This window comes from Phasianus colchicus, chromosome 8, assembly GCF_987193195.1.
Source record: "Phasianus colchicus chromosome 8, bPhaCol1.hap1.1, whole genome shotgun sequence".
Lineage (NCBI taxonomy): Eukaryota > Metazoa > Chordata > Aves > Galliformes > Phasianidae > Phasianus > Phasianus colchicus.
Genome location: NC_143443.1, coordinates 32,231,664 through 32,375,842, shown reverse-complemented (window position 1 = coordinate 32,375,842; position 144,179 = coordinate 32,231,664). Strand labels below are relative to the sequence as shown.

The 144,179-nt window shown below is 40.9% G+C and overlaps 2 protein-coding genes and 1 non-coding gene across 3 annotated transcripts; 1 reads left to right on the top strand and 2 right to left on the bottom strand.

Annotated features, from left to right (window-relative positions):
- The first annotated feature begins 28,210 nt into the window (after positions 1-28,210).
- On the top strand, positions 28,211-94,374 carry CPXM2 (carboxypeptidase X, M14 family member 2). Its single transcript, XM_031597347.2, has 13 exons — positions 28,211-28,837; positions 51,579-51,688; positions 55,827-55,966; positions 66,397-66,481; positions 66,939-67,089; positions 73,735-73,823; positions 78,770-78,893; positions 79,997-80,193; positions 81,072-81,251; positions 82,154-82,451; positions 85,673-85,812; positions 86,067-86,166; positions 91,371-94,374. Exons 1-13 carry the CDS (start codon positions 28,510-28,512, stop codon positions 91,622-91,624), a joined length of 2,196 nt encoding a protein of 731 aa, XP_031453207.1. The 5' UTR covers positions 28,211-28,509; the 3' UTR covers positions 91,625-94,374.
- On the bottom strand, positions 79,724-79,795 carry TRNAH-GUG (transfer RNA histidin (anticodon GUG)). Its single transcript has one exon. It is a non-coding gene; the product is annotated as a tRNA-His (tRNA).
- A 19,649-nt stretch (positions 94,375-114,023) lies between the features above and the next one.
- GPR26 (G protein-coupled receptor 26) lies at positions 114,024-127,523 on the bottom strand. Its single transcript, XM_031597258.2, has 3 exons — positions 126,435-127,523; positions 121,253-121,366; positions 114,024-114,255 (listed from the first exon to the last, which is right to left on the bottom strand). Exons 1-3 carry the CDS (start codon positions 127,100-127,102, stop codon positions 114,024-114,026), a joined length of 1,014 nt encoding a protein of 337 aa, XP_031453118.1. The 5' UTR covers positions 127,103-127,523.
- Positions 127,524-144,179: the final 16,656 nt, after the last annotated feature.

Here is a 144,179-nt window from a genome sequence, read left to right as displayed (position 1 = left end):
AATAGCAGAAAATAGCAGAAATTGCTCATCAAGGGAAAAACATAAGGGACAAAAGAAAAGCGCAGGAACTTACCTAAAATAAATGGAAATTTATATTTACATTTGGGAGTTCTATGTAACAGCAATACTTGCTCTTGCAGGGACCTATGGCACCAGGACTGTACTGCATCTTTCCTTCTCTTTTTCCAGGGAGACTTTATAACACAACCTTTGAGTTGGGATCCTGAATGCGTTGCTGGGATAGGCTTTAAAATCAGCTTGGATAGGGTTTTAGAGATCCTTCTGAACTAAGCTTCCATTTTAATGGCTTTTTTACATTACTTAGAATTAGACTTGGTGCCCCAGTTGTTCCTTCCATCTCTGTGTGAAAGAAAACCAGTGGAAGGAAAGTTTTTTTTTTCTTTGAGGGCACTTTTAATTGCTGTGAAGAAATTCTCAAAGTTTCTCAAAGAAACAATTATTGTCAGTCATAATGCTGTAATGTTAAAATAAGGTTTGATCTCTTTGTATATATCATCTGCCTCCCTGATGAAAATAACATGCCTTCCCTTCATATGAAAAATGAAGCAAAGCAAAAATTGCTATTTGTGATGTTTTTTCCCCAGTCTGTCTATGCAAAAAATAAAAAATAAAAAACTACAAAACGTATTTCAAGCCAATAAGGAAAGAATATGAGATTTTTGGTCTGGTATTACAAGGTCTTTAAAATTCTACATTCATTCCTATTAATTCTATCCTTCTTGGATAGGATTCATAGCTCTGTAATAATTCAGATTCCTTTCTCTGTTGTTAATTTTGCCTGCATTTGCAGCTAGGCATGTTAGCAAAGGAGCAAGGCCCTGCAGTTGTTCTGCTAACATGGGGCTGCAGAGACAGCTCTGCTTGGGGTCTTATTCTGAGTGCTCTTTCAGTATGGGTTTGGATTCTCATATAGCCATATTATCCTTGGCAGTGATATACAGATTCTGATCAAAAGATCATTGCAAATTCTAGAAGAAAAATGGTTAAAATGTTGTTTTAAAAGAACAAGATTCTTGACTTCTTGGGGTAACCACTTCTACCACCTATTGGAGAGAGGCTGCTCCTCTCTTTGGCTTAGCTCTCCTAGTATTTAACAGGCACAGCTGCTCTTCTTGCAGCAATACTGCAGTTCCTGTCAGTTTTCAGAGCCCCTGATATTCTGTTACCCACTCAGCTACTTGGTGAACCTGGAAGTTACAAAGTGCTGGAAACTGGGACAACGCTTGGAAGTGCGCTTGCTTGAAAGGCTCTGTGAGATTTCTGTAGCCTGCTGCCTCCAAATCCCAATTGCTATTCAAACTAATTTTGATGAGGATGTGAAGTTGCATTGATACTAATGTCATCCAGGTGGTCCTGTGCTGCTGGGAGCTGACATGTGTTTCATCATAGAGAGACACTGAAGTAAGTACTTCCGAAATGAAGCCAGTTGTCATTTGTTCAACACGCAAAACGGTCAGCACTGATTACAGTGCACCATCACGTCTCTGGTGCAATCCTTGAGCCACAAGTGGAGCCTCTGCAATAAATAGAAATAAAGCTGAGCAAGGGCTTCTGAGACATAGATAAAACCACCTGCTAAAAATCCACCTCACTTCCCTTGCTAGAGTGCTGCCTAAAACCGAGGGTGGCTGCCAAATGCATGCTCACTACTTTCTCTTATGCTAAGAGGTCAAAAACAAGCATTTCCAAACTGGGAGTAGATCCTTCTTGCTTAAAGGCTGAGGAATCAGTTATACCACACTTCTGGATCACCTCCAGCAGAAGTCTGGCTGCTAAAAAAAGGGCTGTGGGATCCACAGGCTGTATGCAGTATCCATTGCAATAGAAATCCTGATGTGTTAACTTTTCCCTCAAGATGCCTGGTGGCCAGTCTCTGGTCTTTTAACAGGAAGCTGTTTTGTAGCAGCTCTATTGCATGAAGTACAACTTATACCTATGTACCTTGTCAGGAGTTAAATCAGTCATTGCAATTAATAGGAATATAATGTTTTTATGAGAATGATCATTGTGTGCCTTGGATACCCATCATTTGGATGTAGGTTGGGATTGTTCAGTGCCAGCAATGGGTTTTCTCCTTTTGCAGTATATGCCCTTTACATTTTTAAGGATGTCATATGGAGTGAGAAGAGAGAAGGAAACCCTTGGCCCAGGCCTACTTATCACAGAATCACAGAATTGCCAGGGTTGGAAGGAATCTCAAGGATCATGAATCTCCAACCCCCCTGCCACCCCTTATCTGGAGGAATTCCCAGATTTTTGTGATTGAGAAGCCCAAAGCACATCGTTAAAAAAATACTATTTTTTTATTAAGCTGAGTTATTTATTAAGACTCTCAAAGACATTTATATATTGAAGAAGACTTCCAAGATGTTCCAGGAAAGATAAAGAAATCCTGTGTGTGGAGTAGACCTAAGCAACAACCCCTCCCTTTCTCAAAGTAGTAAAATCAGCTGAGAGGATGAGTGTCCAACTGTTTTCGAACTGTTCTGCTAAATTTGTCAGCTCAAAGGTAATATTTGCAGGAGTCAGTGGTGGAAGTTCATTTGCCATCAGCTCCTCTATGCTTACTTCTGAGGTTTTGTCTACAAGATTTAAGCTACATTACTGTGTCTGTTTGTAAGATGTTCTCTTAACATTACAGACAAGCTTTAGTTTTCCTTTTATAACAAAGCACCTTTTTTCAGGTTAATTCTACTCCATTTGGATTTGGACTTGTTTATGTTCAATGTTAAATTCACACGTTTCAAAGCCCACCAAGATTTTGTTTTAATTGTGATAGAGTACCATTCAGTATGATTTCCAAATATTGTTTTTTCATCATTTTAATTATGCCTGTCATCCTCAGTGGAGGAGGAGGAGCTGCACATAATTACTACACCAAACAAAAGTTTTCCAGATGTTGAACCACAGTAGCAATAGGTTTGCATGTCAGTTCTGTGCATGGCCAAGCTGAAAGCACCATGCCAGCTTCTAGATCTTCTAAGAGGGGAAAAAAAGAGGGCACTTCCTGATCAATTCTGGGTTTATCCAGAAAGATATTTTAACTCATACAAAATAGATATTTCACCCAGACTGTCAGAACATGTCCTTCTGCAAAGGTGCTCCTTCAGACCTCTGATAGATGTCAGTTTTATTGAGCACTCCAGAGATCTGTGCTCTTGGATCGTGGTGTATATCACACTCACTCAAGAAAAAAGATCATCTCTAAAAACATTCAACCACACAAGAAATCCTAGAATAATTCAGGTTTAATTAAAATAAGAAAAATATTACGTATTACATGTGCATTGCTGCTAATCTTGTATATTAAAAAATGTGACTCCAATGCCATGAAATTTGAGAGAAATTAAAATAAAACATTTGGGGCTCTTTCTGAAGATTGCATTTTGATCCATAGGTTTCTTATTTCATTTTCATGTTTGCCCTCCCAACCGTGTGGGCTAGAAACAGCTTTTTTTAAAGGAAAGTTGAGATTCTTGCACACTAAATTACTTAAGCTGGTGAGCCTCTAAAGAAAATATTCATTACCAGGCAACTTGTAATAACACCTTTTGGTGGCCGCATGGTGTTGTTCTTGGGCTGGCTCAGGTGTTTGGCCCACATTGCTCCCAGGTGACTGGCTGATCTCAGCCCTCAGCCAGGGTCAAGGCAAATGCTGAAAGCTGGTGTGATCTCAAGGCAGTGGGTTGGCCCCATAATGCTGCAAGTGTGTTGGTTGCTCTATGGGTGGTGCTCCCACAGCAGTGGGAATTTGTGTCAAGTATGTGCATCATCTGTTGGGATAAGAGATTCTGTTTGTGTTTTTGGCCTTAAGATGATGCTTTTCTATGCTTTTACCATGACAAATGCTATATAAATAAAAATGCATTTTTTTTTCCTAATGCTTGAGGCTGTTAGGAAATACCACATCAATGCTGAGTTAAAAAAGGAGGAACTGCCTACCTAAGAAAATAAAGCAGACCTCGAACCAATTAGCACCACATGATTCCAGTCAACAAATTTATCATGGTTTCTAATAAAAAAGCCACAACTTGCTTAGTTAAATAATGCTATCATTTTGTAGACAACAGAACTGTAACTGTTTTATAAAACATATTATTTTGGCTCGTGATTCCATGAACAGCTTTCTCACTTTGCTTCTCTTTTTATGGAAGCAGGACGAATCTGGTACTGACAGCCTAGAAAGAAGCAGGAACTCATTTTGTGTAACTGTTTGTGTAGTACCCATTTAAATGAAGTGAGGAACACATGGGCACATTTGCAGTTGCCATCACATTGTGTTGGGTACCACGGATGGAGGAAATCAGTGCTTTGTTCCACGCAGTGTTTTGTTCCACCTCTCCATCCTTGTGACAATTTTTTTTCTGTATTGAATTATCCATTTATTGTTAGTTTTGTATTGCTGCTTACAAGCTTTCCATTTTCGTATGTGTTTCCAGATAATGTACCATTAAAAGACTTTTAGTGTCTCATATCATTCTTCTTGATGCCTGACAATTTTATATCATCCTAATTCATGAGAAACAATTCACCTCAGTTCAGGACAAGGACTATACCTACAATACCCTGAGTGTTGAATACACAAGTTTTTGCCTGTCTCAATCTAAACTAGTTAAAAGGGACTGGGGAGTTTTCAGGTTATTGCCTCTGTGAATTCCTGCAGTAGTTTCTGCACATTAGCACATAAGATAATCATAGTCTTGCAAATGCTAATTGTTTTTAAAAGTTAGATAAAGATTATATTCCTGACATGCAGAGACCTAGAAAATTACCCCTTTGTTAGTACTCTAACCTGAGGAGAAAAAACTTTGACTCAGAACTCAGAACATTAAGAAATATAATAGGATCTTTCCTTCTTTTTTAATTTTCTCTCTTTCCTTCAGTAATAATAGCAGTAGCAATAATAATAATAACAGAGCCAGCCATTTATAAACCTGAATATATTGCCTTGATTGTAATGCAATGAGATTCACTTAGATTGCCTGGAGTCAACGTGGCATTTATTTCTTGAAATTTTTAGTAGCAAAGGGTTGGGTTTCTGTTTTTTTTTGTTAATCAGAAAAAAAAAAAAGAAAAGAAAAGAAAAAAGATGCATTTTACTTCTTTTCAAATGAAAATAAGACATGCAGCACCAGCACCACCACCACATTCATTATGCTTGATGTGCACTGTGTGCTACCCAGCAGTTCTGGCACGAAGAGCTGGTAATGAAGATGTCAGACATCAAACTGTCACAGGTCCCACATCTTTGGTGACACATGCCTCTGTCTGTAGCACAAGGAGAGACTCTCTTCAGCAGACAGCTTCTCCTCCCAGGGACCATGGATGGATCCTGGCTTTGGTCAGAGGAAGGCTTTGGGATGGCTCATCACCTCTGTTACACAAAACTTGGGTTCTGTTGGCACCATCATGCCCTACTCCCAAGAAAGAGGCCATGCATGCTTTTCCTCAGCTTGAAGGTGAGTCAGTGCCACTGAAATCTTACTGGTGGGCTGCTCTTGCTTGTTTTTCTTCACTTAAAACACATATTTGGACGTGCTGTTGTTACTGGAACAAACTCTGGAAAGCATATGATGACTGCAAGCAATAAAACGTATTTTATTAATATCCTATGGGTGATTATCAAGAGACAGTTGGAAATTTGGAAAAATCTGTTTTTATTTAAATATAATAAACGAAACAGGCTTGAGATTTGCAAAGATTGTTTAATAATATTTCTCTTCATAAGCATGCATTTGTTCATGATAGATACAAAGCACAACTTCATGCAAGTTGTAATGGAGAAAAATGAGCGTAGGAGGGAAATTAAGGAAAGGAATCTGAAGCATTAACCACAGCCTCATGGTATGGGAAAAAGGGAAGTATTGTTGCAACTTTTCAGAGAAATGTATTCATCACACTGACATTTTGAGGCTGTAGTTGGGGGTGCTTTGAGAATAAATATTATTATACAAGGAAAAAGAGTTTGTAGGGTCCTGACAAAAGTAGATGCCAAAGACTTGATTCATTGCCTCAAGTAATTCTTGTATGTAAACAGAAGCTCCCAAACCCACTCCTACAGACTACTGAATACGTTCACTGTTTTGTTTAGTCAGCTGTTGAAAGTCATATCACAGTTTGTATAAAGAAAAAGCCTTTTGTTTCAGAAAACATATTCTCCAGGAAATCACAAGAGACCGGTCTGTATAGTATAACATGCAACAACCTGAGATCCACGGGAACCCTTTCCCTGGGTAAACAAAATACATTTCCAACCTAAAATATCTCTAGCTTCCTTGAACATATTGTGTGATGAACCCACCATGTATGTAGCTTATAAAATATGAGCAGAGATCTTAAAGGAAAGAAACATATTCCATTAATTTTGGTCCTTTGAGGTCTCTCCTGGGGTGTTATTTATTATTTCTGTCGCTAGATCCACATCAACACTGTTTGAATTCACTGATACTTGCATACAAAATGTTTCTACCATTTCTGAGAAATCTAAATACATCACAAATGTTCTGGTAACTTTTTGGGGGGGGGGAGACTTGACTTATTTTTCCTCACTACACTGAATATTTGAATTTACCTGCACTTTGGGATCTGCCATATACATTTCAGACCCATCGTTTACCACTTAACAGTGATGATAAAGAGGACTAATGGGCCAGAAAAGTCCTCACCATAAATAGGACAACCCAGCTGCAATTACCCTGTTGTATCTTGGCAATCATTTGAATACTTCTGGTTTGGTAATTTCCCAAAAAGTCAAAACTGTCCAGACACAGTAATAAAAAATAGAGAACAATGTATTTTATTTCTATCTAGAGCAGATCAGAAAACATTCTTGTATTTATTTTCCTTGTCTAAGTCTCAAACAATGTCCCTTAACTGTTTTGTTTGCATAAGACTAAGTCAGGCAAAGAATGAAAAGCAGAGAAATATTGAATAAATATTTATCAGGGAAGGTGACTGTGATAGTCCATCCATGAGAACACCCGGTCCTACAGTCTTTTTACACTAAGGGAGAAAAAATTGTTCCACAATTGTTTTCTAAAGAAAGATTTATAAAATAATTTTAAAAAACCCATCTAACCCTATATTAAAATCCTGTAATTGTTAAAGAAGTCCTAGGTACTCTCTGATTAGCTGAAAATAGAGCTATTTTCATAATCTTTAATTTTTTTTTCCAGTTAATACGTAATTTTTGCTAATGAATGGATGCGTCCATCAAAATGTTTCAGCTTTCTGTCTTCTTTTAAGACTGACTCAATATCCATAAAGACAGCAATATGTCATCGGCTGCATCCTCTATGGCCTGGGACAGATTTCTGCCAGTTTGCCATCCCAGTGAAGTGCTTTTGTTAGAGTATAAGGTACAGGAAGAACTTGTTTCAAAAAAAAGAACCCATAATTGAGACAGGTCACCCAGGGTAGGAGACGATGACCTAACTGAAGACACTCAAGCTAGACATGGTTTCTCATCCATGCAGCAAAAAGTCTAAGTTAGCCAGGTTTTGCTTTCATCAGTTTGCATTCAAAGCACACTCATTACTTTTTTTTTGCAAAAAGACTGAATGCTTTGCAGATAGCAGACTGAAGTCTGTCTCGCTAAGCCTTTTTCAATAACAGTTTTCACGACTATGAACTAAGATTATTTTCATTTCCAGAGACAGCAGGAGATTGTTGTTCAGATACAGTGGTCTGAAAAGGCAGCTGGAACGTCCTCACTCAGTCATTAATTCCTTTGTGCCTGAACCTCAGATTTACCCATTATCCCCTTAATTTACCCATTGGAAAAATCTACTGAATTTCATAGTTAAAGCATTTTAACAGGAAGATGAGAGAGAGAAGACAATGGAACCAAAGGGGCGAAAATCCTTCATCTAATCCTTATTCACCAGCTGAGATGCTTATCGCCTCACATGCTTATATCCTCACAAGTCTGAGAACTGCTCAGGTCTCAGCTCAGCTCCAGTCCTCCAGGTTAAGAGAGGTGAGGCATGGCATGGCGTGGGTTGCTGCTCCAGAGCCAAACCTCCCACAACTGCAGTTAGAAACAGCCTTGAGGTTGCTCCCTTTGCGCATTGGAAGAGTATGAGCAGGAATGAAAACTGCATCTTGGAAATGTGGAGTTTTCACAAATCACCGAGGAGGAAGAGAGAGTGGTCAAAAAATAGCTGGTTGATGATGACAACCACAGTGGCACAAGGCTGGCGATGGAGATAAAGAAAGGTTTCCTGCAGACTGCAAAACCTATGTCACTTTGACAGAAGATGTTATTTTCTTTCACACTGCCTGATGCCAGAGGCTCCCTGGGGCCCATGAGGTCTCTGCGCTGGTGAGCTCATGATGCTTATACTTTCAATAATCAGAAAGTATTCCTGAGCATCTGCACTGATTGACAGACTGACAGGATCTACCTGCAGGGTAGGAATAGCTCTGAAACCGTATCAGCAGCCCTGAGGGATTGATGTGGTGAGGTGCTGGGTGTTCACAGCTCTTCTGTGGGTAGGTTTGCTCTGTGCTGGTGTGAGAAGAGCAGTGGGCAGAGAAGAAACAAGCCTGTTTTTTCTATTTTTTTTATTCTTATATTTTCCTGGAAGCCCTTTTAGATGAGGGCTTTGGTTGTAAAGAGTTCAAAGTAATAAGATTATTTGCTTCTTTTCTTTCTATTAGTCCATGCCTTTCAAGTGGTTTAAGTCTCACAATGGATTTCTATCTGTTTCAGTCATGGCGGTGCCACCATCAGGGGGTGGCTCGGTGGTGGCACCAGGAGCAGTGTCCTTTGGGGGTTTTCAAACCTCCACAGGCTTCTTCTAGGGCAGCAGGACAGCCCAAACTACCAATTGGGAACCATTTCAGACACCACAAGAAGGTGGAACCTGTGCACCGCAGCCAGGCAGCTTGTGGACACAGATTGCAAGTGGGGACATTGCTCTCTTCCCCATCACCTCTGCCTTTGTGCCCAGCCCTGGTTGTTGGAAGCAGGAGCTTTCCTTCCTCCTATGTATTCCTTCTAACTTCTGCCATATTCAGTATGTGGATATTATTGTTCCTCTTGTTGCTTCTTCAGTAGTGCTGTGTTCTTCTTATCCTTTGAATTCCCTGGGCTTTGCATCCTAGAGGAGTGGTCGTACACTCTGTGCTTGTAAACCTAAATTACATCTCTAACCCCATTTGTATGGAAGATTAGTAGCAAAGCAAGCTGTACAGAGGCGGTAAGTCAATCAATGAATTAACCTCCTGGTTAAATGCCATAGTATGTGACAGCACAAATGCATCATGGTCCCTCTTTGTTTTAGAAATGCAAATCTCAACAAGGGAGATTAGTGCAGTTTATAATGACCTAACATGTTTGCCTTAAAAAATGATATCCCAGATGCTGGCTGGCAGACAAGGATTCGGCTTCTAGAGTCTCAGCAATATGCTTGCAACATGAAAAATGTGCTCTTATCAAGGAGCGAAGACTCCAGGCACAGTATTGATTTAAATTTATGAGTATATTTCAACAGCAGCAACGGGCTTATTTAGTGTAGATGACTGGCTGAGAACAATGTTTACCTTGCTTCCCAGGGCCAGCAGAGGTAAGACTGCATGTGCCAGGATTCCACCTGGAGCAAAACTGCACATGTCCCCATAATGTAGAAGGAGGAAATACAAATCCATCCAGTCAAGTGACAGAGCAGAAAGACCACCCCACAGCCTTGAAGGATCAGCTCTGGAAAAGAATTTTCATTCAGAGATCTCATGTGTTGCTGGGGAATCAAGAGTGGTGGCAGCTGGTGTGTGGACAACTTATTTTTGTGTCTGGAAGGGGAGAAGACAGCTGATCCCTGGAGACACCTAGATGAGCTTCTTTGCTCATTAGTGAGTGCTGAGGAGGATCCCATCCCTTTCCTTGCACTTGCAGAAGGGATGATTTATGACAATGGCTGTTCAGTATTGGAAATTTACTGCAAGTGTCCTAGATTAGCTGTGGGTTGGCCAGCTGTGGCACGGATCTCTTTCTGAAGGCTTTTTCTTTAAGTGTCCATCATGGATTGTTTTATGTCATTCTTTTCAGCAGGCCACACTGTTTACTTTAGCTGCACTTGAACTCACTGGTTAGCAGGAAATTAGGCTATTCAGTTTGTATAAATATCCCTTATGTCTTACTATGTATTGGCTGATGCAGAAATCTTTTTGCTTTAGGACAAATGTATTTTTTAGGAAGGATTCCCAACTGATTGAAGCTTGTACATACTTATATATTTTTTTTTAAGATTAAAAGAGGAATTTTGGATTTTATTTGATAGTTAGAACCTTTCTGTTTACTTTTCAAGATCTCAACTATTGCTTTTCCCAAACTCTTCAACTTTCTATATGTGCAATCTCCATTAGATGGCACGTGTTTATCTGTGATAAAATACTGCAGTTGAGTTCTTAATAATTTATTTCACCAATTTTCTTATTTGATTTGCATTTTAAACAGTTACATATAGCCTTAAGAGAGTTTTTAAGCATCAGAAGAAAATAAGAGCATTTTCAGTACAAGGGTTCTTGACTTTTCCAGGCTGTTCTAGGTTGATCTAAAATTTTTAGAAGTATTTATTTCCATGACCAACACATTTTTTTTTCCACAACTGGCACCTTTTTAACAAAGAATTTGTTTTATACAAAACAAAAGTTTATCTGTAACCAATACACCGCCATACAATAAAAAAAAAACAACAAAAAACAGATACATCCTTAATGGCAGTCTAGGGGAGACTTAGAGGAAAGGAAAAAAATGAGATTGAAAATCTGTCACAAAACATTAAGCTTCTTACTTAACACCTTTATAATAAGAGTCTTTGCTGCTTGCATGGCATTCACAAATATGACAGGGAAATACAACAGCTCTGTGCATTAGTGAGTGTGAAGTGTCTGTCTTTTAAGCTGGGACCATTCTCTGAAGCTAAGAAGTGTTATGACACAGGGATGTGCCAAGCTGACCGACACATAGATGTGTGTATTACATTCTACACTATATTTTGCAAATGGACCCCGAAGAAAGAATTTCGCACTTAAAGGGAGACTAATTATATGACCTTTGTATTTTGAGGATCCATCTGGAGAATTTTAATCACTCAGACAGCATGAACGATTCAAGTCAGCTCTACTTACAATCAATTCCACGTAAGCAGCTTTATTTGTACCATAACAAGCTAGCAAGAAAGATACCTTGATAGAAATTGCACTGTTTGCACTGCATGCTAGAATACACATCATGATTTCTTAATTTCCTGATAGTAATCAGGAAGCCAGGACACCAGTCCTGCTGAATGTACAGCAGCAAGGACAATGCTGGGGCAGGATGGCACCGAGAAGCAACGCAATACATTTTCCAGTTTAAGAACATTGACTTCTTTTGTTCCTTTTTTTTTCTCTTTTTAACATTTTGTGGGGCAAGCTGTACTCTTTTGTGCTGCACTTCAGTGTCATAAACAACTTCAGCATCTTTAGTACAATCATCCTGCTACTCGAGCCACAGAAGCCAAAAATGCCCAAAGGACTGGCATACCGTGCAAGTGAGGCAAATGCACTCCTAGAGATTGTTCTTAAGGAGCTACAGTGGGGGTTCCAGTGTCACATGTCAGCTACAAAAGCCCGAGGCATTTTATAGGCTCTGTGTTACACAAAAGCTTTGCTCATAGTCCCTTTTGAACAGAGAAATACAGTGAGTTGGGACAGATAAAGAAGGAGATGAGATGTGTAGAAGAGAAAGACTGGATGGATAAACTGAAGGAACAACAAGAAAACATTTTGGAGCTGCTATAATCATTACTTCAAAACTAAATTTTGATCTTAATATCTAGGACTGAGCAGAAACATTTCTCTTAATTTGAAGTCCACTTGAAGATATTTTTTCATCCTATGGGTAAAGCAAACTGACAAGAGCCAACCAGCCTCTATGTCTGCACATCTCTCCTATTTTCTGCTTTTATGATGAGCTGTTGAGGCAGTTCATTAAGAGGTACTGAAAATTTGTGTGAACTTGATTTAAAAAGTGATTTCTATATCCATGTGCCAAATGACCCATTTGCTGTAAGAACTTTCTGTAGTGCATTACAAGGCTTTGGCCAGCACTACTACGACGATGGTGATCTGTAGTGGCTGTAAAGCCAGCACATACATGATCCCAGCAGAGTGCGTAGGTTGGAAGTTGCTTGGAATCTACTGTTTCCAATTATCTGCATAACTGTAGGGACACCACCAGCAAAAAGTGACTTTGAACATTTCACTGCTATAGAGCATCAAAACTGAAAAAGTTGAGAACTACCTGTTACTGCACCAGCAGCCATAATCTGATGGTTTGATTTGCTTCTACATCCAGATCTAAGGCCAGAAATTCTTGTCTTCGTGATATTGATAGTAGTAATAAAAATAGTAGCACATCACTAATATGAAATACATTTTGATTTCCTTTCTGAACACAGGCCCTGCTGTCTGTTGGCAATGGAGGTGAATGGAGCTCATGAGGGACTGAAAACAGCACTTATAGGATTAGCATTACAGGCCTCATGCCCCTATTGCTGATCATGTTGAAAAACATGCTGGTATAGCTGGAAGCCATATAGAGATTTCAGACCTAGATTCCTATAGGGAAATTAAATAAATAATTTTCTGTTTCAACAGCTGTAGGAAATGCTTAAATGTGCCCTTTAATTTCTCCCATCAATCAGTTAAGATTGTTTTTAAATGGGGATCTTAGGGGAGCCATATGCTCAGAGATACTCCTAACATTGTTCAGCCCAACAGAACTGAGCTTGCTCCTTAGGAGGCTAATTTTTCACCATAATGTTGTATTCTGATTGAATTTCCTAGCAGTGGGTGGTCGGTTACGCTGTACATCAAGGGTCATTTCAATGAACTCCAAAGGAACGTGGCAGAACAGCTCTCATCTCACTTTCTCCTAATTGCTTAAACCATCTCCATATGTGAATGGTAGCAGAGACGTTTTGCAGAGAGCAGCAATCAAGGTCGGATCAAAGCAGGAAATTGTTGTGAGATACTGTGTTCATTATAGGAAGGAAATCTTTCCTTTGTCACACAGACTCAGAAGAGAAACTTACGTACAAGCTCTGAAAAAAATTAAAGATTAGAAGGTGATTGTATGTGGAGGTCCTGTCTCAGATCCCTTTCTGTGTGAAAAACTCCTTCCAAAAGGAGCAGTTAACTCTGAAAAGCTGCTGGCACTGGAATGGCAGGGATATCCACAAACATCCATATTTTATTTTCCCAGCTTTCTGTTGTTTATGAAGGAGGCCCTTGGAAACAGAATGGGAGGAATCACCTTTCAAGTCAACTGTAAACTCTCCAGCTCTGTTCCCAAAAGTTGCCTCTCGTTACGGGAAGGCTGAAGGCTGGGGCTGACCTCCAGCCTCTGCAGCTGAGCATGTGGACGTGGCACACAGCTCTGCAGTACATCGGAAAGATGCAATTTGTGGTGTCAGGTCACCTACAGTGAAATGCTCCAAAATAGGAGAATTTCAGTTTTCCTGATGTTATATCTTTCTGTGAAAGGAGAAACACTGAGCTCAAAAGCATATATCTAATGGATCAGCAGCAAAGGGAAAGTCTGTGTCCCGACTTAAGGCCAATAACTTGTTCATCTTTTGGAGGTATGCATTCACAGCTTATTGTGTGGGAAGGGAGGGTGTTTGGGGAGTGAGGGTTGACTTGCTCTTGCTCTTGAAAGGGAAGAAGCTTCTGCATGGGCCTCAGACCAGTGGCCAAGAGCTAACAGATTACCTCTCAGGAAGAGGTGGATGAGCACTCTTCAAGGCTAATGGAAATGCTGGCACAGGGCATTGCACGAATATCACTTGGTTCTTCTTTCAGGAGCATGTAAATCGAGACCAAATCCATTCTGAGCAAGAGATAATACATTTAAACTTCTGTTCATAGGAAGAAAAATACCAAGAACGCTGCTTCTTTTGCTAATGGCTCTTTGCAGCCTTTGGCAAGAGCTGAGCTTGGAAAATATATAGCAACATCTGGTTACACAGTGCAAATTAAACAACAATTTACACAAGGGCACGTGAGAAGATTTGACATAAGGTATTTATTTTTTGTTTCAAAGAATTGCCTGTATTTAGTTTCCATTCAGATATTCCATATATCCCATGAACAGACAAGCTGTACAGAAGACCAGACCATTTTGGTGTATTTAGGCATTAAAATAACTGCCAGTTGGCAGACTCAGGTTAAGCAGAGACTCATTACAATTTTCACGTAGTACAGAGAAATATGGCAATTTTCTACAAGAAATATTAGCAATAAATTCAGAACTAGGAAAAAAAATCATCACAATTTATAGTAAAGGGTTCAGCACCAAATATAGGCCATCTAATTTATGGTAAGACATCTCCTATAGTGGCATTAAGCACCAGCCATTAATAGCAAGCTTTGATCTAGAAGTGATGTGGAGTCTTCCATTAAGTAGAAGCACCTTTTATTGTTTAGATGGAAGATACAACACGGCATTTTGCTAATGCTTTTCCTCCCGAGAGAATAAAAAGTGTACCTAATAAGATAAAAGTCATAGCTGTGCACATCATTTAGTTCAGCTCGTGGTGATCGACTCAGCCATGACAAGCGTGTAAACTCTCCACATCTACATGCACATCTGCTCATTTCCGCTCTTATCTTCCAGGATCCTGAATATACAAAGTGGCCTCAGGAGTAAAAGATGCATGACTTGATTACTAAATTACAGATCTATAAGGTCAACTTCATGTCCCTGTGGGGAAAAAAAAAAAAAAAGTATCATTTTACAGTGATCAAGAACAGTAAGTTAGCTAATTTCAACTACTTTACTCTGATCTCTTTCCAAATATTAAATCCAAGCCTCAGATGGGATTTCCAAATACTTTGTAAACATACCGAGCTGGTGAACTTGCATAGCTGAAACTCAATGAAATGTGAAAAATCCGTGGACAACATTTCCATCAAAACAAATTTCTAGAGCAGCAACATATGAAGCCTAAAAATGAGAATCATATTAACCCCAGATCCTCATGTCATGACATTGCCCATAGAAGAATGAGAAGCTGTGAATTCGGGAGTGATTTTTATGGTTATCCAATCTGACATACTTCACAGCAGAGACTAGAAAGAAAGATTGTTTAGATTATTTCTACATCAAAATTCATAATTTTAAAGACATTCTCACTTCTCTACTACATCTGTTACCATTTAAGTTTTTTTCCAGTAAAGTGAGCCTTGCCATTAAAAACTTGCAGCTCATTCCTATTATGCTTTTTATTTATCAGTTGTTTTCAGCTACTAGAGCTGATAATTCTGGCCGTTGCTGAGCCAAAAGAGCCCTCTGCTGTTGGAAACCTACTTCCACTCAGGGGACTTCCAGCCCACAGTCGAGTGTTCTGTTGCACAGTGTAGACAAACCGAGTTTTCAGTTTTTGGAAGGCAGTATTTCTTATTCTGGTATTCTTCTTGTGTCTCTGTTCTGAAATGCTTCTAAAATTGCCAACAGTTGCGTGGGTTGGCATTGCAAATATTGGCATTTCGGTGAAATGCTTTCAACCCTCTCTCCTATTCTCAAGTTTTTAATGCTCAGATTTCACCTTCAAATAGGTATTCATTAGATATTGTCTTTGGTGTGAGCTCAGCCAGCACAGAAATAGAGAGACGTGTCACTGGTCATCCTTATAGAGAAGGCAAATATTGTTTGGACTGTGTCTCACAGCACAACCACTTCAACCAGAGTAGAAGACAGAAGGATTTTAAAAGGCAAGATGATAGTGCTTGCAAACAGTCAAGTCTAGCAACACTCCAATGACTGAAGCCTTTTATAAATGTAATTTATTTCCATGGCTCTCATAAAAAATGTGGCTCTCATTAGAAGTACAAACTTTTAACACAAGCTCTGCTTTTGCTGAGTGAAAGCATTTGGCTTATGTGTCGTGGTGCATTATGTCCCTGTGCCCACCATAAGCACTAAGGGGACATCAAGGAAGAAAAAGGAGGAGAGCACAGTGCATGTTGGCTGGCAGCATGGTGGCTGCAGTATGACAGTTTTGACAGTACAGAGTAAATTCACTCAATGGAAACCAGGGCTGGGTAGTCCATTCCAGCCAGTGTAGACAACCAGGATGAAATACTAGTTTTCTCCATAGCAGATTTTTCAGCAGTTTAAATGTGTGCTACAGCCTTCTATGGGCAGTTTGAAGCAGCATGCCTGGTGAATGGAGCTGATGGGACCCATGAACATGGACAGTTCTTACAGCTGCCTTCTTTGTTAATTGTAACGAGCATTTTGTACAATGTCATTTAAATGAATCCATCACATCTGAGAGAATTTCAAGGAAATGTTCAAGAAGCTAAAAAGAAATTAGGTCCTTCAAGCTGTATAGGCTGCCCCTGGCTCTGTTACTGGCACAGCAGATATCTCCGTGGATCTTATTGCATAGTACCTCCTGCATTAATCCATGCCTGAGAGCTGATCTCTTCAATAGTCTACTCACAGGACCTTCCTCACCTTTGCCTGACAGTCAAGGGAGACCTGAAAATTACAGATTATTGCCCCAAAACCTCACAGCATGTTAACTGTACACATGCGATCAGTTTTATTAGTGCTCTGGATATTGTCATCAAATCCCAGATTGATTCTCTAATTAGCCTGTTTTCTCAATTAATTAGGCTTTTACATCCATACTGCCAGAACGTTTCCTCTAATAAATTTTCTTCCCATTGGCCAGACTCCTTGTGTTGCAGCAGAGAACACAGAGCATGCAGAGATTTAAAGTCACATCTGACTTCCTTTCCCACATGTTTTTTTTGGTATGAAATACAGATTACCCATGCTCTGGGTGAGGAACAGGCCATAGCTTGAGCTGGCTTCTTCACAAATAGCACAGAATTTATGTGGGGAGGCACATCACGAGTAGCTCTGTCACAGTAAAACATCGTTTATCGTCATTTTTACTGCAGTGGCTGATAACGTAGTATAAATGTCCTTAGCTTCTGTTCTGGTTTCGAGGCAGATTTTTTGCCTGATTTTGCACTGCAGCTACTTCCCAGCCTTTGCAGCTCTGTTCAGTCTGGCCAATGGAGCTCAGGGAAAAATCAGCAAGGGAATGAATGCAGCTGGGGAGCTCCACACCACTGACGGCCATATGGTGAAACCCCAGAGGTGTTATGCAATAACATACCGACACAAGAGGGGGGAAAAACTGAAAATTCAAAATAAGGAAAAATAATTATCACAACTGAACACTACAGCAACACGAAGGAAATGATGGAAACTCATTGTTTACTAACGCAGACTTTGAGCTGCCACATTAACTGCTTTGGAAATAGTCAGGGGTAGTGACGTGGTCTGAAATGACTGGCAGTGAGTCTCCATCACACGGTCTGTTCCCAGATTTCCATTTACGGTTTAACTTAACGTGTTGTCTTGGATGTGTCACAGCACTCAGGCTGGGGGCACTCAGCAGGCTTGGGCAGGAGGGGCTGTGATCAGAATAAGAATCAAGCCAGAAGCAAGAACCCTCCTGAAACAGCATCTGCCTACACAGGGATGGGGATGCTGACACTCTCCCTCTAATAACTCATGGTCATTTCTGTGTTATACTTAAAGGCTGGCTTGGCTGTTGCTGCTATTTATTTGGTATTATGATCTGCGTTTATTTTGGGCTGTAACAGTAGCAATTCAAACTAACCCATTCTGACAACTATGGTGTGACAGAAGCGTTAATCTTCAACTCTCCAGAGAGACTCAGACAGAAGAGTTAATTAATAACGTTGACACCCACACACGTTGAAGGAAAGCTGCATGGTGTCACCAACCATCCAGAATGTCAACAGGCATTTCTAAGAGTTTTTATGCAGCTGTTACCCAAGACCACTCAGCTCCTCTGAACACCTGTGAAAGGAGTTAAAAATCCAATTATAACAATTTTTGCCATCCAGCTCAGGAGCTCATTCCTCAGAATTAGCCTGAACTCACGATAAGCCTGGAAGAAGTTGCACATCATTATCAACTTCATGTTTTTCTGGACAAAATCCCAAATCCCTGACCTCATTTTGAAACTCTCATTAGCAGCACCTGTAAAGGAGATCAGCCTGCCCCATCCACAGAATTGGCTGAGCACACTGGGGCTATATGGCCAGGGGCACAGTGTGCTGTCCATCAGGCTCCCAGAGCAGCATCACCTCTTCCTAATGCTGGCAGAGAATCAGATACCAATCTGAAGTCTGAAATGACAGTGATTCAGAGCAGGTGCATTCAGGAAATCAACACTGATAGAGCCAACTGCTTATGAGGAGTGCGCTTTATACAAACATGATCCTATTCTGATTTTAACCCTAAATTCAGAAACAATGAAGATTTCTGAAAACTTGAAGTTTTCCTTTTCAATTCCTTTCTCCTTCACATCCCTGCATTGAGAGCAAACAGCAGCAGCCTCTTTAAAGCAATATGCTAGCAAATACAGTCCACCTGTGCACTCCCAGCTTCTCCCATAGCAGTTAGCACAGATGAGCTTCCTAATACCAATGTTATTAAGTAACTGTATACAGCTACATACAATTTGCATTACAATTATAAATTTACACACACATGACACACATGTTCCATTTGGGTGTGATGGTCTTTAAAGCCCCTTCCAACCTAAACAATTTAAGATGAAATCATAGAACTGCTTTAAGTTGGAAGGAGCCTTAAAGATCATCCTGCTTCAACCTCCCTGCTGTGGGCTGGGTGCTCCTCACCAGCTCAGGTTGCCCAGGGCACCCTTCAACCAGGCCTTGGGCACCTCAGATGAGAGCAGGTGAAGAAAGTGAGTGATGGGAGCTGCAGCTTTGTGGTCATGGTCACAGAGCACTGAGGAGCTAAAGGTAGGTCTTGGCTTTAAGTATGAACTCCTGATTCCCTGAGATAATTGCTTTTGGTATTTGATTTACAGAAGTGTAACTACAGGATGTTATTTGCAATCCAGAATTACAACTATCCTATTGTGATGCTTGTTTATAGTAGAGTTTTAGAGAAAGGCAGTTGTTGTGAATTGGAGCTGGGAGTTGCTTGCATGAGGCCATTCACATTGGGATGCTGCTGCAGGTGGCACCTGAGCCTGTCTATGCTTTTTCTTTCTGAGTGGCTGCAGTAGATGAGTGAGAGAGATGCTATTTATACAAAGTACTTAACTAGTAGGAAGTTTAAACCAAAAGCCACCACCACCATGCTTTCAGCAATCTCAGAAATTGAAAAGGGTTATTTTTTTTCAGATCAGTAATCATTTGTAGCATTGGGCTCTCTATCTGGAATGTGTGTCTTTGCTTTCTTCTGCCCTACTCTTTTGTTTTAAGCTTTTGGTGTTTTCCAGAGCATTTTCAACGTTGCCTTTTAAGTATTTTTTTCTTTCATGCCAAGTAGGCAGGAGGAATTTACAAATGATTGGGTGAAATAACATAAATATTTTCCATTGCAATTACAAGACTGGCCTCCCCATACAAATTATTTATGGAAAAAAATGCTCTTAATGCTGTTACCCACATTTTCCAAGATAAAAGAGGATGAAACTGAGGTTGCTGCACTGCAATCCATTAGCCTGGTATGTATGATGGATCACAGCTAGATGCAAACCACGTACCAAGGAGCTCTAAGTGATCCTCCAGCTGACCCTGACTTTTGAAGCTGATTTTCCACTACCCAGGTGCTACTGCCCAACAGAACTTTCTAGGCACGTGACATCCATCCTTCCTGCTGTGCTGGCCCTCAGCTAGCTCAGAGGCACTTTGCTGTGCAGCTCTGGATGCTGCAGGTGATGTGCATATGGGAAATCTCATGATGTGAAACACTCCACACTGGAAAATGTAATGTTGGGAAACACTTAGTTTGTCTGAGTGGATTCCTGAGTGAATTTCAGTTAATGTTGCCCTGCAGAACATTGCTGGATGTGTGTAGGGGCACGTAGGGGAGGTGACTATTGCTGAGCCAGCCAGTATCTTCCAGGGCCCTCTGCTTCTTGTCATCATAAAAATTCAGGAAAGATACCAAAGACTGCATTCGTATTACTTTATGAAAGAAACTAATCATGGTGCATGCTCACAGCTGTTAAAAAGCCCAGAAATTCTTAGTTGTGACCCAAGTTCCACAGAGGGCAACTTTACTGTAAATTAGGACAAACATTGCAAATGCAGTTTCTTTCCTTCTTTTCACATAAGATGGAATCTATGTGATTTATATCAAATGTGCCTTGGAAGCTCCCTGCCATTTGGTGATGTGCTGCGTATGTGCCTGGAGCCTCATTAAAGAAGAGCTTTGGGCAGTCTGCCCTCCTCCCTGCTTGCTGATGTCAGCATTATGTTATTGGGAATGTCAACGTGCCAGAAATGGTGGTGCAGAAATGATGCTGAACCACTGCTGACTTTTGCACAAAAACTTCAGTGATACCTGCCCTCTGTGGATGGTGGGTTTTCCCTCAGAAGAGACCCAAAACATGGGTCAGTCCGTGGGCAGTGGGACAATATGATGATAGTAGTCTTTGGAACAAGGCTGGTTTAGAAGAAGAGAAAGTGAGCTGGCACTGTGAGCGTGTAGAGAGGACACTGAATATGATTCCTATGATTCCTTCCCACTGTCCATCCTGTGACCCTCTGAAATGACTTGATGCTTCTGATTGCCCATCACAGCCAGTCTGGTTTCCCTTCATGTCTCCTGCTCCTCCATCCGGAGCGAGTACTCTTGGCTCTTTTCCACACTCTGTAATTGCCATCTTGGCAACAGGATTTGCGTGCTTGGGTTGTTCTGAAGCTGTCTGTATGTTGGTAAATCAGTTCGCTAAACATAACAGAAAATGATTAAATTCACAGTGCAGTTTTCTTCTCGAGTTCCTAGCTTGGCTGTTTGCACACCATTCACCCAGTTTTCATGCTATGTGAAGTGAATTTGGCTTCTATGTTCAGTTGGAATGAAATCCACCAGGGATTTGAGCACTGTTAGGAGTGAGGCACTGCAAACAGATGTAGTCTGGGAGGACCAAAAGACAGACAGTGCAGTGCAATGGGACAAGTGTTTCCAAATGCTCTACCACAAAAATCACCTTCCATGGGCCTTGAGGGAGAAAAGAAGGGCAAATGGTGCTTCTGTAACAATCTAGATTTGTCAGAGGTAATCCAGATGTATAGGAAGGTGTAACATTGTAGGTATAATCACAGATTTCAGATGAGTGTACAAGTGACTTGTACATCATGACCTCATAGGATTGTAATCTCAGTTAAAATACAAAGTACCCTTGAATCCTAAAGCTGTCACTCAGTATTAAATAATCAAAATATCTGAGTGCATGACAGCATTCTCCAGAGAGAGAGAGAGAGGAGAGACAGCTTTTCATTTTTCCTCATTTGCTGGCAAAGAAGCTTTGGTAATGTTCCCTGTAAGTAATCTGGAGTTGAAGTGAATGAAACCTGGATGATGAATGTGTTTGAAAATGCTTGTTTATATTCAAAAAAAAAAAACAAACAAAAAAAAAAACACAAAAAAAAACCAAAGCATTTAATATCGCTTCAAACCACCTGTGAAGCTAACCAAGGAAGATAATGGCAATGAGGTGTTAGACCTCCATAAATCAAAAGCCAGCCCTGAAGCTCAAGAAGTGCCCAGTCTCTGGATCTCCCATTCCCAGCCTTGCTGTCAGTTCAGACAGGAGCTCCAATATCTCATTTCAAAACTGCTGCAAATTCTCTGCGTTTTTCATAGAAACTGAGCCTTGAGCAACAGATAGGAATAATGAAGCAGAACAGAACACCAGGTGTGAATGGAGGTCTTGGTAGCAAAGTTTGTATTCAAATCTTGGTGCAACGCTGAAGTTTAGGGGAGCTTGCTTGAGTAGGTGATGTCTCAGCATCTGGAGGAGCACTGTGGTACATCTCTGCTGCTCTCAGGGCTAAGCCAAGCCACGTCAAGGCCAAACCAAAGGTGGCTAATCCCAAATCAGATGTGCAGGGAATGTGGATGGGAGAGGATGAGAAGTTCTTAGCAATAACAGCTTCTGTATGGATGCCAGGAGAATATAGAGATTGCTTTGTACCACTTCTGGTAATCAATCCAGATTGAGCAAGAAATAAGAAACACATTTGTCTGGATAACATTCCAAAGGAGGGAGCTGTTCTCACTATTAGTCACCAGTGATCTGCATTAAAAATAATAATTGTTGTTATTGTCATTTTTTTGATCACCTAAACTGTTAAGTTCGGATGGATGCTTCTGGAAATAACTATTCAGCTGATAAGCTTACCTGACCCCAAGTGAAGCTGAGATATTTCACTTGCACTGTGTTTGCCATACCCAACGTGGAACAAGCAAAACTAGCCTGTATTTTGGGCTGGATTTGACCGTAGTTCAGTATTTCTAAAGCTCAAATTCAGTAATTGAAATGTTAATGATGTTCTTAATGATTTAACTCTAGTGAAGTCAAGAATATCCTGAACAGTGCTGTTCCCATTAATAAGGGACTGTACAAGCACATAGTGAGAAATAAAGCCTTCCTTGGAGATCTTGTAGTCTACATGTTCAGAGAGAGGAAAAAGGAGAGGCTGATCTCCTGGTGTTCCCTTCCAATCCAAGCTGCTCTGTGATTTTAGGAACTGAAATACTCAAGATGGATTAAAAAATTTCAAGAATTAGATTTAAAAAAATGAAATGATTACTATAGCAGAGCCCAGTCCTTCTTCCCATCCTGTGTCCTTGGCAGTGCCCAGGGATCACCGTGAAAAAATACGTTAATGCATTTCTCAAAGTGGTGCATTTAAGATAATTTGTTATGCTGCATAATAGTAAACATCTGCATTGCCTTAAAGCTTCACTGCATCTTCAGAGCTGATCACTTCACCTTCTGAACAGCTTTATCAAGCATGCTGGCACAAGTCCTTTTTTAACAGCTATAAGTCAGGTTCCGACAAGTTTATTACACAGCTGTGAAATTATATTGTCATATCCAGTAATGTAAGTCTGACATGAATCTTTGATGCCTACTGTATGACAAGTGAAGACTCATTTCAGAGACTGTCTTTCACATAAATTCTTGTATTTTCACTGTTTTAATAAGTGAATCCATTATGGAAAGTACTTACAGCGTATTGTCAAAAGCACAAGATTATGAAGATTAACAAAATCAGCTCTTGTCACCTTCAAACAAATAAATCAGCTATAAATACCAAAATGTCACCAAATCCAGACTTGGATAGAAGCTCTGTGGGGACAGGGTTATTGTGGAAGTATCACATTATGCATTTATTAGACCAAATGGATCACAGCCATGAATACCACTCATATCTGAAAGGAATCATTCCTTGCTACTGTCTTTAAAAAGCAATCCTTAAATACAGAAACTTTAAGGACTGCTCTCATGATGTCACCATTTATTTAGCATGACAAAGACTGTTATATTTATCTGTTGCCTTCAGTCCCACTGGATTTTTGCTCATGACTTCTAGGGCTGCAGATATGGACAAAATCCCAGGGAAAAATGGCTCTTGAGTTGCTTTCAGACAACACATTGCATCTCGCTGCTGCTGCCTGGGATGTGTTAAACATACTGCTCACACTCTGCATGGCACACGTACAGCAGTTTTGGTCCAGGAAATACCAGACAGAAATGTGAGAGTCATTACTTCTTGAGATTCAAATGTTGGCAGGTAGGTCCATGGGAATTTGCTGGAAGTGGCTGTTTTTGTATAAGTAAAACAAAAACGCCGTTCCTGCTGCACATCACCCACAACCAGGGTATTTCTTCTCATTCTCTCCTGCTATTCCATAAAATTGCTGTCATCCAGACATCTCTGTGGCACTAATGCTAACTCAATCTTACAGTTAATGTGAAAGACATGTAAAACTCGCTCTAGCTTGATCGATAAAAACAACTCGAGTTGAAACTGTTGACTAATGCAGACCTACAGACTTCCAAATAGAGAGAAATCAGCCAAAAAAAATAATAGTAGAAAAAAAAGTATTGACTATCTATTCTGTACTGCTAATATCTCAGACTTCTGAATGTGGCACCTTCTTCAGTTCCCTTTCCGGTGATAATCCTGCTGGCACAGACCCAGCAGTGGCTGCCAAATCCCAGGGCAATGTGTTGTCAACATTAAATGTACAGCCCTTCTGGGCCATCAAGAAATGCAATTCCCACCAAAAAAAAAAAAAAAAAAAAAAAAGAAAAGAAAAAATAGAACGACTGCATTCTTTGCAAAAATACCAGAAATTATTTTTGGCTTTGTTTATGGGTTAATATTGTCTTTCTCAAAATGCTGTTTCTCAACCATTCAGTGTGGAAGAGAAAGGAAAACTCTGGAAAAAGTATGCAGAGACTTTTCACTTCTCCAGTGCAAATGGACTGATGCAAATGTGTCTGATCTGAATAACCCTGAATAATAAGGATGATGCATGCAATCTCTGAGCCATGTTCAAAGCTGTACATTTCTGCAGTGAACTGAGCTGTTACCTAAGATGACTTTGGGATGCTCAAAATGTGAAAATCCCACATTTCCCTTTCTCGCTAAGAAAAGGGTTCATATAGCAATAATGATATCATAGCAGAAGGAAGTAGAAAAGAACAAGGAACTTTTGTTTCCATGGCAATGTGAGCTCCTTCAGACAGGAGCACAAAGGAAATATGCTGAATGATTATCCGAAGGTCATGTTGTTCTTACCAGAAAAGTTAAAGAGAGTACACTGGGCTGATTTCCCTAGGCAGGATGCAGGCTGCATTGCTAACCATTCAAATAAGCAATTTCTGAAAGAAATAATTGCCTTCATTAATGCCATGTGTTTATTTTAAAGTCTATTTTCATAAAGAAAACAGCAGCCTGCTCAAGAGAGAGGGGGGCATAAGGGACTGCTTTTCACTCATATTTTGTGCCATTGTTTGATGCTCTCAGAAGACAGAAGTTCAGTTCCTGCACGTTTCTGATAGCCACCACCCAGTAAAACAATGATATTCTGCTTCACATCAGACGCCTCTTGACAATGAAACAATGTCTCCATATAAGAACTGGTTTATGTATCCAGCCAGCTCTGCTGCTACTGCCTGAATGCTGCAGGATGCATGCAGCCCAGATGGGTATAATGGATAACTTGTTATCCCTCTTTGTAACCTACACAAGGAACGGGCACTCAAGAAACGTATAAACATTAAATGCAGTTTACTTCATTCTTCCCAATGTCAGCTTTCTGTTTCCTCTGAGATGCTTTGACCTTGTTGACAACAGGAGTAAATACTTTATGTGGAAAAAGAACCACCAGGCTGCTTAAAAACTAATTCTATTCTCTTCCTCTGCTCTGTTCTCCATGATTTACTACAGACCTGAGAAGGACAGAAACTTTCTGGTGTTCGGAGGAAAAGTTATTTTTAGTCTTGTTTTGTTGCCAAGGTGTATAGAAACCTTATGTGCTACCTCAGGAAGTTACTGGGGAATGGGAATGGAAGGGAGATGCTTGGTTCTTCATCTTTGTTTCCGACCACAAAGCTTTTCTTCAATTAGAAAAAATGATGTGTGTGTTCAATGAGAGGTTGCAGGAGTCACTGTCCAGTTTGAAGAATTAATGAAGGAATGTATGAACACATATTATGTGGCATAAATATAGAGACCTTGGACCAGGACAGCACTTAGGCACACAACCCTGCCTGTCTTTCAGCAAAAATGCATTCAGAGCTCCTTGAAAATGTAGTTGTTGAAGCCAGGCAGGGGGAAGCAAGGCTGAAGCCCACTTCTCCCAGGTCCATTATTAAAGCCATATAATTTCAAACTGGTATAAATGAAACAGAAGTTGGGAAAAAACATCTCAAGGGATAGGAAATGTGAAAAAGTGCAGTCTGTTGTGGCAGGAGAAGCTGGGAAGGTTCCTTTCCCAGCAATGTTGGTGGAGCTGGCTCACAGTACATAGCTTGGAGGAGAAGCCATAATGTTGTAAATAAATACTTTTTGGGAACAGAGGGGGAAACCCCTGCTTGTTTGCTGATAACAGCATGTTTTGTTTCACTTCAGAAGAACAAAGATTTAAAGTAAACTGTAGAATAACTTAAACACTGTCATGGCGTTGTTCCAGGAGGGAGGATGTGGCCAGCTGCAGTCATTCTGCAAACATATTAGCTTGCTTTATCTCCTTCCATATCAACTCAAGTTTTTAAAAGCTATTGTGATTATTCACAGGCAAAAATAGGGAGCAGCCCTTCTTAGGCTGGAAATATTTCTCAGTTCAACTAATGAGACTTCAGTGAACTTAATACTCCCATGCTGCTCTAAGAAGAAAAAATATCTCTCTTCTTTTGAGTTGTGTATTGCAAGGATGTTGACTGATGTTTAAAAAAAAAAAAAAAAAAAAAAAGAAAAAAAAGAAAAAAGGGTGAAAACTATTTTTTCCTTCTGAATACCTAAATTCTGCCCAGAGACAGTCTTTGCCATAGTTGCAGCATGGGTGCCCTAAAAGCAGAGGCAGACCCACAGGTACCCATAGCAGCAACGACCATTTCTTGGTTCTGTTTTATGTATACTGACCAAGTCATAGGAAATACAAATTAGCAGGAAGGACTGAAGTTTGAGAAAAAGGAATGTAGGCAAGATAGGTACAGACACGAGTAGACACATCAGACAACATCAGCACACAGAAATCAGTTACTGGGTACATGGATAGTGAGGTATAGTGATGGGGAACATTTGAGTGGAAATTTGTGTCACTCCAATGTCAGTTTTTACATGTATCAAACAAGTGAAGTCCTGATATTGACTGGAGAAGATTTTGCTGTACTATAATTAGCTATAGTGATGCATCTATGTATATACAGGTATTATACACACCCATTAAAGAGGTCCAAATCAGATGTGAAATATTGCTATAATATAACACAGAGGTAAGAAATAACATATTATGTAATATTATATAATAGAAATAGATAAAATGCCTAAAATGAAAAGTTGGCTCTATATAAAAGGTATCATATCATAGAACAATGGATATGCATGAAATAGATGATCTTTGCACACATACATTATTGACATGTACACGTGTAAAGCTGCCAAAAGCAAATAATTTAAAGTTGTTCCAAATTATATTCCTCAATCTTTAATTAATATAAGCATGACTCTATCCTACATGAAAATACTTATGTTGTGCATGGAAATATAAATATTCTTCAGTTTCTATGGAACATTTTTGACTACTGCAATGAGTTAAATAATACTTTGCAGCCAAAGCTCCTTTAGTTACCAAAAAAGTAGGTCATTAATGATGACATGGAAAAGCCAAGTTTTCTGCAGCTTCTGTAGAGATGTGGAAATCCATACTATTCACTGAAGTTTGGCTGTGCTACAAACAGTAGCAAAACTGTGCAAATTTTCTGCAGCCCATGCTCTGTCCTCAGAAATTGGGACCAAGGGCTGCATACACAAACTGTGATTGAAAAGGCAGAACAGAGAGTGGAGTAACAGATGTAATGCTTTCTCCTGCATGACTGGGCAGCGGGAAGAAATACAATACACATGATGAAAATATAAGCTGGTATTTTCAACACAGGAGAGAGGATTCATATTCCACGTGAGCCAACTGCTGCACATTTCCTTCAGCACTGATTGGTATTTTGGAGGTATGAAGAAGATGAAAGATAAGATTTGATTCCCAGACAAATTGATTCCATTAACAACACTGGGTTGCATGTGTGCAGCTGCCAGCACAGTGCATCCTAATCTGCTTGGAAGATGTTTCAGGGAGAACAAAAGTTGAGATCTTGCCAAGAAGAGTGAGGAAAAGGGCTACTGATGAAACATGTCCTTCCTGGCATGTCTCCCCTTACTCCAGGAGATGCCCATAAGTGGGCACATGCTATGTGTGTAGTTATATTGTTTGGGGCGACCAGGGAAGCTCAGATCTGTTCTGGAGAGGGATGCTAAAGGAAAATATATTGCAAAAAGGTATATAATCCATCACACGTGGGATGAGGGTGACGGGACGCAGTTCCATTATGTGTCAGCATTTGCCCAGGGCTCAGAGTGCCCACCCCATCCTGCATAGCATCTCCGAGGGATGGAAAAACTCTTTTACTGGGAGGTGAAGGCTTGCTGCCAACTTCACTTTTCTTTGAATAAATGCTCCCTGGGATCAGCTGCATGCGGGACGGACTAAAGGAACTGCAAGGGGATTTCTCAGGAGCTGTGATCTGGGAAGAAAACAACAACAGCAAAGGGAAGCAGCGAGTGTGCTGTGCTGGAGGTCACACCTGCCAAGACAGCATCCTGTCCTGCCTTCTCCAGCGTGTCCATCCATCCGTCTGTCTGGCTGCCGAGCGCGGTGATCACATGCATCCCGCCTGCCCCCTCCCTCCCTCCCAGCCCTGTCCCGCTGCGCTGCACAGCTCCTGCAAACTCGCCCCAAGCAGAGGAACTTTCTGCAGACGGGCTTCTTCATCCCCCTCTGCTTCCCCTCCTGCCAAATAAAGTCTGGGGGCTTTGCTTTAACACTAAAAACTGATGATTGCCCTTAGGAAGAGAAGCTCATGCTCCTCTCAGCTGTTCCCCGCTCTCTGTGCCCTCGGGCTGGCTGTGCTGGGGGGTCTGTCCTGGGCTGTACCCATGGACGAACAGGATTATTATCTGCAAGAGATTAGCAACAGGGATCACTATTACTCCTTTCCATATCCCGGTGAAGAGTATTTTTCTTTCACGGAGCAACCTGGAGAGGAAGGAACTATCCGTGCTTCAGAGCCAGAGGAACACCCAGGGTTCAAACCGAGCAGGAAAGAGTTAAAACCGAAGAAAAGCAGCAAAAAAGGAAAAGCCATTCTTGAACCTCCACCAGGTAACTTTCCACCTCCTCCTCCAGAGCTCGGAGGCTCTGAATCTCACGCTGACTGTGACTTTTAACATTAATGAATATCCCGCTAATGGCAGTCTTGGTACTAATAACAATAATATGCTTGTGGTGGGGATGCTGGCAATGCACTATGTTTAATATCCTGCTGAACAGCTCTTAAGAACTTTTACAGGCTTTTTAACCCCTTCCTTATCAAGGGAAGACTTTTTGGATTGCTAACATTAATTATTTTGCACTCTAATACGATGGTTTTCCTTCTTAATTGCACTTGACAGCTGGATTGTTGTGAGAGCTGCAGTTCTATGAGCAAATGAGGGACAGATTCTGCAGCGTGGGCAGTCAGTGAACACTGACACCTCACTCTGTCCCCAGTTTCTTGAATGTAAGAGAAGTTCCTGAGCTGATTTTGTTTACAGTTGTGACTTTCTTTGAGCTTTTGCTTTAAAGCCCTCCAGAGGAAGATATGTAGAGAGATTTTCTCTGAAATAAACCGAGTCACGGCAAGCTCAGTGTTGTTATCAGCCTGTAAAGCAGAGAAATTAAGTGACAACTAAAATTCCTTATTAAAAGAAGACCACCTGCAATTTCCTTTGCGTTCCTTTGCATGTGATTGGCTGAAAATATGCAAACATTATTAAAATGTGTAGGAGCTGGGTCAGCTGTTACCAGCCAGTCATTCCCATTAACAGCTAGCTGCACCACCAAATCCCACTCGCTTAGAACTGAGCTCCTCTTTACTTCAGGAAGAAATTTTTCATGGCAGCAGCCAGAGCACGGGGCATAAAGCTGGTAGTTCAGAGACACTGCTGCATGCAGAGCAGCAAAACAGAGAGACAAGAATTGTATAGGCACGTTAGTTTTTCCTTGTTGTATCTAACCAATAGAATATACAGAATTTTCAATTGAAGGTTAACGCGGATAGAAATCAATTAGTTTTTGATTCACAGAGATTTTACAATAACAAATAGTGATAAGGAAATATTATTTGTGAAATCTTGAAGCTCTTTGTGGGGCAGCCAGAGATCACAGATGAGAGCAGGACAAGTGCCTTTATGGGGGAGCGGAGACATGAGACATCTATGCCCTTGGCTCCATTATAGCCCAGCTGCTTTTTGGTCTCAAATGCTGCTTATTTTCTATCTAATCGTGGGCACAGTGGATTTTTAAGATACTATCTTAGGTATCAGGATTGCTCTTCTTCAGAAGAGTAGAGACAGTACCAGTTTCCCACCTGTAGAGGAGTATTCTGCAGTTTAGCTCTGCTTTTGCTTTTCCTGTTGGCTTTTCCCCAATTTCCCTGGCATCTTATCTACCACAGAAAATGCAGTGGCAGCAATGAGGATGCCTGGTAATCTGTGAGGGCAATTTTCACTCATTGGCACAAACAGATGCCCACCTTGCTGAGCACCTTGCAGGTGCAGAGAAACAGCAGCTGTACCAACATCACCCTCCTTCATTGTTCATCACTCATCCTTTCCCAACCTGATTTGTTTAATGCACTGTTGATAAAGCAGCACAAAATTCCAAGTCTATCCACTGGGAGAGCAAACTGAGGTATTACAGGCGTTCTGAATATGGTCACTTCCTAATAAGGTGGAATCACATTCCTTTTATACATGGGAAATGATGGAATAAGAAAATGTAAGCAAACCTTCCATAAACCCTCACAGAATGCACTCTGTTGTCCACTGACCAATGGACTCATGCTGGATTAATCTCTTATTATCTGCTTTTTGCTTTCCACCCGACCCGACTCTGAGTTCAGGGAGATTTTATTTCTGTGTTCAGCCCAATGTGCTGAACTCAGCCTCCTCCTCTATCTCAGCATAGGCGGGCACAAGGCCAAGTATGGGAGAAACTCATGATGTGCCACCAAATTGCTGGGATCAGCTCAGTTACTGCTGCTGCCACAGCAGCCGTGTACTCTTTTTGACACAGCTCCCAGCTACAGCAAGATGTTTTAGAAACTGAGAGCTTTTGCATAGGTACCACACACAACAGATCCCCTCCACCAAACTTTTGCTCCAGCACATGGAGCCTTGACACCAACTCAACGAGTTGGTTGTTAGACCTGCTACAATATGGTGAAATGCAATGCATTTCCTCAAGAACAGCTGAGCTATTTTAACTGAAATAGCCCTAATAAAACCTATTCAGACACTCAGCAAAGAGAACTGTTTGTTGAAGAAGCAAGTAACTGAAGACAGGAGTCATATTCAAAAGGAAGTTTCAGGCAACTTTATCTGAGGAGAGTAATAAAAATTCTGGCTGTACATCAGAATTCTTTCCTTTTCCCTCTCCCAAAGACAAGCAAGGATACCACACAGCAGTCTGGCAAAGGCAAAGAGTAAATGTACAGGTCCAGGCAGTGCAGGGACACCAAAGCCCCATGCCATATCATTGGGTATCAGTTGGAAGTGAATACGTGTACATCTGGAACCATGCAGAAGGGACTAAATAAGAAAACATGCCCATAATTTCTCACATTTGGCCTTTCAGAAGGACAAATAGAAATATTTATGGTGATAACCAAACAGCCATGAACAGCAGCTACAAATCTGGCTGTATAAATATGTGTACATGTTGTATATATATGCGTATACATCCATATGTTTATACGTGTATCCAGAACTGGAATTAATTTACTGGACATGCAATAAACACAAAAATCTGCTTTTTGTGAGGCTCACTGGGAGCCGGGGCATGTGGAATTAATTATTTGTAACAAACAATAGGCTGGCTTGGAGCTGGGATGAAGGAGGCGGAGGGCTGGGGACGTGTGATCTGCCCTTTGGCTGAGCAGCTGGTACTGATCAGCCCAGGCTTGGAATCAAAGCTGAAATCAAACATAGCAGGCTGAAGGATGCAGCTCATAGCAGATAACACAGGCTCAGCTTGTTTAAGCTAATTATTATGAGTGTGAGAATACAAACATTTCAATCTGTGAAACGTTATGGTGGGAAAAATTCTATGGATGTCAGTGGGGTTGCAATGTCTGTGTTTTGTTTTTGTTTTTAAAATAAAGTATAGTTAAGAACCAGTATTTGCAAAATACACGATTCAGATAACAGTAACATCAGCCTGCCTTCTTGCCCTATAGATGACTCGTAAATGAAATGGTACTAGGTCATCCCTGGAAGGTAAACAGTCGGATTGACAGGTTTCTGTATATATATATTTCAGTTTTCTAATTCCACCTTTGCTTTTTTAGGCCTTGATCCAAAGCCCATTCAAATCAGTGGAAAGAGTCTCATTAACATCAATGTTTTTCTTTTATGAGTTTTTCAATAGAATTTAATAAATACCATCTCAGCCACCACCTGGGTGGTAAATCCCCACCAGCTCTGTCTGCCCACGGGCCAAAATTTAACCTGAGAGGTTTATGGGGCTGAGGTGCCCATGAACACGGCTTATAAATGCTTAAATGCTGCATATTGCTCTCAATCAGTTCCCACTCTCACTCCTATTGTGCCTGAATTTGCCACAGTTATCTCTGTAATTATATATTCCTTTATACTTTTGTTGCTTTTCAGCATAGCAATGAAATGATTTTAGAAAGACAATGCTAAAGACATTCTATTCCATGTATCTGTTCAAGTCTAAGATTATACCATGCTTTCCAAAATACCATCTACGGAGTTTTCTTTGAGACCATCTATCACACTTACAGGGAGTGGAGAACATGGGAATGTACCAAAGGTTGGCAAAAATTCTTCCTAGGAAGCAAATTTGACTTAGACAATTATACTCGTGCTGGTGATTCGTCTTCAGTCTATACCACAATTCTGATTGCTACTGGAAAATAAAGGAGCAGTGTTCATTTGTATGGCAGAGCTCAGAATGGTTTTTAATGAATTTTTCACATTCTACAGATCTTCCATTGCCTGATTTCTGGGCAATCCAAAATATGTCATGATTTCCTTTCTTGTCTGTTTCTTCCCCAAGTTTGTTGAAACTCTTCAGATGCGTCACCGTTCACTTGCCTCATATTTGTTGATTTTTGTGTAACACTGGCACACGCTCAACAACATCTATTTTTTGGTTGTTAGATTTGTTTCTGTATATCTTGCATGGGTCAAGATGTAGTGGAACCACATATCAATTTTCAGCATCTAAGATAAGACAGGCCATGATCCCAGCAGACGGAGCTGGGAATAAAAAGGTCTCTTTCATCATCATGAAAAGCAGGAGGATGAGCTTGTGGAACTCTGCTTTCTGTCAGGCTTTATGAGGCACATGGACAAAAGGAAGTTTTAATCCAGTCTGAAAGGAGGTCAAGGAGAGGTGCTTCCTCCCAAGCAAAAAGCTGCACAAAGGCAGGTTTTGACCAGATAGGTGCTGAAAGCTGCCTTCATTGGCATGTGCTATCAGAGGCAGTAAGTTAAGAATGCTGGGGGGAAATTGCTGCTCAGCTGGTGTCTGTGGAGGCATTAGTGAGGAAACGCAAAGAGAGGATAACATGGCCAATGTCATGAGATATTGTAGTGGAAAAGCTAAGTCACAGCTTGAAGCAGTGATTGAGCACCTGGTGGAAGGCAGGGCCAACCCAAGGCAGCTCAGGTGCATGCAATGCAGCTGAGTGACCAGAGGGTTAAAGGCTGGATGCATCCCTTCCCAGACCTCATTCAAGGGTTGGCAGTGGAGGCAGAGGATCTTGCTGGAACTCCCTGCATACCTGAGGCCTTTTGAAGGTAGGCAACTTTTTTCCTTTATTTTTGTGTCTATAGCTTTTGTATTTGAGCAAATTCTTGCTTGCTATAGGTTGGGACCTTGCTGCCCTGCTGTCATTGCTGAGTTTTCCACTGTGTTACCAGTATGAGGTGACAAAGGCTTAAGGAGAGTTCAGTGGGTGAATGAAAAGCTGAAATAAATAAAGATGCTAACTGTGGACAACTGGAAAGGTACTAAAATAACAGAATAATTAAGGTTGGAGAAGACCTCTAGGATCACCAAGTCCACCCCTACCACGCTTAGAGACTGGTTCCTTCAGTGCTATAACTTTATGGTTCTTAAACATCTCCAGGAACAATGACTTCATCACTTCCCTGGGCAGCCTGCTGATTGATACAGAATGGGGATGGATATCTGAGGAGGGTGTGAAGTTAAGTACTTGACTAGATTGTGGTCTTGTAGATAGTTAAAAGGTGAACTTCTCCACTTTGGAGAAGAGATGAGAGTGGAAGATGTTGAATGGATAACTGAAAGTACATAAGCAAAGGTTTCCACTAGAATAGAAGGAAATATAGAAAAAAGAGGTGCTTGTGCTTGCCAAAATTTTGGGGTGGGATTTGCTAGAGATGAGGCTGAATGGGAAAAGGGGAGATTTAAAATGGCTAGGCACACTGAGCATATACTTCCAGGCTTACAGGAAATCTAGGAGCAAAGAGAGCCATTAAAGTCAGTTTTCTGAAGGCGCTTGTTGAACTTTGCTGGCAAGCTGAAGATGGAGTAATATCTCAGAGATCCAGCGAGTCATTAGAAATGTTGGCAAGATGCATTTTAGTGGAATGCCAGATCTGAAAGCTAGGCAGGGCAGGAGGCTGGTGGGGGTCTGGGAGAGAGCAGTGCCAGCAGCAGCTTTAGGCAATGTGTTAGGGAGCTTGGAGTGGATGGAGAGGAGAGAGATGAGGCAGCAGCCAGAATACAGCAGGGATTGGGGGGGACAGGGTAGAGGCTTTGGGGTTAGGGAACAGAAAGAGATGGTAAGAGTAGTCAGAGGTCATGACTGCGTCCAGGGGCTGATATGTGAGTGAAGGCTATTCTGTGGTAGGTGACTTACAGAGAAACCAGGAATGCTATCAGTGTTGCTGTTATCTTATCTTATCTGTCTTATCACTGGTATCTTTTGTCTTCAGCTCATAGCTAGTTCCCATTCCCGAGTAGTCCAGACAAAGTAAAGCACTCCTGTGACTTTAAAACTTCTGTAATGTAACTTTAAAGCTTCTACTTAAAATTCTTTGACTACCAAGCTCTAAGAATGAATTTATAGGGCCTAGATTCTCTTTGGAATATTTCCCATAGATTTTAATATAACGTGTGTTATATCCTAATTGCCAGATGTGACAAGCAAAGCTGAAAACATCTGGCTTTTAATGAGTTTTTTCATCTATCAACTTCTATTTTCTCTTCCAGAAATACATAGAAAACATAACAGAACCATTCTGTTTAAGAGCCCATCCTTTAAAGAATGTTACAACAAAAGAGGGCAAGATGACTAAGAATGAATAATGAGCGGGGCCTTCAAAATTGGCCAAAACTTTTTGATTAACCATGGCTCCAATGAATAACATAACATGAGAAAAAATGTAGAATAAATACATTTGATTATGCTAGAGAAAACCATTTTCTATGATAATTCTCCCAGTAAGCTTCTCTGAATTCAAGCTAATTTTTAAGGTGAAAAAATAGCTCTTTAGAAAAAGGATGATTTCACTGAATAGATTTTAATAATATGAACCTGAGCCTAGACCTGTTCCTGAAATGCCAATGTTTTATGAGTTGCTTGTTATTTGAGCTCATTCTTGTTGTTTTTGATGTTATTCTCTGCTCGTCGAGTTGGTTAGAGGGGTCACTCTAAAGGTTCACAATCGAATCTCAATTATATACTTCTGTCAGCTAGGTGGACTTAGAAACTATCAAAAAGATGAAGTAATGGAATTTGAAGGTATGGTGCAGAAGTAATTTCTTGAATTTTTATAATCAGAGCCTTTTCTTCCTGGAATTTTTGAGCCTTGCCCAATTCCTTGTCTACCCAAGAAACGGACTCCTGGAAATGGAGTCCTGGACTCACTGTCTAGGAACAGAGTTGAAATGGGAGTGACGTATTCACACAGAATAGCTGCTTGTGATTACATTAATATGATAATGCAAAATAGGCAATGGATCTGCATCTTCGTGAGGTTGTCTTTCGGTATTTCTTGTTTTATAGCGTGCAGCTTTTTGAAATAAATGTACAAATACATGCCCTTATCACTCATTTTTGCTTATTCATGGGGAAAAAAAAAAAGAACAACAAAAAAAACCCCAAAGCTCTAATGCAGCTGAAATTTAAAATCAAATGACTACCCATGCAAAACACTCCTGTAGCCTTTACTCAGCTCAAGAGAAAACAGAGGGATAGTAATAATCAGTCATGTTAGGTGCAGTCACCTTTAATTTTTCTGCCCCTGGGAGATGTTTTAGTTGGATGGTTTGGTCCTTCTTAATTCAATAAGCCATGAGTTGAAGGAAGTCTGTCTGGATTTCACTCAAGGCTGGTCATAATCATCGTATCTGTGCAGTTAGGTTTCTAAAGCAGAAGTTAATTCTCTAAAACTTGCCTGAACGCACTATCCATGCCATGACAAGAAGAAAGGAAATGGGATAAGGGAAATAACAGGACGCTCTGGGTGGTTGCTGTGTGTTGGAAGAGCTGGAGCACAATCAGAGAGGAGCAAGGCATCTTATTCTCCGTGCAGTCAACAGGCAGTGCTAAATCAATTTGACAGGTGTAAAAGGAGAAGCGTTTCTCTTTTTACCCATAGCTAAAGATGGCAACAATAAAAAAAGGTGAGAAAAATAAGGGGAATAGAAAAGATGCCAGATGGTGACTTGGAGAGTCAGTGTGCCTATGAAGACATCAGAGAAAGTGTGTGAGGATCATTTAAAGCATCTTTACAATACTTGGTATAGCTAATAATCTCTCTGTCTCTGTTTGAATTAAATTATAAAGCATGTTCTGGAGACTGAGATATCTAACTCTTCTTTTAGATATACAATAATTCCTTTCTATGGGATAACACTGATACTGGGAAGTAAGGATTTGTATGTGTTGTTATAGCAGAAATGGAGACAAGATAAGGTTTTTATTCTTTATTTCCACCATGAAATACATCATTTTTCTTAAATAAAAGGCTTTAGTGTGGCTTTCTGTTTCTGGAGTGGTGTTTAAAGGAGCTCTCTTATAAATGGGAATCTGGCTCAGTATACTGTAAAATATATCTTACAATAATGTCTTCTAAAAAATCATACAAAATACTGATATTTCTGAGTTGGAGGAGCATGTTTTACATTGGGAAGAGCGAATGACTTCATATTCTGACACACAAGTGAACTGTAAACCCTCACTGCATTGTCTGTGTGAGGCTGAGCCCCACTGCACTTGCTGGGATTTGGTATTGCAGAAGGTCACATAAAGCTGGCATGCTAGACCATAGTGACCTCCAGTAACTATTAATCACAGCTGAAATGGAATATCTGATTATCTCATCCATTATTAGTGAGTACAGATACCAAAATAATTATCAGGGCAGGATTTCTCACCCTTCATCCCTTAGGCTGGAGAATCATCCCCATATTCCCCATCCCTCATTTGGTTTCTTCTGAACTTTATGAAAAATGCTACAGAATGGGAGCAGCGGTGTCTTAGCAGCTTGATGTGAATTCAGCAACCTTACCTACAAGATATGTATTCACATCAGTAGTGAGAACACTTTAGCCATGTGGGCAATCACTTGAAAGATGATAATGATCCTCTTCCATTATCTTGTCTGATGGCCATGCTTCAAGCCTCGTATGTTGGATGTATATACAATACAGTGATATCTTCAGGAGATGTAAAAAGACTAATGCTCAATTTTGAGTCCTAGTACATAGATGATTTTTTTTCTTCACTTTTCCAAATGTCATTCCAAATGTAGTACCTTTCTTGACTTTTCTTCTTGTTGGCTCTGCAAGATTGATTCTTCTGTCTGGAATCTAAAAGGGAACCTGTTGGGGAACCCCAAAAACCCAACTGACTTCCAGATTTTTCTTTCCCTATGAAGAGGCCCAGTAGTTCTGTGGTCTTTGCTGTCATCACGTTTGCCTTTTCCCCATTTCCTCATATGAACTCTGGAGACCGAACATTCTCCTTCTAGGCCTCATTTCAATGGAAGTTCTGTTGACAAGAGAGTAGAGAGCGAGGCCAAGTAGCTCCTGATTCCAACGCATCTGAGATTTCCTGTAAGCTGCCTGATTGCACTAATCATTGTGGTGTGCTGGGAGACGTGGAGTTTGAAATGAGAGCGACTGAAAACCATCTCTTCCAACCTTTCCCAGAAATGAGAGTATTCTTACGTTTTCTTCTGAGAGACTGCATTTTATGGTGATAGGTTTATGGCTCTGCTTTACTGTCAGGATGCTCCTAAAACGTCTGTCATATGAAGGGATAAGTTCAAATTTTCCTTAAAAAGTTATTTCAGATCTGGATGTGAATACTCCGTTACTTATGCCCTCTTTGGCTTTCACATAAACTCCTTTTTCCCCAAGATAATTTTCAATAGTGCCATGAGTTTGTCCAATGCACAGAACAGAGGACTTCTGGACACTGGAGGAGTTCACCCCTTCTAAAGATTTTCATGGGCCTCAAGCAGAAATTTCAGTTTCAGCCAAAAGCTTTTAGATGTGTTTGTCTAAAGTAGAACTTAAAGCCCTCAATAATATGAATTTTCTGATTTTTTTTTTTCTATTTGTTTCTTACATACCGAGAAGTTACAAAACACACTTTAGAAACAGAATGAAATTTGCCATCGCACTCTGGATGGCAAGTACTCTACTCCCAAAGATATACTCAGTCTTATCCCACCAAGTGCTTAATCCACACTCTTTACGTGCTTCAAATTTCAAGCTAAAATTCCACTGGAAACTCCGCCAAAAGTACATCTGGGTCGCGAATGGCCTGCAGATATGGAACTTCCCAGAATGAGCCTGGACTCTGCTGTGGTCCTGGGTGCACGTGGCCTAACAGCATGGCGCATGCCCTGGTCCTCAGTGTGCTTTGCTCAGCCCAGATTAGGAGGCTTCTCTTAAGGTGGATTGAGAGTGATGTTAGTAAATACAGGGCTGATGAGAGGGAAGGATGAATAGCCAGAGGCAGTCATAGCCAGGGCCCTGGACATGTTGCAAGATGAAGAATGCCCTACAGGTATTCAGTCAGATGCATTACCCTTAGGCTCCTCTGCATACTTCTGGATCCCATTGGAGGACTGCAGTCCAGATGTCTTCCAGACTCCCCACAGAAGCATCTCACATCTGGCCCAGTTCCTCCACATCAGGTATTCCATCCAAGTGTAATTGACAAAAAGAGGCTCCCAAAATCTTATTTCCATCTTGTAGAGGAATAGATGATCAAGAAATCTCATAGAAATGCAGAGAGCTTTGAGTCGTCTTCTAAAGACCTTTGCTTGTGCTGCCATAGTGAGGTACTACGGAGACCCAGAGATGAGTGGGATGCACACAGCTCAGGGGAGAAAATGGGACTGAGATAATTCCTTCTGAAATCACAAGGAATAGCGTTTGTTCTCTGAGTGATCAAATTCTTCATTTATTAAAAAAAAAAAAAGTAAATATGAGGGTTAATATACTCTAATTTTTTTTTCTTCCCTGCAAAGTTCTTGCTTGGTACTTAGGATCTGGAAACTCTATAAAGAAAAAAGGATGATGTCTGCTTGCAAGCAATAGTTCAAGTGCACAATGAACAAAGAACAAGACTCTCATCCAGCAAATGAAGGCATTCAGTGTTATTTTAAGCTATTAAATGAAAAGGAGGGAAAAATTCTTGTGGATCTACTTTCTAAATAGTCCAAATCGTGACAAAGGCTAGTAATATGTGGAATGTGAACTGCTGCAGACACATCTGAATTGTTTGACATTGCTAATAATATGCAGAGAGCAAATATATACTTTGTGTTTTTTAATGCTTGGATGCCAGTCAAATGGCAATGACTGAGAGAGTCCATACACTCTTCTGAGAAGACCAGAATGGGAAACCTTTCAAAATGTAATTAAAATGCTAGGATGAGAGTTATGCAGCTAAAATGCCACTGAGATCTTTGAAAGCATGGAGAGAAAATAGCATACAACTATTTTTCTGCAAAACTTCCTTATTTCTATTCATTAATTCTGAACTAGTTTTTTTTCCTCCCAATTAACGAGTTGAAAACAATTTGTTATGCTCATGGAAGCTTGCCTTGAAACTTTTTCTATTCCACTGCTTTCCAACTGCAGAATTCCCATGCCCACTGAATGCTTCCAGCTCCTGTGGGTCGTTAGGAGGGTGGGCACTTTATGGCAGTGACTGATTTACTGATAAATCCCAGATCATGGCCTGAACATTTCACATCAGCACATTCAGTCTTTGCGTTTGCAAAGAGTCTGTTGGAATCGCTGTGGACTACTGCTACTATAAGACTTGTGCAAGTAGTACCTATTAGGGATAAGCAGTATATACTGGGGTTTGTTTGAATGCATTCCAAGGATCCAAAGGATAGTAAGGGCAGGTCTTTTGGTGTGAGCCTTAAAGAAGAATATATGCATGCATGCATACAATTTTAAACTCGTGAAAACTCGTATTTGATGTCCTTTGAAGACGCACTCAGCTTTGCATCATGGAGACTTCCTATGTGCCAAAGATTTGGCCTGTGATTAAAGTGTCTTTTCTGGACCAGGGCTGTGTTTTTAAACAAAGCAGAGAAGATGTTTAGACAGAATGAATTTTGGGAAGCTTTCTGTGGGCTGCACAAAGCTGCAAGTTCATAGGAAGCTGGAATAAGGTGGAAGGACCTCTGGACACTCAGACATTTGGATTGGAGACATGCCCACTGTTTGAGATGTTTGTCTGAACCTTGCTTGAACTATTTCATCTCCTTTACTTTCTAGAATGGATCTGGAGCTTTGTAAGAGCCTCCCTGCAAAACCTCCCTTTAATCCGTTCAGAAATACGGAGTGCCATGCCTTTCAGCATTTCTGCAGGCAGGAAGCCTAGAGGTTTGTAAAAATGTTGAGCCCTCAACATTTAAAAGATATCAACAGAGCTCTTAAGACCACAGAATCCTGGTACTTGGTCTTCAGGCATTTTTTTTCCTTTTTTTCCTTTAAGTTCACTATGTTGTCCGTTTCATGGCTAGCTTAAGGGCAGATAGAGATGGGGAGATACAATGGATGGCCCATGGTATGTTTGAACTCTGCTTTCAGAGTTCCAGCTGAAGATAGGGTGCCCTAAAGGAAGGGAGAAATCTTTGTTACATGTGTTCCTAAATGTTTTCAGGATTTCGGGTGCAGCCAAAAGGCCTCCATTATTCTGTGTGTGCTCTTGGCAAACTTCTCATCCCATCACTGAAAGTGTTTCCATGTTCAGGACTGCAGTTGTATGAACTATTTCTGATGTTCTAGTATGGTAGTAGAGCTAAGCTTGGAAAAAAAAAAAAAAGAAAAAGAAAAAAAAAAGAAGGAAAAAATCCACCAGAAAGAATAATTAAGTGAGGAGCAAACAAGTCAACCAAATTTATTTTTTTCTTCTACCGTGCTCAGGAAAACACAAACATTCCTTTTTAAGGGCTGGGAGGGAGCATGTGGTTTGAAATCAGGTTAATTGTAAGCACATAACTTTCTTTCTAAACTCATTATCTGAGTAACAGCTCCAGGCGCTACGGTGACTGCTATGCTTTTTGAGGAGAGTTTGCTCTTATTAATTCTTCATATTATTTCATAAATAACAGTAACAACAGATGTGATTTTGGAAAAAATATGTAAATGTCTAAGCTCCCTGCTAGAGCAGACACACCGTGTCTCTGTAACACCGAGCCTTATTCTGTAGAAAAGGTTTTAAAACCAAGTTGGATGGATTTTAGGTATTTCCTGTCACAGGCTCTCTATATAGGTCAAGTATTCAGCCCAGATGTGCAACCTGGAGGAGGGCTGGGCTGCAGCTGAGAGCAGCCTGTATGGGGTGATGACTCACAAACAAACCAATGAGCATTCCCATCACTCCATGATGGTTCCTCGTGGTGGGCAGCCCCACTGCTGCTGATGTAGGAAGAGGGACAGCTCAGTGCAGGGAGCTGCTGCATGCACAGTTAGGTGCTGGGGTGGTGATGGTTGGCTCTGCTCAGGTGCCCAGCCCATCTTTAGGGATCTTTTTGCTTTGGAGGTGTGTTTGCAGCTGGGTGTTTGACAACATAGAGGAGAAGGGGATTTTAATGCCACTTATTGGCCACACATCCTTTGGAAATACTTAAAACTGGCAAGGATTTGTTCTTCGTAAATCAGCAGAGGAAGAATGACTCTTAAGAAAGGCGGTCACAGGTTTCAGATACAGAATACTTCTACGTTCTGTTGGTAAATGTGTATTTTTAGTTTTAATCATGAAAAAAATGAAAGCTGACATTTCAACTCACAGCTAAGATGACTAATGACTGTCTGCTGCCTAGAGGCACTGCTCCTACTGCTCCATGGTGCTGGCACTGAAGCTTGCTGGCTCCCACCAAGAGCTAAGTCAGAGAGCTAAACTGGTAGAAAACAGCCTTCTCTGGAACCCAAAAGTGAATAGCACAGTGATTCTATCTTCATCACTCATTCACTTGGCTTAGGTCTTGGACTGCTTCATCAAAGGAAGCTAATGCATCTGTTTTGATATCATATTCAGCACATTTTCCATCTTTTTGGAATGTCAAAGAAATACAGTTTGGTCTATTCTAGAGCTTAGACTTGATTAGAAGTTGAATTGCATTAAGTGGAGATGGAGCAGATGACATTTAAGGAGATTCCTTCCAACTCAAATAATTCTGTGATTCCTTGAAGTACTGCTTAGTGGAAGGTGGCACATTTCAGTTTTTCTCAAATGTAAATTGAGTACTTAAGAATGGAGGCAACAGTAACTGTGGCAATAAGACATAATGGTTCGTTACAACTATAAAGAACTCTTTTATAATCTTTCAGTTTTTTTCTGCTTGATGTCTCTGGGCTTCCTGTGCTAGGAAGAAAGAGAAGGTGGTGGACTAGATGACCTTAATGGTCTTTTCCAATCTTCATGTGTCTATTGCATCTTATCTATCAGTGATAAGATAACATTCATTTCAGTGAAGTTACTTGTTTGTAGAGAGTGGAGTTGTTGGTATGAATTTCACTACCAGGTCTGGTATGGCTCCAGGTTTGCCTCAGATTAAAGCTTGTAGAACACTTTGTAGATGCACATTTCCAGGAGCCAAAGTTTAGGCGATTTTTTGTCTTATGCATGTTTGAAGAATTTCATGCTTATGCTGTCCTCTGTACAACTGCACAGTGAGTGTGCTATATCTAGTTATGACTGGATATAGTTACTGCCTTGACTTTCATAGGAGCAGGGAAGAAATTGATTGTATCATAAGACACTCTTATAGAACTGTTTTATGCAATTGTGTAGTTTTTGGTAAAATAAACTCAAAGGAGTGTTGTTAAATCTGTTAAACTTTTGCACTTCAAAGGTGTCTTGTTTATTGGGCCACAGAAATATCTGATGATAGCAAATATTTTGTCTTGCTTTTTTTACTTGTTAACGGTATTCCAAGTCTCAATGTTTATTTTTAATAGCTACAATTATGTTCTTATAGTAGAATCTTTGGTCCTGCAGTATACTTCAGTGATTTGATATTTTAAGCTATTTTTGGCTTGAGCACATTGGATAGATACGCATTTTAATGGTACTTTTAGTCCTATATCCAGCCAGTCTGCAAGCAGTCTGACTGCTTTTCCTCCATTGTTTGTCTAAGTCTGTTTGTTTAGATCTGGGAAGAAAAGAGTGGTTCTCATTTTGACGGCTGTATTCAGTTTTGTGGCTTTAGTTGGAATTACAGAAAGTCTTCATCCTGTGTTTCAGAAAAACAGAGGAGACATTTTAAATGAATAACACACAAGTCAATGTTACTCAGTGCTTATTATAAAAAGAACTGATAGAACACTTTTTGGTTCTTCAAGGGGATGTTTCTTTCCCAAAGCAACTAAATGCACATATTCCTTTGTACAGAAAGTGGAGGTCACAGGTACCAACGAGGGCGTACCATGTATTACAAGGATCTGGAAGCTTTCCTCAGGCTATGCCCATGGTGATGCTTAACAGCTCAATACAGTAATAGCACTGAACACCGCTTGTTATCACATCAATTCTTTTGTCAGGGCTTTGTAGCTATGCCCGTGTTGGGAACACGCAGCTGTGTGACTGCCACTCTCCTCCTTCCCCATGTCAGCTCAGTGTAGCTGGTGTTCCCATGGACAAGAAGAGTGGGAATTTCTGGTGCCTGCCTGCAGGCCTTCTTTTTCTCCACCTTTTTCTTCTCTTATGGATGTATGGGCTTGGCTGCTGCTTCTTAAGTTCTTTACTATGAGTGTGGTGAGGTGCTGGAACAGCTGCCCAGAAAGGCTGTGGATGCCCCATCCATCCCTGGAGGTGTTCAGGGCCAGGTTGGATGGGGCCCTGGGCAGCCTGGCCTAGTATTAGATATGGAGGTTGGTGGCTCTGCACGTGACAAGGGATTGGAGCTTGATGATCCTTGAGGTCCCTTCCAACCCTGGCCATTCTATGATTCCCACCTCCCAGAAGGACCACGGGCAGAAAAATCCAGTTGCAGGAGAAAAACTAGGAAATGTTTTTCTTGTATTCAGACACAAGGACACCATACATGGAGGGCAGGGATCCTGTAATGCCCACATCACAAATCATGCCATCTCTTAGGTAGAATGTATGACAGTAGCAGCAGGCAGCTCTGGGAAGGCTACATGGCGTCTGGAGTGTAGCTGAGCCTTCATGAGTCTGAAGTCTAAGCCAGAAAACTCCTAGAGAACAGGCTTTCTGGAAATTCCTGCCTCCAGCTGTGCCAGGAATAACAGATACTCTTCCTGTTAATTGTGCTGTTTTGTCACAATGAGAACAATCTGGATGTGTGAGGGAAGAAAACTGTATGAAGTAATAATAAGAAAAAAAAGTGTACTTTCCAAATTCCGAAAAAGTTTGATTTCATGGCAGATACGACCTAAAGGATAAAAATAGTCCTTAAATTATTCTTTAATTGTCTTGAATTGCTGAATTTTCCCCAAACTTCAAAGGCAGGAGAGGAAACTCTTCTACTCTTGCATAGTCTGCAGCCTCTTGGCAGATGACTGATTCCTGCATCAGTCAGCATTTAGGTGGCACAGAAAAGTTTTCCTTTTCTGTGAGTCACAAAAGGGCTGTGAGGCTGAGGACATAACTTTGGTGGCCTTGGAGACTCGGAAGAAGGGTTGCAATGAAGAGAAGTATCTAATCATCCAAAGCAGCTGAAAGGTATCAGGTGTCATTTGTAGAACCCTCACTGAGGCTCTGCCTTGACCTGGAGCCTGTGATAATGTTCCTCTTGAGCTAAGGAGGCTTTGGTTCAGACCTCATATCAAAGCAGGCTTTTGTGGTTTCCAACTTAAGGTGTTCATTGTTTGTTTTAAATATTCAACAGGAACCATTCAAAGTGCAAGCTGCAGCACTGTAATAAATGTAGCCCTCTCTTCTCATACAACCTCTGACATTTTAAACTCCTGTGCAGTGTGTTCTGCTTGTACTAGAAACATACACAGTTTTGAGGCAGCATTAGAGCGCAATTAATGGTGTCTCTGGATAGGAAAATATGGCATCGACTCAATCCTTTGATTAATCTTTGGTATGGGACTATAATTCAGCTTATTTAACTTCTGCCTAGGAGATTTGATGTGTTTGCTTTGTTCTTTTGGTGCTCAAGAAACGGGTTTATAACAAAAAGCAAATAAAAGCAGTGTGTTTGACTGAAGAATCTGGTGGACTGAACTCAGGCCAGAAAACAAACTAGCATGCATTAATATCAATACTTTGTGAACATAGTCAGAAACTGCTCAGACTGAAACCTATGGAGCTGTTTCCAGGGAAAAGCTGGGCCTTACCAAGTATAGAGTATGACTCATGAACATCTGTGAGATTTCACACTTCCACGATCACATCTTCAAAACAGCAAAATTTAGCCACCCCATGTTCCCCTACAAACAGCTTAAGACTGTAAACATAATGACTTTTTTTTAACACGGAAAACCTTTTCCTGTTTAAGTCAGCCCCCATAAAGACCGTCTGTGACAGCCAAACAATCAAAATACATTGTTGGCAGGCAGCAGCTCAGCAGAAATGTTCTCTTACTTGTATTTCACCTTTCAGGTGCATCGCAGTTTTAAAATACTTAGCATAACTGGGAGCTAAGTCTTATTAGAGACATGGGAACTAGATTGCCAGTTTCCTTTAAAGGTTTCCACTACTGGGAGATGAATCATAAACCACACATTCCATAGGAAAAGCTCTACAGAAGGCTAATAGGGCTAGACTTATTTAATAAGCTTCATTAAGAATTTTTGTTAAAAACTAGAAGGGTCTGAAATTGGAAAGACCAAAACTGGATCAAAATAGTAAGAATAATATAAGTGTTAAGTCTTCATCCCCCAAAATATGTGTTTGTGGGCTTAACTAACCTATTGTAGTAGCTTCATACATTTGCAGCTTCTTCTCTACGTGTGTTTAAGCGTTTTATGTAAATGGAACCCAAGTTCTGCTTCTACTTTGGGGTGACCCAGAAAAAGAAACAGGGAATTGGAAGCTGAAATGACAGCTGCCTTATGACGCGATTTCGCCATGGGTGCCTGAGCAAACCGTGTCAGAAGGATGAATTTTTAGTCCCCAAAGAATGAGGTCTCTGGAGAAGGGATGTGACGGTAGTGAAGACAGATAGGCAAAAGTGTGTGCAGAAACTCACAAATTTGGGTTTTGTTTCAGGTTGGATGTTAGGAGACATTTATTCTCAGAGTGCTGATGCAGTGGCACAACTGCCCAAGGAATGGTGGGATCATCATTCCTGGATTTGGGAGCCGTGGGGATGTGGCACTGAGGGATGTGGGCAGTGGGCATGGTGGGGAAGGCTGGAATTGGGCTTGGGGATCTGAGAGGTCTTTTCCAGCCTTAAAGATGCTGTGGTTCTATGACTCTATGATAAAAGCAGTAGATTGCTATAGGAAATGGCACCACACTGCTTCCCTCTCAGGCAGTGACAGACCATCTGTTACTGAAGGTGCTTGCTGCTCGCTGTCATGCCACTGCATGGCGAACTCTGGTCATGTGAAGGCTGAGATGTGCAATATGGGCTTTTGATTCGTCATTGTTTCTAGAGATACTTAACTATCCATTGAAAGAACTTGGGCTGTGCTGTGTTACTGGAAATTGTTCTGGCAGGGTGTGTTTGGATGGAAAATGCACAACCTGAAGAAATCGGTTATGCTGCAAAGGTCATGAGGTCGTTTTCATAGTAAAAACCTGATCCTACTTCTATGAGAACAATGGGGTTCTTCCATTGACTCTGGTGGTGCTGGCTCAAACCCTTAGTGCAAAGCCATAGATGTCAGCAGCAACAAGAAACTATCCTGGCTCTAAAGACATTCTTTGCATAGAGAAAACTGTGTCAACTTATCATCAGTGCTGCCTTGTCCTCTGCCTGCCTGTCTCTACAGTGTAACTTCCTTTCTCCCCAAACAAACATTTCAAAGTACAAGAGAGTTCTTACGTATTTTAAAACAAGAAATCTCCTGGAGTTAAAACACATTGGAATCATAAGGAATAACCAGAATAGCCAGAGCACATCCTGCCTCCAAACATCAGGGAGCCAGTCAGACAGCACAGGGCTGATTTCTCCATTTCTAGAGCTGAGAGTGAGGAGTTGAGACAAGCCCAGACTGGTGTGGATTGAAAAGGATTAGTGATATGGCTCCTAAAACTGCAAGTGAAAAAGGAAACATGCTCCTTCTTTTTTTCATTCCATTTGAAAAAATGAACAGGTTCTTAAATTGATAGGAAACATTCTTTAAATACAACAATCATTTGTCTGCGGTGCCTTTTAAAAGATAATAAAGAATAATTTCCTAAATGTGTTCCCATTAGATACCAGAGTTGTAGAGACAATCTGTGCTCACCCAGACATCTTTATTTGGACCAGAAGAAAATAAAACAAATGAGTGATTTAGGAAATAAAGATGAACAAAAGTATTCTTCTTGCCCTGTTGATAGATGCATCTTCTATTTACAACATTAATCTTCATTTCCAAGGATGTCTGCTGATAATTTTATCAGAAAGAATAGTTAATGGTGCAGGAGATTAACTATAACTATACTGCAGGTGTAAGGATGGTTCTGTAGAGGGTGGTGTTTTTCTTTTTGAGCTGAGTTTCAGTGGAAGGTGCTGCATCGTTAGGGCTATCCTGAGGCTGAAACTGCTTTCAGACCTGGTTTAATATCTCTGTACAGAGCCAAGCTGAGATTACAGCTTGAGGTGGTGCTGGCTGTACCTTCAGCTAGTCCTCCTGGTACAGGCAAGCCCCAAGTCAAAATGGGTCCATTCAGATTGTCAGAAATGAGCTTTGGATTGAAGGTCATTCCTGCGTGCTTCAAGGAAGAGGTGATGGCTCACAATGCCACACTTTGGAAAACAATCATCTTCCATCTAGCTAGCAGAAGCAAAACTGAAAATCATGAGCATGGAGATACAGTTAGCAAATCTATTTTGAATTGGAACCCCCACTAGATCACCATTCAAGAGGCAAATATTACATCTGAATCCGTCCCCTGCCTCTTTTTAGGCCTTGGAATTAATTAATTTGATCCAGACACCTTGTCAGTGTGTTGTTTTTAAAGTGAATACCCACTCATGGTTAAAAATTGCACGTGAAATCATGATTGGATACAGCCCAGAAAGAGAGAAATGCCCACACCTCAGCCTCTTCCCCAAACCTGTGGGGTGAATACTTGCTTTTCTGCCAGCGAGAAACATAAATATGTTGTTGGATTTTGTTACCACATTTTTATGTACACAGCATTTGGATTAAAATGTCTTCTAAAACCACAGCTGAATTGCCCGTATTTTTAAATTTCTTTTTCAACTAGTTAAAGAAATGACAAAATAATTGGGTTGTTGCTTGTTGAATCTATCACATAAAGCTGTTCTGGTTGCTGTGCTTCCCCATTTCTAAAGCTTCTGCGTGTGTTTTCCAAACAAGCATTTAGACAGTCTGCATGGCAGTTTTCACTGTTATATAGACGGCTTCTTTAAATTACTTAGAATATACAAATTAATACTTTCAGAACTGAGGCTTAGCTATAAAGCACTTTATTTTCCTGTATATTTCCTAAAAATAATTAGATTGTCCAAGTTACCTCTGGAGGAGTTAAGAAAGCTTGTGAGGGAGGAGAAACCAACACAATAGTGTAGATAAACTGAAATTCACAGTATGACTCTTATTTTTTTTTTTTTTTCTGTAGTGAAATGGCAACTTCAGGTTGATTGTATGACACTGTAGGGATTAACTTGGACTTAATCTGATGAGCTCATACTTTGCAGTCACCGTCTCTGTACATTATAGGTCAATGATTTGCTTCAAGATGCTTCTCAGTGTATCTCTTTATTGATGATGGAATTTGTATGTCTGTGAAAAGCATGAATATTTCTGTATTTCTAGTATTTCTACAATATTAACAATCAAATGTTGTCATTACCTCCCCTTCCCCAGACCAAACAGTCCTAGCCTTAAAGCCTAGTTCACTTTCAGAGAAGCAAATTAGGTGTTCTCCTATAAATTTTTATGAATAATAGTAAAAAAAAAAAAAAATTACTGGGTATTATTGAACACCTGTTAAAGATCCTAATCATTTCACTTGATACATTCTAAGGCTTAACAACATGAAGAAAGGATGCTGCATTGCTAATAATATATTTACATCAAAGTAAGTGTCTATATTTTGTGTCACCTGCTCTTAGAGCCTACTCTGTCATCATTGACAACTCCCACAAACTGAGCATTTCATAATATTGGCCTGTTGATCTGATGCCTTTACAGGCAGCACAAATAACTGATGCTGATAAAAATAAAGAGCATATGAACAATGAGATAATACACACAAATACATGCAGGCTTTTTTTTTTTTCCCAACATCCTGCAGTTTAAGAAACCCTGCCTGCAATCCACAAGAAATCCCAGAATATGGCAGCTTTACAATGTTAAGAGTATTTCAGTCTGAATAAAACCTAACCCAGTTCTTTATACGTACACTGGCACTGCATGTCACATCTGGGAAGGTTGAGGAGCCTCAGCCAGTATGTTGCTGGTGGAGATGGTTGTTTGTACATGGGAAATATTCTGCTTTTTCATTAATTCCCTTCAGAATCTGCACATTGCCCCCCCCAGCCTGTATTAGGCATGGTATAAGCATGGAGCAAGTGATGTGTAAGTGGGAAGGCAGCTTGCTCTGGCTACTCCTGGGTAGTGCTTTAGCATTGTGAGGGTGTTCGCAGACTCAAATATACTGCAGTGCAAAAAGGTTTGCAGGATTACCTGTGAGATTCATTTCCCAACCTGTCTGCAGGACTGAACTTGCTAAAGGAAGGCAGGCAGTCCCCAGCTTTGTAATTTACTCCCAGTAAAGATCTGTCAGAGCCTGAGACTTCTTCCAGTCTCAGTGCAATGAAAGATGGAGCAGTCTGGAAGGAAATGCAATTAAACCAATCTGCCAGTGAAACCCGAATCCTCCGAGCTGCTCCGTCCTCTGATTCTCCTTATCCATCCTGTCTCTTCTCTGCTTGGGGTAATTAGATTGAAAGCTCTTCAGAATGAGAAACTGTCTGCTGCCTGTCTCTTGCGTACCACTACGATTGCATAAGAAAATACATTTGTAATTAACGTTTGTCTTTACCGCCTCTGATGAAGACATAGAACTTTGGCCACTGATTTCTGTGAGAACTTTCCTAAGGATGAGCATACAAATGCTAGCACAAATAGCATGCAATAGTTTTCCCGAGGGATTTTGGGTGGTTGTGAGCTGAGCAGGAGCGTGGCAAATCTTGTATACGTTTTGACAGTTTGTGCACAGTAATACAAAACCAGTGTGAGAGTCAGACCCGGCTAAATAAGCACCAAGGCACTGCTTCCCACCTCTGCCATGTGCAGGCTTTCCAATCCTCGTCAGTGCTGAATGCAGGGTCTCTGAATCGTGCCCTGTTGTACCATTCAGATGCTGCCAGAATGCCTCTGTGCTTTTGTCCACCTTCTGCAGAGCACAGAGTGCACCTCCCAGCCCAACTATAGTGTTTCCAGGACAAATATGCTGAGGACTGTGAGAGACACAAACACCGGGGTCATCTCAGACCACAATGTTTTCTCTGAAAATAATGAAGTAGACTCTTTCCAACACCTTATCTTCCAAAGCCAGAGCTCTGGGCTCTAGCTTGCTGCATTCCCGGCTCACTGTTCGGGCAATGGCATCTGCTTTTCTTTCTTTTTGCAATTTGGAGCCCGGAGAGATGGCCCCTTGTTGCAGAATTGCCCTCTTTGTGCTCAGTCATTACCTCTGTAGCTCAGCAGTCGGCCTCCCGGACCTCTGTAACAGATGCTATTGTGCAATGTGAACGACTGTGATTGAACTTTCCAGAATGGATTTTAATTAGAACCATAACTTCATACAGTAGCTTGGAATGAATACAGGGGAAAAATCAAAACGAGATGAAAAAGAAAAATGCCAAAAGACAGGAAAATAAAAGGCCATTCTCTTGGCGTCTTGTACTGAAACACACTGGACAAAAAATATTCTGCATATCTGTGAAAGACAAAAGCATAGAGCAAGCAATATTAATTTTACGCGAGTGACAAAAAGCCAGATCCTCACTGGTGTAAATCAGCATTGCTTCATTGGTTTCATGAGAACTGCCATTTCTCATCGACTTCACTGGTGCTGTGCTCGTTACACCAGCTGAGAGCCCAGGCCAGCTTGGCACAAGTGAAACCTAAACACTTGGAATGCCTGTTTACAGTTTGCTTTTTAAAAATAAATCAATACATGTGATATATATTAAGTTTTAATAAATCTTTTGTTTTGTAGATTGTCCTCCACTTGGTCTAGAGACACTAAAAATTACTGACTTCCAGCTCCATGCCTCTACAGCAAAGCGATACGGCCTCGGGGCCCACAGAGGAAGGCTTAATATTCAGGTAACATCCATTTTGCTGCTAAGTGGGAGAATGGCTTCAGGTTGTAAGGCTACATAAAGGGAGCCAGTGGATGGTTATTGGTTCTGACTGCCTTGACAGCTCATGTAATTCAAGTGAAGGGGAAACGCTGGAATTAGAGCAGTGAATAGGGTTGATGGATCACCCTTAAAGTTGTGGGGCTTATTTCCCAGGTTATACAAGTCACGTGCTGAGGGTGCAAACCCCAGCAGAGCTCTGTGGGTGAGCAGAAGTGGGTGCTCCCTGCGTGGCTGCAGGAGCATCTACAAGGAGCATCTGTGTCTACAAGGAGGCTCCCACTACCAATGACTTTTGTCCATTTGCCTGCAGTTAATGACAGCAGTTAATTGGAAGTACTGACTCTAAGTGAAGCTCTTGCCCTGAGGCTGCTTTGCAAAGGCAACGAATATGCTACAAAAGATTCTGCAATTCATAAGCCACAGGCAAACAGTCTGCTTTCTCTGCTTTTATTTAACGTTAACACGGGACAAAAACTCTATTTCTCTATTTCTTGTGTTTCTCTTTTTTAACTTCAGTAGCTATAATGGGTTGGTTTTTATCAGGAGGCCCAGTAAATCAATCTGCAGTCACTCCAGCAGTAGAGCCAGCTTGAGTGGAAGGGGCCCAGGTGCAGCAGTTGGGTGCATGTGAGGTCCCACCTGTGGGCTCTGCAATATAGTTCTGCTGAAGGCTGAGCAGTTTTCTGCTTCTCAGAAAGGGTGGTAATGCTGCAACGTGCTGCTCTGTTCAAGGAGCGTTCAAGAACTGTGGAGATGTGGCTCTGAGGGATGTGGTTAGTGGGCATGGTGGGGATGGGTTGGGGTTGGATTGAGGATCTTAGTGGTCTTTTCCAACCGTAATGATTCTATAAAACTATATATATCAAGAACTGTGATGCAAATCTCTGAGCTCTGTGTTGGCTTTTTCATGATCTCTAGAGGTCCCTTCCAATCCCTACGATTCTGTGATTCCGTTAAAGTCCATTTTATTTACAAACATAAGAATAACATATGGGTTCAGACCGGGAACCCATCTAGCTCAGTATCCCATTACCACCAGTAAACCACCTTGAAGTAAATAGAGGAGAGTCTTTGATATGAATGATGGTTCTCCAAATGGTCCGGAGCCTCCAATGGAAGCTGAGGGAGCAGTCTTCTGCTGGGAAATGAACAGCAGGCAGCTCTTCCTTCCCAAAGGTATGTGAGGCTTAGGGCAGGCTGGCTTGGTTTCTTTTGGTGTCCTGTCTCCCAGGTTCCTGTGGCTGCACTGATCTTCCCCTATGTTTGCCTGCTGGTTATAATAATAATGCTTCTGCCAGGTCTGTGATGACAGATTCTGCTCATTTATTATACAAAAAAAGTTTTCCCTTCCTCAAGGCTACAACTCTGTGCCCTCCATGCAGTGCTGTGGGGTCTTGGCTGGAAGCACCTTTGCTCCAGTGCCAGCTTAAATGGGAGATTTTCTCTCTTTGGTCTAAGATCTTTGTGTAGAAAGATTGTGCATTTTACTTGGTTGGCTGGTTTGTTTGTTTGTGGATTCTTTTTCCCTGTGAGCACAAACTTCATAATGTCACACTGCTGCTTGATACAGATTTTCACACTGTCATTTCCTTCAGCTGCAAGTTCTACGTGGACTGATTCTCTTAATATGCAACAGCTATTTTTGCAGTTCTCTGGTACATGAAGTAATCTAATCCTAGGGCTCTAGAAGGCCTGTATACAAATAATGCAACAGCACCCAGCTCACGGTGAACTTCGACTTCAGTGACTGCTCTGCTGTATTTTCTTGTTGAGATGTTGCCTTTTTCTCTGCTACAACCTTAGCTCTAAATGGAGATTTCTAATAATCCTCCAGTCCACAATTTTCTCCACTACTGAAAGCTTATCTGTATGCTATAGACACAGCAATTCCCCAATCCCCTTGACCATTAGGAGTTACCACAGTGTCTGGCACTTATTTCCCTTTAGATACTGCTCTCTTTGCAATCAGCTAAAAATTAGCAGCGCTTACATTTTGCAGCTCTCTTCGTGTACCTTGCTTTTCAGCATTAAGTTTTAAGACTTGTGAATTTCAGTCACGCTGCTGTGGTGTGTATGCTTCTCACCTGCCAGGCTTAGCAGGGCTGTGTAATGCCCTCTAGGATCTGCTTCTGCAGAACCCTGTGTTAGGGAGCACCTGATGTTGGATGCTGGAATTCCAACTTCTCTGTCTTCCTTGAGGAGTATTTGATTATAACTGTTATCATCTTTCAGGAATGAAAGTTTTCCAAATGAATGTGATATTAATTTAAACTACTGAATAATAATTCTCCTCTTTCTGTCTTCTCTTTCTAATGTAGAGGAAAGGTTCACAACCCAACGAGCATCATGCTAATGGGCAGCATTCTTAGTCTGATTGAGGACTGAGGGTCTCAGCCACAGCAAAGGGAGACATGGGCAGAACTGGTGGAATTTCATCAGTGAGCAGGGGATTAGCATGATGTTGGTTCAAGGTGCTCTGCAGATTGTAATGCTTCCTGGCAAGCGTTACACTGGTTTTCAACCCTAAGGCTCCATCAAATTCCATCTTATTTTAAAATGCTCTGAAACTTTTGCTTGAAAAAGGTTCTTACTAAGGCAGTGATCATGTCTGTGTTGTGTTTCCCACTGTTCAGGCCTCCTTGAAGAATTTCTCTTTTGCTAATGGAGTTCCTCTCCACGAAATGTGCTTTCCCTTGTATATGAGCTTTGCTTTTTAAGATACTGGAGTGAGGACAAAAAAGTAGGTGGCTTCATATAAATTTGGCCAATGCAGGAAAATTAATAATACTTAAGCTTCCCTGATCTTAGATTTGAATGCTGTAGAAAATGAGAAGCCTCAGCAGTTGAATCTGTGTCTGCTTTGCAGTGCTCTCTTCAGATGTTATCAGACTTAGGCTGGAGAAATAGGATTGACAGCTGTCTTTTTGTGGATTAGACCAATCCACCACCTGTTTTGGTAGAAATTGTGTGTAAAAATGGAGACAGACAGACACATCAGTCTTTGATATCATTACCCAGCTATAGCTGTAATCTCAACCCAACTATGGCTGTAATCTCAATCCAACGATGGTTATAATTTCAATCACAATATAGAATAGCTGTATGTCAGAGCTTAAAGGAGTCTCTAATACACATTTTCAAAGTTTTCCATACTCTTCCTTTCTATTTGGGAAATATTTAAAAATATCTTTCCTTGGAGTTGCATGGATGGCAATGATAAACCCACATTAAACACAGATGATATAACATAAAAATAAATGTAGCCTCTGAGAACCATATGGAGAAGCTTCTGTGCTTTCTATGACAGTAGCCAGCTTGATGCAGAACATTTCCTCAGTTTCAGTAACAAGATAAATATCTGAAGACCTTGCATGACATGTTTCTCTGACTGTTATTTCTTGTGTGCTTAGATTGTGCAAAATAAAAATATCTTGTGGCTATCTCTCCTTTGAAAATGTGTAGAAGACTGCTTGTGGGGTTTAATGTTGATATAGTTCAGAGTATAGATTGGTAAGCAAGCTGGAGTCCAGCAGGGAGCTGGCAATCCTGAATCCTTAAACTTAATTTTCTGTAAGGCTTGAAAACCCCTGATGTTGAAAATTTAGTGGAATGAGAACTGGTGGAAGACGGCATTGCTGTTTCCATATGCTTTACGGTCTCTTTTGCTGATTCTGGAGGAGGAAGAGTTAATTCCACCACAGGCTATTACTGAAATGGAGCAGAGATCACTTTTTAGGACTTCCATCACTCTGAAGACCATGTGGATGATTTGTTTTTGGTGAAGGCTCTGTCAGGCCGCAGGCACAGACAGGTGGACTGGACTAGACTGAAGTTCTGTTTGTGCTCTCTGAGCTATATTTGTAAGTAATGGCTCTCAGGTTTTGAAGGGGTTTTGCAGAGTTCTTTCTCCCACACACTTTGAGCAAGAAAACATTTTGGCCATTCCATATAACTGTGGAGAATGACAGTCTCAGGGTGCTTAAAATTGAGCCAAAGGAGAAAATGAAATGAATGATGACTTCATGTTTTCTTTTCTTTTTCCCAAGAAAGACCTTTGGTTTCCTGGTTCTGATTTATGAAGAGTTCTGCTTTCTTTTCAGGCAGGTGTTAACGAAAATGATTTTTATGATGGTGCTTGGTGTGCAGGAAGAAATGATCCATTTCAGTGGATTGAAGTAGATGCTCGAAGGCTAACAAAATTCACTGGAGTCATCACACAAGGAAGAAATTCTCTCTGGTCGTAAGTACATGCTTGATTTTTTTTTTTTTTTTTTTTTCCTTGAGATTCTGAGCTTTCAAGCCAAAGGATTCATGCTGCAGTGTGCTTCTGTTTTTCAAGAAAAAGAAAGAATGGAAATGATGCATGAAGTTGAGTATTGAATGGAGGAACACTGAAAGGCAAAGTGCTTGTGTTTAGCATAAAATGCAACTTTAAAGATAGCAAACTTTTATAGTCATTATTTTCATCTGTTAAAGGAGGCAACGGGTTATATGCCTTTATACGTATTTAGCCAAATTTCATTGTGTTAAGCTTTCTAATTCTTTTCCAGAATTAACTTGATTAGCTTATCATATGAAAGAGTAAATGGTAAAACTCCGAGACGGTTCTTAAATTAAAACAATTTTTTATATCCTTACTTTTTGTTCTAAATTTATAACAACCCAAACCCATGCAGAAGGTTTTGACCACGAGTGAGCTGATTGGTAGCAGGCATGCAGTTTGGGCTTTATGGATGGGAGGAAGACTGTGCATTTAGAGTCTACTTGTGATGAAGATTTTAAGGAGAGCTTGCAACAAGTCAGGCAGCAGCCTAATTCTGTTGTTGCAAAGAGGCAATCCAGCCATGTATAGCCCAGGTCTACCACATTTGGTTCCCCAGTTGCAAAGAGTTGTATGCATTTGTGTGCACTTACTCATCTGTGGCCTGCTTCTGAGTGTAGCAACCCAGATTGCTACGATACAATTGGAATAAGATGTTAATTGTATACCAGGAGCAGAGCAATCAGCTGGCGTGAACAGGAACTGGAGGTGAAGGTTTATCTTCTTCCTGATCTTTGTACAATGTTCACTCAGTCTTGCTTAACTTCTGGTTGGGTCTCACTGTATTATGTGAGCAAATTCCCTGCTTGTGGAGAGAGGCCTTTTCCAGCAAGTGCACAGGAGACGATTGGTTTCTGGTCAGATCCCTCATTAACAAGACCTGTGTGATGCACAATAAAAGGGAAACATGAAAAACATCATAGCTAGGAAAAACATGAAAAAGATATAATTTTCCTTCTAGTGTTTAATTTTCTGATATTTCGTTTCTTGCAACAACAGAGTGGAAGCAGGAGCCTTTTTGGCAATAGGATTTCTATATTTATTCCACACTGTTCTGCATTGGATAATTACAGTAGCAAAGGCTTATTCTTTCACGTATTCATACTCTTGACGTTGCTATTCTCATCAACACCAGCACTGCACTGCTTTATCTTGTCACACTGCTATTTTTAGTTTGGCTGTATTGTGAGTTTGCAGACTCGATGTTCTATTTGTAGCTGGTACTGTCTGGGTTTTTGGAGAGGCTTTTTTTTTTTTTTTTTGGTTTTGTTCTTAACACGCCCCATGAAAAGTTGGTGGGCAGAATGGTGATGGCCTTCAGGAGGATTGGGGCTGATGCTGGGAGAGCTGATCCAGGCTCTTCCTGAGTTGTTGCTCAGCTTGCAATGAAATTGGCACATTTCTGCCTCGTGGAGCAGTGATGCAGTGGGAGGCAGGTCAATATCTCCTGGAAAGTGTGGCTTCTCTTGTCAGTGTCTGGTGCAGTAGGCATGGTAGCATGGGTTGATGATTGGACTAAATGATCTAAGCAGTCTTTTCCAATCTTAATGATTCCATGTTTCTAATTTAGTTTGTGGAAGTGGTCTCCCTCAAGTTCACCTCATTTCCTCGGCCCCCATCATCAGATAGAAGAGATGAAATCTCTTTAGTTGATGTTTGGCTCATCTTTTATACGTGTCAGTCCCTAGATTTTAAAATTAACTTGATACTGATAGAGGTACCAAAATAAGATTTTCAATACGCAGCCTTCATCTGGACCAGGACGGATATTCTATGATTTCCAGCATCACAGCACTTGGTGACAATGTGTCCAGAGCAATGTCGGGTCCTACTTTCCAAATTAGCTGTAGTGGAGCATCCCTCCAGCAGCCAAGGTAGTGAGAGGAAATTAAAAACATGAAACCCTGGGGTGGACAGGAGCTGCATGAAGAGAAATGGAATCTGGAGAACAGTAGAGACTGAGCGTGAAGCAAAGCATGCCTTGGGTTGGAGTTGAGGAGCACTGGTGGGTACATTGGTACTCGTGATGGTATCAGGACTGCATCAGACAACATCCTGGTGGGACTTGTGCTCCTGTGGGCAGGTGCTTTGGTGAGTGTTCTATTACAGTGGGCACGAGAGACAAAGGAGAGACACATTATCTTCCTCTTATGCTTTGCTGCCAGTAACAAAAAGCACTACTGATGAAATGAGTTTGTAGAAAAAGATGTCGTTATGCTACCTGAGGCATCTTCCCAACTTTATGAAGTTATGTGACAGGAAAAGTGCATTCATAGATAATAGAAACATGGGTATATTGGAAAATAAGCTTATTTTGGGTAGGAGAGACAGAAAACAGCCTTCTCTTCTGTGTTGTATTAGAAGCAAAAGCCTGCCAAGCCTGAGAGCCAAGGTAGGATTTTATTTAAGCCTTGGAGATTTTCCCAGCATTATATAAGAAAGTCAAGACACCAGGATATGTGTGTGCTAGGTTCACCAATGCTATTATGTGATACAGATTAAGAATCAGAAAAAGCAATTTTTCTGTCTTCATATTGAACAAGAAACTTGAACAAAGCGGAAAAAAAAATTACTTAAATGAAAGTCACCTGTGAACTACTGCCCAGATCAGATTCATACCTGTCCCTTTAACTTCCTGCAGCTGACTTAATGGGGACATGTAATGACAAGGAAAGGCAGGCAAGGACACTGCACTGAGTGCTGCAGGAAATCACTCTACTCCGCGTTGTGAGGCTGCAATACTGGAGCCACTGGGAATCTGGCCTTTGATTCTGCAGCTACTTCTGATGCTGTAGCCAAAGCTAGCTTGCTGGTGCAGGAAGCAACCCTTTACTCCTTTATAACAGCTCTGGCGGCTGTCATCTGGCTTTGCTGATGCCTGCTCCACCCAAGCAGAGATGGTCTCTTCACCTCAGCCTTGTTTAGCAGTTTTAGGGACTTCACAGGAAATGGATTCTGTCAGGTCACGCCTGACATAATGCAAAGAGCACAAAAATGCATGAAGCTGTCACCCTTCGTACTCTGATAGGAACTGCTTCACCTTAGTTTGTCCTCTCTTAGTTTCACTTCCAAAGTTGCCTTTTTTTGTCTGCCTTCCCAGGGCATTTGTGCCCGAGCTTGAGACATGAGAGCATTAAGGAGGACGAGGCCAATGTGCTGAAACAGCTCTTGAAAGCACACGTGACCTGACTAGAGAAAGAAGCCATGCTTGGTTAGTAATGAATACTTGAATTGTTTAATCATTTCCTTTATAGAGAAAAACACTTCTCAAAGTCAAATTCTGTACTTGAGCTGTGTGGCTGCAAATTCCATGACAGCTACTTGGAAATGAATTGTTCTGCTTTTCTCTCCCTCTCCTGTCACAGGCAGAAACAGGCCTTGCATGAAACCTTTGAACAGGGAGGGTCTTTACCAGTCAAAGCAAATATGTGCACTTGGTGGGTGTTGCAGTTTGAGCACCGCAGGCACTCCTGAGAAACCCAAAACCGTGGTAAAAGCACTCTGTTTACCATCATCAATACCAGCTGTGGGTTGGGCTCTCCAGAAGATCTGCAGATGTTGAGTTTCTGAGGCAGTGGGGAACAATTTGGAGAAGCAGGGCTCCTTTCTGGCTTCCATTCTGATGAGATGTGGAACTCAGGTGTGCTGCTCGTGTGGGCTGGCGTAAATAAGATCTAACACCTTGCAAGAGTGTGGGACACCCACTTCTTCCTATGAACTGAGCACGTTTGGGGATTAGCATCTCATGGCCCTTACCACACTGCTTCGCTGTGAATATCATTGTTAACAGAAGGATGTTACTGAACTCTGTTTGCAGAGCTGTTTTGTTTGCCTTTCAAGAAGGTCGTGTGAGTGATGTAACCTTTTAGAGATGCACGTGACATCCTCTTCTTAGAGACTGAGGATGCCAACAGATCCAATCTAGCTGAGCTACCGGAAGGTTTATGGCTGAGTATTTGGGGGAAAAATATAGTGTGTAATTCTCTTTAATTCTGCCAAAATTCTTTGAGTTTTATGAATTATGTATCTTTAAACAACTGTTCCAGGCTGAGAGGGACACTGGAAGCATCACAGTGGAATTGGGCCGTGTTTAAAGCAATGATGTGATAGTTTAAAATATGCACTCTTTTGAGAGAGGGGAAGAAAATATTAATCACTCTTAGCAGTTTGACAACATGTTTCCCACAACCCAAATAATCTTGATAGCTCAGTGCCATCTTTCGTGTTGAGAAAAAACCCATATGTTTAAAGAGACTTGGTGTGTTAATACAAAGCTTCAACAACTTCGAGGTAGAGGATGTTTTGATTTTTAGAGTAGTGGATGAGATGTTTCAGCAAGTTATATTTGTGATGATACATTCTTTTTAAGTTAATATTTCAAACATGCTAAATGATGCACTAATATTACTTGTCAGAAAATAAAGGGACAATGTAAAAAAGCATGGCTGCAACAAGCTGTGCAGAATGCTCATTCTGGAGTAAATTTCGACAATTTAGCAGGAGAAAGTCAAAATACTTGTAAAAAAAGAAAAAAAAATATATATATATATATATATATATAAACTCACATGCAAAACATTTAATTTAAGAAAACAAGTGAGGAAATGGCAGTTCTCAATGCCCAGTGTGGGTAGAGGTCAGTCTGTATGCCTTCTTGTGAGACTGGGGTTATTCCCACCTGTCTGTTACTCTTGTGGCACACTTCATAGGGATATCAAATATCCAGCAAACTTGATTTTGTATCTGATAACCTGTGTTAAAAACAGAACGCTTGCAGTTTGCTAGGGGAATAAATTTGCAGTATTTTATAGCCCCTTCTCAGGCTTTTCTGTATGCGATGCAACCCATCGTGACCCCCAGCATCTCTCTTTATAAACCATTAGTAGGGAACAGCAGGTCTGCAGCAAGGTTTCTAGAGATGCAGCTGAGGTTAAACTCAAGTCAGTGCTGTTTATTTGCTGCTGATTTGGGTGGTGCAGAATGCTGCTTTTTCTTGACTCCTGAGCTAAATGTGTTTCCCCACTTTCTTGTTACTGCAATGTTCACCTCCATTTCCTGAGGAGCCAAGACTCATTTCTATGGGAAAATTCTTAAGTGAGGATTCCAAGATGGTAAAATCTGATGCTTGCAAGAGGGTGAAATTTTCTTCCTTCCTCCCCTCTTTAGCCACTTGTTATGTCTTAGTAATACTAAGATTGTCTTTTTGATGAGAGAGTCTCATCAGCATCTTTGGTATTCCAATAATCAGGAATTTATCAGCGATAGCCCAGTGTTGCACCATTAGCCTTTGGGACAGCAGAGTGGTTATTTATTGGTATTTGAGTTGTTGCTACAGATACCCAAGAAAACAATTTGCACAGTACGTGAGAAGAAGGGGTAAAATACAGAGATAAAACAAACCAAACACAACACTGCTTTGGAAGCACAGTGGAATAAATTGTAAACATGGTCCAGCTCACGAGAACAACAGACATGTTTGGCATTGACTTCCAAAGCAATGCCCTTTTTCCCCATGTTGAGGATTTGAAAACAGACCCTGAATAACAACTTCAGCAAATTCAATGAAAATGTCTCAGTGTTTTATCCACATCCTGTAATAAAATAGGCAGCTGCTATGTACGGACACAAACTGTTAAGGCACATTAAATCAGCGTGAGCTGATATTGGCCCTGACTGGGTGACAGGACTGCAGAGATTCTTACAGCCTCCCTGAAGTCAGGTTTCACTGAGTGAGTTCCCAGTCTGCTGACATCATATCAAATACACCATGCAAGTTATTCAACAATCTGATTTCAGTGTCACTAGTTATCATCACAGAATAGCTTGGGTTGGAAGGGACCTTAAAGATCAGCTAGTTCCAACCCCTGCCCCGGGCTCATTTCTTAACTCTGGCATGGTGGAGATGCCTTGTGGGGGGAGAGCCTGCCCTGCTCCTGGGGGTGTTCAGAAGGGGAAGGGTACTACAATAGGAAGCTTTAAACCAAATGAGCTGAAGCTTTTAGGAAAAGGATATACCAGATAAATACAGGAAACAGATTAGTCACATGTATTACCCACAGCATTGATTTGTATATTTTTAGTGTGAATTATGCCTCTTTGCAATGAGAGTGGCTAAGTGTGGGGTTACTAAAAGGCTATTGTGCAGCTGCTCCTTTTCCCCTTCCCAAGCCAGCATCCCTCCTGCACACAGCAAGAGCTTGGCCATGTCTTTGTGCACACTCAGTAGGCAGGAGCCCTTCCAGCATTGCTGTAAGTGTGCTCAGAGCTGTGCACACAAGTGGCAGTCTCTGCTGGTTACCGTCAGAGCAATCAGAGGCTGATTGTATTTAGTAGATATAAAAGATGGGAAAAGGTGTGGTGGAGGAAGAATTTCAAGCACGTGCAGATCCCTTTGCAAGGAGTGGCCTGTGAATAAAAAGTGTTAAAATTGTAAAACCTTTGAGGCCAAGGATATCTTTGAGGCCATACAATGTTTTTAAAGTGTGAAAGCATAGTAGTGATGGGAAACAACTACAGCTGGATTTCCACTGGCACTGCTGCCCAGAATTATGTGTTTCCCATCCCTGAAGGTGCCCACATCTATGGATGGGCCCTGGGCAGCCTGAGCTGGTGGGGGCAGGCAGCCCATAGCAGGGGTTGGAGCTGGATGAGTTTTAAGGTCCTTCCAACCCAACCATTCCATGGATTTTTCAAGGAAGGCCAGAGACTAAAATCTTATAAAAACCCACTGTAAGATGCTGCTATTGGATGGGAAATACATTTACAAACTCACTGAGAAGAGACTTTGGGAAAAAAAAAAATAATAAAATCCATGTTTAATTCATTCAGAGAAAGAGAATTTCTTGCCTTGAGCTTTTCTTCACAGGGCTTCCAAAGAGCCAGATCTCACAGCAGTGTATTCATTTAAGTCAGCTAGAAGCAATTTTAAAAATTAAATATTCAAAGATTTCAATTATTAAAAAAAAAAAAAAAAGCCCACCCTTGCTTGCTGTTCAAACTCCATCTCTTAAATCATGTTCATTTTAATTAGTTTGCAGAACTTGCTGGGCTACCTGTGGTTAGCCAGAGCATTTTTTAACTTGGCTTATTTTTGAAACTGTTGGGCAGTTGGTGCTTTAAAATGTTAACCATGGAAATATTCTTAGGCTATATTAATGGTTTTATATTTATTTGCGTGAGATTACAGATTGCTTTTTCAATCAGAAAATCATTAACTGCCAGCAGGCTGATTGTATTGCATCATTAGAGATTAATCTAATGTTTGCCTAGCATTTTTTTTTTTTTTTTTTGTATAAATTCCTCTATTTCAAGCACTTGGACTTGTTGATTTATGTATTGTTGAAGGATACAAATCTGTTTGCCTATAGTTTTTATTTTCTACTTTTGAATTTTGCAATGGAGACAGATTAGATTGCCCTGACAGCAAATGAATGACACAGTCAGCTCAGAGTCTGTAGGTGATCCTCATCTGAACTCTGCCAATGCTTTTCGGTCTCCTCTGCAGCATCTCAGTGGCTGTGGGGTTGAATCTTTGCCCATTTGCCTTAAATCCAGTGAGACTGGGTGGTGTGGATGAGCATCCTGTGGGATAACTCACCTGTTGCTCACACAGCTGTCCATAATTGAGAAGCTTGGCTCTAAATAGTCCACACTGCACAAACTAAAACCATATCCAGACAGTCAGAGGTTGATGTGCTCACCTGATGGATGTCAGGCAGCCAAACCTCCTGGTACCTCTCCACTGTTGTTCCTGGAGGAAATCTGCTCTCTGCTTTGATAAAGTTTCCCCCCTGTCCATGAGTGAGTTGCTTAGGCTTGCCCCCAACTTGTTTTTTTGGATGGAAATGGATAAGCTGAACATTTTTCATTCATCACAGGAAACTGAACTTAAAATTAAAGATGTCCAGATAAGCATAATCTGTAGACAATACATCAAGGATGAAAATTAGCTAATTATAAAAAATGCTTTTTTTTGAAATCCACTACAGTGAGTAAATTTGGATTGTGTTTTGATATTTGCATTTAATTGCTGGTTAACTCGTTGATCAGTCTTAGCAAAACACACTGAGATTTCTCAGATGATTTTTTCTTGGAAAGTTAAAGCTGGCATAAATCTCACAAGGAATCATTAATGGGAAACACCTGAATCCAAATAATTCTGTCACATCTGTATCTCATGGCCCTTTTGTAGCACAGATGAAATGGGGTCAGGCATGGAGATGGTACCTGAGCTCATATTTGTGCTGGTGCATGAGGAGCTAGAGGTAACTTTTAATACTTCAGCTGGTCTGTGATGAGTTTCCCTGAACACTTCACATTTCCGCGTATACCCCAATAAAACAGGCACTCTGCATGTGTCAAACTCTTCAATTCCAGGAAGTGCTGTGCTTGCCATGCTCAGACTGGCTGTTGGTTGTAGCATGTGCACCGTATCCATTTGCTTCCTGGAAGTATCAGACCTTCTGTGCTGCATGTGTGTGAAATAACTGCAGCTTTCAAGCAGATCGATCATGTGAATGCTGATCTGGTTCCATAGAAGTACCCTGAATTTAAAGACATTCAGTTAGAAATGTGACTTCAAGGCAGAAGATGCCCTTTTTGGAGAGGAAACTGAATTTACTTCAACCTCCTTAGTAGTGGCAGACGCTTATTGCTTGGTTAATGGCTTTGTTTCTTTGTTTTTCGTGTGTTGTTTTTCGTTTTCCTTAAGTTATGTTGAGGGGAAAAAGAGGAAGAACTTACACCCATAGATGCAGTTTTAGTATTTATTGCTAGTGGGATGGAGAAGGTCATCTGTGCTGTGTTTATTCTGCACCTCACAAATGCAAAGAGGATGTTTATTCCTTACAGGCAAGCCAGTTAGCAGCATGTGACCTAATGCATCATGCTGACTTATGTATTCCCACAATCCCCTGAAATCCTCCTATTCTGCAACTGTACAAGTCTGGATGTGGTCCCATTTGTATTTTAATTGGCAAACTGCCTCTGAGAAGCATTTCACTTGTTATTGCTCAGGATGGATTATGTGTACAAAGATTAGTATATATTTTCCTCCAGGAAAAGTTTGAGCTTCTATTGAGTGTATGGAGTGAGAAAATTAAAATATGGTAAATAAGTCCTAGTTGGGAGTGCTTCAGAAGCAATGATGTCTTCTGGTTTGTAACACTGCCTCTTTTGGTTGTTTATCCTCACTCTGAAAACCGCCCTAATTCAGTTATGCGCATTGAATACATGCGTCCCCCATTCAAACCTGGGATTATTTCTCTCAGACTTGCTTCCTTTTTCAATCAGAAAAGTTATTTTTCCTCTTCTTGGGGTTTTGGTGTTCACCATTTCTGAAATTCTTCCTTTCTGTCTTTGCTGGGTGGAATTGTAGAATCAGAATGGTTTGGGTTGGAAGCGACATTTAAGATCACCTGGTTCCAACCCCCTGCTACTTTTTCAGATCAGAAAGCATGATGAGATATTTGGGGCATTACCTTCTCTGTAGCTGTACACGTTACCATGGGAAATGCTTAAAGAACCACATCAGTTTTACTCCACTCAGGTTATGGGAAGCAATAACCTATTTCACCTCTTTGGTTGAACAAGGTGCTGTCTTAACATGAATGAAGATTTTGTTTTTGTTGTATTAGGGTATTTTCCTGTAAATTAGGAAACTGGTATCTAGGGTATCTTACCCTATCGAAGTCTGATCTTGGTGTGTAGCAGTGTGCTAGTGCTGTGATCAATTGCACTCTGCTGTACAGGGGGAGAATTATGTGCGTCTTCCTCTCTACTGCTAATAAAACCAGGAATTATTGCAGGCTGTGGTTCACAAGCCATAGGCTTCTCAAGATCCGTGCCAGGTGGAGGCTTAATGCTCATAGCAAGGAGTGGAACCAGCCTGCAAACGGAAGGAAAATCTGAACCAGGGAATGAAGACGTTCCTGCTTAAAACTGGCAGACTTTGTAGAGGTTTTTATTTATTTTTTCCTAAGCTCTCTGATGACAGCAGCAGAAATAATAAATGTTGTGTAGCTGTAAAGGTAAGACTTCTGAACGTTGAAGTGAATGTACATGATGTTTTTCTTTCAGGATAAGTGGCCCCTCCAGAAAAGCAGTGTTCTCTCACGTCCCGGAATTCCAGAATACTGACTTGGGCTTTTCTCTGCTTCTTTTCACTAGGATTTTTTGATCATCTGCTAAATCTAGATTCACATGTCACTATTTTCATCTAAGTGTTGATATGGCTGTGCCAAGTGGGATTTGCATTGCTAGCAACCTTACGTGCTTTATAAAATGAGACAAAATTTGCAGTCAGTTTTAGCTGTGGAAAAATAACTTCAGCCCTCTTTGTCTTTTTCCAGGAGTAACTGGGTGACCTCCTTCAGAGTGTTGGTGAGCAATGACAGCCATGCATGGACTGCTGTCAGAAATGAATCTGGAGATGTGGTGAGTACCAAGATGCAGATATTTTTCTTTGTGAGGTGAAGCAAACAGGGTAGAAAGGGGGACTGTCTGTATGGAACTTTACTTTGTAACATCAGTCAGCATAAAAGGAACATCTCTCAGTGGTCCCATCAGCCTGAAGTAAATTTAAGAGCACCATCGTATGATACAAGGAGGGGCTTGAGCTATCCTTTAAGGGAAATCACCATGTCTCTGACCAGGAAAGTGAATGCTGCCCTGACACTACCTGAGATGAGATATGAACATGGGTTGGCATCAGGCCACTGTTCCATGGGGTCAAAATGCCCATTACAGAGGGAGGGTGTGGGCTCCTGCTCCTCTGCCCCTCTCAGGAGAACTCTCAGTCTGGGGCTGGTGACATTACCTGACCCTGTCACTGTTCCAAAAGTCTTTTTGAATAACTGATCTTAGCATTTTCACGTGTTTGCTGCCTGCACAGATCTTTGAAGGAAACAGTGAGAAGGAGATCCCTGTTCTCAATATGCTGCCTGTGCCACTGGTTGCACGCTACATCCGCATAAACCCTCGGTCCTGGTATGAAGAAGGCAGCATCTGTATGAGGCTGGAAATCTTAGGGTGTCCTTTGCCAGGTAAGTCTTGCTCAGTTGGCATTGCCATCAATGCCTGTGCCAAGACACAGCAATTTTAAGTCCTTTGAATAATTTTTGCTCTTGACACAATACCTCTCTTTAATGGAGAGGGCTGTGCAAAAAGAATTGGAAAAGTATCTGTCCAGAGATATGGGCAATATCAGGGTAACTCATTTCAAACACAACTCTGTAGTATATATAATTGGCTGTATTAATAAAACAAGATTCCATGGAAGATCTAACAAGATTGTCTCTGTTGTTTGGGTTGAAGTGCAATGCAATTAATCTTACTGAGTGCACACGTAGTAGGGAGGCAATAGAATTATATATCAAGACAATCTTTAGCTTTAGAGGCAAGAAAGAGCCATTGTAATAATGCAGTCTGATTTTTTATTCTTCTTTTTTTAACTTTATTGCACAGGCTATAGGACTCCTTTGAATTAATTTGAAGGCAAATGCTCTGACTGATGGTAAATGGTCTTAATCCTTGGTTGAGACTAGAAACTGGGTGCTAAGCAGAAATGTTGAGCATTTGATGTTTCTTTTATAATACAAGTGTAGAGTATAATTAGAGTTTGTTACTGAATACAAAGTGAAACCTTAGAAAAGGGGCCTTCTTTGTGACAGACCCATATTTCTGATAACCATGTCATGAATAGTCTCACGATGGATTAACTTCTGCATGTCTGAAGAACTCTATGTCCAAACCTTCTCTAAGTTGTCATTCTGCTCACTCCAGATCTTTCGTCTGCTATTTTTTTTTTCTTTGCTCTTAAATCCTGGCACCCTGGGGAATCGATCTCTCTTTTTTTTTGCAGGGGGGTATGAATAGCATTTTCAGAAATACTAGAACCACAAAGAGAACTGCCTTTCCAGAGCCTATCATTACTGCTTTAACTGTGCCTGCTGCTGTTCAGAGACTTGCTGCCTCCCGTTCCACTGTTGATGTAGGGTCTTCAAATGCCAAGCAGAGGTAGCCTGATTTTTTTTGTCCTTCAGGTGTTTCAATACTATTTTAGAGAGCAACTTAAAGAGTAATTCTCTCTAAGGACAGAGGAAGGAGCAAAAATGCAGATATTTTGAAAGATGTGTTTTTGTGAGGTTGGTTTGTTTTAAATTGCAGCAGTTTTACACTTTTATATTCTTATTGGTTATACACCCATATAGGGCCAAATTCTGCTTTGAAGTGTTAACGTTTGTCACAGCTTCGCAGCACCATGCTGGTGGTGAAAGTGTTACTGAGATCAGAATCTATCTGCACTTTGTCTGCTGTTGAAATGAGTACTGTTACAGCTTGCTGAAGAGCTTGGATTAGCACAGAAACAGCACTGGGGCTTCCTCCTGACAGTCCTTTATTGAGTTAATTGTCTGCAGAGGCTAGTTCTGTTTATTCTTGAAAGAAAATGCTATATGCATTCATTGGGAAACAATTGAATGGGGTGGGTTTATTCAAAATGTAATTGGACTGCAGGAACTAATGGGTTTTGGTAAGCTGCTGGCCCATCTTTTTAGCTCAGAGAGGACTGACATCTCTTTCTTCTAGCTCACTTTATTCATTGCAAGCAAAACACTCAAAAGAAAATATTTCCCAGGTTGCAGAGGCCTTTCCACACATGTTGTTGACCAGCAGGATATGGTTTATTTTTTGTAGATCCCTGTAAGTGAATGTCCTCACCCTTTATAGACTTCACTTGATTTGGTTCCAGTTAAATAGCCAGCTGGTTTGGTGTTGGGTCCAGCCTCGCTGATCATGCTGCTCTGCTACACTGCATTGACTGTGCAACTAGAAATCAAGCTTCCTTTTCTGAAAGAGGGTTCCCATGTAAAACTGGGAAAAAACAAATTCATAAAAAACAGTGAGTAGGACTCTGTTGGTTCACCCAACCTTATCCTTTCAGAAGCCAATGATCCTTAGAAGTAGTTTTGCCATACTCGGTTTCCTTGAGTAAATGGTACACTCGTCATTTGCACCCTGCAGGTAGATGTACAAGATATCAAACTGTCAAGAGGAACAGCTTGGACAGATTTCAGAGCTCCCATGCACTGTGTCCTCCTGAGCCAATGTCAGTGCAGGTGACGTAGGGTGTAGGGAAGCACCCCAAGATAAAAAGGTGGTTTATAAGGAAGGAAGATGGTTCTGGAGGTTTTTCATAACAGTGCCTCATTTCATGTCATTTTAACTTGTAATGGTAGGTTTTTATGTCTTTATTAATCCCTGAATACATTAAGTGGTTGGCACTGAGCTGGTGCTATGTATCAGCTTTCCATCATGTAGGCTTAAAGGGGAAGGAATACCAGATGAAAAAAGAAACCTGTATAAGATATTAATATTCTAGCACAGCTTGTTAGCGCTGGCAGGAGGCCATAAAACAGCTAGAGCCAGTGAGGTCCTGTAGTAGGACCTGCTAATTAAATCTGTAGTGTATACTACATGACCCAAACATGGACAAAAAGTGAGAACCACTGCTTGTGGTTACAAGAAGACTTGTACAGAGATATTACCGATTAGATCAATAGTGTTACTAAGATACTTGTCACTTTTGTCAGCAGAATGCTTATATATTATTCATAATGCATTTTTGCTGTACTGCAGGCTAGTTTCGACAAACAACCTTTTCTAGATTATGACTGTAGCTCTACAGAAACAGCTGTGCTATCCAACTATGTCAGTACTGCCTTTCAACCAACAGAGGACATTTACTGTTTCACCAATGGAAAAACACTTGGGGATAGGTGCCATCAAATTCTACCTGTGCCAGGGTATCAGAGCTGCCATTACTTGCTGGTGAAAATAGAGGACAGGTGCCCATAATTCTCTCCTCGATCTCCAAAATGTCAGTATTTACACAGATGTAGACTGACACGCACAATCTTTTGTAATTGCCTCAGAGGGATGGATGTACTTTTCTTGCCTGTTCTTTTTCAAACTTAAAAAAAAAAAATCAAAAAGAAAATGTGTATGATCAAAAGTAGCCAGAGAGGAGAGAGAAAATTAGCCTAGCTCTTCATGCATTTATTTATACTGTCGAGTATTCAAGGCAATAGGCAATCTTTTAAATTGAATAAATTTGTGATAAAATTTAATTTTTAATAATTCTTATATAGAAGACTATCATTGATATCATGATTATGCCACCGCTTTCAACTCGAGATAAAAGATGAACTTTAACTCCCCTGTAATGGAGTACTGCGTCCTGCAGTAGATGCATCATTCGGTCCTATTTTCACTGCTTGCCTCTTTTTGTCAAGCTACCTGGTTTAAGTCTGGGCATGTGCTCACTTTGAATGAATCTCCACAGTTAGCTCTGATTATTGGTGATTGTGCATGCAGCGGCGCTGAATTCAGCACATTACTTTTGAGAGTAAATTTTTGCTTAAAGTGACAACCTGTCCCAGGGTTCTGTTTTTATCGTAACAAAGCTAAAACTTAATCTTCTACGATTTAAAACTTTTTTTGGAAGTTCTCTTGAGCAAATACTGAATAAAAATGAGACCAATTTCAATACTGCTCCTGGGAAAGGCCAATGCATTATTTATCTCTATACTCCTCACAACAGATGTGATGTCTTCCAAGAATGCAGTGGCCATCTTTAAAAGGCTTTTGTTCATATTTTATCTGCAGAATGTTACCATTCTAGAGAAGTATTGCCAGTGCTCATTGTTATTATGATTTCCATTAGAGTTCTCCATTTATTATTAGAATAGAATTGTAGGAACTCATTAGGAAGATCAAATGATGCTAGAAAACTTTTAAGAAGAAACTACCAGAGGTCGAGAGTTTTTCTCTTGCATATCTCATTCAGTCTTTTGAATTGGAATTAGTTGTGAGGTATTTGACTATATCTCAACATATGTAGAAAATAATCCACGTATAGTAGAAGAGTACAACAGAAAATCCAACCTACATGTCAAACTACTCAGCAAAGGGTCTTCTCTGGTGCTAGGTTTAATTTATGGGCAACCCCCAGAACTGTCATGGAGGACTGGTGGGCTATTTTCAAGCTGATCTCCTTTCATAGAAATGGGGATAGAAAAGACTTCCTAGCCATTTGCCTATCTTTTTGGAGAAATACAGTGTGAAGGAAACAAGCTATCTTTACCTGAAATCTTATTTAACTCTCATGGTAAAGTAAAGATAGATTAGTGGAAGAAAATGCTAATATATTCCTCAGTTTAAATGGAAGTGCCACACATTTGCAGTGTTTTTCCCCCTTGGAAGAAAGAGAGGCTGTCTGAGATGGCGTTGTGAATAAATGAGCGCATTTCAATTCAAATTATTCTCTGGCTTGAATATCTTTCACTCCGTTTCATGAAAGAAAATAATTTTGCCAAGGTGGTCCTAGACAACTGTGCAGGATATTTTATGCATATCTACATTTTAGTCCTTAAGTTTCTGATCTGTATTCCTGCTGCAGCAGAAATCCAATGATCCCAGCCGACTTGGAGTAGAACCTGGCAAAATATGTGTTAACTCTCTGGGGAGCTGTCAAATAGTGCAAGTTTTCTGAGGAAGGTCTAGAGATGCCATCGTTCTCACTGTATGTGTTTTTCAGTTTGACTTTCCACCAGCTCTGCAGTATTCACAGTCATTCCCATGACATTAATGTTTGATGTATGGAAAAAGTGCCAGACTTTGAAAGGAATGGGATTAAAGTATCAGGAAAAAATCAGCTGCTGTATATTTTGGCTTGTGGTGATAGAGAATGCCTTCAACATTCTGGCTGTTTTTTTTTAATGCTGATTTTTATATTAATTTTTACAACGTAGATATTTTTATGATGTTAAAGATATTCCTTGAGGCATTAAGCACATTGCATCTTGCTACAAGAAGTCCTTTTGCAATTTCTATTTCTTTGCCATCGATACATTGACAAGTAACCTCTGTAAATTAGCATGGGCTGACCTTGAATAGTTTGGCATCCCTGAGTTGTCTGCAGGGTTTCTGCAGCACTGCTGCTGTGGCTGGACCTGGATGACCTGCAGTTGGTTGGAAAAAAAAAAACCTGAAAATGCAGGTGTGCTGTCTGAAATGTCACCCTCTTGACTCCTCAGAACTTTTTATAGGCAAAGCAATCTTGTTTCCTCAACTGGTTAGGCTCCAAATGAAATAATTTTCCAGTTGGGCTTGCTATACACAGGTCCATGTGTATTGAACAACCAAATTTGGGTGGGGCAAGACATTTTTTGCTTTTTTACATCCCATTCAATAGGCCATACAGAAGTATTTGTGAAAGTGAATGAAAGGGGAAGAAAATCACTTAAATGAAAATTAAATACGTGGTAGAATACGAGTGATTTTACAGTAAAACCTAATAAACCTTGCATGTTTCATTTCATAAATAACTTAAATGGTCAAAAAAAAAACAACAACAACAAAAAAAACAGAACCAAAATATAAATACATTAAGAATTTTATGGGCGGAGGAAATATTAGAATTTAGATATATTAATATCAGAAATGTGAAGTTTAAATATATTAAGCTGTAAGGTATTCCTAGGTAGTTGTCCATAATATCAAAAAGCATTAGTTCTTGCAAGAAATTGCGACAAATATTTCTCCTACCAATAGTTATCTTTTTCCCTTTCAAAAAATCATTGCTGCTTAGTGATACTGGTTGGTTTTTGTTTTTTTTCCTATAGAGAGGTGTCTTTTCACTGTGCAGCAAGAATGATATTTAGATTTTAATGTTTGGTTCTTCCCCTAAAAATTTTAAACCAATTCAGGATGGTTTTGTGGGAAGAGAAATTATTTCTCACTTTGACAGCTTCACGAAGTATAAGATGTTCTAGAGAGAGCACACTAAGGAATGTCTCTGTTATCTAAAAAGCTTTGTTTATTCCTAAAATAAATCATGATAGATTAGAGTAGGAGTTTGTGTATCACAGAATCTAAAGCTAAGCTGGTCTTGGCTGGTTGTTTGTTGTTTTGGTTTGGTTTTTAGCGGGTGAATGGCCAGAACACTCACCTGGAAAGTCAAGGAGGAGAAAGGTTTTTTTATTCAAACCACATATCCACCTTGGATAATATGAAACGCATGAATTGCAAATTATATCCATATAGAAAAAAGTGTGATTATTTGAAAGTTGCTTTTTTAAAAAAGACCTTAGACTACCATAACAAATGATGAGGGAAACAATTAGAAACGTTTGGTATGTTCAGTGGTTCCTTTCTGTAGGCAGCGCAAATACTCTGAAAATACCACACAAAGTAGAAAACAACTCGCCGTTCCTTACGAGAGCAAATTAATTAAGTAGACATAAAACATTTACTGGGGCTTTTTCCTCTGATGTGATAAATTCTTTTCCGCTCTTTTATCTCGCATCTGACTCATCGTCTGCCCGTGTCCTTTGCACTCCTCTGTGGCCTGAGGATGCCCTTTTGCATTTCTGTTGGAGTTCAGCAGTGTAGCTGCAGAGTGAGCAGATGCCTGCTGCCTCCTTGCTTTTGTTCAAATCAATACCCGTTGATTTCTGCTGTAATGAGGAATGTTTCAAACTCGTCGTTCCTTTTCAGTTTTGTTTTTGAAAAACCTGCGTAGGAGCGTAGAAGTCAGGTTTCCACATTCCATGCCTACGTTACAATTAAGAATCTTTCTGTTTCTAAATGGCTAATAAATATATGAAAATTGTCGTTTCTTTTCTCAGACCCAAATAATTATTACCACAGAAGAAACGAGATGACAACTACCGATAATCTCGACTTTAAGCATCATAACTACAAAGAGATGAGGCAGGTAAGCAGGGTCTGGTGTGTAACCATCTGGAAGGGGAGGTGGATGGGTGCAGTTCATCCAGAGCTCATACAGAATAGGATTTCTTCCTATTGAAATGTTATTAAATGTGCCTGCAGTCTATTCAATTTTTATCTCTTTTATTCTATTATTAAAAGTTGCAATCCATTAAAACCTCAGTATCTAAATTTGTACGTCATCTTAAGCAAGTGTCACTGCACAACAGGGGAATATTTACACCTAACATGCTATCATTTTGCTTCCATGTGTATTTAACTGGTGAACATTACAGAAGTTTCTCCTTACAAATTTGACCCTGATTTGTCCATTAGAATTCTTCTATCTTTCATGTTGTTTGGCATAGCTACAATGAACTATAGAGCATCAGACTCCATAGAGTAGTGAAAATCTCACCAGAAACTTTTGAAATTGTTTTGTTGTCTTACCAAGGAAAAAAAAATCCAGTTAGTATAGTTCTAAAACTCCTAGCCTTGTTAATCTTGTTCCTATTTCTTCAAATAGCCAATCTTTGTTTTGTTTTTGTCGTTTTTTAATCTTGTTTCGTATCAGCACAGACATAGGTGTGGATTGCACCAAGGAAATGTTTCTGCCTCCTTTCTTCTAGGATATAGAGATAATATGTTTGGACTTGAAGTGTGTGAATCATTTGCTGAATTTTCAGTATATTTGTACTGCATGAATCACTGTTCATTTTTATTGAGCAATTGTGTACTGAGTCACAGGCTTATTTCAGCAGAGATTTCATGGCCTATATCTCTTAGCACAAAGATTAGACAAGTAGAAACTCAATTGGCATTATTACTGCCAAGATCAATGAAGTAAAGGTACTTTAGATTCCGATTGCAGAAAGACAGGTTGGTCAGTTTAGAAAGGTCTTTGGTAAAAAATAAAATAAAATAAAATAAAATTCAGTTTTAAAATTGGATGCTTTTCCAGTTTTAATACAAGCAGAAAATTTGCAGCTGTGGTTGAGACTGCTCAGTTGTGACCTGTCTCTGTGTTCTCCCACGATTTGTGTTCCTGCGTGTCAAAACAGTTTGTGTGTTCAGAACTGACTGCATTCTAATTGGGTTCTGCTGCTGGTAGGCAGAAGATTGCGAGCTGGGATGTGTTAAGTTTTATATCCCCCAAAATTGCTCTTTGGTGACAGCCACAGAACTTAATGTTTCCTTTCCTGAGTATAAAATAGAACAATAACTGTCAATTTCTACAGTTAACATCTTTTTTTTTTTTTTTTTTTGTAATGCAGAGTGTTGTTATCAGTTTTGTTAGCGCTGCCAATCATCTCATAAAAGCACTGATCTTTGGAGTTATTTATCATAAACACTGAAGGAGGAGGAGGAAGGTGTTCCCTGGGCCATGTTTTGGAAGCATTACATTACATTGCAATATGTCAAGCATTTGTAGGAGGGAGGGATTTTTCAGTCTCTGATTATTTTAATAAAACTCTCTATTTAGGAAGTTGACATTTATAGTATGAAACGTTTATTTGGGAAGAGTGCTTGAGTCTTCCTTCAGTCAATAGGGACACTCACTGTAACTCATACTCAGAAGCAGGGATCATCTTATAGCCCATAAGGTATTTATATAGTCCAGAAAGTACAGACATGATGCATTTATACTCTAAAGCAAGCTTTGAAAATGGCTGATGGATATTTCTGGAAATAATTTGAGATGGACACTGAAGTACACGTGTTGCTTGTGTAACCTAGGTGAATCATACAAAAGAATGGAAAACCATCCCTTCTCATAAAATGAAACATCTGATTAAATAGAATGCAGGAGAAAATCCTGCCAAAATATCTGACATTTCTTTCCATGTTAGAGCTAGCTATTTTAAAATAGTCACCTTCAAGCCTAAGAAGGAGGTGAATCTGAATACGGCCCAAAACTTCAACCTTGTCTTTGTTACAAACTGAAATGTCTAACCAGAATCATACTTTGCTTAGAAAATAGGTGTATTAATTTTTAAGTCTGTTTAACTGTGCATAACTCTTTCCTCTGGGACAAGTCAGATTGCAGTCATCCTTCAGGTCTTGTGTTGGTCCTCACAGCCAGCTTTGTTCATGGAAGTGGTGGAATGGTAGTGCAGAACGTTCTGAATTTGGGCTGTATGCGTTACCTTTTTATCTGAGGGTGAGTCAATGAAATCTAGAAAACTAGAGTAATGCCCAGCCAACATCCTGTGCTGCATACAAGGCCAGATTAACGGTCTCCATCTCTCCACTCAAGAAGGAGGCAAGTTCTGTTTTGACATGGAACAGAACAGAGAACACAGAGATAGCCATGCCTGGTCTGTTGTAGGACTCAGATACCCAAATGATTGTCAGAAAGGATAACGGATAGCCCTAACCTGAATGGCATTAAGGGGAGAGCCTTTTTGCCTCCTCCAGGTTTAGGCAGCACTCAGACCCACATTTAACACACCTTTTCTGCCAAACTGAAGAATTGGACCTTCAGACACCAGTTCTGAAGGGCTTCTTCAAAGACTGCGTGCAGTTTTTCCAAGGCGCTAACAAGATAAATAATTGGTACTGACAAACAAACAGGAACTGTCAAATAAGAACTGCTGGTGAGCACAACTCTGGAAATGTTTTACAGCCCTGCTGGTAGTTAATAAAGCCCTGACGGACTATTATCATCAATTGTCTCTGACAGTTTGTACAGGCGCAAAGAAAACACTGTGACATTCCAGGTGACCTATTGTGCCGTTTGGAGGAAATGGGCATGAGAAAAGCAAATATGAAATATGTTCGTTTCCAGCATTGTATTTATATATAAACACTTAGCCACGTACTATACCCACACTGCCATCAGAGGGACCACAGAACACAGGGAGAGTGTTGCACAGGACCTGATTCAGGAAAGGTTCTTCGTTTAACTTGGAAATAGTCACAGGCCTGAAATAAAACAGATGGTTGGGAGTTTGCTGAGGCCAATACAAATATTTCCATTGTTTGCAAAATGCTTTGAAATTCGTTCTAGGTATTTTTCTCACCAGGAATGAACTTTAACATGCTTTTCTAAATTGATGCTCTGGGTATCTGGTGCCAGGTACATCGGGAAAGCTTCTGCACTGCAGAAGGATTTCATGAACAACTCTGCAAGGACAGGTTCATCTCTCTATTTCAGAGCTGAGTAGCTGCTCTAGTAAGAAAGATTTCCGTAGCTCACTTTCCATTGGTATTTTTGGTTCACTGTGAGCAATTTCAGACACAGTGGCTCTTGACCGTGGAGATTTAAAGCATTCTGTCTTAAAAACTTGGCAGTGAGTTGTTAAATCTTGTGTAGAAAACGTAAAACAGTGCCTCCTGCATCTTATATATGCTTCTACTGGAAAAACAAATCATGGCATACCCTTACGTACCAGAAGATTGAAAAAATTCCATGGGAACATTTGGGTGCTCATAATACCAGCACATGGATGATGATGGCAGTGGTGGAAAAAAGTACATACAAAACCTGGTAACACACTGATGAAGCATATGTGAACGCGTTTTTAGAGAAGCGTTGAGTTGACATTTGCAAAAGAAATTGTTTCTCATATGTGTAAAGCCAATGTATGAAATGGAAAAGCCTTTAGGAAAAAAAAAAAACCAACACAAAACATCTTTTCTGTCTTTTAGTGTGAGTATAAATAGAAGTCTTTTATGAGAGGAATTTTAATGATGTTCTTCTCAATGTGAATTGTTTCCACTTTGATTTACTAAACGGTGACATGGGAATTGGACACATCTAATTAATGTTTTTTTAAAAATCATCAGCTTTGTTATCATGCAGTATTGTCTCTATATTAATACTGTGTGAGCAAAGAGGTTTTGTTATGCTGCAGTACTTCTTCAATAATGTATGCACCCTTGTTTATGGAAAGATTGTCTAATTAATAAACCCTAGGGCTCCAATTTACAGTAAAGTCATTATTTATTTCTTTAATCCCTTCCACTGAAAAAAAAGATCAAGACAGATAAATTTTGTCATTTAAAGCTATTTACAAGAATTTGTTAGTAAGAACACATGTTTTTAGTCTTGTTTGTGAATCTTAATGTTCACCTGAAATGTTGCAATGAAAATAGGTTTTGTTTGTTTCTTTGAGGTATGATTTAGACTGCAGATTCCTTATCTGGATGACATCTGCAAAGCACCATTGATACAAACAGAACTACAGCCCATACCATGACCTTCCTTATGCACTTTATTAAGCAGTAAGGCTAATTGATTACATTTAGATGTCACGCAGTATCTGGAGGAATGATTAACTGAGTAGATTTTGACAGTGGATGCTTTCAGATTGGATGTTGCCTTTATTTTATTTTATTTTATTTTATTTTTGCTGAAGGCTGGTAAAGCAATTCACAGGAATTTGTTATACCATTTATTTGCTGAAAGAGTATATCTCGTTATGTTTATGGGAGTAATTCAGATAACACCTGTCTTGCTATTTTGGCCACATCAATACTGCCTAAAACAATGATTTTACTCGTATGAGATTTTATATTGCAATGCAGAGCGTGTAGGAAGAGGTGTTGAGAAGCCTAATTACCCTCCATCCGTCGTGTAATGTTTTGAGAACATATGCTCTATTATCTCCTGATAGTGTAGGACTTATGTAGGGGATTGTTTGTTTGTTTGTTCTTTATTATTCCTTTTGAACCTACCCATCATGTAGTTAAGTCTGTGATAATACTACAAATACAGCTCATGTAAGCGAGATCTAGAACTTCACCCACACTGTGCTGTTTCAGCTTGTTCCAGCTGAACAAAGTCGATGTTGTGTGATAGTAGAGCTCTGGTTCATAAGTTAAGCATAAAGCATTTACAACTAAGAAATAAGATAGAAAATGAAGAGCGTCTGAAACAACCAATCTGGAATAAAATTATAATACTGTTGATGCTGTTAGTCTAACTCTATGTCATTTTTTCTTTGGCAGTTGATGAAAACTGTGAATAAAATGTGCCCAAACATCACAAGAATTTACAATATTGGAAAAAGCCACCAAGGACTAAAACTGTACGCTGTTGAGATTTCTGACAACCCAGGAGAGCATGAAGTTGGTTAGGATTTAATTTAACTAATTCTGTTGAAGGGTGTTGGGCTTTGGTTTTTTGCTTTGGTTTTTGTTTTTTTTTTTTCCTCCTCATTCTATCTGCAGTAATTATCCCTGATGGAATTATATTCATGGCTGCAATGATTTCGAATGTATGTGGGAGGAACTTCAATGCTGAGTTTCTAAAATGAGAAGAGTAGGATGAGCACAAACAGAAGGCATTTTGAATATAGGATCAAATTCTTCAATGATAATGAGTTTTATTCTTTGCAGTAATAAAGTAGAAGTGAATCTTAGCGCTGGGGAATGGATTTCAGTGCTGAAATTTATGTAGCTTTGGACAAAAATTTGCTTTTTTATATGGGAGTGTATGCATTGCAAGCAAAGACAGGTCAGATCTCCCAGTATTCTTTCAGTGGTGAGTGTTGGGGGTTCAATTTCCTACGGTAATATAATCCCACAGAACAGATAATCATTCAGGCTGTGATCCCTCTGTGGATATGAATAAAAATCTCACCGTGTTGCTGTTGTTGTCAGGCATTGGTGTAAACGTGCTCTGCCATACCTGTAAATACCCTGCTAAGTGCTCACCCCATGCAAGGGAGGTGTTACCCAGGTGTTAACACCAGAATAATTTGTCTTGTGTCCTTGCCCACCCATCAGTGCCTGAGACTGTGTGTCATGGGCCCATCTGCAAGCCAGAGGTTGTCCCTTTTGGATCTGTTCTACTTGGGGTTTGCAAGCCTTATTCCTTCAATGGACTTGGCCGTGTTGAACTTGATTGGGTTGACGTGGGCTGACTAAAAAGGCAGAGCCTTGTGTGTACCACCAAGGTGATGCCGTGACTCGGATTTGAACCGAGGTTGCTGCGGCCACAACGCAGAGTACTAACCACTATACGATCACGGCGTGCTACCGGGGCTCTGATGCATAAGCCTGTTATTTTAGAGTAGCTACAGAAAGTAATTATTTGTTTCTTATATGCTTTCATTAATTATTTTTTCAGTTAAGGCATTTCTCCAACCCGCACTAAGTGAAAAGCTGCTGCTTGACATCTGCAGACCCTTCACTTGCTGCTCTGACTGCATTTCTGTCCTGTGTGATTGCCAGGTGAACCGGAATTTCGGTACATTGCAGGAGCTCATGGGAATGAAGTGCTTGGACGTGAGCTGATCCTTTTGTTAATGCAGTTCATGTGTCAGGAATACCTCGCTGGGAACCCACGCATTGTGCATCTCATCGAGGATACCAGAATCCACCTTCTTCCCTCAGTCAACCCAGATGGATACGACAAGGCATACAAGGCGGTAATGTTGAGGAATTATTTAGACCTGTCAGATTAATGAAGCAAGCTACTGTTGTCTTCTTCTTTTTTTTTAATATATATGATATTTTGCGAGCAACTAAAAGAATAAAAATAAAAAATAAAAACAGAAGCATCAAAGCAAACATAAGCCATGGAAGCATCTTACCTGGGGAAAAATTTGTATCGGTCTTTATGTGATATTGGCTAATATGAGGATGCATGTGGAAAGGAGGGGCCCTAAGACTTCCACAACAAACAGTACTGAGGAGTAAATCAGTGAGAGTACCATCATGGAAAGTGGAGAATTTGCGCAGCCTGTTTTGCCATGAGAAACCAAACTTAAGCACATGAAAATCTGTGTTCTCTCGTAGCTGAAATTTAATATAGCAACTAGCACCTTTAAAGAGCACACAGTGTGTCGGGCATCATGATATTTCAGTCTGGAAAAAGACAGACAACGGGAAGGGAAAATTCATGGACTCTGTTCAGGTGCACTGGAAAATCTTCCTGGGCAGTCTGTAGCAGCAGACTAGAATAAAAAAGCTGTGCTCACAGCCATTGAAGGGATATATGCCACCTCCACTGTAACCTAGGGAAAAATAGTCTTCAGCAGAAACCTTGAAAACGAACCAGAACATTTTGTCTAACCCCATGTATTTTGTCTTTGGCTTTACCTCAATCAACTCAAAATAAAAAAAATTAAAAACCAAGTTTTCATTTCTGTGATAGAACTAATTCATCCATTTCTGTGATAGAACTAATTCATCCTTCCATTTCTGTGCATGGATCATCCCCAGTTACTTGCTGGGGATTACAGATTATCATAATCTGAATAATCATTTCTCTTTTCTTTTTTTTTTTTTTCCCCTTCAATCTAAGGGCTCAGAATTAGGGGGCTGGTCCTTAGGTCGATGGACTCAGGATGGCATTGACATCAACAATAATTTCCCCGATTTAAACTCTTTGCTCTGGGAGTCTGAAGATCAGACGAAGAGCAAAAAGAAAGTTCCAAACCATCACATCCCCATTCCTGACTGGTACCTGTCTGAAAATGCCACCGTAAGTAACACTGGCTCCGGAGAGATGGGAAGATGAAGTTGGGGGCAGGTTGAAAGACTGAGCTTTATATTTTTCATGGAAAATGCAGCTTACTGGGTGAAGCTGCATACCTGCTCTAAGACAACTGTCTGGGCTTCCCTGGTAGTCAGTGGAAATAAAATTGCACCACAAAGATGCAGTTGGGTCCCATGTTTTGGCAGCTGCCCTTGGGAAGGGAGCAGCTTCCTGGAGTGCCAACTTTTCCCTCATCTATTGGGAGAACCTGGAGGACTGGAGGACCTAAATTTGAGTCCCAGGCAGGTAAAGAAACAGAAACATAGCATAAGCCCACAGCTGGGCTCATCTCTGAATAAGGCTGCTCCCCAGCTTTGCAGCATGGATGAGCTCTTTTCCAAGGTATGCACCATGCAGATTTTTCCTGTTTTTTTCTTGATGTTGCTTGAAATAACATCACTGTGGCTTATGCTAGCCGTGTTAAAATTTAACTTATTTTTTGCATGGCATTTGAAATAACTATTTATAGTGGCCAAGTGTCCCCTGTTTTGCAGAGAAGGCACTTAACTGCAGCAGTTCTGTGGGCTTTAGAAATATTTCCCTGCTTAAAATCCTTATTTCCCAAACTCATTCCAGCTGATGCCGCTGGGCACAGCGTTATGATCTGACAGCTTGCTGGTTCTAGATCACTCCTGCAGGATAAAGCAAAAATGTTAAGGTTTGTGTTAGCTTTTATGGGTTGTCAGTGGCCTCCAAAACGTGTCTGGCAGGCACTGTCATTAAAATGTTTTCTTCTTGGCCGCGTTTCTTGTGCTGACTACTCGCTCTGTGTGAAGCATCTTCCAGTTTGCCTCCAGAAGATTTCCTGATCTCACAGGCCACAACAAAACTGTTTCCTTCTTTCCTAGGTGGCAGTGGAGACGCGAGCAATCATTGCATGGATGGAAAAAATTCCTTTTGTGCTGGGAGGCAATCTGCAGGGAGGAGAGCTGGTGGTGGCGTACCCCTACGACATGGTGAGGTCCCTGTGGAAAACACAGGACTACACACCCACGCCAGATGACCACGTCTTTCGCTGGCTCGCCTACTCCTACGCCTCCACGCACCGGCTGATGACAGATGCGAGGAGGAGAGCGTGTCACACAGAGGACTTCCAGAAGGAGGACGGCACAGTTAATGGCGCCTCGTGGCACACTGTGGCTGGAAGTAGGTGTCTGAGGAAATTGGTAGAGTCACAGAACGGCTTGGGTTGCAATGGACCTTGAAGGTCACCTCGTTGCAACCTTCAAGCGGGCTGGGTGCCCCCCACTAGCACAGGCTGCCCAAGACCAATCCATGGATGTGAGCACCAAGAGATGGTGAGAGAGATGGGCATCCAATCTTCTCTGGGCAGCACTGCCAGGGCCTCGCCACCCTCTGAGTACAGAATTTCCTCCTAAATTCCCATGCATTGCGCCATTACGCTGTTAAACATGATAATGACATCACTGCCTGGTATGCACTGCAGAAGTAAAGGTGATAAAGTGTGCTGGGAGAGCAATATTTCCTCCTCTGGAAATCCATTCATTGCCCATCATCAGGTAGTAGCAGATTGACAGGGGCTGCTTTGTCACTAATACCCAATGGCCATTCTGTTTTCTACCAGGGTTTCCAGAAGTGCAAGGTGTTAATGTATAGATTCTCTACATTCAAGATGTTTTGCTGGGAGAACAACAACTCAGACCAAATCTCCTATATACCAGGGGAACCTGAGCTACATTGAACAGACCTGCTTGCCTGCTGCCATCTTCTTTTTAAGAGACCTGGACGTGCTCACGCTGAAAATATGAATAGGCTCCACAGGCATTTTTGCTGCCAGAATAAATTACAGAGCACATCACTCACGGTGTGCTCCAGCCTGTGTCACTGTCACTGAGCACAAAGGGGAAGCTGTGTCCTGTAGTGCAGTCAGAGCATCACTTTCTAGGGAAGCCCAATTAAAGACACATTATTATCAGCAATAGCTGCAGTTATCTCTACGGGTGCACACTTGAGCAGACTGATGAGGCGCTTGGCAGAATCATCACAGCTCTACTCAAAACCTTTATTTCCAGGTGCATCAGTTAGACAACACTTTCTACAGAATTAAGAAGGAAGCAGCGTGCCTGAATGATAACAGGAGCCACTGCAGCCCTAATGGCAAACAGATGCAGGAAAGCATCTGTGCAGACCACATTTTTATTGGAGCTGGCTCTTGTTTGTAACTTGCAGGTAGTTTCAGTGCATAAACGTTTCTCAGCTTTGGACTTTTTTTTTTACATTGGCCCATATGTGATTAACATTGGCCAGCCTTTGAAGGCCAGAGCCAAGAATTAACTTTTAAAATATTTTTTCAGGAGGTTAAAAAGTGGTGGGTGAGTTTCAGGGAGGGGGAAGAGGAAGATTGAACTGCTCAGTGTCTAATGATAGGTTTGTATGCATTTCTCCAAATTCTTTTAAAAATATATAACTTGCCAATTTGACTGCTTAATTATATAATTTATGAGCTTAATTTTCCTAAGTGCTACAGAAACACGATTATGAATCAATAGAAAAAAGATGGCACTGGCCATGTCACTGACAGATATTGGTATTAAGTTACATTAAGTAACGGTGTGCAATGTGGATGCTGAATAATGTCTTGATTTCTTAGAAATGATTGCATATTGTATTTTGTTCATCTGATCTATTTTATTGCTTTATGATGTTTCTCATTATATTACATATCCTGCTTTATTCCATAATAATAAGACTTCCAATATTGTCTTTGAGAGAAATGCTTGAAATATTGCTTTTGCCTTTGTTCTTTACATCCCAGAGCCTAGGCTGGACCTCGGATGATGTGGTCTCCATTCAACCTATGGGATGGTTTTAGACCTCATCTCTTCATCAAGAAATGGAATGAATTTTGTGGTGTAGATATGTGTACACACAGAGAAAGACATGCACGTATGCACATGGGCATATTCTACAGCTGACAGTAACAAACAGCACCCTGTGTTTTCCAGATATGATTTCAGAATCGAATGCAAATTTCTGTCATACTTTTTCCATTCCATTCTTTCTGTATTCCCACACTGACACAAGCATAGATACATTGGTCACTCAACTTTCTGTTTATTTACCCTTTAGTTGAATGTATAACAGTTTCTACATTCATTTTGGACTGCAATGAATGCAGGTTCTTTAGGCAAATTTACATATAACATTTCTGCACTGGGTGTGCTCTCAAAGGCGAAGAACAGATGAATTTTGTTTTATTTCTAGTGTTTTCAAGGCTGGAATTGCCTGTTAATACACAGAGAGTTGCTCTTGGCAACGTTAAGCCATTTTCTAAAATACACATACTAAAACTGAGCAATTGCTATGTATTGCAAAACATTTCACAATAGATTAATCAGGATGTGATAGAATATGTGAGGGAAAAATAATTGTGGCTGTTTCTCAGATGGAAGGGAAGCGCATTTGTGCAGTGCAGCATATGCCACTGTCTGATATTCAGGCTTTCCCCACCAAGAAATGCGAAGAGCATAACATCTGCCTTACATAACCCTCCAACTCTGCACCCAGGAGGCTCTGAGGTCTCATTAAATATTTGACTACTGCTCTGTGGTAATTGGACAGGACTATAGTTTTTTTAGTTTGTAACTCTTTTCCATTAGGAGTGAATGCGTTTCCTTATAATCTTTGCCATTGTGAAGTATAACACTTAGTGATCATGAGTAAACATTTACTTAAATATTCTTTTATTGTAAAAGCAAGTGGACAGTAATGAAGGAAGCTCCTATCGCTCCTTTCTCTAATGCTCACAGGCCGTACCATGTTATCTGTGTGGTTGTAAAGAGCTAATAAATGGAATTTTCCAAAGGAAAATAGCTGCAGGAGTTGGAAGAGAAAGCTGAAAAATGGAAATAGTTGAGATCTGAATCTAAATACAGTCTTCCATAGCAGTCGAGGCCTTTGTAAAGGTCACAGCACTTTCTGTAATGCAGACAAGCTGCAGCTCCTCCCAGGCACTGATGTTCCTGGGTTTTGGTCAGGACAGATTTCTAATGGAAGTCCCTATCACAGAGTGATGATCACAGAATCACAGAATGGCTGGAAGGGACCTCAAGGATCATGAATCTCCAACCCCCCTGCCACATGCAGGGCCACCACCCTCCCCATTTAGTACTTGACCAGGCTGCTCAGGGCCCCATCCAATCTGGTTCCTTCCAGAGACGGGGCATCCACAGCCTCTCTGGGCAAATGATACAGATTCTGTTCCTTTGCAAAGCCATAAGAGGAAACACAGAATAGATTCTTTCACTCATTACAAGCTTATATATATATAAACTAGATATATGTTTAAAACTGCTTTGTTTCCATTTTACTTCATTCTGTTGTATTTTTTTACTCCCCATTGACAGGCATAAATGACTTCAGCTATCTGCACACCAACTGCTTTGAGCTGTCCATCTACGTGGGCTGTGACAAGTATCCCCACGAGAGCGAGTTGCCTGAGGAGTGGGAGAACAACCGGGAGTCCCTCATCGTTTTCATGGAGCAGGTATTCAAGAGCATCATAACTCCTGACCCACTTGTTGGCTTCCTTTTCTGCTGCTTTATCTGCGTGTTATATCTGTCTCTCGTATTCAGTGTTGCTGGGATCCTGCCAGTATTTGTAAGCTGAATTCACATTGTATGAACCCCAAAATAGGTATGCTTAATTCACATGTGGAATTTGTGATTTGCTCCGTCTTTCTAATGACAGCACTGCTCCTTGCTAAGTAATGTTTATTTTTTTGCTCGTTCTCCCAACAGGTCCATCGGGGTATCAAGGGCATAGTGAAAGACATACATGGAAGGGGAATCCCAAATGCCATTATTTCAGTAGAAGGTGTTAACCATGACATTCGCACAGGTAATAAATGATGATAGTGTTGAGCAAATAACCTTCCATCTGCCACTAATCAATTGCTTAAGTCAAGCTATGTTAAAAGAATTTTTATTCCTCCTTTTCTCATGAAAAGCTAATGCATATTCAACCCGGAGTAACTGCAGCACTGACAAACAAGGCTGTCGTAGCAGTTTGCCAGGCAGTGTTCCTCTGGCTGTTAAGTAATGGGAATGTGTTGGAGACGTGAGCCTGAGCTGTGTCCAGAGGAGGAACAGCTGCTGCAGGGAAGGGGTTTCACACACTGCAATCTTCTGCAAAGCATCACAGCTTTGGGAAAGATGGGGCTCAGCCAAAACACTGCTTTGTATGGGTGAATGTCAGCCTGAGAATTAACTTTCAGTATGTATAGCTAAAAGTAAAAAATGCACAAATGTCTGTTAGCCTTGTTTGATCTACACCCAGATGTAGCTATTTGTGTTCAGAGTAAACTCCAGACCTATTTAATGGCCTGGCAAGTAGACATGGAACTAAATAAAGCATTGCCTTAAATAGACACTAGTGACTACAGGATTAATAGTAATACCTGAAAACTGTTGTTGGCAGGTCAGGGGCTGGATGGTGTCCACCAGCTGTTGTGTTTGTGGGGTGTGATTGCTTATGACCCAGTGGCTGGGGCACTTGTGAGCTCTGACACTGGGAGAGGGGCATGGAGAGGAAATGGGTAAGCAAGAGGTGATGGCAAGGGCTGGCTGCTGAGGTGCAAGATGGCACACTTTGGTGTGTTGGCTGAATCCAGGCTATGGAGTACCACAAAGATAAGAGACTACCACCTCTTGAATCTTTTGTTGGAGACGGTAATAAATCTTGGAATATCTGTCTTAGTTTACAAATAATTTTATTTCAGTGTTACTGCGTCTCTGCTGTAAAAGAGAACGTTGAATAACAGATACTTAATTAGGCAGTAATGACTCTTCCTTAAATATTTCACAATTGGACAAGTGGGAGATGATGGCAGGAACGAAAGTAATCACTTGGTTTTCTCTGTCTTGGAGGAGTGCCACAAACTGTAAGTTGCATTATTCTGCTAATGGAATTAATGTATTTCTTGGTTGAGACCAAATAAGTGCAAGAGGCTCCAGCTCTCTGTATGCTGGATTCCCACATGACAGAAAAATCAGCTGTTTAAAGACAATGAACAAGCATATGGATGAGAGTCCTGGTGGCATGGGGAGAAGTGCACAAGGTCCCAGAGCCCAGCTTGTACCGCTTGAAAGCTCACAGCTACTTGCATTAGGCTTACTGCTGAGTTTTTGTGGCTTAAGGCCATCTCAGTGCAAGCAAAAGTAATTGCTTTATAATTTTAACTTATATTTTTAATGAGGAATGCTGAAGTTGCTACTGTGTTTGGGAATCACTTTTTAGATTGGAGCTACAGGACTTTATCTTGTTTTGTATTAGGCAGATAACAATGTACATGTTGCTGGAGACAAAAAGCTAAAGTGCCACATATAACATCAGAGAAAGAAGGCAGATTGTTGCCATTCTCCTTCCTTCTATACCTTTTAAAATGAAAAAAATATATATATATCCATTTAAACCTCTGAATTGTCTTGATATAAAAATAGTCCATATGGAAGGAGAGTTATGGCCACCATCTTTATTCTTTTTGTTTCAAGCAACCTAGGCTGTAAGGTACCTGCTGTTTCTCTGGTGGTAGACTACCTTGTAGAGTAGGCAGAATTGCCTGCAAAGGTTTTCTAACACCATTGATTATTTTTTTTTGAGAAAATCTCTCACCAAATGTGCACAGAAAGCACTTTTTTATTTTCTCTTGGAAGTACAATATGTCTTATGGGAAAAGGAGACTGGCGGCACTAAGCTGGTAATATTAATAGGCTATTTGGAATTATTGATTTTGAGAGTAAGAGCTTTATGGAAGATTATGCCATTTTCTCTTGATGCAGATGCAGTTATTGATTCACTGTGATTATATTTGATTTACAATCATTCTATGATTCTATATGGTGTTATGATTAGACGTGGACTATTTTCTATGAGATAACCTTTGGAAAGGAGTTCATCAATTGGGTGTAGGAATTTACTGGATGCCCTTATTCCCTGATGCTCCAAATGCAGTCAGTTTTCTGGGTTGTCTTAGAATCATGGAATCATTCTGGTTGAAAAAGACCATGAAGATCAAGTCCAACTAATCATCACCATGCCTACTAACCACATCTCTAAATCTCATCACTCCTGCTAGCAGAGATCAGTGGAATTTCCACCACAGAGGGAAAGTAGTTTCCTAAATGCATCTCATTTACCATGGCCATTGTGTTTTAAATCAGACTTAGGTGGCATCTTTCTGAGTATCATAGAATCGTAGAATGGCCTGGGTTGAGAAGGACCACAGTGATCATCTACTTTCAACCCCCCTGCTATGTGCAGGGTTGCCAACCACCAGACCAGGCTGCCCAGTCCCTGGGAAGGGATTGCATTTTGTTTGGTACCAGCTGCATGCAGTAAACAATTAATACATGATTAAACCTGGAATATTTAGTGAAGGGTGAATCATTTTCTGCATTTTTGCACACTTTGGAATTCTCAAAGCAAATCTTGACCAAGAAATATACAGATCTCTTCCAGTGAAGCATTTTGTACTGGAGCCTGTACCAGAGCTCAAAGACTTGTGTATTTCTGTGTGATTTTTTTTGCAATTAAGCGTAATTAATTTAATTTCACACAATGTTCAGGGAAAAAAAATTATGAATATTTTGGTAAACTTAATGTGCTTTCAGCAGACATTATGTAACCAAATTCAAAGATTTTGAAGTAGCATCTAGTTAGTATTTAATATCATTAGTCTCAGGCATATTTCTAGTGTTAGAACTTTCTTTTTTTTCCTCCTTGCTGGCTGCCTTTCAGTGGAGAAGTTAGGTTTTAGTTATTATATGCATTGGGCATACAGCACTATCACTTGCTTTTCTGGGGACATTTTTGCAGGTAACAGAGTATTAGAATAGTTTGTATAGGGTATTTAATAAAATTTGTTACATTTATGTTAATGACTTAATTTTAAAGTAAATCATAAATCATAGCATCAGAGAATCACTGAATCATTCACGTTGAAAAAGACCACTAAGAGTATCCAATCCAACCATCAACCCATCACCACATGATCCTATCAAAGAATGAAATGCATCCTGCTCACAGCTTAATATTAGGTGTTGTAATGATTTCCCAGTGGTGTGCCAATGGGTAGATGTTTTCCTGGTGTGTGGCTGTGATAAACTGCTTATTAAATGTGTTAGAAAAATGTGGGTCAGCCTTGGGGTGAGGATGCAGCATCCCCAGGGATGTGATGGTGGACACACCAGTGGGAACCCAATCCCCTTCTTGATCCCCTTTTCCCTTGAGGGGCATTACACAGCATGGCTGCAAGCTGAGCCCATAGGGAGCCACATTGGGAGCACAGGAACTCCCAGAGCTGAGGGGGCTCTACAGCTCAAAGTGGGCCCTCAGGGAGAAATTCAAGCAATGTGGGCAGCTTTCAGTTTTGCCTTTTGGTTAGGATGCCAGCAGACCCTGTTCCTGTTCCTGAGGTCTAAGAAATAGGAAATCTGGAGCTTGGCTGCCACCTCACAACGGGTCACAGTGGCTGAAAGAAAAACCTGAGCAAGGTGCTGATACAAGATCTAACACGGGTGTGCTTGCACATAGTTTCACATTTGCAGTCAGAGGCTGCAATACCACAGTATAGTTCATATTTCTGTTTTGCTAAGACTTGCTATTTGCAATTTTTTACCGTGAAATTAAATTACCTAAATTAAATTCATATTTCTTTAAACCAAGGCCAGCCAGTCTGATCTTTTCCCAAATATCATATTTTTACCCAAATGATCTTTAGCTTTTGCAACACTGCGTTGCAAGCAACCCAAGGCAAGTGGTAGTAAGGCTGTCAGCTGTCATTAGAGCTAAAAACAAGAACAAACAACCAAAAAACCCTCTCTGTACAAGAGATGCTGTGCTTCTATTTATATATAGAATTGCATGCTTGATTGAAACCTATTGTCTTTTTTTTTTTCCCCCCCCATTGTTTTGAAAATGTTGGTGCCATGTTCTCCTGTAGGGCTGGCAGGAGAAGGAGAGGCACATTGTGCCATGGGGCAGCCTCATAGCCATCCTCCTACCACGAGGCTGTCACCTTACCCATGTGCTGGCGAGTCTGCATTCACATCAGTAACACTTCACTCAATTTTCCCTGGGGAATGATGTCTCTACCATGTGCTATTTTAACCCCTATTTGCTTTTCCTCTCCATGCATTCATGTGAAAGCATTCTTTAAGGTGGTCCTTTCTGGAAATGAACTGCTCTTCTTGCAGCTTGGTTTTGCTGGAGACACTTCCTTCAGCCCTGTGTGTATTTTACTATCTAGTGGAATATCTGGGGGGAAGTAGGATTACTTTGTATTTAAGTTTAGAGAAGGCTGATTAGGGAATAAAAGTTCAGGTGGGTTTTTCCTTTCTATTGTCTTGCACATGGAAGCTTTGTTTGCATTTTCGTGTACAAGCCCATCTAGTTACATCTGCACACAGCCAGGTCCAACACCACATGTCCATGTTGTATCTCTGAATCAGGAACATTTCTTCTTAAGGCATGAACAACATGTATTCAGAATAAAGAACGTGTTTTTCCACTATTTTTTTGAGCAGTGGTTCACCACATAGGGTGGCACAGAATGGTTAGAATTGGAAAGGACCTTTAAAAGCCATCTGGTTCAACTTCCCTGCAATGATCAGAGACATCTACAGCTAAATTAGGTTGCGTGGAGCCCCATCCAGAGATGATCTCTTCCAGCTGTGAGGTTTCCTATTGGAGCTCCAGATGAAAGATTTTTGGGGAACACACAGCAAGGAGTGCATCCCACTCCCCTTGCCTCTTGGGCTGGGGAGCTTGCATATCTAGGTTACCCTAAAATTCCTCTGTATTAAAGGACTGCTGGGTTTCTGTGATGGCCTCAAGAGTTTGTTGTTAGCTACAAGGTCTGGATGGCTGTGAAGGACACATGCAGAATTGCCAGTCCAGCATCTCATCTCTACTTGTGTCAGCTGAAAAGCATCCGCCAGCTCATGTTGGCTACCAGCCTGAGCTGCATGCCAGCCCACCTTGGGTACCAGTATGCACTGCAGGAGAAAGGAGCCTTGTCTTAAAAGCATCTCTTTTCCACGCAGGAGCTGATGGGGACTACTGGCGCCTTCTCAACCCAGGGGAATACATGGTCAGTGTGAAAGCAGAAGGCTACACCACCGCCACCAAGAACTGCGAGGTGGGCTACGACATGGGAGCTACCCGCTGCGACTTCACCATCTCCAAAACCAACCTGGCAAGGATCAAGGAAATCATGAGGAAATTTGGAAAGCAGCCCATCAGCCTGTCCCTGCGGCGGCTCCGGCAGCGAGCTCGGCAGTGGAGGCAGCGCAGATAGAGCCCAGTTCTGCCAACATCAGCCCAGCTGTAGCACTAGTGAGAGTTGCATAGCCCAACCCTTCCTACGCATTTCCCTGTCTGAGGCCTTTCTGTTAGTGGAGCTGGATGTGGGTTTGTCAGTGTGGCAAAAAACTGGAAGCAAAGATAGGTTTCAAGCTGAAGTGAAATAAGCCCTGGTGTGTGTGGGGGGGGGGAAGCAGGTGGGAAGAATGAAAAGATGTTTTGAGTTAAAATGAAATGGTTTTGGTGCTTTTTTTTGGTTTTTTGTTTTCTGTGTTTTTTTGTTTTTGTTTTTATTTTTGCCTGTGGATTATTTAATCCTATGTAAATCTGTTTTCTTTCAAAATAGCGAAGGAAGAAAAAAAGATACTTGTAAATGAGAAATACTTTTGACTGAAAAAAAAAAAAAAGATGTTTCTAAAGTATAAAATTGATATATTTTTGCAATTCAAATAAGGTATGACAATCTTTAAATTTTATTCTCGTATGGGAGAAAAGCTGAGAGGGCACAGCTTCCGCTGAACATCATTAAAATGTGTCCAAATTTTGGTCTCCCTTTTCCTGTAAATCCACATTTTGATGAGCATCGTAATCTCTGGGGGAAAAATATCCTGAAGCGAATAACCCATCTCAGCTTTTCTGTTTTGGTTTTCAAGAATGCCTGGTGACTCCAGAACTTCATGCCCAGCGTTTTCTGTTTTCAAGGCTGTTTTTACTCTGAACTACACGTAACAAAAAGGGCGCTGGGTAAGGACTGCTGCAGCCAAAGCACCTCCTCTCTGACGCAGGAAAAAGACTTGAAATGAAGCTTTCCTTGTGGATGCAGGCTTGGGCATGGGCAAAATCCACTGACAGCATCTTTCTTCTTGATTCTGGCCTGCCTATAAGCACCTTCGTGCTCACGCACACCTCACATCGCTGTCTTCCACAGCGTGGCAGGGACTCACCTTCCTTCACATGGTCTGTTTGTCTTGCCACTACAACTGCTGCTTTCCTGGCCTCGTCGCTCTGAGAGCTGGACTTGTGCTTTATTATTGGCTTTTAAGTAACAAAGTTGTACAGCAGAATGGGTTTGAGGTTTGGGAAAGATGCAGATCGGATCTGGGAAAGAATGAACTAAATAAACACTGGTCGAGCCGTCAGCTGGTGGAAATCAACTTTGCTCTGTGAGATTCAAAGCCGTGACCTTGGTTGTACCAAAAGAAGGGCCAGCTGTACCTTTTTAGCCAGTCAGAAGTCTGTGGATAAATAAACAACTCTAGCACGCATCATAGTGAGGCTGCAGTGTACGCTTCCACTTAGAGTTTTATTTAGAACCTTTTAATTGCCGTTACAGTGCTTGCCTATACTGATGTGATTCTTGGAAAAGATGTTCACCCAACCCTTATTCCAGACTGAGGAGGAATAAACTGTGAGTAGAAAACTTACTGTAAGAATATTATGTGCCATCTGTACTACATCTATTTTTATTTTCTCAGCAAAGAATCTTGAAAACACAAAAGGCAAAATATGGCAGAGTGAATAATATAATCATGAACCCCTACATAAAAAATAGCCCTGTTCTTAAATTTCTTAGACAATTCTAGCTTATCCTTGTTCTGCAAATACCATTAAATAACAGCAATCTGTGTGACAGCGAGGGAACAAAGAAAATAGCAGAGTGCAGACATAATTCTCTTCAGCTGAAATTATGGAACTCCAGCTCCATTGTCAGCACTGTTTAAACTAAATCATAGACTCAGACAAATAATCTAATCACTGCATTACCATTTTGAATTGTATTTTACTTATACCGGTCTATTTACCACCTTTGCAACATTCTGTAGTCCATTCATTTGTTCTGAACAGCAAATGTAATGGCACAGTTGTCAGCAGCTGAGGTGTCATTCTTTTCTTGGGCAGTGATGAGAAATATTTTAGGAATATTGGAGTAGTGACAGCATATCAGTACTCCTGCTAATTTGGCTCATTCGTTGGCATGCATAGGTTTTGCCACCGCCACTGTGTCGTGATCTGATGAAGGTCTTTAGGTTGGTTCTCTATGGAGTCCTATGAAGTCCCAGCCATCTTGCTGGGGGTAGAGGTCTGAACAGTCATACAGGGAGCGGAGCAGCCACATTTGAATCACTGATAGCTGGACTGAAGGTGGAAACCAGTAGATGGACAGTCATAGTACTGGCAGGTCAATTCTTTCTACTTTGAAATGATGTACTTTACAAACCCAAAGGTCCTCATGCTCTGTTCTCAGGTTATCACAACCACCAGGTATTTTTATTCAAGTATCTGATGAGAAATTCGTTGAGCTTAAAGTAAATGGCTCCTGATCGCTAAGACCTCAGTACCACCAACTGCTGAAGATGGTGGCCTTGGTGCTCTGTGCTGGAAGCAGCTATGCTCACACATACCGAGTGCAGCAGCACTATGACTAAGGCAGGTGACCTCACCCTACTTTGGCCCAGGCGTTACTCAGTAAATGGCCTGAAAGCCATCGAGTGCACTCATCAGTGCAAGTTTTTTTTAATTTTTCAGCACTTTTAGACCAAACATTCCAGTTCAAAAGGAGTAACTTTAGATGTGTGAACATCTCATGCTGAGACAAGATGCTTATGCCTGCCCTAAATACAATAATACCAGAATGAAGTGTGCCCTAGTTATTGCTATAGTTATGCACTTGAGAACTATTCTCTTAAAAATACGTGGCACTGCTATTTAATCTCTATGTAGATCCAGCAACAAACCAATAAAGGCAGTATTTTACAGTTGTCTATCTTTTCCATGTCTTTAGAACAGCTAATTTTTTTCTAAATTCTTTGGTTTTTATCTCCTTTGCTTTTACTGTTGTAGGAAAAAAAAATGCAATGCTGTAGAAACAACAGGAAATAAAACTGGAGGATAGATACACTCCTTTTATAATTACAGATCCGTTTTAACAGATACTTGTTATGAGGACTTTGCCAAGCTTTGATCATTCCTTTGATCATCTCCCCCTTATCAAGGGGAAGAAAAATATCTCTTCAAGTAATAAGAAATTCAACATCACCCACACAGTAAATGTTGAACAAATAAAAGGTTAAAACAGGACATATTCTGTTCTCCTTGATAATACCAGCCATCAGTCATCTGCTCCCATACAGAGCCCCTGCAATCACAAAATGCAGCATGAGCCCACTGCCTTGAGTAACTGTGCTGTGCCATCCAGTTACTCATTTGTTAATCTCTGTAATGATCATGATTTCTATCACCCTGTGCCTGTTTTTTCTCATCCATCTTAGTTACTACAAGTACGCAAACCTCTGGAAGACAAAGCTCATTATCTACAAACCAGTTTGGGAATGCTGAAGCCAATAATACTGTAGCTACTAAAACTGTATCTACTTACAGGTGTTGCGATGGATGTACTGAATCGTGGTAATCTCTAACTCAAATTTAATCAGAAAACTGTTAGGATTATCCGATCGTGCCTTTGAGTGTGAGGTTGAACTCTGTGTGGATAAAACACGCTGATAAAAATGAACGCAATCAATGTTATTGATGATGCTGGGGAAGAAATGCAGTTTTTCATGGGCTGTTTTACGCCTGCTGTGTGTTTTCAGTTTCTCTCACTTTCTTTCCCCTCCTTGATCCATGTATAGTTGTTTTCCCTCTGACTTCAGCTCATTATTTTTCGCTCTACCTTCAGCTCATATTTTCAGTGAATCTGGGACATCTTACCGAAGTACGGATTTTAGCTGTCAGTAACAGAGTTACACAACCAGATTTATTTTCCTCTCATCATCCTGCAGTGGGTGCTTGACCTTTCTGAGAAACAACTGAACAAAGGCCGGTTAACTTGGAGTGGAGTACAAGTGGTTCCACACCAACACCTTTCCTTAATTAAACCTTTAAGATTGGCATATAAATGCCTGAGTCTGGAGGGAGAAGTGACTCTCTATCGTTTACTTTTGTAATGGTCTCCACATGAATTCACCCACCAGCCAGGTGTGAAGAAGTATACAAGCTAGTGCCAGTAGCATAGGTTGGGGCAGCATCATCTCTTGTGGCTGTACATTTTTGGGCTGGACAGGCAGCTATGTGTACACCTCCAGCTGTTCAACAGCAGTGCAGAGAAGCCCTGTTTCTTAATAAGAAGATATGACTCACATCTTTTTCCTTTCTCACTGTTGCACACGTGGAGAGGGGGGAAGTGATTTTTAGGGTTGATTCCACCAATAATCTTAAGTGCCACTTTTACATATGCTGTTCCTTCAGTCCTCTTCAGTAATAGGTGTACTAGTCTTTAATGCAAGGAATGATTTTTTTGTAAGCTTCAGGTGATTAACTTGTAGATGGTGAAGATCTTTATTCCAGCATTTCCTCAATTTTCCAAGTTTAAATCACAAGTGTATGCGTAGACTAACGTGCTTACTCATCTTTAATTTCTTTCTAAAGGTCATTTAGCTTGAGATGACACTTTTGTATTTCACTGTGACACTTTAATAAGATTTTTGAGCTGCAAAATTTACGGTGAGTGAAGCCATCATGGTGAATGTGCCTGGAACAGCAAGTCACTAAATAACCATTCCCTGCCATCCCTATTTCTGTACAGTTTGTATTGTCAGTTTACATCTAGTTGGGACTTGCAAACTGGGCACATTCACATTCAGATTTCTAGGACAACTTGTTCATGAGTTTTTGTGGTGGCTCCTCTGTCCTCTTAACCCATGAAATTATGGATTTTTTTTCCTTCCCTGTGGAGATTTGAATTACTGCTTTACATCACATTTTTAAATGGTGCACTCCCAATGACTCCATGCTCCTTGCTCATCAGGCAGCAAAAGGACAGGCTTTTCGTGAATTCAGAGAGGCTGAGCTCCTTGGATGACTTTTGACATATCATTTTAACTCACTGTTAGCTGAAAAGGACATATTTATCGATAAATACACCAAGAACAGAACTTTAGAATGCTTATGAAATGGACATAAAGATGCTTGATGTATCTGTGTTTCCATGCTATTGCCTTTTCAGCCTCACAAGCTCCATTAATTATGTGACACAGAGGGCCAGGCTCAGGGAGGTTACATCCATCCTTGCCTTTCCTCTGCCTGGTGGTTTGCACAAGCTGGATCAAACAGCATCCCACACAGCTTTACACTCAGGCCACTTTGCTTGGCTCTCTACTAAATGATCCTCAGAGACCTTCCAAGCACTCACCCACCCCCACCAGCCAGGCTCACAGGACAGAATACAGCAAAGGAGCATCGCACCTTTTTTTCCCATTGCCTACATCTTTAGCCTAATTCTATTCCAGGACAAGACAATGAATATTTAGTGAGATTAATTATTCAGGTTGTGTACATACATACATGCATGTAAAAAAAAATCTGGAGAGTTGATAAACAGCAAGTATTAAAAAAAACGTGATGAAGTGATAGCTCAAGGTCAGGAAAAAAAAAAAAAAAAGGTATGGAAAAGAACATATCCAGACCTGAAGTTATACAGTTTGCTGCTTCAAGCATGGCAGCATGGTATGTGCCCACACAGTGGGAGTCCAATGTGGGCTCCCTTGTGATAGCATTTCAGTCTAAAAGTGACACATATAGAATAGGCTCTTCCTGGAGAATGAGATTAAAGACAAAACAAAACAAACAAACAAAAAAAAAAAAAAAAAAAAAAACACCACACTTTTCTGCACAAGAAACAAAACAAGCAAAAGACTTCCTCTGCATATTTACCAATATACACCAAAACATGGTTATGGAAAGAAAGCTTTCTCTCTTAATTTCAGTTTATTTCCATTCCAGATCTCTGGGATTTCTCTATTCTGAGATACTGGTGCTTTTTAGAGCTAACATTTAGCAAATATTCACTCTCATTATCATATTCAGTTATATCAATCATCCGATGTTTTAATTTTTTTAATCATTAACTCTTACTTAATTTGCAGCAGCTGCTTTCCAGAATTCAATATACCACTTATGTCAACACCACAATCACTCTCATTAACTCAGCACTACCCCAAGAGCAACAGAAAAGAGCACTCGGGATAAACCACCAGTTAAAGATCTAACAAAATCCAGCCAGCCTTATTGGCAGCAAGCAAAGATATGAAAAATGGAATTACTTTTCATGCTTTAGGTGTGACAGAAATTCAATACCTAGGTTAATAAGGATCAATGACAGCAGAATCTCACTTGAATAGACCAGAGGGATTTAAATTTGAGATCTATTTCTTACCACAAAGACCTGGATCTGATTACATGGCTTCAGGTGTTGTTGGTTTTTGTTAACGTAAAGGGCTTTAAAATCGCATTCTTATTTATTACAGTGCTCTGAGACCTCTAATTGGCAGGTGAATGGAGTCATTACTCTGGTTGTCTCCATGCTGCAGCTTTAAGGCAGCTCCCTTCAAGTGTCTTCAAGGCTGGATCAGGCCCTTAGAAGCAGAACTGATAGATTTACAGTATAATCTGGAAAGAGGTGGAAATGGGAAAACAGACTGTATGCCTATATTTATCTTGTGTCTGCCCAAATGCAAAAGCTTATTTTCACATATTTGGCAATTAACAACATCTAGAGCTGCTCTAATAAACGTAATGCTTCCTGGCAATGTTTTGGTACCCCTCTGCTTGCACCAAAGGACCAAGGTCATTGAGTCAACAGCTCCAACAGAAACTGTAAGCTATGGCGCTTTAAATCTTAAAACATGATGATTGAATGTTAAATCTTGAGGTATTCTTGTGTTTTACTAAAATTTTGCAGCAATGTTTCATTGCACGCTTCATGCCATTTTTGCCCTAAAATGTCACCAGGGAGAAATTTAACAAATCTGAGTCACTTAGAGTGTACTGATGCATGTACTGATGGTACTGTATTGTCAATAACTGTGCAACTTTCAGCATTAGGTAATGTGCAGAACATACATGACTTGGAGGAAATCCAGCAGTGTAAAATCAGTTTCTCACTAATGAGTGTTCATAACATCAACTGATGAATTTTCACCTTGGCTTTGGAAGCAATCTATCATTCCTAGAGCAGTACGGGCCTCCTGAGAGTGCTTTTCAGATTATCACGCTCCTCAGATGTATTATTAATTGTTTGACTGTTGGATGATTTGTTGTTAGACTGAAATTCAAATGTAATAGGCAGTTCAGGATGGGGGAGTGTCGCTTGGCTGTTTCTTGTGGGCTCACTGACACTAACTCTGGAGACAATGAAGAACAAGAGTCTCCCAATTTCTGAAAATGTCTCAGTAATGCTGAATGAGAAGAGATGCTTCTTCTCACCATTTTGTCCATACAAGTTTTCTCTAAAATGATTCCTGCTCTGACTTTTCATATAGTCTGCTTTTGACATTCATTGAGATGTCCAACAAAGAACAGAAGAGGAGGTGGCTTTTCGAGATTTCCAACCAGAGAATTCAGAAGCAGACATTTCTCCCTAAAGACTGACAAATGTAATTGTTGAAATAACAGAAAATGACTGAATTTGGGGATCCAGTAGGAGAGAAGAGGAGATGCAGGAATAGAGCTGGCAAAAAGTCAGGTTAGGAAGCTGGATGGTCAAGAAAGAATTCTATCAGCAAGGAAATGATTGGACATGAATTTCATGTTTGGTGCAAAAAAGGAAATGGTGCTATAACCTTCTGATGGCAGCAAGATGGACAGTCATGAAACTCAATGAAATAAGCCAAACCAGGTCTCCATTCACCTCCCATTGAGCTGAATGCTTGGCCCATGCCAGGCACGGGCACAGATCTGAATTACCACTGTCCTTCAATTGAGAATCTAGGGAGATCAGTTTCTAGAAGTTATAGAAGTAGCATAAACTGCTGAAATAATCCATTTTAAATTTAAAGTAAAACAAACATATAACATTAAGGGGAAAAGATTAAGCCTTGATGGGGGAGAAGAAGCAAATAAGGTTATTAGGAACAGCAGAGTAGAAATGCATTTTTTATGACCCATGACAATACTGGTATGTGTATTTATGTGCTGTTGTGTGGGTATGTAGCATACACTTCATATGCTTACTTGCAGTAGACAGAAAAAATTATGAGGACAAGCAGCCCTCAGGGGGCATCAATGCTACAGAGCTGCCAATTGCTTGACGTTAGGAAAGCCAAACTGTACAGATGTAGCCTTATTATAGTAACAATCAGAGCAGAGTGTGGGAGTCTGTAGTATTTATCAGCTTTCCTGATTATGTCTCATTGAATTTGTTTCAGTGATCAAGCTTTAGCCTAACAACTGAAGATGTAAATTAATGGTTTCACCATCGTTCCCACTTTTTAAAATGGGAAAAAGCTGCAGATGTCTGCAAGCTGGAGAAACCATGGCCGAATACCACTGTCCTCAATTAGGTTTTCCCTGTAATTTCATCATTTTTAAGCTGAACTCATGACTTTGCATGAGCCAGAATAAAAATCTGAAGACATTGGCTCAATACAGTTGTGAGGATAGTTTGCTTTTCACTTATTACTTTATAGAATCATTGAATGGCTTGGGTTGGAAGGATCCCCAAGGATCAAGTTCCAACCTTCCGGCCACAGGCAGGGCCACCAACCTCCAGAGACTTCCTAAGACTGCTGCTTCTTACAGGAGTTGTATGTTTATCATTAATTCTGTACATGGGAGATCAATTTAATGACCTCTTTATTAACCCTCAGTCCCCGTCTCCTTTGCCTCTTCCTCCCTCTCTAAGCTGCAACCCCAATACCTTAAGCAACAAGCGCAGATGGGCCCATAATCTGGGTCACTGCTGAAAATTGCTGCATTTAAGTGAAAGAAGGTTTTGTAAAGTTGTATTGCTGCAAGAGGGAGAAAAGAACAGCTGCAGAGTCCCAACAGAGGCAGGTGGCACTGTAAGGGAATGTGGATAACTGGCACATCTAGTATTGTACATCATACATTTATGAGTTGTAGAGAAAACTCCCTAAAATTCAGCAGTACCTGCCTCCATCAGCCAGTCCTTACTGATTTGTAATGGCGTAAATGACAGCAAGAGAAACAGTGTAAGGGACACACGCATCAAGGGAAAGGAAAGACAAGAAAAAGCCTGAAAGGAGCACACTGGCAGCATGCTTATGCAAAACATGAAAAGAGCACAAAAGATGCAGTGGCACAGCATCACTGTGGTGAGGTCACCATCCCTGGAGGTGTTCCATAACAGTGGGGATGTGGCATTGAGAGTTGTGGGCAGTGGTGGGTTGGGGTTGGATTTGGTGATCTGATTTCCAACCTTGATGATTCTGTGATTCTAAGTATCAGAAGGTATCTGAAGTTGTCATCTTCATCTTCTCGCTCCAAGGCAGGAGCAGCACTGACACATCTACTCACTGTGTCTGGGCAAGCAAGAAGTTTAAAGCAATTACATCCAGTGACATTAACAGCTGCCCAGAAGCTCTCTTGTTTTATGCACAGTTGGACCAGAAAGCTGACAAACACAGTGTGGAAGGACAAACAAGTTCAGGCTCTACATACACAGAGGGCAGCACGCATGCAGTTATGACTAGGAAAACTCAGATAGTCCACTGGAACTCAGTGGGCACCAAGTGAAGTGCTAGATATAGGCAAACCAGTTTGAAAGGTGCCCCATTACATTTCAGAGTCTGAGTGTGTGCTGTAAGCAGCACTGCTTGTGCCCCTCAGCCCAAAATATCTGAAATGTATTACTTTGGTGACTCAACAGCTCCATAAAGCTGTGAACTAGCAAGGGACCGTTTATAAACAGCAAACAGGGCTCAATTCAATTAGCTGCTCACAACAGAGTTTGAACAGCTCTGCATACGCAGCCAACACAGATAATTTTAATGTGAAAATTGTAGCAAACACACAATCATTTTAATAGGATGATTAAGAGCTGCGGGCTCCTGGGGAAAGCACTTCAGCAATGCGTGCACCTGCATCTATTAAAAGAAGCAAACCATACAGGCTAATAAGCAATATCTCATCAGCCTGTGGGCATGTTGTAGCATGGGGCAGGTAAAGCTGAGATGGAAGAGGAAACTCAGAATAAGGACCGTTTACTGAAAGCCTTGAGGGTGGTTGGTGCAAGGAGCATGAGCCTGGAAGCCATGTGGGCTATGCTGAATGCTCACCTCCTCCAGGAACTCCTCATCATCAGTGGGGATTTTGGAACACGCAGGTAACTTGGGGTACAGACTGTAGCATTGGAAAGGCAAAGGCAGCGTCTTCAAAGTCCCACCAACTCAACCTCACTGCTCACTTCTATCATAGGTAAGAATATGGAAAAAGTCAGGGCAACTTGGGCAAAAACAAGAGGAATAAGCAACCTAAAGTAATCAGAAATTCCTCCAAGATGACTCTCTCACTGCTTAAATAAATTCAGTATTGGCTGGCAGCAGTATTTGCCTGTTTCTATTGACACAGGAGAAGTGAAAATAATTATACTTTTAAAATATTGATATTTTTATACAAATGATAGAGTAATTTTTAGCAGATAATAGATTTTATTGCCTTTTTTGTACCTTCTAGAGGAATACATTTGTAAAACGCATACATATTTATATGCAATATAAATATCTAAGCGTATATATATGAAAAATGCATAGATATTTTTCCCTGCCTCTTCTATCTTTTGCATTGCAATGGAGAAATGCAGCATGACTGAAAATATCTTTGGACAAATACACCCGGGCTCTACAGAATACTGTCAGACTTTGCTGGTTCCAGAATTATAACAATTTGAGCAAAACAATGAAAATTATTAACTGTGCTTATCCACACCCAGTAATTCATAGCTGGACACAGGCTGTTAGGCAGCTGGCTTGTGCTTCCTCCAACAGTTCATGAGACCTGGTCTGCAACTTCTGCTGACAAAACACACGCTGCAGTCATGCCTTGCTTTCTGTTCTCCTAGAAAACCCCTCCTTTGCCCTGCCCAGCTCATCTCCCCTTTCAGGCTCTACTGCAGACACGGATGTGGAAAACCAGGGTGACCTGGTTCTTTGCATTGCACTCATCCAGATTTTATTTTATTTTATGGTGATACTCAGCCACCTGCCTGGAAGCAAGCCTCAAAATACTATTTTTGTTGGCTTTTAGTGTTACATTTCATTTCCCCACTGAGCTAGAGGACACCTACTATCTAGGCTACAATGCAAATGCTAAGTGGCAAATTGCCACGCTATGGCTGTCAAGCACAAGGTGATGCTTTATGTGCTTACTAATGGTGAGCATTAAATCCAACATATCATATCTTGGTAGCAAAATTGTAAAAATGGCCTGAATGTGATGGCCTGGCCCTGCAGTGCACAGCAACTGACGATGTTACATATCAGCCAAAGAAGGCTGATATGTCCCTCCTATACAGGATGCATGCCCTTGAATTCCTGAGCACTGCTTCCTTAGGAGGAGCATCTACCTGCTGCTAAATACACTATTATTTAGAGAACTGTCTCAGTTCAGCATCATTTACATTTTCTTTTGGATGCAGCTACCATCTGCTGCTCTGTTTCCTTTTCCTTTTCCTTTCTATCGTGGCACATAATTACCATACTTCTAAGCATTTTTCTCTTGTTCCTTTATACTACAAGCTTTGCTTTAGTTGGTTTCGGTCTTTGGCTTGCTTAAAACCCACAATTGTTAGGAGACACTTAATGAGATCAACAGCAATGTTTGGTGCTGCACAAATATTTCTGAAATGGATTAAACAAGGACTGATGAAGCACTGAAAGCTATCTTTGTATCAGAAAATGGAAGGCTGTTGACTCTCATGGTATCCTTTCCCACTGAATCCACACTGTGCAGGAGGATCCTTTTCTAGCAAAACACCATTCAAGGATGATTGTGATAATTGTTAACATTTTAACCAGCTGTTTTACATAATTACTATTCTGACCTCCAGAATATCGTGGAATTTTCAGCATCTGAAATTGCTGACAATCAACACCAGCATGAGAGCTGTGCTTTGCTCAGAGCAGTGACCAACTCAATTTGGGCAAAACATGGAGAAAGGGGAGAATCAGCAGCAGCTCAGTCCTGGGGCTGCGGCACTTGGCGTTGGCAGAAGTCTTGTTCCCATCCCATAAAGAGGTGGGGTCACCATCCTTGGAGGTGTTCCAGACCCATGGGGATGTGGCACTGGGAGACATGGAGGCATGGTGAGGGTGGGCTGGCGTTGGCCTTGGAGATCCTAGAGGTCTTTTCCAAAAACTAAGGTGGCCTAACAGAACTCACCCAAATTCAGGGATACTTATCTCTCTTTCCCAAGCTGGCTTAAAAATAACACTGAAAATACTGCAGTCTACCAGGGATTCAACTAACAGTTTACGCATATCATTAATGTTGTATGTCATGTATATATTATTCATGAAGTAACATCTTAGGCTTACTACTGTAGAGTGTTGAGAGACGAAAAAAAGCTAAGATTTTAACCAAATTTTTGGTAAGCAAAGTTTTGAAAATGTGTGCTGTTGAATTTTATTTTTTTTTTCCTATTTCATCATCTCCTGAAGTCTTTTCAAAAAATATCATATGACACTTGCTCTTGATTTATCAGCAGCTTGGAAACAATGCAAAAAAATTGTGCCAACGTGCATAAAATGTCCTATTGTGCAAGTGTTTATCCACTTCAAGGGTGTTTTGCAGAAGAAAAGAACTGGGGAACTTTCTTCTTTTCTCTGAAAGTTTCCTTCATATTTTTAGTGTCTCGTAAATAGAGCTTTAACTCTTCAAATTCTCATCTGTTAAAGTGTTTCCTGCCACAACTACACATGCATAATACAAATCGAGATCTATAGCATTTGCATCAATGTTTGCAGCAGAGATATTACAGAGATTAATGTAATAGTGGGAATCATAAAATTGAAATTGTCTGGAGAGGATAGATTTGTGGAACAGCCATGGCTGGTGTTATCATGTGCTGGTGCTGGATTTGTTTTAACTGAGCCCACCTGAGGGCAGGAGCCCCAAATGTCCAATTTGCTACAACATTTTCTTTACCAATTATTTTCTTTGCTTGTCTCCAAATCGTGGCAGCTGGAAATGATTCTGTTAGCATACACATGGCAGATTAGCCATCAGCCAGATTGTAAATCTGGTGTTTATGGGCAAAGAGGGAATTTGATAGCCCAGTTTCTTTAGATCCAAGACTTCATTTGGTGGAATGCTTCAACCATTAGGTTGCTTCAGATTCTGTCATCTGCTGTCCCATTTTACTTTGAATTCTTCCTTACAGTCCTATGAGAACTTCAGCTGTTTGGGATTATTCATGCTCACAACAGAAGTATAACAAAAGACAAAACAAAAAGTGCTGGGCTTGTACAGCAGCACTTCGGATATTATACATAAGTTTTGCTTGAAACTCTTCTAGCAAATTTATTGGAAGACATTCCAACATCAGGTCATACCACCTACATAGGTATCATACTGCTTCCAACATGAGGTTTCTGAACTACCTTGTGGAAATGCAGATCTCTATTGATGCAAATGCGATCATAGGCACTAGGCATGACAAGTCGCCACTGGCAGAGAGGCAAAGCTTGCTGCTGAAAAATATCCTACAACATAGATTCTCTTAAACAGGGACAAAGGCTCTCAGGCCAGTGTATATTGAGCAGAGCAGATTATATTAATTTATTGAGAAGGTGTAAAGAAAATTGTCTTCCTAAGCAATGAGACACGTGGCTTCCTAAAAGTCTCCATGAAATATTTATGGTTATTGGCAGCTCTTAAACTGAATAAGGAACAGAAAATGTACTTAACACGTGTTGATCCTTCGTGTGTCTATTTGAATGATGACAACTCTGGAGTGGTAATTAGGGAACTGAGTGGCATAGATGATAATGTGGAGGGATGTCTCTTGCCAAGGAAAGCCAGACCTGGAGTTGAGACCCTGCCTAGTTCTGTGCCCTGTGGAGACCATGGGACCCCACGTGAGCAATCCTGAACAGTATTTGTAATATTCTCTTTCTCTGGAATGCTTTTTCCTTCTGTTCGTACAATGCTAAACACAGCTAGATTCTTATTTACTCCTAGATAATTGTGTTTGATTTTCTTCCTTTAACTGTATTTTTCAGTAGAGTCTTTCTGTCAAAAAATACATTGGGAATACAGGGAGAATGATGCTAATAGATGAGTTGAGAGATGACACTGATAAGGGTATTTCTGCATTGTTTTCATTGCTCTTCAGCACTTCTGTTGGAAAATCATGCAAACATCCACTCACAGTGATAAAGCTGTTCTGTTCAGCCTATTGTGATGGCCCACAAAACAGTCAGTGGCTCACCACCTTTCCTTCTCAGAAAGAGCATTGGTACCATTCTGCCCATGGAGTGATGGGGTCAACGTCCCTGGAGGTGTCCCAGAACTGTGGGGATGTGGCACTGAGGGACGTGGGCAGTGGGCATGGTGGGGGTGGTTGGGCTTGGGGATCTGAGACATCTTTTCCAACCTTCATGATTCTATGAAAACTACTGCCTGAGCTGACCAGTCAGTCTGTGTTTTCATGCTCTAAATTGATATCTAGAGCTTTCTATCTGCACTGACCTCAGTATAAATTAATGTGGCCATGAGCTGAACATGAATAAATTATTTTTCCCATCCTGCCCTGTGAGGCTTTCTGAGATAATTGCATCTCAGCATCAGCGCTCACAAATCCACAAACACAGCATCCTCACAGCACCGTCTGCATGTGTGAGAAGGGAAGGCGTGCACACCAAAAGACAGACAGAAGCTGAGTGCTGAGCAGTTTAAATAAAGGGGGACATGGCAACCAATGGCATAGCACAAAGTAATCATAATGGTCAAATCTGAAATCATTCAATGTCTGAGAATGCTGAGCTCTTCTGGAGGACTCTTCTGCTTTTCTTCACCCACAGGGGAAGGAAAAGAGTCATTAAGAGTCCTCATTTATGCACTGGAGTGGAATTTAATCTTCAGCTCAAATCACTGTCTAGAGATTGCAGGAAGAAGTCTGGGGGTATTTGTGCCCATTTCAATGAGTTGTGTTCAAGGTATCAAGGAAAGTTTAAGGACCAAATGTATCATGACTAGATAAGTGCATAACGTATTAAGGTTCTCTAATTATTTCCCCTTTGTGTTGCTCACAATCACACTGAAGTAATATTCTGTTGCAGTTGACTTTATTGACTTTGACTTCAGCCAAATTTTGGAAATCAATGATTAGGTCAGATCATTGCCATGGCTTTGCAGGCTTAACTTTCACAACAAGGAAATGAAACAGATTTTTTTAAATGTAAAGTTTTATATAAAAAAATAGCTCACACGAAGTCATGTAATCATAATCACATTTCATTGACAGTAAATATAACAAAATCACAACATAATTATATAGGACGTATTTATTTATATGTTACTTTGTATTAACCATTAACTTTATGTAATAAAAATATATTACAACATTTGATATGTATTCACAAAGCACAAGCCATTGTAAACAGAATAGGCAGCACAGGCCCCTTATTCAAAAATCTGAAGTCAGGATTAAAATTTATTGTCCTGTATTCTTTTCACCTGTATTAATACAACATAATTTTCTGTTTCTGTCCTTATGTGACAGAATATGTATCTCTGAAATATACACTGGGAATTGATAACAGTTTAGCTTACTTGGGACTTCAAAGTTCCACGGTCCATTTTAACCTATGGAATTCTCAAGCATCTTATTGTTACATGTTGGTCTGTGCATCACTCTACTCATGTTTTCATATTGCCTTTTTTCCCCCATATAAATAGCCCCATAAATTACAACTCATTGTTATTTAAAAATAATAATAAAATGCAATAAATTATAATAATATAGTTAAAACATGCTCTACCTACAGCATTTATTGTTAATGCTATTTCAGAACTATCTTTCTGCAGACAGACTAGGTGCTAAGAAATAGGAAACCATGTATTTTTGATATCTCAAAACAAACTTAAAAGGTTTAAATACACAGGCCAGGAATTTTAGATGTCTTATCCTATGGATGGTCCTTATTCATCCAAGGAATACCACTGTCCTTATTGCAAGGGTTTGTAAAAAAAAGTCCCTAACTTTTTCCTTTTAACTTTTTTTTTTTTTTTTTTTAAAGCAAATAATCATCTAATAATCTTATCTAAAGGAAAAGATTGAACTGCATCTATTAAGACTGGTAATACATCACATTCTTGCAAGAATTCAGAGGGGAATGATTAATGATTGCCAAATACATGAGATTTTGTAATCCTAAAATGATGTTAAGAACATAAAAAAAATATGAAAAATTCAAGGTTTACAAAAATGCTCTGTGTAGAAATAAAGGTAAATCAAGGCACCTTTTAGTTATCTATTTCTATTTTCCAAGGCAATTTGTGATAATGGTTTTTCAAACGTAATTATCTGGGAAGCCCTATGGTTTCTGTTATAAATGACCCATCACACACCGTGGCTGATGCAGGTAGGATTTTGTGGTCAGAGAGGCAATGTAAACCACTTTCAATCCAATAGGTTGTTTTTCTAATTGTGTTCCAGGACTCAAGATTGAACAGGTGCAAAATGACCAAATAGGATTATCTGTGGTGTCCAACAAGGAGAGGGATAAAGCCACGTTTGCATAAGGGGTCACACTGTGTTCCCACTGGCATCCCACTAGGATTCGCTGCCACTACATTTCAAAGCATTTTTTCCCTTTTCCTTAAGAGAATGATCTTGCTGGATCAAATCCCAGGAGGATGGAGGCTCTCCATTTCCTTTCTTGCTATTTCTGCAATCTTTAAGAACAGGTTTGTTTCAAAGCTGTAATTTTATAACTACAGCGATGAGAAAAGAGTTTTCCAGCATTCAGTAAGCTCCAAATGAAGATTCTTTTTCTAACATCTCTTTGAGGACTGTTAATCAGCCGTGTGGACTCAGGCCTTTTAGTATTTTGTAACCATGTACAATCTTCTTCAACAAAACAAATGTATTTTACTACATAATTATCACACGTGCATGCCGTCATACAGCAGATACATTTGCTTCTCAACACACAAAAGTTCTGAATTGCACTTACAGTCTAAAGGGCTAACCATCTCAGTTATAAATATAGACATATATGGGAAATCATAGCATCCTCTCGTTCATCAGATCAGCATCATTTGCTTAAAAACCAACAATTCTAAATACATATTTACATGGTACACATCAGGACTACAGGTAAGAAGTAGACATTTTACAAAGACTGCAGCAGCTCTTATCTCCACGTAAACTTTTATACCTCCTAAAAAGGACAGCTGTCTGTTTGAGAAGGATGGTTTTCAAAGAGAAACTTCATCCATCAGAGATTCTAAGATACAATTAGTGCTCTGAATTAAAGCATAAAATGCAAATTTAAAAAAAATAATAATAAATTTAAGGCTAAAATGTTATTATTGTCTCACCTGTTCAGGCTAGAATAACTTATATAGCCCCTGAATCTACAAACAAGGAAGCCTATGTGTAAAGCTAATTACCCAGGGCCTCCTGAAGCAAAAACCATAGGATCCACTGACCTAACTGAGCTTTCTGTGCTGAACGAGGTGTGCAGTAATATACTGAGATTGTAAGGGCCAAGTAGCAACGAGCTGACATAGGTGTGAAGTCTCTGATGTTGAACATAAGTTCCATTTAATCAGAAGGTGAGGGAGAAGATAATCCTGAGAGCAGTAGAAAGTGAGCAATTTCCAATGGTCTGTTTCAAAGGATTCACTGCACAATGGACTGGACAAGATGCTTAGGGACCTCAGAGCCTTTCTTCAGTATTAAGAGATGGTGAAAGAACTAAGAGAATTTAGGCAAGCAAATCCAGAAAAAGCTTTTTTCACACAAATGACTCGAGCCTCTGGGGCTTTAAGAATTAGGCTGTCTTCCAAAGTAAGACTCACCCAGGTGGAGCTGGTTTCAGGCCATCAATGTGAGGCCTTCCCACACATCCCATCTGAAAACTATTTAAGCCTTCCCAAGCCAACAAGGACTCTTCTATGGAGACTGTGCTGCTTGTGGAGACTGGGATTCCTCCAAGGCAGCTACTGAGCCTTACCAGAAATGTTGTCTTTGGGGTAAGTGGATGGCTGTGAGATGTGGTGAACTCTTGGTTTGGAAGCAGGTTATTAGAGAAATGACCACTACAGCCTGGGTAATGCACATCACTGCAACAGAGTAAGGATAAGAACTCCCAAACTTTCTGGTCGCAGGCCTCTCAATCATATTTTTGACCCAGTTTAATAACCTCTGAAGTTGTACTGATGCAGCTGTTTTTGATGTCAAGTCTAAGCCCCAGCTAATTTCTAGGAAGACTTTATTTTTGATGTGGACTATTATCATCTCCCAGCACTATCATAGAGCAAACAGATGTATGGGCAAAACTGAGATGGCAACATGAGGTGGACAAGATGACCTCCAGAGGTCCCTTCTACTCTCAGCTGCTCTGGAATGATGTGATGCATGTGGTACTGCTGCAAAAGTCCTCAGCTTCATAAGGAGTTGTCTGGGACTTTTAAACTGTCTAGGCTTGATCGTTTCAGAAATAAAGCTTGATGTTGTAGAAAGTATGGCTTGGGGCCATCAAAAACATAGTTTTGAGGATTTTTTTTACCTCAAAAAGGGGTAACAATGGGGATAGACCTCATTTAGAGATGGGTCTCATAGCTGCCTAACGCTGCACTTACATCACAAGGAACTCAACAAATCCTGTTTACATCTTGTCATGTGTAAATACCTTTGAAGACATGGCCTTACACACCTAGAAGTCAGATGTAAAAGATCTGGATATAGTTATCTAATGGGACTGAATCGTCAACTGAAACAACAGTTATGTTGATTTCTTTCTAGAGGTGGGTTTGGTACTGCTTATTTACTCAATAAGCTCATTTCATTCTCTTATCCATTCTGCCAAAAGGAATTACCTGAATCTCCACATCTAAACTGGATTAAAAATGTAATACAAAAATGGTGTTCACAACTATGGCTCTGAAATCATATAAATAATATATGGTTGTAAAATGAGCAGCGGGAAAAGCTCAGAACCTGCAAAATGACATACTGGGTTAAATACTTTTAATTGTCTGCCAATGTTCTGCCTGTCAAACTTACAAGATAGGAAGAAAATGTTAATTGAACATGCCTGTGAGAAATAGATATTGCAGATGGATTGCAGATACCACCAAACAGACAACTGCATATTGCCTAAGCAGCTGCACAAGCTTTGCACATGCAGTTCCATATTTTGGGCACACTGTAGCTGTAATTTACAACGTTTTTTTTCCAAAAACATTCAAATGACAAATGGAAAACCCAGCCCTTGCACGCACCCTCTCATGGGCGTTTGACAAGAGAACGGTTCCGACTGACGATCAGAGATAATGAAGTATTGAGCATTATGTTTGCCATCGTTATTCTAACTCACTGGAGTGAAAGCGTTGTATAGTACATATAATACTCAGCAGACACGTAGTTAGTCATAGCTACATTCATCACTTAGACATACATTTCAAAAATTTTTGCTGGTTGCCTATAAGAACTCAGCTGAATAGCTAGCACTTAACGAGCCACAGTGTCATATTTCTGTATCTTATAAAATGTCATCCGGAAATGTTAGGGCATTATTTTTATTTGTATATGGAGTCAGTTTGCCAAGCGCCAGCGTGCACAGCTCCCGCTTGCTTCAGCTGGTAGAAATATGACAATGTGTCAGAGATCTGATGTAAGTAAGGGGAAATTATGTTTATTCTCTGCTATGAGATTAATTTTGAAAGAAAGGCACAATGAAAGAAAGACAAAGCTTTAAATGCATACAAGGGGAGAGATTTATTGCTCGTGGTGACACATAAATCAACCAGGGACTGACTGTGATACACAGTCTGATGCTATATTCTTCTCCACCTTTTACCAGTCGTTCTAACAGTAGCTTTTCTTTCTTTTTTTTTCTGGGAAGTTATTTTTCTCTATTGGAATAATGGACTGAAAATGCGAAACCCCTCTGGGGCTGAGTTTATCAACATGCAAACCTTCCTTTGACTTGGCAGCAGCCCAGCATAAACTGACAACACCTATGGACTTCAACCATCACTCCATTCTAATTTGCTTACATAGAAAGGGTCTTAGTCAAATACATAACATCTTGGTACAATGCATTTTACCTTTTTAAGCTCACTAATAATCACAGAATGGCCTGGGTTGGAAGGGACCTCAAGGATCATTAAGCTCCAACCCCTCTGCCACATGCAGGGCTACCAACCTCCCCATTTAATGCTAGACCAGGCTGCCCAGGGCCCCATCCAACCTGGCCTTGAACACCTCCAGGGATGGACAGGGCATCCACAGCCTCTCTGGGCAGCTGTTCTGCCTGGCCCTCCTCTGGACCCCCTCTGACAGCTTTGTAATATCCTTTCAGGATACAACAAAGTTCTTCAAACAGCTTGAATTTTCTAAGAAACAAGTATCGAACAGGGCCTTTTTACTTATTGCACCTGAGAAAATTACATTAAGCCTAACAAGTCCAATGGTTAAGATGAGGTAGACAATGTAACATGACTAATGGCTAACCTTGAACGCAGTGTTGGCAAAACTTAGATCCCATGACTATATTTGTGTATGTATTTTACTTTATTTAAGCTGTACTTTTATAACTGAACTGGATAGCTAGCTGAAGATTTTTATTTACATGACTGCTACTGATCTTCATTCTATTAAATCTTGCATTTACAATGCAGGTGGCAATGGGATTAACGTTAGATTAACATTTTCCTTGCAGCTGTGATATCATGCCAGAGAGTGGGGCTAAGGCAAGGCTCTGCACACCAGCACCCAAGCTATTACCTCTAATATATTGACTCTGGGGTTCACCGAGTTACCTATCCAGGTTGTGAAATGATGGTGAGAAACTTCAACAGTGGATGCTTTTTGCAAGGTATGAAGGCAATTATTGTTGTCGTAATATCTGTTGTGTTAAAGGACAAATATTCATGGTGGAACTTGTAAAACAGAGTATGCCAAGATTTGCAAAATGATTGATGCTAGCTATTTATCATAAATGAAGCAGAATATACTAATTTAGCTTCTTTCTCTTGTATATTCCAAGCAAAGGGAAGGTCTTTTGCAGAGCTATGGACAACATCCAGTGCCCTTTGCTTGGAGGACATAAGAGGTGGCAGCCAAAATGTAATTCCATCAATATGAATCTGATTTCTGTATTTACAGTTTGAATATAAGGAAGAATAGGTGTTAACAGCCAGATATGTCAGCTGTTATATAAACTGCCACTGCATGCATGGAAGCTGACAAGCCAAGACTATTCATAATCTGGGCATGTGACACATTTGCTGTTTCACCCTTACCAACAATCTGTCTACTTTATGGCCACTGAACAGAAGGTTTCTTGACCTATTAAGTAAAAATTTCTTGTTATCTTACCTTTGCCTTGTGGACCTTGCTGGAGACAAATGATTAGAGTTAAGGTCAGAATTGGTTGCAAGTCTTTTGCCTATCAAAGTATAAATGTAAAGCCTCTGAGACCAATAGGTCTTTACCAGAAAATAATTTCAAGATATCATGACAAGGATACGTTTTCTTGATGCAAGTTGTTTTATGAATTATTACTAAAATCATAGCAGGGACAACCAATTAATTATTATTCTTGATTTCTTGATTTTTGCAGCTTTGGGACAAATTTCATCTCTTTATAATTCAGAAATCCTAAAAAGGGGGTTGAGGGTAGGCAGGAGGCATTCTAACCATTCCATCCTATTAATCTACTTTTTTTTTTTTTTAATTTAATGAAGAGGAAAGTAATAGAATTTTGTGAAAGTTACTTAGAGGACACATCAGAATCCAGCTGGTAGTGTACTACAAAAGTGATTTTCTTTCCACTCAGTTCTACAGAATTGTTCAAATGATATGTACCAAATGAGATTGAAAGCTATACTGGGCACTGTATGAGTGCCCAGGTAAAGATTTTGCTATTTAGATTTTCCTATTAAGATCTTTTCTATAGGGTACTTGCTGAAGCAACCGGGTTGAGGTTGTTTTGTAAAGCTGGCAGATCCATCAGAGAGACCCTGATCTGCAGCCAGTGAAGAACATGGCACAGATATATATATCTGTGTGGCTTTTTTAAAAATAATCTCACTATTGCACCTTTCTGCTCCCGCTAATCTATGAGCCCTTCCACCAAGGAGCAGCTTTTCACTCTATGTGTAACTGCTGATGGAAATCAATGGGAGATTGGTCTTGGTGAAGTGTGCAGGACCACGCACCCGATAGCGTGCTGCAGTTGGAGAGAGGAGGCTCAAAGCAGCCTCCCATGGGTGTACGAGGGCTGTGGAAAGGACACAGCCCCTGCGACCACCTCCCAAAGCCTTGACAGCTGAGGATAGCTATTAGGGATAGGCCAGTTACTGTTGTTTCTCATATATCATTTAATGCTTCTGGAAGATCCCATACCCACGAGGAAGGCTCCTCATTCATTCAGCTGCAGTATATTTCGATTGTGCGACTCGCTGGTGAGGGCAGAGGAGTTGATGGAGCTCCTTTTGAGGATCTTGTTTATGATGTCCTTCCATGTCTTCTTGTACTGATTCCGTAGCAAAGAGTAAACAAAAGGGTCTGAAACTACTTTGCTGTAAGCTAAGCACTTGGAGATAATTCCCCAGTGGGAGTTGATGGGGATCGTAGAGGATAATTCAACAAGTCTGTGGGAAGAGAAAGGTTGAAAGAGTGAGTATTCCAGCAGCACAATGAGAAGTCAACGATGCACCCCTCCCCAAATTCCTGGGCACTTGCAAGAAAACAAAAGGGTGGGAAAAAAAAACACCATACCCATGAAAATGTGAATGGACATGTTTTTGTGACTATGCAATAGTAAAACTGGGGTTTGTTTCCCCGAAATGTAATTACACAGCTCCTGTTGAGATGTCTTGAACTGTAAACTTCCAGGCATCCTTCACTTTGTACATTCGGATGTATGCTTACTGAAGCCAGAATTTGGCCTTGGATGTGTTACTTCGTGAAGGGTTCTTCATATCTTTGCCTCAAATCTTTTGGACAATTGAATGCAAAGTACAACAGCTCCAACAGAATGAGGCAAACTCTAGAAGAGCCTATTTATTTGTTATTGCAAGACACCTTTGGAGACTAACAATTAAGTCTGACTGTCTATACAGAGCTGGATTTTGAACTCTTCTTGATGACCAAAGTGAGTGAGATTGTTGATAAAGGGTCAGTTTACTCTGTATATATGCAATAATCTTGCCCTGATTTTCTTTTTTTTTCTCTCTGTAGCGCTCAGGATCATAAATGCTCTGAAGTAAGCAGGTTAACACTCCCCAGAAAATTTTCTGCTTGTGAAAAATGTCTACGTTTAAACACTGCATGGCATATCCCCAACCATTATGGTTTTATTCTCTCTGCCAAAATTTGTGCACACAAACAAGGAGTGTTACTTTCTCTGACTACTCTAGGGTTTTCAGTCCTAGTAAGATCTCTTGTTAGAAAGCAAAGTTTCGTAGTTGATACATCTTTGTTTTGTTGTTGTTATTTAGTGTTTTTGTTGCGTAATTTTTTTCCAGTAGTGCATGCCATAAGATCATATTTTTAACAGCTGAAGCTCATCATAGACTTGATAGAACTCTAAAAGATATGAAAAGAGTATAACTTTCCCCAAGAACATTTCCTGATGCTTAACTGCACCATTTAATCCATCGTGCACACCACATTTAATAGCCAATATAATAATATATATTTCTGTGCAGCTCAGTATAATTTCCTAGCTGCTGTTGCAAAAACTTTGGGTTCCAAAGACTGAGATCGAGACACTGACCATCATCGCTTGGTTTAGTGGGAGTCGTATCTCCCTATAGTTATAACTTAAAATACAACATCTGGTCCATAGTCATCCTTCAAGGTCCTCTCTGGAGTATCTGCAAAACCATCATGCAGTGATACATATCATTTATAAGAAGTCCAGGCTCTGGAGTGTGATGCGTTTGATTAGTCTGACTGGGCTACAGGTGAAGCATACAAGGAAGGAAAATTATTCACTAAGAAATGGCTCAATTAATCTTAACTTTTAAAAGTGGTCAATTTGAAGTCCAAAAATACTATTGCAATAAATCTAGCCCAGAAAAATGTTTAAGTCATTGGGAAGGGAGGGACGGAAAAAGAGCTTTATATGCCCCTCACACCCCAGCACAGACTGTTCACTTTGTTCTGAGACCTCCAGTATTTTTGACAGTGCAATATTGATAACTCCACAAGATTCTTTTCCCTCGTCTTTGAGCAACACTGAAGGGCAACTCTGTTCAATATGTCTCTACAGCTGTTGAGTAACTATTGATTTTTCTAGAGAAGAATGATTCCAAAGGGCATATGTGCTGCTAGAGAGCCCCACTCTGTGATAGCAAATGAGATCTTTGCTGACAACTATCTTCAGACACAGGTGTTTTTAAACCTGCATGGAAAAATCTTCAACTGCTAACCTTTCTACAGACAAAGGACCATTTCCAAGTAGCATTCTCAAGTGTGATTCCTACAGCATCAACACCAACACTGCTAGCATTTCAAGCGGTTTAGAAATAAGGATTTCCTCAGCCATTTTGTTTGCATTCCATAAAGTTTCCCTGCATTTTGTTGTTTAAAATAGCACTGGCAGATGGCATGGTCTAGTCACTGGAGCTTGAAAGTGGGGCCTGAATTTGGTACAGTGTGGCAGTAGTGCTCAAAACATCCCAGTGCTCAGGGATGCTTGGATAGCTACCACTCAAAGATGTACTTCTGGTCTTGCAAGTTCTTTCTTACAAGGGCCTCTCTGTCATCTTGAAATGGTTTCTGAGCACCTCTTTGGCATCAATTTGCATACACTGCAACAGAACGTAGTGCAAGCCTAAGCTGTATTAAATGAATAATTTCATGGAACCTTGAGATAAAGGGAACTAACTGAAGTTTGACAATTCATGTTATATGCTCTTAATTTCACTGTCAAATAATTAAGCGTTAGTCACTGATAACCACCATGCTTCAGAGAGAAATATCATCCTGTCACAGTTAAAATCTTTACATTAATATGTCCTATTATCAAAGAGCAAATTAGTTTCAGGTTCTTTATATCTTTACTGAGCTCAATGGCCATTTCAGAAATGTTCTGCATTCGTGTGCTGTTCTCCGGGGAGAACATTCGTGCTTCAGTGGAGACAAGGGCTGAAAGTATTATGCATATGAAGAGGAACACCCAGTACCTACTGGGGTTATGGGCTCAGGGGCATGTAAGGCGTTGGAGTTGACAAGGTTATGTTATGTGAAAATGCTTGAGAATTTGGCTCAGCTCATCACTGTGAGCTGCTCTGAGTTCCCAAAGAACTGCCATAATTTTCCTCTCCTTTCGTCTTGCCTAAGTCAACGCCATCCTTCCAACCTCTCCTTCTAACTTGTGGTTGATATCTTTTTTTACAAAGCAGCATCCAAAGTCAAACACAATTACCTCCTGCTCTGGCTGCTGGAGGTCTGGTCTATTCAGCCATGTAAGAAAATGTAGCTAGGAGACTCATGTAAATATGTTCTAAAATGAGATTTGAATATTTGGATATTCATCTTCTAGTAAGTCATATTTACTCTGTAATTTATGGTGAGCCATCCTTCTTCATATATTTAATGACTTCTTTGCATTTAAAATTTTATCATCTTGAATCTAATGTGGTTGATTTACTTTGGTCAAATGTTTTACAGATACTGAATTTGATTAAGTTTAATTAAGTGCAGTGGATGCCTTGAATGATCAAGGTATGACAAATTTGTGTCTGAACCTCTGTCACCCAGTCCTATGAGCTGTTAACAGTCTCCATTTAGAGCACATCACATGGACACTGCAGGGTTGTAAGTGTAGGCTTACAAATTCTGCCTTCAGTGACTGACCAATTAAAAATCCAGCACTTTTATCAACAGAATCTATGATATTTTCTTCAATTATTTCCTTGTGTCCTTGACATTTAAAGATCTTGCCATTCTTGTGTATTATATTTGACATTTGCAGATACATAGCAACAAACAACTGCAGATAAGCCCCAAGATACGCAATTCTATTTGATGTAGAAACAATTAAATGTCTTCAAGTCGTGTCATATACCTTATTGCCTTTGAAAGAGGGTTTTGTTTCTCATTAATGAGGGGAATTATATGCATAGCTTCAATTTTCGTGAAACATTTCAGGCAGGAAGATGTTTTCAGTGAAGGTGCATTAATATTTCAGTGCTACCTCTAAATTAAATTCTACAGCATTGGCTACATAATTCCCTAACTCACTTTCAAAAGCCACTCTTCTACTTGTCTGATACCCAATTCCTGTACTTCAAAACAATGAACTGTTTTGCCATGATAATTTTTCTAATCTGTTAGAAACGTAATTCTGTGGCGCACATAGTGGCAAGTGGAAATCCAATTATTTTATTTCATTTCCAGAAGTAAACAAGGATGTCACCTTGAAGAGTAAGACCTTGATCTCTTATGCAGATAACACAGAGTGAAACTGCTTTACATACATGTGCAGTTTATCACGTTAGTAAAATATTTTACAGGACATACATAGGTCCATATGGGCAGCTAGTATAATGGAGCATCTCTCCTGTGCACTGACTCTCCTTCAGAAATTAACAGAGTTTTAAAGAAAACTCTGAATAGGCTAGAGATCCTCAAACAAGTGATTATGTCTTGTTCAGGGGCAAAACTGAGCAGGAATTCAGGAACTTGGATCTACTCTTTAAGCTTATAATCCAAACAATTCTGCTCGTTACCAACTCTGATTTTATTTATTTATTTCACACAGGACTCATAGTATCAGAATTTTACCTTGGTCTTTTTTCTTGTATTAATGAATAAGCTGAACATGATGATCAGTGTTCCCACTTCTTTTCTGAGAGGAAATACTTTTTTCCTACTATCCTACAACCTGAACCTCCCCTGGCACAGCTTAAGGCTGTTACCTCTCTTCTTACCCCCCCACCTATGTCACATGAAGCTTTTGAGGGAGCCTAGAAAGCCTTCAAATACATCAACCTATAAATGCACACTTAGGAGAAGTGTGCATTTATAAGCAGACAAGCAAGAACATAGATCAGAACTCATTTGTGAGTTTGCCTGTCTGTCTGCCCAAGCAGTGTTTGTATGCAGAGGGCAGCCAACCAAAGTAAAAATGCATTTTGTTTGTCCCATTCCCCAGAGATAATACAAGAGAATTTCAGTCTTCTGCCTCTTTTGCCATCCTTCTCCCTAACCCAAGGCCTTGGGACTGCACACTTCTTTGTAATATTACTTCAGAATTTTTAATTTAGGGCCAATTGCCCCAAAATTGACAGCATTTAGTAGATCACTTGAGCAAAGTTCTGTATTTGTCTGAGAAGTGTGGAGTTGGACATAAATATTAGAAAATAGTATGACTTCTTCTGATTTTTCTTATGAAGAAGCTTCTAGGAGAATTCAGGTTTTCAATACTGTTTTCAATCACATAACGATAAATATAGCAAAATAAGAGATGTGTTATAACAGCATTTTTCCTAACCAAGCAACCAGCTATACCTAGGAATAGTCAACATACATCTGGTACCTGAAGACACTGAATCAATAATAGAACTGTCTAGATGTGCTACTTAAGGTCAGCCACTGAACTAATTAAATGGGCATTTCCTTGATAAAAGGGGTGACTAATCTGATCTTTACCCTGATGTGAGCTGAAAAAGACTCTGGTTGACCTAGAGAGGCATTTGTCCAACTGCAGCTCTAGGCATGGCTCCCTCTCTGGCTTGTGGGCTGCTGCAGACAACTGCTGGCTTTTGGTGTGGAAGCAGAAAGGCATTATAGTGTAACCCAGTACCTGCCTGTTTGGAGCCCTCAAATCATCAGCTGGTTTAGAGCACGTTTAATGGAAGTTAAGTGCCACTTCGAGCCTGCTGTTCCCATGGGAATGATACACTTCGTCAGCTATCTTCTGTTCACAGCCTTGAGAAGTGACTGATTGCCCCATCTTGTGAAGTGCAAAACACTCTGGATTTAGTCCAGAAAAGAATATTTGCTTACATAATGAAGCCTCCTCGTTCCCCTGGCTTTGACATCAGTCACATGCAGAAGGCATCCTCAAATATCCTTCCATAGATCATGGTGCAAAGCATCTCTGTACTGTTAGGACCCTGTGCCTCAGTTCTTCTGGTCACCCCCTGCAGAAAAGCCATCGGTCCTTCGTGGACTGAAGACTTGTGTGAATGTTTAGTGAACCTTGTAAGGATTGAAGCAGGTAGGTTGAGGATTTTTCTAACCCCCCCCCTCACCCCCCTTTTGTACTTCAGGATTAGAAGCACACAGGCTGCCTTGGAGCTCAGTGGTAGCAGGGAGGTGGTGGCTGAATGCTGGGCTGAACTGCAGGGAGCACAGAAATACTTCTGACAGCCCTGGCTCAAGTGCTCGGTGTCATCAGGGCTGAGCTGAGAGCTATTCAGTGCCTGTGATGATTTTCATTAGCTTCACACACCTGATATAAAATGAAATTTAACCACTTGAAGTAAGGTATACTCTAATATCTTATAGCCTGACACTTAAGGCTAAGTGCCCATAATTTTAAATCCTTTCATACCCTTTCAGAGCACAGGGCAAGGTCTCTTTGCCACTGTAAAGTCAGGGTGAAGAAAAACTTCATAATGCTGTACAAACGTACTCCCAACATTGTCACAAGTTATTAGCACGGATCAATTAGCTGTTATTATCATGAGCATAAAATTAATGTGGCATGCAGTTTTTTCTTTCTAACAAGAGACTACAAGACTGCTTGTTAATTGTTTTGTTAAAAACAGAAATTCAGGATATTGTACTGTGATGGAAAAATGGGTTTTTCTATTGCCCGCTTACACTGAGTCTTAATTCTGGTTTTTCAATGTGGGTTTTTTTTGGCAATTCTGAATTTGACTGACATCAGCTCCATTAATTTCTCTCCAGTAATACTGGAATAGGTGATGCTTTACGTGTATATATCTTTTTCTTTCTCTGCTCCTCATAGGAGCATTTCAGTTTTTCCTGAGTTTTAACAGTGAGCACAAGTTGTAAATTTCCTTTCAACAACTTGATAACACTAATCCAGAAACACTTGCTTTCCAATAATTTTGTTTCATAGGAGTACTTCTGTGTTTCCCACAGGAGCCATTTTCAGAAATAAGCTGCTAGATAAATAGGGACATCTGAACATAAAATGCAAGATTTTCTTTAGCTGTAAGCCAGACTAGCTTTGATATCTGACATTTATGACCAAGGATTCTGTCCAAGAAAGCTGCTGTTTAAATCTCAGCTCTTCATCCTATTCAGACTAATGTCCTATACTATGGGTTAGCTCACCCCCTGGGCCACTGGTGTATTCTGAGGTGCAGGTAAATTCTTGGTGTCCGAAAATAACCACAACAACATCTCCTGGCACCTGGGGACTGAACTCCTTAGTCCTTCCCATGCAACCCACACATTGACTTGGCTCACTGGATGGGGTTTGGCTCGCAGACTACAGAGGGGTTGGACTGGAAGTGCTGTGACATTCTACATAATGTGGTTGGCACAGCAAATAGAATCTCTGGTAGGTGAAATATGGCAGGGAGCTTTCATTGGGAGCTTGCATCAGTTTCAGTGCCCTGCTTTTCTGACCACTTTTTCAGAACATAGGTTCCTGCTTACCTTGTGATAACATAAGGTGCAAAACAAAGTATAAAGGTACCAATGAAGGTACTTATTTTCTTTGTTGCTCGTTGCCTCCGTCTCTTCTGCTCTTCTAGACAACGCTCTCTTACACTGTGCAACATTCAACACAAACAAGAACATGAATCATAATATCAGGTAGCAGACTTTAACAGCTATACTTCTGGAATAATAGAAATCAGTTCTTCCAGTACATGCTGCTTTCCCATAACCCGATAACCAGTGCATTGCATTTTCACAGGAGAAGAGTGAGTATTAATGCTTTACGTGATCTTACCTTCCAAAACCAATTACTGAGAAATGCATGTATGTACACTTATATGCACATAAGCACCCCGTTATATTGATTTATTTATGGACAGGCTGGTGGCATCCAGCCTTGAATCCAATGGCATCTCCTTTCTGAATCGCTGCAAGCTGTATTTGAGTTTTGCTCATGATATTCAAAGGTTTACAAAACAGTAGAATGGGATAGGCAGCATCCTGCTTCCATAGGAAAGGCAATTCAAATAACCATATCACAGATAGGAGAAACAGCCCAGTGAGGTAAGAAATAAAGCACAGTGAAATCATGACAGGAAAACATACCCTCTTACCAGTCAGCCCAACATTGGAGCAATCGTTATATCCAGTAGCTGTGAATAGTGCAGCCATAAATCCCACAACAGTTTGTGCACGTGTTGAGTACTTTGCAAAGCCAGAAACTAGACAACAAATCTGAAAAGCTGAGGTGTTCTGACTCTGAGGCTCAAACCAGCCTTATTTCCAACCAAACAGACACCAATTAGTCCTGTTTTGATTTTTCCATCTTCCTCTACCTGCTTGTGCAACTTCTGTGCTGGCTGGGTGAAGCCCAGGGATGTGTCTGTGGCTCTGTAGGTGTTTCTGTGGGATTGGAAGCACAGGTTGTACATCCCAGAGCCATCTGCACCTGAACTGGTGAATCTGCCAACATACTCCCTTTGGGAAAGGATGAAACCAAAGCCAGGCAGCCTGCCCAAATCCCACTCTAGGCACATAGCAGTGTTGCTGCCTGTGGGCCCATTGCACACATCTTGTGTCAAAGTAACCATGTGTCTTGGGCAAAGTCAGTGGTCTGGCCCTTGCACAGCATGTTATGACAGCTTGGAGCTCATCTCCCTCTGATTTTATTGTAAGTTTGGAATTGATGACTCATTGTCAGGTTCCACACTTGCATATGTTAATAGCTGTGTGGTTTATGACCGCAGCTGTCTGTTGTTTGCTCTAATGTCTGATCAACATCTAAGCACGTGTTGTGTCCTGAGGGTCTCAAGGTGCTTTGGGGCTATCTGTGTCAGACCGTTCTAATGTTATCTTTTGATTGGGCTAAAAAAAAAAAAAATTTTTTTTTTTCATTATTTCCTTTTTATTTACTCTCTTACATCCAGTTCCTAGAGCAGCTGCCATGATGGAAAAGTGAACGAAAGAAATAACAAATTGCCTTGCTCCTAAAGAATATGCCTAAGTAGAACTAAAACGCATCTAACAGTGTTACATGTTCTACATCTGAGTTATATGCAGCTCAAAATGACAGCTGAGCAGTAAAAAAAGAAATCCACCTGTTTGAGGGAACCTATGCTTCCAGTTCTGCAGGAGCTGAAGAACTTGGAGTACTTTCAGGTGCAAACAGGATCTCAGAGGTTCAGCAGCTTCACTTAAGACCTGCGCTGAGACTCATAACATCCTGAACATGCATCAGTATAGGAAAAAAAATTTCCAAAGCCATTTCAGTTAGGATGCTGTTAGGGTGGGGAGGGGTATTTTTTGTGTCTAATAGTTCCCTCCACTATATCTCTTTACACATTAATTGGTATACAAAGCTGTTATTGACTCCAGGAGCTCACGTGTGACGTGGGAAGACCTGAAAGCTTCGGCTGATTTCTTTTGTTCTGCATTTCCAGATGTAGCTAGTATATACCACATCACAAATGAAACTATTTTATCTTGTTCATCCATACAAATCATGTGCTCAGATGGGTATTTTACTTTTGTGCACTTTTTTATGCAGTTAGATAAGAACATAAACATGGGTTCCACGGGTGACATTGGTAACAGAACTGGTTTGTTGACTAAGCTTTCATTCAAAGATTTTAATATCCTGGTAAATCTGAGATATATCCCTTTGAAGCTTTGGTATTTTAAACAAAGCTTATGAGATACTGAAACTTAAGATCCACTATCTTTAAGAGGTGCATACACAAAAAGATAGCATAGATAATTTCGGTTGAGAAATACATGAGTTAAGCACTTAAGAGAATTCTTGCCCAAGCCTCTCACAGTAACTCAGATAGCTCAGTCTAGGGAACAAAGTCAAGAAAAAGCAGTGCCCAGTAAAAATGCCAAAGCTAACTTGAAAGGACATGTGCCCTAAACATTCACACGGTTCTGTGCGGTATTTAGAGGTTTCCTTCGTACTCATCTCAAATGATCTTCAGAAGATCACTTCTGTCTTCCCAAGTCACAGGTAATAAAGCCATCTGTCATAACGCCTGTCCCAGAACCCCTGGCGGGTGGATTCTGAGTCACAAGGAGCAGAAAATTGTCTGTACACATTTCTCAGCGTTGAAACCAGACCACACAAAAGCCATGGGTAAACTAAGCTACAACTGCAAACTTTGGCCTCTCGTGTACGTCCTCCCAGTGCCCGTGTTTTGCTGTTGGGTACTATCACAAACACTAAACATTCCTGGACATGTGCCACTTATATAACACAATGCAGATCACTTTGTGAAGAGCCTCTGTGTAGAGTCTAAGGTCTGACCCTACAGCTGCTGCAGCTGTCACTGATAGGACAGCAGCACTGTAGGCTGGAATCAGCCATCGTTGCTGTAGTCCAGAGAAATCTCCCCTTTCCTACAGAATGGCCTGAGGTAAGAGCTGAATAAGCAGCAACAGAGGTTACTGGCAGCAAAGTGCCTCCATCTCCTCCAAAGAAGGGCTACGATACCCACAGCCCCATGAGCCTGCTCTTCTGTGTGAGATGATTTAGAAATGCAGGAATACCTTCAAGTTAACTCAGACAAGAAAAAATGCAGAGGAGGAGAATACCGTTGTGATTTTTGCCCTTTCTTTCTAAGCTTTTCTGTACAATCCAGCCATATTTTAAGCATTAGGTGTAAGGATTGCTACTTCTAACAGCCCCAGCACGTCTACAGCACTGCCCTGTGAGTGGCCACAGCATCCCACAGCAGGAATTAAGAGCGACTGGGATACAGTTTAGCAAACCAGACAGCATATGGGGTAGGAGGCTGTTTTTTCCTCTCTGTGACTTGGTGGATAAAGGAAGATTTATACATGTGTTTCTCAAAAGCAGGAACAGGACTCACCCAAAGTTCTGCTCCACGTTTGTGGTCAAGACATGGATCAGACAGCTTAACTGGAGAATTTTAAGCAAATGTTTCTGTTCCTCTGACACAGCACTGTCCTGCCCTGATCCTTTCAGACTTCTTTGCCTCAGGCTAAGGAATCCCCGAGCTCTGACCTCATTTTGAGGACAGCCACATGTGCTTCCTTCCACTCCTGCAGCTGGCTGCAATACAGGAGCTGCTGCTTGCCTCCAGCCTGCAGATAACAGCAAGGTGAGATGCTGCTATGGGACAACCCTCCTCATCTGCTCGTGGCTTTCCTCTCTTCTTCCCCAGCTGCCAGCACCTTGCTGAAAAACACTTCCCTTCAGTGTGAACTTACAGACTCAGTCTCTGACAGCCGGCATGCGCATCCTTCACAGATGTTCCACAACCCCCCATAGCCAAACCATCTTCTCCCCCTTTCTCCAGGTGAGTCTATTGGAGCCTTTCCTTCCCAATCACTTGCTCCAGTCACACTCCTCTTCTAAGCAAAACTCTCAGCAAACTGGGCCCATTTCCTCCCACACTACAACCACACCCCTGGTTTCATAGAACCAGAGAATTATAGCCTCATTAAGGTTGGAAAAGACCACTAAGATCACCAAGTTCAACCATCAACAGATCACCACCATGCTCACTGAACCAAGTCCCATGTTTCTCCTGCTCACAGCTCACTCTCTGTCTTTCCCACCTTGTCCCAGTCCAACTGGTCCTTAGCCTGTCTGCCCAAGCTCATCGGAGCCTCCAAGCCCAGAGCCTATTGTGGTCCATCAGCCACTCCATCCCACTGCATCCTGCCTTAGCTTTGTGGATTGATTTCTAATTTCCCTTTTTCCCAGGCAGATTGCTCTGGCTTGTTCTGCTGCTGTCTTCTCACCGGCCCCAAGTCCCAGGGCTTCCATCCAGCAAACCTTTCTCTCCTTCAGCTGTACAGCTCTGCATCCCTTAATGATCAGGAAAAAGGTCTCTCCCACTCTCCCTTTCCCCGCCAAATCTGCTTCACTTGCTGACCCAGACATGTCCTATTTATGCAAGATTTATTGCCTGCACATCATCTCTGACAGGACTCTTGCATAGCTTCCCGATACACATCCATGCCTGCTTGGTGCTTGCCATTCTTCTCCCAGCCCCTGGAGACTTTTCTCCTAACAGTTCTCTCGCTTAAGGACTCTCATTAGCAATGAGCTTTCTACATCCCTCACTTGTCATATTAACATTGCTACTGAAGTATCTCGGTAGGATTTACATACAGGCATTCAAGCATACCTATTTAGCAGATGTTATTCCCTTACGATGCTGCCTTTGGGAAAGATAAAGTTACAGAGAGCACAGCAACATGGACACAGCTGGAGGAGCAGCGAGTGCCCCAGCTCCCCTTCCCTCTCAGCTCTGAGACAGGCACATGTGCTCCCTCTCAGCGAGAATCACTGTTTCAGGCTGACAGTGCTAAAATCTGTGACTCTATCAATCACTAAATCCACTTTCTGAGACAAAGAGCAGTCGTCTGATCACTGTCTCAAAGGGAAACGCATGCTCAGCCAAAACTGCTTGTTTCTTTGCTCTCTCTCCCAGAACAGGCTCCTAAGAAAGAAGACTTGTTTTTGCAACCGGAAAAAAACACAAACACAAGTACAAAGCAACGTGCAGAACAGGTACCAGCAGGAAGGATGCTTGTTTCTCCCCCTCCCAGTCCCTCTCTGCTGTGACACTGCTCAGACTGCATTTAACATAACACTAAGCCCCATTCTCACCTCCTCTGCAGCCAATCTCTTGCTGAGCACACAGGCACCTACCTGGGATGGATGTCCACAAGCAGTACCAGGGTCTGCATAGTGATCACGTCAATCCGCTTACAGTGGAACCGTGCCACCTTCAGCACTTTGAGATAAGTGAAACACAGGACTATAAGGGAGAGGAGGAAGCTGAGGGTGTGAAAGACCCCAGTGAAAATCACAAACTGTGTCCTATCCTCTGGTCTCTTGTTGTACAGGGTGCAGGAGGCATAGAGGTGATGGAAACCCACCCAGGAGAGAGACGCTGCCACTATGGGGAATGACACGGAGTGTAACCACGTGTAGCTCAGGATGAGAGCAGCATCTCTGTACCTCATTTTGGAGTGGTAACTTAGAGGGAAGACCACGGCAATCCACCTGTCAATGCTCAATGCTGCCATGCTCAGCATGGAGTTCGTGGTGAGGAAAGTCTCCAGGAAGCCCACAGCGTGGCAGATCTGATCTCCTCCCGGTTGCCTCTTGTAAATGATCCCAGCCAAGGTCAGGGGCATGCTGGAGACGGTCATCAACAGGTTGCAGAAGGTGAGGTTGAGGATGAACAATCCTGGGACCTGCTTGCGGATGTCAGCGCTGTACAAGAAGCACATCAGCACCAGCACGTTGGCCAGCAGGGCCACGAGCATCAGCACAACCATCACGAAAGCCAGGATCACCTCCCAGATGCTCATGGTGCATCCAGTCACAGGAGGGACATCTCCGAGTGTCCGAGGACCATGGTGCGAGCTGCTCTCCCCTCGCCCTCCTTCCCAGCCTGCTCAAACTCTCGCATGCCCTCTGTATTTTTAGAAGAGCTGCCGTTTTTTTTCTCCAACCTCCCCCTCCTTGCTGCTCCTTTCCACGTCAACGCTCTCCGAGACGTGCACAAAAGCACTGGGAATGCCCATCAAACTGCGAGGAGGGCTTTAAAAATATCAGCAGGACTGAACCACTGTCTCCATTCGGTCCATCCGAAGGCGAGCAGGTTATTCTGAGAAACTGCACCCCTGAGATCCCTAATTATCAGCCCAAAGCTTGCAAGCAATTCACTGAGCGACTAGCACTCTCTTTCTCTCTCGCTTTCTCTCTCTCTTGCTCTCCCCTCCCCTCTCCTCCAACCCTCACTCCCTTCCAGGCTGAATGTAACCTGCTTTTTATGATCACAGATAAAAACCCCATTAATGGATTAAAGCATGCACACTGCTGGTGATTCGCAAATGTGATTATGTCATCCCCATTCCACAACCCCTCCCCTTCTCCTTGCAATTGTGACTAGACTTTCCTCAAGAGAAATCCCATGCTTTTATTTAATTGATTTAGCCATTAATTTGCAAACAGCCATGTAACCAAATTCCTGCACTACACTCAGTTTTCTGAATTTCAGTGCATTATTTCACAGTTGCTGCCTGCTCTCTGCTAAGGCAGGGGAATTCTTTTCTGTGCTTCGAAAGATGGGGAAATTTATGTATTCTGCTACTTCTCTGAAGCTGTCATTAGGCTACCAGAACAACTTAGAGTCCTCTGCCTCTGACCATGATGTAAGAGGAAAACAGTTGCCTTCCTTTCTCCTTTAAAAGTAGGGAAACCAGAATTCCAAGTACCTAAGCGACTTGCCTGAGGTCATAGTGTAGGTAAGAGGCAGAGGCAGCCAGTCTCACCATTCACCCTGCTTTCACAGCCCATGTTTCCCCCAGTTACCCTTCCTTCTTGCAGGATGAGCACTGCAACCACGAAGGGGCTTGGCGGAAGCAAGCAGGGCTGAGTCTGCGTTGCATTTAATTAGATGTTCCAATTAAGTTTGTTTCAAAGGAAAAGAGTGGGAACAGTTTTCCGATTGCCTTTGCTGTCACTTTAATACCACTTTAACCAGGAATGCTAAAAGACTGCAAGCAATCAGGACAGCTTTCTCATCAAGGCAGCCAAGCTTTAATCCCTGTACAATAAGGAGGGAAAAGATAGCCCGCAGCAGCACAGTTATTGTGGCTGGGTAAGTGCCTCAGCACACGTGCGAGAGCTGGATGCTGAGGTGGATTGTTCCTCTGTGCTTGCAGCAAGCACTTGCCAGAGCCGTGCACGCTTGATTTACAGCATCTCTTCCTCTCAGGCTCTCGCTTGCTCAGTGGTGGAGCTGACACCGCACACAGCGTCGGCACTTTGCACATTGTAGGAAGGCCCCTTTGCTTCCACTCAGCTATTTCTGCTGGCGATATTTTTTTCTTAGACCAAGCTTTAAAAGGCTGACAGCAAAAGGGATTCACTTTTTTAAGTCAAAGGGTTGTCATTAGAGACATTAAATAATGCAGATGGTTGTTTCCTGAGGTGTTGAACCCATGAGAAAACCCTTTGAGGGTTTTCTCTAGTGACTGATCTAAGGTCCCTGCTAAGAGACCCTTCTAAGAGGGTACAGGGACACTACTAGGGAGAGGTATGCTGAGGAATCTCACTGCAGTGAAGCTCTAGAAAATGGGAGTTTCTTTGTTGGGTACAAAGGAAAAGCCCTGGATGAGAATGATGACCTGGAATCAGCAGACAGAGCAGGGTGATGGTGCTAAGGGAGTGGACAATGCCTCAGGCTCAACCATGAAAGAAAGGCACTGTGGGTCTTCAGGAAGGAAACACAAGAGCTGGGAGGTGCAAATGCTGAAAGCCTGGGAAGTTTGTGAAGACATAGCGAGGCATCCTGGGAGACTAGGAAGATAGAGAAAAAAGGAAGGGAAACTCAGGGAAACATGGAAAAGGTATAGGGCAGCAGGCTTCAGGCACACTCTCACTGCTGCTGTCAAGGTGACACTGATCACACCTTCCCACCCTCAGCCTCTTCCTTGGTCCTAAGCAGCCCTGCATGGCCCCAGCCACACAAATCATTCAAGGCCCAGCAGCACTGGCTCTGGGTAATTTGGATGTTTATGTTGCCATGCTGCACACAAGGCCAGCTCTGCTGCATCTTATGACATTGTGACATTGCCCCAGTATGAAGGGAAGCTCTCCATCTCTGTATGGTGCCAGCTACTTCTTCTGAAACCTGACATCCCACTTCTCTCCACCCAACCCTTATTCCCCAAGGGTTTAATGTGGCACTGATAACATTCCTATCAGTCTGGAAAAGCTACGTTCAAGCAGTAGATCCAGCTCATGCTTCAGTAATTATCAGCCAAAATGAATGAATCTTCCCAGTTCCGTGTTTCACAGTTCGCTGACTGGCCTTTTCCTATCAAGTAATTCTTGTACAAATTTTGGGGGGGTAAAGAAAAAGCTACACTCCCTGTACTCATGAGAAAAATCTACCAGCTAAAAAGGGCTTAAATCTACAGTCTAGTGAAAAAGCACTCAAGTTCAGGGAAAGCTGAAGTTTTCTTCTGATGACTGCCTTGAGTCTCGATGCGTATGTCTAACTCCAAAGGCCCACATACTTTACATAACTGATTCCCCTGCTGGTAATCCCTGCAGTTGAGGATATTTATTGAGTGTTTCTGGATTTATTTATCTTGCATAGCTAAGTGAGCATGATGGATCCAACAAATAGCTTCATTTCATACAAATCAGAAGGAAAGAGTTTGCTGTGCATATTTTACCATGGTAGAGGGGATGAATGCTTTGCACAGCTTGCCTGTGAGCTCCTAGCAGCGGGGCCTGCATGCTTTGTTTGTGATATTTCAATGACAGACTACATTATGAATTAGCAATAAGCACTGCCAATAAATAACAACTAGCACCAGCAACCTCTGACAGTATAAGGTCTTGACTTGGAAAATCAGTACTCCTTTGACGTTTGTTGCATTGCCAATCACATAAAACCACAGAATATTTACTATGTTTTCAAATTTTAAAAGCAGAGGTGGCTCTGTGAAGCTATGATGGGGCACTGGGTCGATGACCAAGAGACCTGGGTTCTCTATGACCATGGGCACATCAGTTCACCAAAGCTCTCACCCCTTTCCTCTATTTAGGTTGTAAATTTATGGGGATGAAGACATGAAGTGTGTACAGAATAAGGACCTGGTCTTTGAGGGATCCCAGAGGCCTTATCTTAATCAAATAATGAAATTTATCCACAAATGACTTGTTCTAGAAGAGTTACACAAATCTCTTGCTATTTTTTAAAACTACAGCTAATGGATTAGTGGCTTACATACCACATACATACCAGGCTACCTTGACTGAGATATGGTTTGTAACGATATTGTGCTAAACAGGAGGGATATTGCAACAATATGAAGTTTTTCTAGATAAGAGGTTAATTTATCACTCTGCATTTTGTAGTTTGAATTACATTTTTGTCTATATTTGGCAATGGACAAAAAAGCATGAAGCTGATGAGATCGTCAATGTTTAGGGCTGACCTTTGGTTCAAAAGTTCTGTGACACACAGACAGAAGGTTTGTCTTTACTGGAGTGTTCATAAAGGAAAAAGTTTTTTCTGCATGCTGCTCTACTGAGATTATGAAATAGCTAGTTGGGATCAGCAGAATTTTTTGAGGTTATATCTTATATATATGGCATAAGAGATTATTTGATGACCTAACTAAAACACTTCAGTCACTCATTTCATAGGAAACCAGTATTTAAGGCTGAAGAATACCAAGAAAACTAACTGAAAATCTAATCTAAAGATGCATTTGAGAACTGATACATTTCCTTTGGACTGAAAGATGCAGCCGCCAACTTTATCAAATTTTGGCATCTCAGTGTCATGTTTTCACTGCACTTTTTTTCCCCTATTGTCTCGCCTTCCTCCTTTGATCAACAGTGTACAAGCTTCTCAGGACTTTAATAACAAGAACACTGACATATGGAAGAGTTTGTTTCTCCTCTATCACGGTCTTAGCCAGCTCTAAGACAGCCAATTTCCTCTGGGAGGCCCACATGCCTGCAGACAGCCCATGGGGATATCCTCTTCCCTCCATCAGCTTTTGCTTTTTGCTTCATTGCTGTTTGCAGAGTTTGTTTGTGAACTGCAGATCTGATCCTTATGGATCCCTTCCTGCACAGGATGTTCTATGGTTCTATGAATTATTTCCTTTCGTAGTCAATTAAACTCACCTTGAGTAAGAGCAGTATCTTTCCACTGATTATTTGAGGGTCAAGTGTCACACTATAAAAAGCAAAACCTTATCCTTTTTTACACGTAGGAGCCAGAAAATAGCTCATGAAATCATCATTCAGCTGGATTGATGGTAGACATTTCACTGACTTCAACAACCAGAATTTCGCCAAGTACGCATCGCACAGATAACGTAAGTAATGACTTGTGTAACATCTACATACTTGTCAGGATGGCAGACAGACTTAATGAGGCAGCTCATTGCTCCACCGAAAACGTCAAGCAGCAGACAACACTTTCTCCTCTGCATCTGCAGTATCACAACACCGTGCAGAAGGAGATCTAAGCCTCTGGTCAGATGGCTTCTCACAGGCCACCACTTCGGAGAACGAGCAAATGGAACCTTCATTTTCCTCACTGTGGCCGTGAATGTCACAGCAGCTACAACACTTTACTGAAGCCCTCCTAGTGAATTATTCATGCCCAGGTTGTCACTGTTAGTTTGCTTCACAGAATCAAAGAAACGTCAGGTCCTCAGGCAGATGGCTGATGCTTCTGGCGCTTCTGCCTGCTGGATGGAATTTTAAGGGCTGCAAGGGCAGCTAAGGAAATCAACTCAGCAGCAGCAGTGAGGTATGGGAGCCTTCAAGTTAGGTGGGAAGACGTATGTAGGTGGGAGGCACTGCTCTCTTTATCTCCAGGCTGTTTCTGAGCAAGGTGAGAGCTTTCTTCCTGGGGACCAATTAGTGGATGAGCAGCTCAGTCACCTCCAGTTTGAGTGCAACTTCATCTTTTGGTGTTATTTCTGCAAATGTAAGATGTTAAATTACATGTTCCAGCACATTTTCACAATTTACATTTTAGAATCACTCAATGACAATATCAGCAATGAGGCACATCTTGAGTCACACTTCATACTGAGCTATATTAGTCCCGTTGGAAACTGTATATATTTTCATAGGAAATGATGTTCACCTAAAGGAAATAGTTCATGGATGTACCAGCCGTATGCCTACAAAGACCACAAGGAGGCCTCAAAAAAAAGCTTGGTCCACAGGGCTTAAGTGAACTTTCTATTTTTCAAATTAATTAGCTATACTTTATTCATGTTAGGAAAAAAAAAAGCGAAGAGGACTTTTGTTTTCTGATTTTTTTTCATTCTTAGTCTGTTTTTATGTCTTAACTTATTCCTCTTTCTTACGTGCAAATGAACAAATAACAAATGAGGAAATTAACATAATTTTATAGATATTTTGAAAAACTCCATCAAACAAATGATCAAAATATTTGAAATAGAATTAAAAGAATATATCCACAGTATTGCAACATTTAGAACAATAGCAGAGAGGGGAACTAAATTTTTCTATCCATCAGCTCTTTCACCATTCATCACATTGAATTCATATCTCCAGCCCAAATCCCAGAACATATTTCTGGAAAGGTGCATTTCCAGCCTCTGGAAACTGTTGAAATATGATCCAGGATGCTATATGCACTAAGTGACTGAGAACTGCCTTTGGAAAATTGGGAAAATGGGTCCCATGTCCTGATAACTAAGTGGTATTTGTCATACCCGTGCTTTTCTAGACAGAATTGGTTCTCTTTACCCCATAGCTCTTCAAAATGTCAGAGCAGAAATCATTTTTGTCACACTTGCTCTTTTTAGACATGCAGTATTTCAATTTCTTCTTGTTTTAAACTGGGCCAGCTCCTTCTCTTCTCACTCAGCAAAGACAAAAATAGAGGCTGGCAACAGAAGGCTTTAAAAATGATACGTAGATGGCAGTGCCAATTTCTACATCCAAAGTAACCCATGAGCACCCACTCTCAAAAACTTCTGTTTATCCATTAACTCAGTATTTTCATTTCTTATATTGGTCTCATTTTTACTTGGCTATTCAAATCTACTCACTTCTTTGTCTGTAGGAAACATTCATTATTAGAAGTGTTACCTGAAATAAATGACTTTTACATCTTGTCGTTCCACAGAGCAGAGTGCCATCCCTGCTCTTTCTAACAGGTTCTGCATGGGAGGAGGTCAGCATGCTTATAGGGATCATCTAACCAGACCCATCTGCTTTATTAGGGAAGAATATTTGAATCTGTGCCTCAGGCTGGGCAGAAAAATTTGGGTTCAAAAAATATCTGTACGTGATCGTATGGATTTTTTACATAGTTTTCTCCATTCCCCTCACTGTGATGGAACCAGGAATTCAGAGCTCAGTTAGTTGTGTATCACCTGAAATTCTCCATTTCATTGCCTAAGTATTTTACTTTTTGAAAAATTAATGTCATGTCAAATCAGGGGATGCAACATTCCATTCACAGGTCTTTAAGGGACTAAAAGGCTCATGGTGAAGCAGACTGTTAAAGGCTTAAGTTATTTCCCTGTGACAGTAATTTTGGGTCTGTGATCCCTTTGGATTTGTGATACACTGATAATGCATTTATAAGGCTTTTCTCCCTTTTTTTTTTCTGGAAGATTTTCTACAGGTCCACTATCTTTGAGCATTTTAAAATGTTAATTATTGCTTTAACTGGCTCGTTATGGTAATGAAGAAATTAGGCAACCTTTCCAATAAGCCCATGCAGCCTTTTTAAAATAGCTAAGTTATTTCCAGGTCTGTCCTTTGGAAAGCAGTACTAATGAGGTACAACATGCTCCTGCTATCAGTTTAGCCTTTTCACTGTAAAATGCTATTAGCCTAAAGGTTGTGGGGTAGAACTTGTAAACCTACTTCAATACTTTGCATTCAAAAGCTATTAATCAAAATACGTTAGTATCAAAGATGATTGGTTGCTGTTTTAAATGCAAACCATCATTTGGCCACCAGCCACAAGTAGGGCTCGCATGAAATTATCACAGCGACAGCTCTGCTGGCATTTTATCTTTGCAATCAAGACAGACAGAGCAGTGGCCTCTATTTGAAAAACAATTTTGCCTTCTTGTATCAAATTTTGAAGATCACAATAAAGTGTATGAGCTGATTCTGTCATCTTTTATTGACACCAAACAGGAGCTTATCTCCAGCTGTGGTGTCACCGGTTGCTTTCTAAAGCTGTGAGCAAACACAGCATTCATTTTACTGCAACTAAAGTGCAGTGGCTCTCTTCAGTCCTGGAGCAGAGCATGCACCAGCAAACATACAAGTGCAAATCAGAAAAAAATACAAATGTAAATCTAGTTGGCGAGCAACTGAGCTGATCATTGTGGGCACTGCAGGGGCAGGAGGTGCTGCTGACCTACAGGAGCTCACAGGGGTACCAGTGAAGTCAGAAGTCTCTGTAGGACTGATGATGAAGTTAAGCAAAATGAAAAAGTGGGGTGATAAAGGTGCTGACAGCCAAGCAGGCTGGATGGGAAATCACTGAAAAGTCAGACAAACAGCTTCTGGAGATCCTGTGGGCACGCTGCAACGTACACATGAATGAAATACATGGATCAGAAAGCTACAGAGCAAGCGCTGATTTATCTTGTTGGGAGATTAGTGTCTACTAAGAAACGCAGCATCTGTACCAGGCTAATTTCTTTAATTCCATCTTTTTTTTTTAATTATTTCATTGAGCTTATACTATTCACGTGCACAGTGAATACAAGATACTGCTGTTGACTGATATCTTAGATTGCTTAAAAGACCTCTTCAAAACTGCATGATGATGAAAGAAAATTTTAATGTGTTTTTAGTGCATTCATTTTTTTTGAAAGCTGTAGCAGAAATGCAAAGTCACAGCTTGAAGCAGTGATTGAGCACCTGGTGGGAAGGCAGGACCAACCCAGGGGAGCTCAGATGCATGTAATGAAGCTGAGTGACCAGAAGGGTTGGAGCCAGGATCCACCCCTTCCTAGACCTCATTTAAGGGTTGGCAAGGGAAGCTTCAGGATTTTGATGGAGTTCCGTGCATACGTGAGGTCTTCTGAAGGTAGGTAGCTGCTTTCCTTTATTTCTGCACTGGTGGTTGTTGCGTCTGAACAAATTCTCACTTGCTGCAGCCTAGGACTCTCCTGTTCTGTTGTTATTTCTGTGCTTTCCATCACCTTACACTTGGTGAGCCAGGCGGGTGTGAAGGCAGTGTACTTATTAGGATGGATTATCTTAAGAAGATGATGCATTGGTTGGTCACCAGGATCCACAATACCCCGAAGGTGGAATTCCTGTAAGAAATCCTGGAATTCCTGGGTTCCCTGTGGCTGAGTTCAGTATGGTTTGTTGTCAATGGTTTATGTGCTGGCTCCATCATGATAAGTGGGGGCCACTGCAACCTGTGTAAGGAGGTTGACAGTGTCCTTTGTTTTGCCCCTGGCATAAAATATGTGGGTGAAAGTCTTCTAAAGAGCCATTATGCTTCAGTCAATTGTAACTCTGCCTTGTCATCTCCTTTATTCTTTTTTCAATGCAGTAAATATTTTAAGTTAACTTGAAGAATGAAATAAGTGTTGGCTACTTCCTTCTGTGTTCGCGTATGTCAGTATGTTCCACCTGGGTTACTGATAGTGAAGGAAAAATTAATTAAAACATGTATAGGGAGAGACTAAGCAAAGCAGGAGTCCAAGATTATCAAATCACTGATAGACCAATCTGGAAAGTACCTGCTTCACATTAGTACTGGGCAGCTATAAGCTGTATGCAAAGAGTGATTCTGTTAGCTCTTACTGAAGGCTTCTCTTGACTGGTCTCGAGGGAGTTCCATGCCATAATAGCGAAAGTGAATTTAATCCATATTCATACGGAATATTTCTGTGTCTACTAGACAATACATCTGCCTCTTTAACCTACTCTTCTGATAAAGGTTCAGAGGAACAATGGGAAAAGAAGCAAACCAGCTCCTCAAAAAAACTTAAGATCTGTGGAAGAAGCAAGTGAGGAAAGAGACTGTGAAGTGATCAGTTATATCCTTTATATCATAATATTCCAGAACACCTTTGACTCCTCTTATATTAAATTCCACCTGGTAGTTGAGAGTCTAGCTACAAAATCTAATTATATGGCAGAAAAGAAGAAAGCGATGAAGTTTTGTCTATGTCCTTAATCACTATTTGATTTTTATCAACTCCAAGCATAACAAATATTGCCTGCAATTATCTCCCACGCAGAAAGATTATTTCCTTTTGTCATGAATATCTGTCATCCAGACCCAGGAGCATTGTGTTGTTATTACTCGGGGCTCAAGGAGCACCTGTGTTTTTTTGGCAAGCTATAGGAAGGAAAATGCTTTAGCAGTATTCATGTAAGAATTTCCTCTGCATTCATGAGTATCTCATTGATCTGGTAGCTGTAAAGAAAAATTAAAGGAGCTGCTGACTGATCCCTTTCCTCACCACTGAGGATCTTCTACTCTTCAACACAGCTTTGAGATGGTATTTTCACAAAAGATGTTCACGTTTTGTTGGAGAGTTGAAACCCCCAAGGATTTTGACAAAAAGCTCCAAAATATGTTTGCATTTTCCTGACAAAATGTTTTTTTCTCCTGTGTAAAAGGAAAAAAAAAAAAACCAACCCTCATTATTGCCATTGCTATTTACATTTTGAATCACTAAAATTCAGTTTTCTTCAATGGGTTTTTTTCCTCTGCCTCTGGGCATGAGAGGTGAGGGGGCTGCAGCCAGGAGGAGCCCTCTGTGCACACAGACACAAGCAGTGTCCTGCAGCCCTACTGAGGATGCTGGAGTGACCTTTTCTCTTTTACATGAAAAACAGCATCCACAAAAACTGCCTAAATGCAGAGAAATTAAGGTTGTCTTAAAGCATCCCCTGCAGTATTACAAGCAGTGTTGTTATTTTGGATTTCCAGCTATTACAGAATTTCCCTCTCTGTACATAATCCTCTCCCTTTTCTTGATACCAGCTCTGTAAGGTCACAGAGGATTTTGAATTTGTTTACTCTAACATTTCTTGCAAATTAGTGGAGAGAAATCAAACAGGACTGGAAACTCTGATACCTTACTTGTTTGTTTTTTTCACTGTAGACCTTTTTAGCATCTGATAATGTCTCTTCTTCAGTGTTATCTGAGGAGAAGGAAAAGGCATTACAACAATCTATATTGGAGAGCACACCAAGAATAAGAAATTCAATCCAATTAGTATAAACAGTGTGGGTTTTTTCCTCAGGAAAGCCTTTAACATGCATTGTCAGGGCAGAGATTCAAGTGTCAGCGACACTTGGCCCTTCCAAATGGTATTTCAGAGCTAGCAACTGGTTTGTGTGCTCTCCCTCAGACCAGAAGATGCCTGCCCTCAGTTTTGCCTGCACCTTCCCAGCAAGGCATTTTGCCTGCAGGGCTGCAGTGACAGCCCCCACGTGCTCTGGGGGGATGTGGCAGAAGTGGACAATGCGCACCACTATTTGGAGGCACCTCTGATGGGGTCAGCCAGGAGAGCTCTAGTGCTGAATAGAAGTGACACGTGTGGGTGGACTCGCACTGTCTGGATTTCAAAGTAACTCTGGCCAGAAATTATGCTAAGGGGAAAGTTGGAGGTGAAAGAGGAATGTGTGCTTTATGATGCAGGACTAACTCTGGCTTCTAGCAGTGGAGGACCTACTGCAAGACTAATTAAAGGCCTCATTTATGGTTTCAAGGAGGCCATGACAATGCTCAAAACTCCCTGAAATATCAGTGTTGTAGCCATGCCCTGCCCTTCTGGCCATAGAACCATACAATGGTTTGGGTTGGAAGGAACCTTTAAGATCATCTAGTTCCAACCCCCTGCTATAGGCAGAGATACCTCCCTCTAAACCAGGTTGCTCGAAGCCCCATCCAGCTGGTCATGGCCTAGCATGTCCTTCTGGCTAAGCAGAAGCCAACAGCTCCTGCTAAAGCAGGCTTCTGGGCTGCCAGAAGGGCAAGGAACCTGTCCTGGGAGGAGGATATGGCACGTGCTTCAGGAAGGCGTGTTAGATAAGTACAACATGTGTTTTAGCACTTCTAACCTGCATGTCGGGTCAGAATGTGTTTGGCTACAGCTGTCTGTTTAGCAGATAATGAAATAAGGCACTGCTTTAAATTCAGTTTAATAATTCAAGAACTGTGCATGTGATGTCATTCACAGTTCTATATGCCAATATAGCAGCTTGAATACATAATGTTCCTCTTTGCCAACATTTGCTTATAGATAAAGCTGCAGGTTATTCTTCAAATGCATGTTTGTATGTGAATTTGTAAGAATTCTCCTATGTTAGGAGTGAGGAAATGCTGCTGTGGTTAGTGAAGGCGATGACAAAGCAACGTTGAAGCAAACTTGTGCTTGTTATCAACAAACAGTTTGCTTGATGTAATAAACCAGCAGTGCAATTCCAGAGCAGCCCCCTCCCTCAGCAGTAGGGACACCCATGTTGTGAGGGTTCCCAATGCAGGATAAAAGCTCAGATTTACTGTCTGAGTCATGAATCAGCTAAAATCAATATTTTTAGCTTAAAGCATTGTTTGGGATCGTTTCTTTATAAGCCTCACAGGTGGAGGGCTGCGCTGCTGAATCTCTGCTTTAAAGTAACTTTTTCTGACATGACATACATCACTGAAAATACGGGTTTGTAATGAAAGTGATGGCACAAGGCTGTAGTGTTGCAAACACAAACCTGCAGTGACAGTATCTCAGAGTTCTGCTCTGATTTTTACATGTTCATTCTTCAGAAGTAATCTTGCCTTTATGAGATCCCGTGAGGGCTTAACCCATATCAGATCTGAGAACAATTCTCTGTGTCTTTTGGGTATGAAATAAAATGGTCTCATCCATGGCAGCAAAGGGGATGAAGCAGTGAGTAAATCAACCCCTGAAGATGCTCTGGTATGGATGGTGTCCCTGGTTATAGCAGCAGCAAACCTTTACTGTGTCTTCATCTGTCACAGCTCGGAAGGGTGGTGACTGGGAAGGGAAGAAAGATTTAGGTTGGATATTAAGGGGAAGTTCTTTACTATGAGAGCAGTGAGGTGCTGGAACAGCTGCCCAGAGAGGCTGTGGATGCCCCGTCCATCCCTGGAGGTGTTCAAGGCCAGGTTGGATGGGGCCCTGGGCAGCCTGGGCTGGTATGAAATGGGGAGGTTGGTGGCCCTGCATGTGGCAGGGGGTTGGAGATTCATGATCCTTGAGGTCTCTTCCAACGCAAGCCACCCTGTGATTCTGTGACTCAGGTTGGTGAAGCTCTGGAACAGGTTGCCCAAGGAGGTTGTGGATGCCCCATCCCTGCAGGCATTCAAGGCCAGGCTGGATGTGGCTCTGGGCAGCCTGGTCTGGTGGTTGGCAAACCTGCACATAGCAGGGGGTTGGAACTGGATGACCTTTGAGGTCATTTCAACCCAGGCCGTTCTATGAAGTGTAGAGGCTCTGTCTCCCAGTTATCCACAGAGATCCTGCAGTGGGGAAGGCAGGAAAAATAGCCTTTTCCCCTCAGTTGCTGAGCTAAAAACAGGCAAGCTGCTTTTACAGCTCTTGGTATTTGTATTCTTCTGCATCCTTCTTAGACTCCTTTAATTCCTGATGGAAATTAAGCTGTTCCTTTCCTAAGCACAATGATAACCATCATTTCTCAGATCTCTTAGTTGAGTAGACTAGATAGGCAGACAGACAGATATAATATCCAGCAATATTCCAGGATATTACCTTTATCACTAAAGGATAGGGTTGCTTGCTGTGAGACTTTATTAAATGCTATGTCAGATCATTTTCACCATGGGAAGCTGTATCATGTAGCAGATGAAAAAAAGTGCAGAGCCTGCAATACATATTCTAAGAGGCAATACATTATCTAAACTGAACTTAAAATCCTCTCAGAGATTCTGGGAGCACACAGCTGTGTCTCATGTTATCAGTTTTTTTGATTGCCCCATTGCAAAGTGCTCTGTTTTGCACGTAGAAAGCCAAGGATATGTTGTCTGATCATATGATTTTTCAGAACAGCAGAGAATGTATTGTTTTAAAACCTCCTAAATGAGATCTATCATGTTAATGGCAAGACGAATGAAGAAAACCATTTTGCTTGTCTGTGTGTTGAAGGAGCATGAATTCTTACAAAGACTGTTTATGTGAGCACCCAGAGATTCAGGGTATGGGCTTTGAAGGAGCATGAAAGCCAGAACTTACAGAAAGAACAGCCTGCTCAGACTTCCAGCCCCATTAAGAAAATATGTTCTACCATCAGTTTGAGTCACTTAAGATCTACCCTGACTGCAGCTTTAGAAATGGCTCCGTTGATCTGCCACTGGTTCTGCTAGAGGGAGATGCTTTACAATATAGCCACATTAGTAAGTTCTCTTTCAGCCATTTACTCAGGTTTAAGTGTTTGGGCAGATTTTTCATTATTATTATTTTTTAAACAAAAAAAAAAATCCTTACTTAATCTCCTGCAGAAGTATTCCTTTTTTACTTTGCTGCATCTCCCTTCTATTCTGCTACATCTGTTAAACTGGTGTTTTGTTTCCAGCACTATTTACTTTTTTGATATAACAAGGTAAGAGGGACAAAAGGAGCATGTTGTTTTCAAAAAAGGATCTGAAAAACTACGGCTTCTGTGTTAGGTTTGGTTTTATTTTTTTTTCCCAAAGGAAAATCTCCTGGGTGAAAATGACACTACAAGAAAAATGGCTTTTCTGACCAATACACTAAAGAAACTGTTCAGGAACAGGTAATCTTCCAAAAAATATATATCTTGAGCAATTCTGGTAAGATTAGGGAGGAAAGACTTACTTGTGTTTCTCGCTGCTCTTGCAGCATGGGCCAGAGGTGTCAAGACACAAGTTTACCAGGGTTTGGATATTTTAGGTAATCTTTCTTTAGCAATTAGTATTATTCCCTATTCACGTTACTTCTGTCCTCTGTTCATTTATTTTAGACTTTCATCCCTGTGACAGATGGAATTTAAGGTCCAATCCTAATGTTGGCAAAGTTAGTAGAAGACTTCCTGAAAGACTAGTGGAAAGAATTTGAAGGGTTTTAATGAGGAAAATATTCCTGAGCAGGGGGGGAAAATAAATGGGTTCAGCTGCCTTCCTTTATTAGGAAAGGCTACTTCAGAGTACTTCTAGAACTGGGAGAGCATGGATTAAGTTGTGAAAGTTATACACATGGCCATTCTATATGTTTACACCAAAAATGTGAAACAAGAAACCCAACCCAGCAAAAAACCATTCATGAAACAAAGGCTGAAAAGCCGTGATTGATGCCAACAATAAGAGAAACGTTAATATTTCAGATTTATTTCACTGTGTGGTGTTTTCTGTCATGCACCGTTAGCTTACGGCATGCAATCTGTGTGATAATCAAGGCTTCTTGCTAAAGACAAAGCATAAACAAGTCTGGTTAGAGCTAGGAGCCTGAGAGAGCACCAGTGGATTCAAGGATGAGCATCTGGTGGCCTTTCGTAGTAGTAGTCACCAAGAAATACATGATCTTGGTCAGCTAAAAGCAGGTAAACCAGCACATGGACAGCTCAGTTCTGCACAGAAATGCAAAAATGGTTTGTTATGGAGTGGTCTGAGGTGTGACTGACTGGGAACAGACCAACTACAGGGAAAGGAGTTTGGAAGCCATATAAAATATCTGCTTACGGGTGATGGGTGGGGTCTCCAGATCTCCACTAAACTGTAAAATCCTGAAATATTAAGAGGATCTCTCGCCTCCCAGAGCTGTGGAGAAATTTTTCTGCACTGGACTTTGACACCAAAATTGTCTGCATCTGTTCCTATCAGAACTGAGAAGAAAGACAAGTGACAACCAGTCCAAAGTGCCAGACTGAAAGCCTTTTCCAGCTTCCAACACATCTTTCCCAGCAAAGTGTCTGTGAGCCCGAAGGATTCTCTTGAATCAGTTTTCTTTACTTGCTCATAATTGAAAATTGTCAACAAGTATCTGTGAAGATTTCCCCCAGTCTTTTTGTTTTCCAGGGGAAAATTACGAGTACATGTCTCAGCTTGCATCTTTCTGCTCCTTGCTATCAGCAGTGCCTGCTGTACCTGCTCAAAATAATTATTACACTCTACCTTGTGCATGAAGGGACTGAAACTCTTCCCTTCAAACAGCCTTCTTCCTGCCTGCCTGTTTTCAGCCACACGAAGCCACACTAAATGAAGACTCACCTGACTGCTCAGTGAGCTCACGCAGTAGGATGCGATGGTTTCCTTCTGGCTAACTTTGCAATCCCAATGACCAATTGTCACGATGCGACTGTCAGCTGGGGCTGAGCTTTGACTTCTGCTCTTTTTGAGGGACGTGATTGCTGGCTGCTTGTGACCCACACTGCCCTATGTGCCCTATGTCTGAAGTAAGTGCATTCAGGGATATGAAAGAAAGATCAACCTGAATTAGAAGGTAAGGATGAGACCCTTTCTAAAAGTTTGACTGCTTGCTGCCGAAAGAAAAGCCCATTATTTCTATCTTCTGACAAACATGGCTTTACAGAGTTGAGAATGGAAGTGGTTGTATTCTCATGCATCTTCAACAGCTAAAATTATATTGTCATGTACTTCTGTAGTGCTCTGATTGTTACAAACTCAGTTTCTGTTTATGTTTATGGACAATCTGCAGCTATTTCTTAAACAGAAGGAGCTGTGTATTTGGCCCTTTTTGTTATAGTTATGAATTTAAGTGCAATACAAAGATGGTTCTAGCTAAACATGTTCCAAGCTCTGGAGCTTTTAAGTTTAATTACAAATATGTATTTTATTCAGCTACTTATCTGAAATTTATCAGCTTCAAGATACTCTAGCTGAATTAATCATTTAATATTTGAACTGCAGGCACAGACTGTCGTTGGAATTTAATACAAGTGGTATTTCAAAGAGAATCTGGATAAGGGCTGATACACACCATAGAGGTTTGTGCAATATAGGCATGTGAGGAACGTTTTCCAGTTTGGCAGAATAAAGTAGGGTTAGAAAGGTGTGGCAAAGGGTTCAGAATGGGTCAGAAGCCCCTACTATCAACTCCAGTGTAGTAAGGGCACAGAGGACAGATCGGTGTAGTTTTCTTATCCACAAGGCAGAGCAATTCATCTCCTTCTCATGAGTGCAGCCCTTCCTTGTGGCAACCATGACCTGCGTGGAAGATACAAGTCAATGTTGCTCTGTGTTTTAATAGGATTTATCTCCTCGTCCTGAAGAGGAGAAAGCACAGTGAAATCAGCTTGGTGTCTGTGAACAAGCCCAAGGAAACAGCACTCAGATGCATGGATTTGGGCATGCCTAAAGCTTTTGCTTCTCTGTTTAAAAAAAAAAAAAGTCATAGCCTAATGTTCTGCCGTATCCAGACTCTTTTAAACTTTCCATTCTACAAATCACTCAGCTCGCTGACTTTTCAACTTAGTAAAGAAAACATCATGCTTTTCCATGGGGTGGTAAAAGAGCTGGGAAAAAATGCTTATGCGAAACCTAGTTGGCAGTGGGGAGCAAGATCAGATTTATGAAAAAATAAGTTTATGTATAGCAACCCTTCCTGCTCTGTTGACAGGAAAGTTTATAAAAAAAAAAAAATGCTGCTGAATTACTCATGTCCCAAACTCCTGTCCTTGCTAATGGCAGTGACACAGATGCTGGGGCCTTGAGAAGGATCTGGGATCTGTCTGCTATTTAAAGAGCATGTATCAGGAAATACTTCTTTACAGAAAGGGCTGTTAAGCACTGCAATAGGCTCCCCAGGGAGGTGGTTGAGTCACCATCCCTGGATGTGCTTAAAAACCGTTTGGATGTGGTGCTCAGGGATGTGATTTAGTGGAGGGCTGTTAGAGTTAGGGTAGCATGGTTA

What these genes read in the sequence shown, in the direction of transcription:
- CPXM2 (XM_031597347.2), top strand. Translation starts at nt 28,510, where the DNA reads ATGATTGCCCTTAGGAAGAGAAGCTCATGCTCCTCTCAGCTGTTCCCC. An exon ending in CCCAGGAGAGCATGAAGTTG is followed by an intron (nt 78,894 to 79,996) that starts GTTAGGATTTAA and finishes TGTGATTGCCAG; the next exon opens with GTGAACCGGAATTTCGGTAC. An exon ending in ACGACAAGGCATACAAGGCG is followed by an intron (nt 80,194 to 81,071) that starts GTAATGTTGAGG and finishes CTTCAATCTAAG; the next exon opens with GGCTCAGAATTAGGGGGCTG.
- GPR26 (XM_031597258.2), bottom strand. Translation starts at nt 127,102, where the DNA reads ATGAGCATCTGGGAGGTGATCCTGGCTTTCGTGATGGTTGTGCTGATG. An exon ending in CTTGTGGACATCCATCCCAG is followed by an intron (nt 121,367 to 126,434) that starts GTAGGTGCCTGT and finishes AATGTTGCACAG; the next exon opens with TGTAAGAGAGCGTTGTCTAG. An exon ending in GCACCTTATGTTATCACAAG is followed by an intron (nt 114,256 to 121,252) that starts GTAAGCAGGAAC and finishes CTCTTCCCACAG; the next exon opens with ACTTGTTGAATTATCCTCTA.